This window comes from Cyprinus carpio, chromosome B7 (genome assembly GCF_018340385.1).
Source record: "Cyprinus carpio isolate SPL01 chromosome B7, ASM1834038v1, whole genome shotgun sequence".
NCBI lineage: Eukaryota > Metazoa > Chordata > Actinopteri > Cypriniformes > Cyprinidae > Cyprinus > Cyprinus carpio.
The window spans coordinates 8,691,813-8,796,040 of NC_056603.1; the positions used below are offsets into that span (position 1 = coordinate 8,691,813).

At 37.1% G+C, this 104,228-nt stretch overlaps 8 protein-coding genes, 1 long non-coding RNA gene and 1 pseudogene across 12 annotated transcripts; 4 read left to right on the top strand and 6 right to left on the bottom strand.

Annotated features, from left to right (window-relative positions):
• Positions 1 to 234: 234 nt before the first annotated feature.
• LOC109073177 (somatostatin-1-like) lies at positions 235 to 1,918 on the bottom strand. The gene is made up of 2 exons (XM_042727061.1): positions 1,774 to 1,918; positions 235 to 861 (listed from the first exon to the last, which is right to left on the bottom strand). Exons 1-2 carry the CDS (start codon positions 1,903 to 1,905, stop codon positions 670 to 672), a joined length of 324 nt encoding a protein of 107 aa, XP_042582995.1. The 5' UTR covers positions 1,906 to 1,918; the 3' UTR covers positions 235 to 669.
• A 1,786-nt stretch (positions 1,919 to 3,704) lies between these two features.
• LOC109073178 (sorting nexin-15-like) lies at positions 3,705 to 9,615 on the top strand. Its single transcript, XM_042727062.1, has 8 exons — positions 3,705 to 3,919; positions 4,361 to 4,396; positions 4,470 to 4,590; positions 4,738 to 4,853; positions 7,100 to 7,448; positions 7,536 to 7,685; positions 7,779 to 7,988; positions 8,961 to 9,615. Exons 1-8 carry the CDS (start codon positions 3,818 to 3,820, stop codon positions 9,071 to 9,073), a joined length of 1,197 nt encoding a protein of 398 aa, XP_042582996.1. The 5' UTR covers positions 3,705 to 3,817; the 3' UTR covers positions 9,074 to 9,615.
• Positions 9,616 to 15,017: 5,402 nt separating this feature from the next.
• On the top strand, positions 15,018 to 19,972 carry LOC109073179 (prospero homeobox protein 1-like). The gene is made up of 5 exons (XM_042727063.1): positions 15,018 to 15,471; positions 16,308 to 17,850; positions 18,540 to 18,647; positions 19,018 to 19,218; positions 19,308 to 19,972. Exons 2-5 carry the CDS (start codon positions 16,342 to 16,344, stop codon positions 19,494 to 19,496), a joined length of 2,007 nt encoding a protein of 668 aa, XP_042582997.1. The 5' UTR covers positions 15,018 to 15,471; positions 16,308 to 16,341; the 3' UTR covers positions 19,497 to 19,972.
• A 476-nt stretch (positions 19,973 to 20,448) lies between these two features.
• On the top strand, positions 20,449 to 25,676 carry LOC109094026 (transmembrane protein 179B). The gene is made up of 5 exons (XM_042727064.1): positions 20,449 to 20,614; positions 22,166 to 22,356; positions 23,242 to 23,379; positions 23,486 to 23,564; positions 24,361 to 25,676. Exons 1-5 carry the CDS (start codon positions 20,519 to 20,521, stop codon positions 24,514 to 24,516), a joined length of 660 nt encoding a protein of 219 aa, XP_042582998.1. The 5' UTR covers positions 20,449 to 20,518; the 3' UTR covers positions 24,517 to 25,676.
• A 2,437-nt stretch (positions 25,677 to 28,113) lies between these two features.
• On the bottom strand, positions 28,114 to 38,423 carry LOC109093699 (transmembrane protein 151B-like). The gene is made up of 4 exons (XM_042727065.1): positions 38,247 to 38,423; positions 37,217 to 37,314; positions 35,265 to 36,225; positions 28,114 to 31,937 (listed from the first exon to the last, which is right to left on the bottom strand). The coding sequence occupies exons 3-4, from the start codon at positions 35,322 to 35,324 to the stop codon at positions 30,168 to 30,170; spliced, it is 1,830 nt and encodes a 609-aa protein (XP_042582999.1). The 5' UTR covers positions 35,325 to 36,225; positions 37,217 to 37,314; positions 38,247 to 38,423; the 3' UTR covers positions 28,114 to 30,167.
• A 536-nt stretch (positions 38,424 to 38,959) lies between these two features.
• Positions 38,960 to 40,808, bottom strand: LOC109094033 (annotated as a pseudogene).
• Positions 40,809 to 41,793: 985 nt separating this feature from the next.
• Positions 41,794 to 48,147, bottom strand: LOC109094035 (putative transcription factor Ovo-like 1). The gene is made up of 4 exons (XM_019107710.2): positions 47,548 to 48,147; positions 44,477 to 44,715; positions 43,986 to 44,277; positions 41,794 to 42,902 (listed from the first exon to the last, which is right to left on the bottom strand). Exons 1-4 carry the CDS (start codon positions 47,645 to 47,647, stop codon positions 42,565 to 42,567), a joined length of 969 nt encoding a protein of 322 aa, XP_018963255.1. The 5' UTR covers positions 47,648 to 48,147; the 3' UTR covers positions 41,794 to 42,564.
• Positions 48,148 to 51,551: 3,404 nt separating this feature from the next.
• LOC109094036 (E3 ubiquitin-protein ligase TRIM39-like) lies at positions 51,552 to 61,267 on the bottom strand. Of its 3 annotated transcripts, XM_042727067.1 has the most exons (9): positions 61,101 to 61,266; positions 60,378 to 60,512; positions 57,550 to 58,241; positions 56,371 to 56,466; positions 55,932 to 56,165; positions 54,756 to 54,903; positions 54,625 to 54,669; positions 54,467 to 54,493; positions 51,552 to 52,943 (listed from the first exon to the last, which is right to left on the bottom strand). In XM_042727067.1, exons 3-9 carry the CDS (start codon positions 58,237 to 58,239, stop codon positions 52,402 to 52,404), a joined length of 1,782 nt encoding a protein of 593 aa, XP_042583001.1. In that variant the 5' UTR covers positions 58,240 to 58,241; positions 60,378 to 60,512; positions 61,101 to 61,266; the 3' UTR covers positions 51,552 to 52,401. The 3 variants fall into 3 exon arrangements, with proteins under 3 accessions (XP_042583001.1, XP_042583002.1, XP_042583003.1); XM_042727068.1 differs by lacking the exon at positions 60,378 to 60,512 and having other exon boundaries at positions 61,101 to 61,267; XM_042727069.1 differs by lacking the exon at positions 61,101 to 61,266 and having other exon boundaries at positions 60,254 to 60,378.
• A 1,546-nt stretch (positions 61,268 to 62,813) lies between these two features.
• Positions 62,814 to 74,050, bottom strand: LOC109094037 (circularly permutated Ras protein 1-like). Of its 2 annotated transcripts, none has more exons than XM_042727070.1 (20): positions 73,813 to 74,050; positions 73,061 to 73,144; positions 72,565 to 72,657; positions 70,971 to 71,063; positions 70,699 to 70,785; positions 70,516 to 70,613; positions 70,229 to 70,429; positions 70,089 to 70,139; positions 69,905 to 69,994; positions 68,604 to 68,755; positions 67,584 to 67,665; positions 67,230 to 67,354; positions 66,895 to 66,979; positions 65,692 to 65,798; positions 65,040 to 65,149; positions 64,825 to 64,936; positions 64,428 to 64,568; positions 64,251 to 64,344; positions 63,386 to 63,436; positions 62,814 to 63,217 (listed from the first exon to the last, which is right to left on the bottom strand). In XM_042727070.1, the coding sequence occupies exons 2-20, from the start codon at positions 73,140 to 73,142 to the stop codon at positions 63,122 to 63,124; spliced, it is 1,950 nt and encodes a 649-aa protein (XP_042583004.1). In that variant the 5' UTR covers positions 73,143 to 73,144; positions 73,813 to 74,050; the 3' UTR covers positions 62,814 to 63,121. The 2 variants fall into 2 exon arrangements, with proteins under 2 accessions (XP_042583004.1, XP_042583005.1); XM_042727071.1 differs by lacking the exon at positions 73,813 to 74,050 and adding an exon at positions 73,242 to 73,320.
• A 14,168-nt stretch (positions 74,051 to 88,218) lies between these two features.
• LOC122137861 lies at positions 88,219 to 88,908 on the top strand. Its single transcript, XR_006155096.1, has 3 exons — positions 88,219 to 88,336; positions 88,455 to 88,645; positions 88,742 to 88,908. It is a non-coding gene; the product is annotated as an uncharacterized LOC122137861 (long non-coding RNA).
• Positions 88,909 to 104,228: the final 15,320 nt, after the last annotated feature.

Here is a 104,228-nt window from a genome sequence, read left to right on the forward strand (position 1 = left end):
ATAAAATGCCCTGGTACTGCACAGTCTGTTTCAATGGCTGATTTACTTTTTAAGCTGCCAGTTTATTTCAGGGCACGTTTGGATGAGTTTGCTTTTTTTTAACCTGATGTTGATTTTAGGAAGAGAGAAAGATCAGCATTATACATCTAGTTTGTACTGACCATTTTTCCGATTTATGATTTGATAAATGTGAAAGAAAAAAAAACGGACAAAGAATTTTTAGTATGTTCTTGCTGTTTATGTTACATCCCATAGAGCCAATCACACATAAACACACTTTCCCTGATCACACTTTATTACAGAGGACTAGCAATCCTATGACACTGTTGCAAGGTCAACACAAAAACCTCTATATCAAGCTTTTAAACGTTAATCATATAATCTCTAGCAATCAATCCTAATGTTACCCATAATACAATTTTATAGCATACACTGCTTAAACGTTAGAGTTAATCTCTCTTTATACTGAAATGGTATTCCTGGTGTCATTACTGTGTGTGCTGGTGATTTTTAAGGAACATTCTTGGTTAATGCAGATGGTATAAGAAAGAGAACATATAGATTATTACAATCCATGATATATGCGCAGGACCAGGAATCCTCCAACACATCAAGTTATTTTGATGGCTACACAAGTATAACAATGTTTGTAAGGGTCTTGCAGGTTGACTAACAAGAGGTGAAGGTCTTCCAGTAAAAATTCCTGCAGCCTGCTTTGCGTTCTCGTTGGGAAACGGGAATCTGATGGACCACTTCGTTACGAACCTCAAGATCATCAATGCTTTCAAGAGTGTCTTTCTCCTCAGGTGCCACCGACTCAGAAAGCTGCTTCAGAAGAAGCAAACGAGAGAGATCCTGAAGCTAAAGAGAGAAAAGATGATGATTCAGAAAACTTTTATTGTCAAAAAGAAAAACATTCTAATTTAAACTTGCTGTAGTTCTTAGAAATGCACATTATTATTTTCTCTATATCTAGTACACAGATTTTACTTAAAACTGCACTGTAAAAAAAGGAAGTTGTAAATAAAGTTTATTGGTTCTACTGTTTCAGTCTTTCTCCTTAATAATTTTATGTTTAATTCAATTTGCTACTTGCTGTTACTTTGTAATTATTATTTAATAGTCATTTCTGAGTGACAGTTGTTTCAAAGCCTTTTTGAAAGGATTTAAAAAATTTCACAATTGTACAAAGGTTTCATTAGACACCTCACTACATGAAGAATACTTCTAAAGTAATTATTGATCTTAATCTCAATATTTAGTAATAAAACCAGAAGTTGCATCTATTAAAATTATTTAGTGGAACTGAGCTAACAGTTTAAATTTAAGGCAACACTTTAAAACAAATTCCCAGTATTTCATTTTCTAACATTAACAATTAACAATACATTTGTTACAGCATTTATAAATCTTAATGTTAGTTATTGTAAAGGTTTTCCAAATTTAGTAGCCATCTCCAGAAAAAAAATAAAATAAATTGTTGCAAAAAAAAGGCTTTGAAACTATTTTCACTCAAAAAGAAACCGCAAGTAACACCAAATTATACAAGGAATTTCTTGTAAAACATACTCCAATAACTTTCTTTTTACAGTGTACATCATTTTTTCGTTGCACACTGAAAAATTATGTAGAAACAATTTACACTCTAAGTGAAATTTGCTAGTACTTGCTAGTAACTTTCACAAATAACTACAAAGAAATGGCAAGTAACACACTGAATCAAATATGGAATTTTGAAATTTAAAACATTCTGTAGAAAAGTTTGTGTCTTACCTCATTCTCCTTGGGATCCACTTCTGACTGGAGCAGCTGGAGCAGCAGGTCTCCTCTTGGTGCAGAACTGATGCTGCGAAGCAGCAGAGACATGGACAGAGTCACCACAAACACCTGTAACGGAGAGAACATCCTTTCAACACTAAAACACTGTCTTTTAGAGAGGGTTAAGGATGATACGCTTTTATAGGCACCAAAGGTGGGATAGAGAGCTCTTATTGGTCAAAACATAACCACGAAGGACAGTGGAGGTGGTGTTGGTGTGTGGGTGTAGAGGAGCAGGGGTAAAGGGTGTAGAGACATTTGTGCTTGAGGAGGGACTCCAGGACCCAGTAGGAAAGATGTTTGATAAGGTCACACCGAGGTGTTACTTTTGCATCAGAAGCCTTATCAATTCTGTCATTTGCAATAATATATCATGGAAAAATGCATCATCTGGGACTTAAATATACTCCTGTTTGACAGGTGAAATGTTATTAACTTCAGTGGCGAGGTACTAATGAACTGCTAGGGTGTTCATTATTACAGGGTGATGATGCTATTATGCTCTGGTAAGGCGTGTGGTGTCACTTGTGATTTGGAGAGCTGTGCATCTCTGTGCCTTGTTCTCACTATGAGGTCCTCATTAGACTGTGGAATTAATGATGCAGAGTGACTCAAATGTTAATTGGTCTGCTTAGCCCTTATTTCACACTATCCTCCACCTCTGGCAATTTGCTTGACTGCATTGCATATATAGAGAGATCCTGTCTAGCCGAACAAAGTTGACACTCGTGTGTGGCAGATATCAGACAGGTTTGCAGCTGGGTGATATTATGGTCTTAATCAAACCCCTTATTGAACCCACATGAACTAAGACTTTGAGATCTCAGAGGGCAATTACTCAGACTTGGCCGTCTCAATGGGTGGCCATTAACATTTACAAGGGAGAGGTGGGATGTCAGTGCTACGAGCAACATGCTGGCACATAAATCTCTATCTATCTATCTATCTATCTATCTATCTATCTATCTATCTATCTATCTATCTATCTATCTATCTATCTATCTATCTATCTATCTATCTATCTATCTGTCTGTCTGTCTGTCTGTCTGTCTGTCTGTCTGTCTGTCTGTCATCTATCTATCTCTCTTTATCTATCTATCTATCTATCTATCTATCTATCTATCTATCTATCTATCTATCTATCTATCTATCTATCTATCTATCTATCTATCTATCTATCTATCTATCTATCTGTCTGTCTGTCTGTCTGTCTGTCTGTCTGTCTGTCTTATTGTCTGTGCATTATTTTTAATATCATTTTTGTTATATTCTGACCTGCAATTTGAGATACATTATATATTCTATAGCCTACTTGGAAGGCAGGACAACTCTTTCTTTCTTTCTCTCTCTCTCTCTCTCTCTCTCTCTCTCTCTCTCTCTCTCTCTCTATATATATATATATATAAATATATAAATATTAAATAGAAATGTATGTATAAATTTGTAAATTATTTTCAGTTATCACAAATCTTATTTAATGTGGGAAAAATAAAGATACACTGTTTGGATTAGCATTTCATATAAAAGAATGTCACTAAATGGCAGACTCACAATGGTTTGATTTAACTTGAAATATTAATATATTGCACTTTTATTGATTTAGTTCTCACAGATTTCTTTTTTCCTCTCAAAGCAGAAAGCTGTTGTAAGACTTTATTTCACATGTGCAGGCCTATCTAGACATTCTATGTACACACACCCATACAAATATACCACATGTATGTGTTTCTCACTTCTCTCCTTTGCATGCTGTTGATCCTCAACTGGGCCAAACTCTCTCATTTAGTAGCACATTCAATGAAGAAACAAAAATCTTCTTTTGACCTATCATGACTTTTATTTTGAAGGGATTGGAATGTAGAATCTGCGCATGCGCTCCTCTCAAAGCAGGAAGTAATTGCTACAAACTGTCAACAGGCCAACACAGTAGCAGTCGCCGCGCTTGATTCTGTCCCCTTATTTATATTAATGTAAATTTAAACATATTTATGTGACAGTGATGTCTCGAAAGGCCAAAACAGAGGAATATCACCGCTTCTTCACCGTGACAGATCCACGTACACACGAGAAAGGACACACGGAATATAAAGTAACAGCAAGGGTTAGTAGCACAACAGTTTAACGTTATTGTATTATCATATTTACGTTTCATCTCCTTATCACAGAGAGGAATGATACTGTAGATACTGTATAGTTATTGATTGAGTCTGGCCTGTTGTGTCAATTCATTAATATTCTAATAAATATTAAAGATAATTATATTTACAAAGCGTAAACTGCTTTGTAGACTTTGATTAAATATGCTTCATAAATACAAAGGGCATAAATCAGATTAACTGATCCTCATAGAGGGGGTTAATAACTTCTAGTACAAGGCATTGTTTATCTGGTTTGCAGTGAAACTCGTGATTTAAAGAATCTGGGGCGAGGTCACGTGACTTCAGTGTCCCATGCTTCCTCATTAATGCTTACAATCAGCCCTTTCAAATCCCCTCGCTTTGGTGTTGTGTGGTTTCATTTATCTGTATCCCTCTCTCTGTAGTTTGTATCAAAGACACAGCCGGAGAATGTTAAAGAGGTATGAGCATCCTTTTATATTTGTGCATGTTGGATGAGAGTTGCATTGGGCTCATTGTTGGTTTGATTGGCAGGTTGTGGTGTGGAAGAGGTACTCGGAGCTGAAGAAATTACATGGAGAGCTGGCGTACACTCATAGGAACCTGTTCAGACGACTAGAAGAGTTTCCCTCTTTTCCACGAGCACAGGTTTTCGGTAAGTTCAGTGGAATTGCTAGACATCAATGATGAGTTTTTTGGTTTCTTTGTTTTATTTAATTTTTTTATGACTTGATGCCGTATGTCTGTTTGTTTATCTTCCACCGCACTCTCTATGCTCTGTCCTGCCATGTCGCTCTCACAGGGCGTTTCGACGAGACTGTGATTGAAGAGAGGAGGAAAGCAGCTGAGGCCATGCTGCTCTTCACTACAAATATCCCTGCTCTGTACAACAGCCCTCAACTCAAAGACTTCTTCAGGGTAAGACCAATCTTCCGGAAACTATACTCATTCTGTATCATGTATTCTATTTGATTTTTTTCCTATAAAATCTGTACACTGCCATTTAAAAGTTTTTTTTAGTTTTTTTTTTTTCAGTATTCAGTAATTTATTTAAAGTGACAGTAAAGACTTTTACATTGTTACAAAAATGTCTATATTAGTTCTGTATTGTATCTAAAATATTGTATCATATACAGGTCCTTCTCAAAAAATTAGCATATTGTGAAAAAGTTCATTATTTTCCATAATGTAATGATAAAAATTAAACTTTCATATATTTTAGATTCATTGCACACCAACTGAAATATTTCAGGTCTTTTATTGTTTTAATACTGATGATTTTGGCATACAGCTCATGAAAACCCCAAATTCCTATCTCAAAAATTAGCATATCATGAAAAGGTTCTCTAAACGAGCTATTAACCTAATCATCTGAATCAACTAATTAACTCTAAACACCTGCAAAAGATTCCTGAGGCTTTTTAAAAACTCCCAGCCTGGTTCATTACTCAAAACCGCAATCATGGGTAAGAGGTTAACCCAGAAGGCCATCATTGACACCCTCAAGCGAGAGGGTAAGGACACAGAAAGAAATTTCTGAACGAATAGGCTGTTCCCAGAGTGCTGTATCAAGGCACCTCAGTGGGAAGTCTGTGGGAAGGAAAAAGTGTGGCAAAAAACGCTGCACAACGAGAAGAGGTGACCGGACCCTGAGGAAGATTGTGGAGAAGGAGCCCCGATTCCAGACCTTGGGGGACCTGCGGAAGCAGTGGACTGAGTCTGGGAGTAGAAATATCCAGAGCCACTGTGCACAGGCGTGTGCTTTTGAACCAGAAACAGCGGCAGAACCGCCTGACCTGGGCTACAGAGAAGCAGCACTGGACTGTTTGCTCAGTGGTCCAAAGTACTTTTTTCGGATGAAAGCAAATTTTTGCATGTCATTCGGAAATCAAGGTGCCAGAGTGTGGAGGAAGACTGGGGAGAAGGAAATGCCAAAATGCCTGAAGTCCAGTGTCAAGTACCCACAGTCAGTGATGGTCTGGGGTGCCATGTCAGCTGCTGGTGTTGGTCCACTGTGTTTTATCAAGGGCAGGGTCAATGCAGCTAGCTATCAGGAGATTTTGGAGCACTTCATGCTTCCATCTGCTGAAAAGCTTTATGGAGATGAAGATTTCGTTTTTCAGCACGACCTGGCACCTGCTCACAGTGCCAAAACCACTGGTAAATGGTTTACTGACCATGGTATTACTGTGCTCAAAGGGGCCTGCCAACTCTCCTGACCTGAACCCCATAGAGAATCTGTGGGATATTGTGAAGAGAAAGTTGAGAGACGCAAGACCCAACACTCTGGATGAGCTTAAGGCCGCTATCGAAGCATCCTGGGCCTCCATAACACCTCAGCAGTGCCACAGGCTGATTGCCTCCATGCCACGCTGCATTGAAGCAGTCATTTCTGCAAAAGGATTCCCGACCAAGTATTGAGTGCATAACTGAACATAATTATTTGAAGGTTGACTTTTTTTGTATTAAAAACACTTTCTTTTATTGGTCGGATGAAATATGCAAATTTTTTGAGATAGGAATTTTGGGTTTTCATGAGCTGTATGCCAAAATCATCAGTATTAAAACAATAAAAGACCTGAAATATTTCAGTTGGTGTGAATATTTCAATGATGGCCTTCTGGGTTAACCTCTTACCCATGATTGCGGTTTTGAGTAATGAACCAGGCTGGGAGTTTTTAAAAGCCTCAGGAATCTTTTGCAGGTGTTTAGAGTTAATTAGTTGATTCAGATGATTAGGTTAATAGCTCGTTTAGAGAACCTTTTCATGATATGCTAATTTTTTGAGATAGGAATTTGGGGTTTTCATGAGCTGTATGCCAAAATCATCAGTATTAAAACAATAAAAGACCTGAAATATTTCAGTTGGTGTGCAATGAATCTAAAATATATGAAAGTTTAATTTTTATCATTACATTATGGAAAATAATGAACTTTTTCACAATATGCTAATTTTTTGAGAAGGACCTGTATAATGGTATACATGCATGAATAAGTTGTCCGTACTCGACCTGTGTCCTATATTCTTCTGATTTTGTGTCTTGTCGTTGGCTTCTCATTGTGTACATTGTCATACAGGTTTGGAACAACATGAGAGTGAATATATGACTCATTGTTTATTTTCTGCTCATCTTTTTTTATTTATTTTTTTTCTCTTGTCTTAGGGAGCAGAAGTGAGAAGACCAATGGAGACGGCTGCCGTTTCTCCGTCTCTTCCGCCTCCTCTTATTCCCCTGCCTGAGAGAAACCCTGAGCTGCTGGCTGAAGAGGAGACGGGGAGAGAGGCTCATATCCAGCCTCAGGAGCTGGAGTCCGACCAAAGACTGACAGATCTAACCCTACCTGAGTTGGCAGTTGAGGCTCTCAGTGACACGGAGAGCAGCCCCACACAAGAAACACACGCCGAAACGGAAATACAAGGACTGACAGAAAAAGAGAGAGAGACTGACAACACAACACATCAGAATAACGGCACAGACCAATGCTCTGCTGCTACCACCGACACTACAACACGTCAGTTTGTTACAGTTATCAATCCTATAATGTCTTATTTGATTTCAATCATAGCTGATTGTTCTATTCTTCTTTTTCATCTTCCAGAAGCCTCGCTTGAAATTCCGGGTTCCCCAGTCGACCAATCAGAAGAGTTTGATTCACTGTTTGACTCTGGATTGGACGAACATTCATACAAGGCCCCGCCTCCGCTTTCAGATACAGACCTCGCTATTTTTGACCCATGTGCCAAAGAAGGTAAAGAAGTCTAACTCATTCAGTTTAACTCATCATTACTACATAAAATTAACGTTTTTTTAATGCAAACTACTCTTATCCTCGATCTTCCAGATCAACCGTACGGATCACCCAGCCACGCTGAACTCCTGTCCGTTCCTCTAACCGTTCCTGATGGGACGGAGTCTGCTGGAGATGTGAGCTATGTGTACCAGGCCAGTGAAGAGCTGAAGGCCGCCCTGGAAAAAGAGAGAGACGGCGAATACAGTGCAGCAGTACAACAATACCGGATGGCTGTTGATATATTTATGAAAGGAGTGCAAGGTAAGAGAAGGAGGCTGTTCTTGATAATAGACTAACAAACTGCAGTATATCATGTATATACTGTGCACACTATGAAAACTGTGTCTGTATGCATGGGATACACTTATACTAAATACTACATTTATCAATGTGTATTCAACAAAGCACACTGTGTAGGGAATATAGTATCCCACAATGCATGTGCTTGACTTCACCTTTCATCTCCCGTGTTAACAATGAACTGAAAGTTACAATGTGCACAAAATTAGGTTACACTACCCTTCAAAATTTTGTGGTCGGTAAGATTCGTTAACGTTTTCGAAAGAAGACTTCTACACTCATTATGCTTATCGACGCTGCATTTATTTGATCAAAAATACAGTAAAAATTGTGAAAAATTATTAGTTTAAAATGACTTTTGAACTTTTTGAATGGTAGTGTATGTTAATTTACAACTGGATGATATTTTACCTATTACTAAAAAAATAAACACCCCTCACTCACCTGAATGGTTGCAGGCAGATGTGTTGGAAAATAGTATTAAGAGAGAATTATGAATCCTGTACACTGTCGTAGCTTGATAATACTCCAATATTTAATAACACTGCAATGTTTTAATAAATTGCATGACCAAAACATTGCTGTTTCAATGAAAATTGTAGTTTTTTTCCCTTCTTTTTGTTTTCCATCTAACTAAAAATACAAATGAAAAACTGCCCCCATATGCAAATTACAGATCCTAAATCAGCCAAATGCCAGTTTGCTGTGGTCAGGATGACCCTGGCATGATTCAATTATTTGAGAGGAAAGAGCAGAGCACCTCTCAACACAATGACATTAACATGCAATGTTTTTTTTTCCTCAAAGCAGGAAATGAGTTCTATTTGGATGCAATGCAAAATATTTAAATGGTAGGAGGAAACTAAACCTCACAACATCCCTTTGTTCTACCCTTTTTCTCTTCTCTTTCTATTACTCATTCTCTCTCGCTAGGAGATGTAGATTTGAAGAGGAGAGAAGCAGTGAAGAGGAAGATTGCTGAAATCCTAGAGCATGCAGAGAGACTTCTCTCCATACAGACTCCCACTCACGACCACGATACATAGAGAAACAGTTTCAACACACACACACACACACACACACACACACATACAAACTCAACCTTCATCAAACCTGGGACACCCAAGCACACTCCCACATACGTACTCTCATCAACTGAGTTTTGACTAACACACACATATTGAAACACTTAAATGCAACTCGCTGGCCACCCACACAGACAACACACACACACACACACACACACACACACACACACACACACACACTTGACTCCCACACTTACTATCCCGCTTACTCAAATAGTTACACTTGTAGGATATGTCTAACAGCATTATACTCCCTGCACTGTAAGACCACCACAACAGATTTTTACTTGATTTGACACTATTTTATCTTTAATCTGATACATTTTCTGAGCCTAAGGAACTAGAAATGTTTTTTTTTTTATCCAGCTGTTGATCTGTTGTGTAAATGAAGCTGTTATGTAAATGACTGTTGTTTAAATGAAGACATTGCCTTTTCAATGAAATATGCCTGTTTTGTAAATTATAAGTAATTTAATAAATAAATTATTATCAACATGAAATGGCATTTACAGTATGACCAATTTTACATTCAGTGTGTATTCAAAATGTAGGAAGGGACTTGAGTCCGTCCATTGGGAATTAATTGGATGGTGGGCGTTCCATACCAGAGTTTGCAGTTGATTGTAAATGGGTTTATTCCACTCCTGAAACAGTGTGCTCCATTTTGGGGAGGCTGTTGTTATTGGCTATTATTGCTGTTGCATTTATTACATTAGCTTTAGCTGGCATGAAATTGCTGCATGGGATATTGGCAAGCAAGCTGCAAATCATACAACAGTAGCTGAAAGTTGAAAATGTACTCCCCTTCAGGCCATGTAGATGTGTTTGTTTTTTAATCGAAAAGAATTGGAGATTTGGATTCAGCATTGCATCACTTGCTGACCAGTGAATGAGAGTCCAAACTGCTGATAAAACATTACAATAATCCACATGACTCCAATAAAAACGGCATGTTTGTAAGACACAAATCCATCATCAAGATTGGAATTTTTTTTTTTTTTTTTTTTTTTTTTTTACTTCAAACTATTGCTTCTGGCTAAAATACAAGTCTTCTATCCATATTATTTTGTCTTTTCTGAATCAGGAGAGAAATATTGCACAGATCAAGCATTGTTTACAAGCGAAACCAGTTTTAAATAAATATGGATTTTGAAGTAAGAGGACAAAGGCGATGGACTTTTTCACTGAAGAAAGCGTTATTATGGATTATGGACTGGTATTTCAGCCAGTTTAAAGATTAAAAATGCCTTGATGGATTTGTCAAACATGCACTTCACACACTATGCAAACTGATGGACTGGAGTCATGTGGATTACTGGTTTTCATCAGCCGTTTGGACTCATTCTGACGGCACCCATTCACTGCTGACGATACATTGGTGAACAAGTGATGCTAAATTTCCTCAAATCTGTCAAAACAAACTCATCTACATCTTGGATGACCTGGGGATGATTGCATTTTTAACTAATTTAAATTTTTGGCTGAACCGATCCTTCAACATAATGAATCGATCCAATGCTTTTTGAAGCAATTGTCGAGTCATGTTGACTTTTGTGAGTTTGAGTGCAGTTTCTGAATCCACCACCGGATGTCGCTGTTTTGCCTAGACTCGATCAAGACATCAGCGCAGATAAATCCCATCTCTTCTCGTGTTTGAGGCAGTCGTTCGCACTTTGACTCTGTTTCTGGAGTGGGGTAAAAGGGAAAGAACGAATATAAAGGACAAAAAGGATTACACAGCAGAAAGAACTGAGGGATGAGCGTGGATCATCTCTATTGTCAGTGGATGGAAAATATCCCTCTCTTTTCCCTCCTGCTGTTGTTTTCTCTCTCTTTCTCGCTCTCCCGTCGGGCTTGTGTATTTGCTGTTTTGGCTGCCTGGAGAGAATGTGGAATGGGGAGAGGTTACCGCACCTGTGTGTGTGTGATGAAGAGAGTGACAAAAATGAAACCGGGGGGAGATGGAGTGTGTTTGGGCATTAGCATGCTGAGAGTGTCAGCTCTCTCCCCCTCTCCATCCCTCAGTCTATCTCTCACTCACCAATCCCTCTCTCCTCAGTGTCCATGGCAATTATACCATCAAAACACTCCAGCCAAAGAGGATAATTGCAACCTGAGTACTGCGGAGAGACTGAGAGGGAGAGTGAGTGAAATTGTGTGTGCGTGCGCGTTTTCTCACGTCTGTGGGATCTGTGCGCGGTGGAGAGCGCGAGACGGTGCATTAGATTGTATTCCTGAGGTTCTCCACCGCATTGTGATTGTCGTTCCTGTCAGAGATCAAAGAATATGTTTGCGGTGCTGAGAGGACAAGGACAATCCACTGAGGACATGCACACACTCACGCTTTTAATAATGTGCATTACCGCAGTCGGTTTCCTGAAGCTCAAGGTCAGAGACGTAAACTCAGAACAGAGCTTCAGTACAAAGAGGAGCTTTAGCAGAAAGCTGCTGAAACAGTGGCTCGACTGGATCCAGCATCCAGTGGTGTGATGCTTAAACTTAGTGCTCGACCGATAAAGCAGGGTGGCTGAAAGCTGATGTAATGCAGATATATAGATGACTAGCCCTATAACACACAGGCCCTCAAAACAATATTTTTTATATGTGCGCTCCGAAAATTGCTCAAAAGTTTGGGGTCATTAAGTGTTTTTTTTTTTTAACAATAACTTTATGCAGCGAAAGTGACAGTAAAATGTTTATGATATTACAAAATGTTTGTTTTAAATAAATGTTGATCTTTTTAACAACTTTCTGAAAAAAAAAAAAAAGATTTCCACACTATTTTCAGCATTGACAATACTAAGTTTTTTGAGCATCAAATCAGCATTAGAATAATTTCTGAAAGATTATGTGATACTGAAAACTGGAGTAAAAATTCATTTAAAAAAATTAAATATATAAAAACCTGCTAAAAATTCAGCTTTACCATCTCAGGATAATTTTAGTTAAAAAATTCTCTTAATGTACAAAACGGAATAATTTTAAATGGAAATACGAAATTATAAGAAAATTACATTTTTATATATATATATATATATATATATATAAATATAAAAGTTATTTTAAATTGTAATAATAATAATTTATGTTGTAATAATTTCTGTTTTTGTATAATTTTACTTTTATTTATGTATGTATGCATGTGTTTATTTAATTTTTTTTATTTTTTGATCAAATAAATACAGCCTTGGTGAACACAAGAGATTTCTTTCAAAAACATAAAAAATCTACACAACTTCAGTGAACATATAGGCTATACATAAATACTGTAAAAATACTTTTTTTTGGTTACACTCTTACAAAAAAAGGAACAAATGCTGTCACTGGGGCGGTGCCTTTTCAAAAGGCACAACTTTGTACCTAAAGAGTCCATATTGGTACCTTAAAGATACATAAAGTGAACATATTAGTAGGCTACCTAAAAGGTACAAAATTGTACCTTTTGAAAAGGTACCTCCTCAGTGACAGCTTTTGTACCTTTTTTCTGAGAGTGTACAGTACACTGACAAAAATGGCTTTGAAACAGTTTTCTAAATTTACAAACAATAACAAAGTAATGGCAAGTAACACACTGAATTAAATATAACATATTAGCAAAAACTGAAACGATGATACCAAATTCATTAATTTTAAGGCTGACAAGCTAAACCTTAAAGATAGTCTTGAAAACAGTTCATGTGCACGATGTGCATAAAGCTTTTCATAATTTTTTAATACTGACACTAAGTAAAATGACCGTTTTTGGTCATCCTGCACATTTTTATGTCTGCTAATCTCAAAATATATCCCATTTAATTAGCCTGGCTGATATATCCATCTATAGATTTCTTTATATACTATAAACACTCTGCTCATGTGGATTTGTCTTCCCTAGGGTTTTGACGTTTATGTGGTACTAATTCCTGAGGACTCGATTCATTATTCTGTCCCTTCAGTTTGAATATCCTCTAGTTTGACTGCAGTTGTCACTCACTGTCTCCCCTCAGTCACCTTGCCCAAGGCTGAATGTGTGAGTGCTCTTTCCTCTCATACACACTTTCCCTCAGAGGCGGCCAGTGGGCAAACACTTTGCCTGTCCATCGACCCCCTCAAACGTCTCTCTCCACTCCTGCTTTCTCTCTCTCCCCGCTGGATACCGCATTTTCATTCTGCGCATATTACCGACTCCTAATGCAATATGTTTGATCGTGACTCATTCAAATGAGGCATTTTGATATGTCTCCCACCATTTGAAAGGGTCGACATTCGTGTGGCATTTTTAAAACACTGCTTGCAAATGGCTGCGTCCCTTTGGTGTATTTCATAGCTCTTTGTTAGAATTTCTCATGCATTTTAATATTGTTTGCTGTCAGTCATTTGGCTTGGGTTCAAAGGATTCAGTGTGAGTTGCTAATGTAGTTCAAAAGCCTTTCGGCCTGACCTTACAAAAGGTGTGTGTGTGTGTTTACAGTGCAAATGGACTGTATTAACAGATAAGGAATTTAGCAAGGAATTTAACACCTGTGTTGAACACTTAGTCCGTTTTTACAAAGAAATAAATTGAGTCAAAAATGAAAAAGACAGAAATCCGTTTAGCGTTAACATGGTGTGTGTCCTATCTGTACTGTATCTGGCCGATATTTGTGTTTTTAAAACTTCATTGTGGTTACATCTGTTTACTTAGATCGCTCTATAGTCACAAGCACCTTTTATTAATTAGGCTTTGTGTCACATTTCTTGTTTCCATAACAACAGGAGCCAGTGGTTATTGTGAACAGTTTGGTTGGTTGAGGGGTATTTGAGTGAAGTGGGGGGGGGAGAGGGAGTGATGGAAACAATGAAAGAGAGAGAAAGGGTACTATGAAGAGAAGTGGAGGGACTGATAATCAGCTTTCACACATTGAGGGGTGGAGGAGTCTCTGATTATGAAGAGCTCTGTTGCTGCTTTTTCATTCCGGCCTTGGCATACAGTCTCATAGGGCACATGTTTGGGAATGGAGAAAATGGAAACGGAGAAAGAATCCTTAGAGAAGCAAATATGTTCCCATGGGATAAAGGATTTTTTGGAACCCTTTTTGCATGATCTTTATTAGTAATTTATTGTAATATGTCTTACTAGACATTTAAATGAGCTGTAAGGGGTTTAAAATTGTGAAATTACATTTCTGGTGATATACACGAAAGTACAAAAGTTTGGCTGTTTAAGACATTCATGTTCTTGAAATAAGTCTACTGTGCTCAACAAGGTTGCATTTGTTTGATCAAAAATACAGTGAAACATTAATATTGTGTAATATTATAAAAAAATCCTATTTTAATATTTGTAAAGGTAATTTATTCTTGTGACACAAAGCTGAATTTTCAGCATCATTACTCCAGTCTTCAGTGTCACGTGATCATTCAGAAATCATTTTAATATGCTGATTTGCTGCTCTAGAAACACATTATTATTATTATTATTATTATTATCAATGTTGAAATGTTGAAAACGGTTGTTTTGCTTAATTTTTTTTAGGGAGACTTATTTTTCAGGATTCTTTGATTAATAGAAAATGTTTATATATAACTTTACTTTCACTTTTGATCAATGTAATGCATCCTTGCAGAATACAAGTATTAATTTCTTTCAAGAAATAAAATAAAATCTTACGACCCTGAACTTTTAGCGTAATACAGAGGCATTTTATCCTATATGTGAACAATGTTCTGTTGTGAGCTATATGTAGGCCTACAAAAAAAAATAAATAAATAAAAAATAAAAGAGAGAGAGATCTACAGTCTTAGATCTATTATATCTAAGAATTTTTTTCTGTTCTCAGAATCAATTTCAAGCATTATTCTAATTGGATTTATGACTTAAGATGAAACAGAAAGCTTCTTAAATTGCTTGAATGAGATCCTATATTACTAATCAGTCATTAATTAAAAATATTAGCAAATAATTTTGTCGGAAAAAAGGTCACCATGGTATACTCACCATATGTGCATCAGATTATTTTAGTAATTTTTTATTGGTGCAGGCTCATAACCAAGTAGTCGCCCCACGTGGAGAGTGCGTGAGAGAGTCAAAGAGACAGAGAGGAACAGTAAACCGTGTGTGTGTGTGTGTGTGTGTGCGTGCGTGCGTGCGCGCGCGCGCACAAGGGGCATCGGACATCCCTCCCTCACGCATCGACGCCTACTGGCTGATCACCACGCGATAGAGTGCGCGAGGTTGAGAGATGGACAGCGCGAGACAAGAGCGACAGCAATAACAGGAAACTCGGTGGCGCTTTTAACGCTGATGCTGCCGGTGACCAGCGGACACCTCGACGAGACCGAAATATAACCCGACAGGACAGCCACCGACCGTGGGATGCTTTCTGACTGACTGTTCTGTAAGTTTTTATATCTTTTTCTGTCCCTTTTTACCTTTTGGGACGTGTGCGTATTTGTTTGTCCTTGTCCAACGCGCCTCATCTGATTATCTGTTAATGAATCTGCGACACGAGCGCGCGGAGTTTACAGAGGTCCGCTCTGCGCCGGTATTCAAGCAGAAGCGATGCATTCGTCTTCATAACGAGGGGAAAACTTTGATGTGCACTCTGCGATTTAATGTACGGCGAGTTGGTTAGTGTGTCAGTATTTAACGCAAATCAATTTCTATAATTTATCCGTGAGGGTGTTGTCCTTCCATCTGTTCCATTTTTTTTTCACGGCATTTAAACGGCTTTATATTCCAGCAGTAATCTGATGACATCTGTGGCATTTGTGCCAATGAGGAAAAGGCATAAACGTCAGTTTAGGAGAGTAATTTCTGTTAATCTGATTTTAGGATAGAATAGGATTTTAAGAGTTTTTATTCCATATCTATCTATGATTAAAAGTCTATTACTACAAGGTATGAATTAAGTTAAAATGCAAATTTAGAGCTTTGGGACTATAGTAATCTCATTAAAATATTTACTGTCTCACCATCCATGTATTTGTGTTGTGCTGAGTATGTATGTGGGAGAGAGAGAGAGAGAAAGAAGGATGAGAGCAATAGAGTCAACAGTCTGAACAAACACAGGGTACAGCTGTCAGCGGATAGATAACGCACACATGCTGAGAGGGGAAAAAAAGAGGCGATGATGATGCTGATAACAATGAGAGGATTATGAGCAATTTTTAAACCCGTCCAAATAGCTGCATATTTTTGTCTACGATTATGCATTTGTTATTCTCTTTAAAGATCCCGAAACCAGATCAGAACGGAAAAGGGGACTATGGATTCTCCTTCGGATCGATTTCATCAGCAGCTTTCCCAGATGTGCCCCTTCGAACTGTATCGCAGCCTGCCAGATTCCAACCCCTCGAGCCACCGTTTTTCCCCCGGCAGCCTGTCTTCCCACCCGCTCTTCTCCCCTCTCATGCACCCCAACAGCGCATCCCAAAGGTGGGGTAGTTTCCGACAGCGCCAGGGCTTGTTCTCTGGGCTTCTGGTAGATGATGATGTAAGTGAGGAGGATGTGTTTGGGAAGAGAGAGTTTGCCGTTGGGGCTACGGCATCATCGCAGCGCTGTCCTGGAGAACGGGGACAAGGTTCGGCTCCCGATCCTGGCGACTGGGGACAGGATTTTGCAAGCGTTAAGAGACTCAGGATGGACTCGGCAGCTAGAAGCGAAGAAGAAACGAGGAGAGAAGGGAAGAGGGGGAGGAAGAGTACACCTTCAGTTAGAATGGACGAGAGGAAGGTAGCAGAACAAGGGAACAGGAGGGAAAGCAGGGAAGGTAGGAAGCGACAGCGGCAAGAACTGAAGCTCCAGCTGGAGGAAACCAGAGGGAAACTTCTGGAACTCCAACGCAAGGTGTGGAAAGTGTACGGAGGGCAGGCGGATGACGAGAAAGGAGCAGAGGAAGAACAAGGGAACGGGCCGATCAATCTCGATGAGGTTGCGGAGATGTTTTCCGACAACGATGATCCACTTATCGGCAGTGGATTTTCTCCTCTGCGCTGTTCGTCTAAGAAGACCAATGAAACCAGTGGGAATGCCGGGATGTTTACAGAGACCTCCATGGACCTGGATTTGGAGTTAAATGCCGATCAGGTGTGGCTGGGATGCAGCCTGGTCAGAGGTGAGTGGGAGAGCGCAGAAGGAGGGCAGAAGTTTGCACAAGCTCTAAAACAAGAGCTGGCAAATGTTGTGGCTCAGGTTATCGACAGAGTTGTCCGCCTCTATGCCGAAACCGACCCCTCGGCAGTCACATCCACCGCCATTCCTCAAGAAACCAGCATGACGTTGGATCTAAACCCAGACCGGAGGCAGAGAACTCATGCGGCAGAGCAGGTGGAAGCATTGCCACTTGTCACAAAGAGTCCTCATGACAAGAGGGCTCCCATTGCTCAGAGTGTACACAAGGACCTCCTCCTCTCTCAAGCCAATCCCAGCCTCGCTCCGCTACCCCAGCCTCCTCTCCCGGCTCTTTTACCCCCTAGGAGCAAAGAGCACTTCCTGCCCTCCTATCCCCCAGACAACCCCGTTCCCCTGCCCCTTCTTCACTACACCATGCAGAATCTCTTTGCCCGATCCCTCTCCAGTTTGCCTCTGCATAAGGACTGCCTGTCTGAGTCTTACATGGACTTCCGTTCACACAACTCTGCGTTCCCACCGCTCCCGTTGCTGGGCCAGCTAGACCCCTCTCAGTCGGATAGAGCGAGGGAAGGAGGGATGAGAGGAGGTGGAGCAGGAGTGGTAGATGGAGGAGATGCAGCCCTCTATCTTGCTGCTGGGTCAATATCCCTTTATAAAAGCTGTGAAAATACACATGTATACATTTATTTATATATATATTTATATATATATATATATATATATATATATTATATATATATATATATTATATATATATATATATATATATATATATACACACACACTACTGTGCAAAAGTTTGGGGTCACTAAGATATTTTTTAAAGAAATGAATAGTTTTAATCAGCAAGGATGTTTTAAATTGACAGTGAAGACATTTATAATGTCACCCAATATTTCAAATGAATGCCATTCTTTTGAACTTTGTGTTCATCACGGAATCCTGAAGAAAAAAAATTCACGGTTAAAATATTAAGCAGCACAACTATTTTCAACACTGATTATAATAAGAAATGTTTCTTAAGTAGCAAATCAGCACTAGAATGATTTCTGATGGATCGTGTGACACTGAAAACTAAAGTAATATCTGCTTAACATCCAGCTGTGTCATTACAGCAACAAATAAAATAGAAAACAGTTATTTTAAGTTGCAATAATGTTTCACAATATTACAGTTTTCCCAGTATGTCTGATTAAATAGCCATGGTGAGCATGATACATTTATTTAAAAATACTTTTTAAAAATATTGCAGTCCCCTAACATTCGAATGGTAGTATACATGTATTTATTTATTTGTTTGTTTGAATCAAACCTTCCTTAACCATCTACACTCTCAGGAAGGTCTCTCTCCGTGCCACCTGAAGAAAGCCAAACTCCTGTTCTTTTACACACGCTACCCCAGCTCCAGCACACTCAAGACATATTTCCCCGATGTCAAAGTGAGCATCATTCATATCCTGAACACAAAATAGTAAAGCTGTGTGTGCATAACCTGCACAGATTATATGGGCTAATGACTTATTGAATGAATTCACGCTGACCTATATACAGCAGTGTGGCATGGTTTCCTTTTGAAACGCTTTGGCTCAATTAGAACAGTCAGAAAATGTTCCTGCATTTATAATAAATGAATAGCTATGGAATTTTTATTGAAATTTTATGAAATACATGAAAGCTCTATTGGTGTCTTTTGCATTAAACATCACAAAAAAAAACATTACACTAAAATGTGCTGACTTACAATCATTGTATACCATCGTTTGAAATGCTGCCGGAATTACCTTGGTGTTTCTGTTTTTCTCTACACAGTTCAATCGCTGTGTCACTTCCCAGCTGATTAAGTGGTTCAGTAACTTCCGGGAGTTCTTCTATATCCAGATGGAGCGCTTTGCCCGTCAGGCAGCCAGAGAGGGGCTCGCATCTGCCAGGGAAAGAGCACTCCGCCTGGGCAGAGACACAGAGCTCTACCGCATTCTCAACATGCACTACAATAAGAGCAATGATTACCAGGTCAGTGCATGCATGTGCACGTGTGTAAAGGCTCGAGTGGTGCATGTAACCTTTCAATTATGTGTATAAACATCATGTGTGTTTTCTAGGTTCCAGAGAGGTTTGTGGAGGTATCTGAGGTGGCCCTGAGGGAGTTTTTCTCTGCCATACAGAGTGGTCGGGATGCTGATCCGTGCTGGAAGAAGGCCATCTACAAGATCATCTGTAAATTAGACAGCCCAGTGCCTGACAGCTTCCGTCTGCCTGGCTGCCCCACGGACTCTTACCGGATGGGTTAAACAGAGTTGATCACACACAAACACACACACACACACACACACACACACACACACACATCCACAGCCTCATATAAACAGTGCACTGATTGATATAAGTGTGCACAGAACAGTTAACAATTTGAATTAATGGCAAAGAACGAATAAAATACAAAATTGTGCTGTAAAGAACATTGAATAAGTGGTTTATCATCATCATCATCATCATCATGATGCTCTAAAGTATTACTTGTTTAAACACTATCTGACTGATAATTCTACTTTAGTCCAGCATTATTTCCGTAGGCACTGAAAAGCTTTCTAAATAAATGTAAACAATGTTCTCATTTTATTTGCTGTTACATTAATGCTTATTAAGTTATCTGAAAATGCAGGCCTGGTTGGCTTATGCTTTTTTTATATTACTTGTTACTTGTTATATAATGTTGCCGAGTTTCTGTGAACCTGTGGTGTCGTGTAATAAAATAAGTCAAACACTCCTTGCTGTCAGTCAATGCTACAATTTAGTGCTAAATGCATATTGTAAAATGCATATGCAGCCTTACATGACATATTATTGGCTGAGTACACTAAACAGCATGAAAATGTCTTATGCTTTACTGTGGGAGAGTAAAGAGACCCTGGTTCTCAAACGATGAAGCTAAACCCAGACACCTGACCGCAGTGGAATGAACATCTATTGCAGTCAGTACTAGATTTGTATTGTTTTACATTCAAGATTAACTGGAAGTTTAAGGGCTTTTTTGGTGTGTGGAGTGATCTTGACAGAAACTAAAACTGTTCATTTACAAGTGATAAGGTTTTGATATAATCATCGTAAATCTAGTTAGACGTAAGTAAAAAAAAAAAACTCAAAACAATAAACCAATTTTGTATTTACTAAAATAAGGTGGCATGGTCGTTATCATAAATGTGAAGTATTTTGATGCTATACTTAAGAGAAATGCAGGGGAATGTGGTTCGATCACATGACTGTCGTTGACTCATGAGTGTGTGTGTGTGTGTGAAGACAGTGTGGAGTTATTATGGCGCTGCCGAGGCCTCTGCTGCTGGAGCTGCTGTTATACTCCAGCTGTTTTATCTGCGGGATCATCACAGCCGCCTCTGTTACAATCTCGCAGGTATCAGCTGTTTGTTATTTCACAGGGAAAACTATAACAGACTTCACCTTGGTGTTACACGTCACTTTGCGTCGGAAACACGGCAAAATGCATGTTTCAAACTTTAATAATGCTGGATAAAAGGCTTTGTTTAGCGCAGTTCATTGCAGTAAATGCGTTTTGGTGTTTTCCCTAGCAATACTGACACTTGGAGTCCTAACTTTCTCTCTAGAGGTATTTTGTGCATGCACTCTAACGAGTTGCCCTCAAAATCGTTCGAGTCGTGTGACTGGAGAAAGTAAAACTAGGTGTGTTTTTAAACATGTTTTAAAAGCGTCGAGTGTGAGTTATTTATCCATGCTGTAGAAGAACTAATACGTTTTAAAAGTAAAACCCGGAAGTGAAGAGAAACTGAAAGCGTGACAGGAGAAGCAACTAAAAAAAAGTGGAAAAGCTTCCACTTCTGTCATTCTCTTCAGTTTTTCTGTCATCTGACCAGATGAGAATCTGCTGCTCAAGAGTGTAATTGGTTTTTTAGTGTGATGGGTGGGAAGAAAGAGTGTGTAATTTTAGTGTTTGAAGGCGCCTCAGTCAGGTTTCATCCTGCTAGCTCCAGGAAAATAATAGTAGAGACATTGTCCACCAAGAATGATGGTCTTTATGTAGTAGGCTACTTGCAGATTTTACTACACTTGTTTTTCAACTGCTTACAGACAAAATCTTTACATGTCACAGTTTCTGAAACCTGACACACAAACACCAGAACCACACACCAAATCTGCTTAAACCATACACTAATTCTCGGCCTATTTTCAGTTTCATAAAACACATTTTGTAAAACATAACACACAATTCTCTATGCAACATACAGAAATCTAACATTACGGCAAAGGTATTTGCAAATGTTTGCTTTTGAGATGTGTTTGTGATATTCTGAACGCAGTGATTCATTTCGCAAGAGATGTGAGGCATTTTGAATTTTGTGTGCAATTCTTGGATTTGTGTTTAAAGTTTTGAAAAAAAAGAGGCAGAGTTTTGAAAATGTGTATAAGCAGTTAAAAAAACTAACAAAGTATACTTTGATGTACCATTTGTAAAAGCATTAGAGGCACAAATCCCATGTTTTTTTTTTAGATGAGATAAACTATTATCTAACATAACATTAGACATGAAAAGTATCTAGTTTGAAACGCACAAATATCTGTATTCCACGCCTTCATTTTGACTCACATTCAATTAACCAACCGTATCCAAAAATTAAAAACAATATCATAATTTGACAATTTATTAAGCTGATATTAGGTGCTATATTTTTAAGTAACATAATTTGGACTTTTCCTAGCATAATGTGAGTAAACTCATTACCCTTTCTAGCTTTTCTTATGATTTCTTTTTTAATTAATTTTTTTATTGAAAAAAGTAAAGTAAATAGAATATGAAATGAAAAAAATTTAAAAATTTATTTTTTTCTTTTTTTTTTTGTGTCTTTGTTGTACCTTATTCATGAGAAGTGTTTACTTTGGTCATGAGATGCATTTTATAACAGAGTTTTATCTTTTTTTACTTAAACAGGGCAGTTTTGATGGGAAGTGCATGCTGTACGGTTCAGTGCGTCTGAACTCCTCATCCATCGCTGTGCTTTCATCCAGTTCTCCTTCCCTGTGTTACTTTGTGTCAGCCATCTCAGTGTGTGTGGCCGTCTTCTGCTTTTCACTCACTCTCTACTGGATCTACATGGCCTGTGTTGACGGAGAGGTGAAAAGGTATGTCCAGGAATACAGTAATCCATGTGTTAGTGAGTTTGGTTTAGGAATGAGAACAGAGGTTATCTGAAGGTACCTCCGTTTCTGTTTCCTGTTATGCCATGTTCTAGTATGAATGGATTGCAGGAGGAACTCTAAACGGACATGATGCAAACTCATAAAAATAAGTTGTTAGTATTTAGATATGTGACATTGGGGTCAGTAAGATTTTTTTTAAAGAAATGTATACTTCTATTTAAGTAACGATGCATTAAATTGATCAAAAGTGATGGAAATGACTTAAATAATGTTACAAAAACATTCTATTTCAGATTAATTAAAAAAATACTCTTTTTAGATTTGTTTTTAATAAGAAATGTTTTTTTAAACACCAAATCAGCACATTAGAATGATTTCGGAAGGAAATCTAAATATAAAATATATTAAAATAGAAAAAAAATTATTGAAAATTTTAATAATATTTCACCGTATTACTGTTTTTACTGTAGTTTAATCAAATAAATGCAGCCTTGGTGAGCAAAAATTTTAACTACAAAAACTGGTGTCCCCGAACAGTTAAATGGTAGTGTGTATATATCTTAATAACAAGCTGTTAATGCATTATGATCTAAACAAAATGATAAGAATCCCATCAGTGCACCATTATTAAATGTAGGGGAAAAAACATCAAACAAATTCAGTAAGAGATGTTACAGCAGTCCGTGTACTCTCAGGGTGTAAAACCTTGTTCATATGAACAGATGAAGTGTTTTTCATTAAAACTTCTGAATACTCAGAAAAATAAATGCAGTTTAAACTCTACATTGTTAAAAATGTAATAAAAGCGATAATGTATTTTTTTTCTAAAATGTAATGCAAACATTGTGCAATGTTGTCTGATATCAGAGAGAAATTATGGATGAATGTTACTCTTGGCTTGTCTGGAGTCTTCCTCTTCTTCCTCTTGGTGACGGGATGCATCCTGAAAATCGGCCGAGACAGACTGTGCGACTCCGTGATTCAAACAGCGAAAAATATAACCAGGTGAGTGTGAGCGCGAGACCTCTGTAATAGCTTTTGATTATTGCAGGCAGACAGTATTGACCATGATAACAACCATAAATGACTTGTAGGTTTTGTGCATTTGCAGGTGTGAAGAAGCACAAAATAAGCCTTGGATGAGCCCTATAAATGGGAGTCAGTTCTACTCCAGACTACACACTGCAGAGGTACTCTAGCTACAAACCTTGATCACAAACACATTGAGATACTATAACAGCATTTCATATATATTTTGAATTAGTTCTTATTTGTATTTTCCATTTTTATTTTAAATTCAGTTAAAGTTTTAGTAATTTGGTGTTTTTATTAGCTATATATTTTTATATTTTGTAAAATATGTCATAATTAACATATCTTAAGTAGTTTGTAAATGTAATTTTTATTTCAGTTTTAGTTATTTTAGTACATCAAGTTAATCTGAAAGAAAATGAGAAATGTTGTTTTGGCAATTACCTAGTAAAAAAAATATTTTTATTTATATATCTTAATATTATAACATAGTATTACAATTTAATTTTCTATCATAATGATTTTTAGCAGCCATTACTTTAGTGTTACATGATCCTTCAGAAATCATTGTAATATAATATATAAGAGGTACAAAAAAAAAAAACTTCCAACATGAAATTTGATACATGCCAATTAAAAAAATAAGATCATACTATATCATGAAATGATTACATTTTATTTTATTATTTAATTTATTTTTGTTATAATTATTTTACTATGCAATGTCTGTAATTACAATGGTTAACAATGCTTTTCTTTATTGTTAAATTTGAGTGAAATTTCGGGCGTAGCAATTTTAAAAAATCATCCAATTTCATGATTTCCATATCATGAAATTATGTTTTGTTATTATTTTTATGCAGTGCCTTTAATTACAAACTCCTAAAATTATTTATAATTTTTTACTCCCTAGCATCATCTTTAAGAAATCTTTTTTTTCTTTCTCTCTCTCAGACAGCAGTATGGGTGAATTTCTTCTTTTGGTTGATCATAGCAGTTCTGGTCCTGCTCCAGCGTAACAAAGGCTCAGAAATCCGGTCAGAAGGAGAGGACCCATCAGCGACCCCTTCTGAAACGGAGCCCTTATTCAACCGCCCAGGACGTTCTTAGTGAACGTCTAAAGCAGTCTTTGTGCCACTTGAAGCACTCACTCACACGTACATACGCTCGCATTGACAATCTCACTGTTGGCTAGCTGAGCCGAGAGGATTTTGGCAGCTCCAGCATACGCATTTTTACCAAGGGTTAGTTGCCATGGTTACTGATCTGTAGCTGGCAGCACAGACCTGGCAGGTGATAGTGTGTGGTTGCCAGATTGGTGGTGTGACCTGAACTGATTGAGACACAGCTTTATGCAAAGAGCATAATCAAATCTGACAATGTTGTCATTGTTTTCATAAGCAGCAAAACAATATCAAAAAATAAACTTGAGGATTTCATACTCAAACCTTTAAAAAAAGGCACTCTCTGGCTAAGACATTTCATGAGTACATATGTCAATTCAAAGACTTTTGTAGAATAACAATCATTAAATTGAACCTAACTGACCCGGAGTCAAATCAAGTCAACCACTGTACTGTAACTTTTAACTTAAGCCTGCTCTTTGATAATGTACAACATTTCGCCCTCTGCTGTCTGTTTATATGAATTACTCCATAAATCCCGTTAGACTCTGCTCTTGTGCCTATTTTGAGGGCCAGGAATCTCCCATAAGTGTTTTTCCCCCTAATTTCAGATTTCTCCTACTCATAGTCCTTGCCGTCCTTAACATGAGCAAAACTGCTTGAGAGTGTCTTTCCGAGAGTGTTTGGCTATTAATCTTGTGCCCAGTAGAGATGTCATTTTTTTAATGGCTTTTTCCTGCACACAGCCACAGGAGGTAGGAGTGTGTGTGTGTGTTTGGGATGACAGGGACATAAATCCATAATTTAGCTTGTGATGGTATCTGCTTTCCACAGGCAAAGTGCCAAATCCGAGGTGCTGCCCACAGCACTAAAGTCCTCAGAAACACAGTGTCCTTCCGCTTATCCCGGCAACACAGTGTCCAGGTCCAGTGTCCACTAAATGCTTCATCATCATCGAATAATTTCTCCTCTTTTTCTGCAATTTTTTGTACATTTTCATTTAACTTACTACTATTGTTTTAGAACTGCTGGTTATGGATTATGCACTGACGTTTTTTATGAATACTAAATCTGTTGTATAACCCGCTATGTCAGAGTTTATGGCTGTGTGAACATTTCAAAGCAATTAAATTTGTCAACCAAGTGCTTATGGTCTCACAATGTCTATATATTAAAGGTGCATGATGACTTCTTTGATATTTTTAATTTTAAGATTTCATTTAATGGCACCCTTTTCCATACAATTTGAGGCTAGATGATGTAGTTTGTTTCTACATATAAACAGATGTAGCATTGCATCACTTGCTCACCCATGGATCCTTTGCAGTGAATGGGTGCCGTCAAGTTAAGAATCAAAAAAGCTGTTTTTGAAAAAAAGTAATCCACACAACTCAATTCCATCAATTAATATCTTGGAAAGCAAGACGCTGCACGTTTGTATGAAAAATCTTCAATGGCCTGAGAGTGGATTTTAATATTTAGTCTAGTGTCTGTCGGAGGTGGGCCGTGTCCAGCTGTGTGGCCTCACACTGTTCCCGCAGGCTCTGGGTCTCCTCGTGCAGCTGCAGCCAGCTTTGCGCTGGGCTCCATGCACTGTGTTTGTATTCCGACAGTGTCCGCCAGAATGGACTCCACACTGGACACCACCAAATCAGGTCTGTGCCTTTACTATCTCAGTCATCATTTGGCAGAGAGAAAGAAGAGCGCATGGCCATAGGTGAAGGCTGAAAGTGAACTGAGCAATGAAGGAATATGCTAATACAGGGGGTTTAAAAGTTTTGATGTCTTTTGAAAGATGTATCTTATGCTGACCAAGACTGTATTTATTTGATCTAAAATAGAATAAGAAAGGCAATAATAAAGTTTATTTCTTCTGCTGAACATTAGATATTTTGAAGAATGTGAATAACCAAACAGTTGCCAGGTATCCTGACATTTTATCCTACCCGTCAGATTGTCCTAACAGGTCTTACTGCGCATGCGCACATCAATATTACATCATTTTTCTCACCCTGAACAACAATTACTGTATTTGCATTACTGTAAGGTGAAGGTTTAGGGTTGGGGTAGATGTAGACATTAATAAAACACAATCTAATAGGCAGAAAAATTTATTTATTGTTGGTTTCTGACCGTAGCTTTATCCATTCTAGTCACAACCATAAACAACACAGTTACTGTATTTACATTACTGTAAAGACAGATTTAGGGTTGGGGTGGGTGTAGACATTGATAAACCACAATTTGACAGGTAGCATTTTTTGTGGTCGAATTATACTACCTACTACTACTTTTTTAATGGGAGGTAGCAAAATCGAAACAGCACTGGCAGTAGCCACAGACTTCCATAAAATGCTATGGAAGTCAATGGCTACCATAAACCACCCACATTCTTCAAAATGTCTTTTGTGTGTGTGTGTGTGTTCAACAGATGAAACTCATTCAGGTTTGGAACAACAGGAGGGTGAGGAAACAATGAGACTTTTTGGGTGCACTATCCCTTTAAGATAACATAGAACCCTAGGTGGTTCTAAACTAAATATTTTTAAACATAGGCCTATATTCACTAATCTACTCCTAAATGCTGACCAAAAATATAGATGACTCTTTGTCTGTGTGTGTGTGTGTGTGTGAGAGAGAGAGAGAGAGAGAGGGAGAGAGAGAGAGAGAGAGAGAGAGAAACTCACGAGCTGCGTCCCAAAGTATGGATGATTTACTGTACATAGTGCTTGCCAAGGACTGTCATTAAATGCATACTAGCAGACATGAGTCGAGCATTTACACTCGGTCTCTCCAAAGTGAAAATGCGTCAGTCATCATGCATGATGCCTCATTATACAGCAGCGGCACTCGGTTTGATCCGCCGGGCTTCAAGCGGCTTACAGAGGCTTACCGAGCCTCTCTCACATCAGTCACATCTTACTGATTGCGAACATTAACTCCCGTTAAAACACGAGACCGTATAAAACAACAGCAGGCATAACAAGACTGTACCCTTTGAATGTAAATAAAAGTAGACTATAAGTACTAAAAGAGAAAAGTTCTAACAAGTGAGTAAATTAATTTGAATCCCGAGCTATTAGGAAACATATAATACCATTTTGGCCGCATGGCGGCGTAATACAACCCATGTGTTCAATTGAAACAACGTCAAGGCACAAATAATATTTCAAATCAAGCAGTTTATTATGTACCATCAGTATTACGTTTATCATGATCATCGCGATACTTATTTTCAGCCTGGCCACCAACACACACACTTAAATACCTCCTTTCATAACTCCAAGCCAATTCACTGTAAAACATAACTCAGGCAAACCTGTTTGAGGCATAACAGCAATATTTTGCTCGCTAACAACCCAGTAATTTTGGGGAGGGGACAAATGTAAAGCTCCTGTTTATTTAAACCGAACAAATGGAACATTCTGTATCCTGCAAACATCTCAGTGAATTAAGCAACATCTGAAATGTCATTGTCACAAAAAGGAAAGTATTGCTTTTTGATTTTGATGCTACCATTAAATATTAAAGGGTTCTTAGGCAAGTTTAATGATTGTTTTTGGATTTTAGCTTGTTTACACACACACACACACACACACTCCAAACATACAGACAGTTGATTTCAAGACTGCCTGAACCTTCAGCAACTTAAAAATACTCATCATCCATCTCCAGAAGACAGTTGTGCATCCAACTGAACAATTACGATTTCTAGAAATTCAAGTATTCCGGGAATCCAGGTTTCCACCATCTGGGTATCAACAAAAGGCGAATGGATGAAACACACTGCACTGTCAAACACGGATGACACTTTACATTCTCATTGTGATTTAAATAGACACCACATCACTGTTAGATCAACATTCACATTGTGACAAAACATTTTGACAGTATTGCAAGAACATTGTCTTTTTCTTAATCAAAGGTGTTTTCAATTATTTGCAGTACAGCTGCAACACCTATGTGACCTGCTAAAGGATAAATGAGAGAGCATGTCTGCATGCTGTAGGCTTATGGTAGGACTAAACGTGTGCATTTCTGCTTCCAATGTGTATTTGCAGATTATATTTGAAGCTCGACAGCATAACACAAGTAGGAAGATTTGCGCTTGTACACATTTTCCAATTATTAAACATTCACATGTGTATGCTGCAATGAACTCACTACTAAGACGTCTCACGAGGATCCACAGTTACTAGGAGATGGATGTATCTTGGCACACTAAGCAGTCACATCTACGACTGGCCTATTTATTCACATGACACTTCAGCCAATCAAAGACGAGCACAGAGGCTACGATGGAGGGCAACATGCTGTACCGTTATTTATGTCTGAGGTGCTCTTCTGTGTCAAGCTCTTCGTGAGGCAAATTGGTGATATGATATACAAATAAACAATTATTCACTAACAATAAATATTAAATACATACAATGAACAAAAAGTGATTACAGCACCACACAAAAGCAAGATTTAGTGCTGTAGTTTCAGCTGAGGAAACATCTCCACGAACTTTTTCTGAACCAAAAATGTGTTACTGGGACCTGCAAGCCTGCAGAAAGAAAATATTCTCAATGAAGCTGCAAGATAATAGCTTAATATGATTATATTCCTTGCAATAATAATCAAATCCATTAGTTCTATCAAAGATCCATTTCATAAGAACAGTAGATGCAGTAAGGGAAATTTTGAAAAAGAAAAAAAAACAATTAAACAAATAGTTACAATGAAATTTCTCAAGAAGCTGAATCCCAACATTTTGTGCAAGTTTATGAGGTACTTTTTTTTTGACTTGTGGGACACAGCTATATGTTGGCTATTTGTATAGATTAATAACATTCTTCTTGATGAACTGAAATGTTCTGTTCTCTTTGTGATCTTTGGAAGACTTTCCAATAGTCTTGTCTTTTGTTCCATGACCAGTGGAGGTGCAGTTTATTGAAAGTTCTTCTTTTATTGTGCATCCCCTTAAAGTTTTACAAACACTCTCTTGCCGTTTCTTTATTGCATAGATAAGTTTATATTTACATCGATCATTGTTTGGTCAATTTAAGCAGCAGTCTTAAACTGAACCAACTGACCATTCTCTAAGTGCTGCCTTAAAAATTTACTGACCAATCCCACTTAGCTACTGTTGCCTTTCGTTGTTTTCTCAGACATGCTTTTGCACTTTTAATGAAAGTCTCTGATGGATCTGAGAGACTGGATCCTTTAAATGCAATTTTACAGATATTATGGTAAAACATTGTTGCCAGGTCACTTAAAATAGTGGCACAAAGTGCAAAGAGTTGATACAATCATTATTTTTATTTTTCTGATCTTTAACCAAATATGTATCGATTCATCTTTTAAAAATTATTTGTCTTTTCAGTTTTCAGTGGTCAGCATTCTCATCAGTTTTCACCTTTTTTTTTTACTCATTAATTATATGCATGCATTACAATGTAATACCTCATTGTGTATGTATATCCCTAGTTGATTCCTATGGTATATTCTGTAAAGTTTGTCTGAGTTAGCAACAGTGACCAAGGGGAGTGGAGCTCAATTCACAAATTACTTCCTTCACATTCTTTTTGGTCATGACTGTTCTAATCGTCTTTTTTTCCTGCTACCTCAAAGCGCTTTTTTGATGGGGGCTCTTCAGGAAATGTCTACACCTGAATGGCAACTCTCCTCTCCATGCACAATCAACACAGGAAAGAAAAAGGCATCCTGATATGTAGGAGGTCTGTCTCCTTCCCTTGCTTCCTCTTCTTCTGCATCCTCCTGTTGCTCTCTTTCCTCCCCGTCTCTCTCACCGTCGTCTTGTTCTCTTTCTACCACATTTGGCACCTCATCATCCTCATCCCCCTCTCCCCCCAGCACTCTTCTGCTCTCTTCATCTTGTCTAGCTCCCAAGCCTAAGAAACCACCTCCCCCACTTGCCTCTTCTCCTCTTGTTGCAAGCCCTCCACCGTAACTTCGGGAGTGGAAGAGGGACGACGGCCGAGGAGCCTGGAGACGCCCCAATGAGAAGCCACTCCTGCTCAGAACCAGCCGTCCCGGGCCTCCAGGACCACCCCCTGATCCACTTGCCCTCATCCCAGCCATGGTTCCAGTCAGCAGGGCTGCAGTTGGGCCTCTCAGCCGGGACGGCAAGGAAGCACTGCTTGTGGTGCGCCGGCAACGAGGACAGTTCTGGAGCAAGTACGCTGAAGCGAAGGCCACTGGAAGAGTCGGGCCACTCGCAGTTGAGTTATTCCCCTGCCCGGCTGGAGGAGTGTTGGTACCTTGGTTACCCCCCGAACCGGGATCCATCAACAGGGCCTCAGAGTAGCTAGGCACCATTTGCTGGTTGCAGCGAATGTGCCACTCCAGCTCTGTCATGTCCACTGTATTGACACGTGAAATGGCACGATAGCTCGATCCGGTCCCAGTTCCAGGCCCGTTTCCATTCTCGTTGCCCCCACCATTCTCAGTTATGTCACCCCTACTGTTCTCATCAGCATCGCCAAACAGTTTCTCTACGTGGTAATGCACATACGCAGTGCGATACTCCGCAACAACCCGAAGTGGCCAAGACAACAGCAGAGCTGAGGCCAGCCAGAAAACTTTACGCCTGGCGTACCAGGGCTGTCTGGCGGGGTCCGGAAAAGCAAGGATGTGTTCGCGGAAGTCCACGTTCTTCAAATGCATTCCCTCTCGTGCCTCCATGTAATCATCAAGCCCTTCATTTTCACCGAAAAACCGTGCGCGCTGGGTGAGGTAGGCAGCCTCCGCTCGGGCACTGGCGAAACTAAAGCATTTGGTGAAGCGCAGCCGTACCGCTGGGTAATCCATTAAGCCTCTAAGATCTTTCGAAACGTCTTTGACACCATACCTCGCATAGTCAAACTCTGAGCTCGCAGCATGCGTGTTTACACGCTCATGATACACTTGCGTAGTGGTGTAGGCGTCCCCGTTGCGGTAGCGTGTAACCTGTCTTGTTCGTCGAATGTAGTGGTAACTGATGGCCTTCCACCAGATGCACGGCGTTGCTTGCTGCAGCCTTTGCACACGCTCATAAACATCTGCAACCTCTGCTTGAGCCAACATGGCCGTCTTGGAGTAGCAGTGCCAGCATTCCACCAGGTAGACCACGTACAGCATTGCCAGGAAAGCGAGAGGAATATAAATGTAGCCGCTGGAACAGGGACTATCCAGATCCACTTCTAGGGGGATGTAGACATCGGAGCTTGCTGAGGTCGCAGAGGGGTCTCCGGGCTCCACAACCGCAGCATCGGGCTCTGTTGGAGCTAGCACTGGAACTTTGCACAGCTTGCACCAGGCCAGTGTGCCAAAACAGCCAAACATGAGCAGAGTGAGGAGAAGACACTTCCAGTGAGACTCGCGACACAGAGAGGCAGCCAAGGACTGCTTCACTGGACGCTGCTGCAGAGAGGTGAGGGCAGAAAGAACATATCAGTGAGCATATGGATGATAGGTTATAATAATTAAGGCATATTTAGGATTGTATTGCCTGGAGAAAAATAGATATCAAAATTCTATTTGCAAATTACCTGTATGGTTAAATTACAAAACACACTTGGTCTGGCCTGAAATAAATTTCATGCACATTAGGTTGAAACATATGGACTTAATTACCTTACACCAACCCTACGATTACAGACAAGCACTTTTTAGTGCAATTGTCAGAAAAGGTGTGCTAACACTTTAGGAACATTATTTATTTTTTTAGCCTAATGGATAACATTATGCAAATTCTAATTATCAACTGTATTCTTATTTTTTAAGCATTTTCACTCAATAAAGAACAGTGTTGTTTGCAGTTCATTCTTTGTCTTATGCATTTAAAAGACCTGCCATGACAAATAGAATCCTTCACAGTCTGATTTCACAGGACCTTTATTTCGAACATTTAGCAAAATAATCTGTACTTCAAAACTTGTATTGTTATCTAAGGTATTGTAAATATTTAATACTTAGAAAAAGAATGAAAGAATGAGGAATGCTGAATGCTTCTCTCTGTGTATACAAGATGTCAACTGGGATGTACGTGAAGTTTTCTGAAAGAAAAAAATACAGTAAATCTTGTCCATGTTAAGACATAAAAAAAAATAAAACATACAACTGCACAATCTAGATTTGAAATGCGCATTTGCAATCGCTCAAACACTCTTTATAACAATCGCTCTTCCATAGCCCCTTTTCTTTCACTCTTTTTCTATTAACCAAACCACAAATTCAGAAGGTAACATCGGAGTGGAAGTAGAAAGAGGATTATAGCCTTTGGATGACTGCTGCAGCTACTTGAATCTTAAGATTCTGTATTTGTGGTTTGGTTTATTGAAAACGACTGAAAGAATGTGGGCTATGCAAGGGAGAGGAACATAATACAGAGAAAGATTTGGTTAAAGAAAGAATATGATACATCTTTACAGTCAGAGAGATAAGTATGTTGGCAGGAGGAGCAATATGTCAAAGCTAGATACTCTCTCATCATCCTTCAGCAGCCTTTGCCACATTAATGCCATACTAAAATTTACAGAAATAGCACACTATCTACTGCAGCCTATTACTGCTGCCAAACAAATTAATTTAAAAATGCATTTCTGATATGACTCACAGCTTTCTTCCCTTCAAGCTGTCTCCATTTCTATTGATCTTCATGTAATAAGAGACAGGAGGTTAACTCAGCACCAATGAATGCATAGAGAAGAGAGAGAGAGAGAGAGAGAGAGAGAGAGAGAGAGAGAGAGAGAAATGCTGTAGTTTGTTAATATGGAGCGCCTGGAGGTCAGTGCTGACTCTGGTCTTGAGCATCGTCACAGATTTGTTGACCTAACCGAAGTCATTATCTGCATTGAAATAACACAGACCTCCTTTGATCAGATACTGTACCAGTGAGAGGACATCTATCAGGCGGAAGAACATGATAAATGTAATAAGGAAAGAGCTAAGCACAGTAGCAGACAAAATGCGAAAGAAACGTTGCCTAGAAGGCTGGTAGTAAAACAACAGCCCCAAGGGAAAAGCTCTGCCAAGACCTGAGGATAAAGACCTGATTATTACCCTGTGTGGGAAATACATATCACTTTATGATACACATGGAATTACTTAAATTGTGTACTATGGGTAACACACTTTCTTTAGTAACGTTCTGATTAATAAACTAAAAACTAAAATGTGAATTACCAATCTGTGGAAACGTACTTGTTAAATATTATGATTTTACACCTCCAAACAGGGATTCACACCAACATTGCCATGGTTTATACAATGTTTTTAAATATCTACCATGCTACTACTACAATGGTTTTCTTTAAAGTATCTTATAATGCAAACTATTATGTGTACATCATTTGGTACCACTATATTAGCATATTGATACCATCAATGTACCACTACAGTATTTTTTGTGCAATTACATTTTGTGCCAACCTCTTTTTTTTTTTTTCAAAAGAGAAAAGATAGCCAGACTGAGGACAGAAAAATCTGGGGAAACAACAAACTGCAGTGCAGAGAAAAAACATTTGGTTAACAAGGAATATACTGCAGAATGTTTGCTGTGGAGAAACATGCTATATTATTAAACCAGTCTCAATATTTTCCACTAAAACAATTATGAGACTAAAATACTGGTAAGAGTATAGCTTGATTATGTCATATGGCAAGCTGTTTACATAGCTTGTGATATTTATTTCTTATAATAATCTAGTACTTATGTTACTATATGTGACGTGACATACAGCCAAGTATGGTGACCCATACTCAGAATTTGTGCTCTGCATTTAACCCATCCAAAGTGCACACACACAGCAGTGAACACACACGGAGCACCTCAGTCGTGGTATTGCCGGCCTGAGACTCGAACCCACAACCTTAGGGTTAAGAGTCAAACTCTCTAACAATTAGGCCACGACTTCCCAAGTGCCCAGTCCTGGTCCTGGAGATCTACCTACCTGCAGTGTTCAGTTTCAACCCTGATCATACACACCTGCCTGTAATTATCAAGTGCTCTTTCAGATCCTAATTTAGTTAGTTCAGGTATGCTTGATCATGATTGGAGCAGAACTTTGCAGGAAGGTAGATATCCAGGAACAGGTTTGGGCACCCCTGACCTAAACACTATATATATATATGTGTATATATATACATATATATATGTGTGTGTGTATATATATATATATATATATATATATATATATATATATATATATATATATATATATATATACACACACTATGTCACTAATGCTTATTTGTTATCTTGTAATTGTATTCTTTTGCTATTAGTACTTTTTCAGTACAACCATTCAAACATTTAAGTATCTGTTTCAGTATTCCTAGTAGCAATTGTATATTATATATATATATATATATATATATATATATATATATATATATATATACAATTGCTAATAGGAATACTGAAACAGATAGTCATGATATATAACAAGAAAACATTTAAAGGTACTAGTGGCACTACAATAAATATTCGTCACTAATAGAATAAGTATTAGTATCTAATAGTTACTACTGAAAAAGATAACTATTCTCTAATGGATTGTTTAGCAAGTAATTAAAAGTTGTCAGTAACAAATGTTAAAATGGCTTGCCATATACGTCGTGACAGCCTTCCCGTGCTCAACACTAATACTGACTGTACTACAGAAAACCAGCTAACCTGTACATGTAAACACAAAAATACACCATTAATTTCGGATTTGGAGAATTCCCCAAACGCCCTCGTCTCACCTCTTCCCTCACAGCTCCGTTGAGAATGGGCTCCTCTCCTTCTGCCGTCGCCTCCTGCATCTTTCCTCCGTCCCTCTAGCCCCACGGGCTTCAAGATGTGGCGGGCGGCCCTCGGGTAAGTCACCCCATCCGCCGCTGGTCTCGATACGTTTGCTCGAGAGCAGCAGCCTGGGCGAAGTCGCATAAACAACGCCACATTACCCACCCGCACTCTTCGTCTCCTCCTTGCCCTTCACACATCAAGTGCATGCATATCTTCTCAAGTAGTCTCTCGGTTCTGACCATCTCACCACCAGCTTCATCACCTTCACTGTGGTGAGGATGATGAGGTTGTTGTTATGGTTGTAGGTCCAGAAACATGGATGATTGAAAGAGAATGCATCGAGGACTTTATAACGCACGCGCCTGTCTGAATACTGGATGCAGGCAGCAAAACGTCAACACACATTTCCACGAAAGCAAGCTGCGTCGATTCAAAGCGCCCTACTTGTTTTTGTCGATATGCGTGTTTCTCCTTGAGGGAGATTCAGAGGACGTCAGCGGAGTCCCCCTCCAATCTCCTGTAAGGCAGGGCAGCGGTTACCTCAACACTGCTTTCTTAACACTGATGTCACCCACCTGCCCCATACAGCTTGTCCCAATCCACTGCACCAATGCCCCCTTGCAATTATTTCCCTCATTTTAATGCACATTTTAGAAATCTTACACTTTAGTGATTAAACCTAAGGCACAGCAAGTTTACAGGTTTTGTTTTGAAGCACAGAAATGAACTATAATACTCCAGAGGCAAGTAGAAAAACTGGAATTTACATCTTTATTACTTTAGACATTATTTGAGAGTCAACGAATGAAAATGAAATGATTAAACTGAAGTGCAACAACACATTTGTGTTTGTAATAAGGCGAAAGCCTATGACAGAGGTCCACGTGTACAGTAGAGCTCAAGGCTGGTCCAATATTCCTGGAGTAAAAAAAATATACATCATAATATTGCAAAAAATAAAAAAATAATAAATGAAGTCATTTATGCTAAACAAGGAATGCATTTAGTTTATCAAAAAATATATTGTGAAATATTATTACTATTTAAAATAACTTAAAAAATAAATGTAATTTATTTCTGTGATGCAAATCTGAATTTTTAGCATCATTATTCCAGTCTTCAGTGTCACATGTTCCTTCAGAAATCATTCTAATATGCTGATTTGGTGTTCAATATTTTTCGTTGCTATCAGTGTTGAATAAAGTTGTGCTGCTTAATATTTTTGTGGAAATCACAATATAATCATTAATTTTTTTCAAGATTCACTGACAAATAGAAAGTTTAGAGAAGCCGCATTGATTTAAAATAAAATGTAGGTCTTTACAGTCACTTGATTAATTTATTGCATACTTTCTGAATAAAAATATAGATTTCTTTATATTTTCTTCATATTCTTTATATAGCTATTCTTAGCAGATGAGCAAGCAAAGCCATTACATTTTATTTAAACACATACTCAAATACATACATACATGCAGATAGTTAGACAATAGATAGTTTTCCATATTTTATGGATTTAAGAAGTTTCTCTTTATCTGTTTCATTGGAGCACTGATCATGTGCTTAAAATAAACTAGAGAAATAATAAATGATTAAAAAAAGAATTTAAGAACAAACAAAAAAAAATCAAGCAAAGCCAATAGCTTTTTCCAAACGCCTGGGTGAACCAAGAGGTAAAATGACATGACTTTAACATGTTGTCATCCATTTATGTTACCAATACAATAATTTTAAATTCATACAGTGAGTTAATGTCTGGGATAGTAGAATATAAATGAGTGATTTAATGAGTGTGTGTCTGTGATAATGGGGTGGTACCGGTAATTTAATGCGTACGTGTCTGTGATAGTGGAATGTAAATTAGTTTTAATGAGTGAGTGTTTCTGCAGTAGTGGAGAGAGAGTCACACCTGCCGACTGTGCTGTAGTGTTCAAGAACAGCGGTTGCTTTATCACCAGAGACTCCACTGATCTGCATAAGCTGTCGTGCAAATACTTCCTCCACTGTCTGTATGTGTCAGAGATCTTAATTAGAAATAATAGTAGGATTTATAAAAAAAAAAAAAAAACTTTTCCACAGGAAAACATGATATATAACAGCACAGAAAAGGTCACCAGCAGGAATAATAATAATAATTAGTGCTGTCAAACGATTAATTGCATCCAAAATAAAAGTTTTTGCTCACATAATGTGTGTATGTGTAGTGTGTATATTATGTATATATAGATACACACACATGCATGTTCATATTTAGTAAAAAATGTTATGTTTATATATTAAACATGTCTATATATAAATTATATGAATATAAATATATACATGTAAATATTTTCAAAATATATACCGTATGTGTGTGGTTTATATATGCATAATAAATATACACACTACACACATGAACAAAAACTTATTTTGGATGCGATTGATCGTTTGTGATATATATATATATATATATATATATATATATATATATATATATATATATATATACACACATATATACATACATATTTATACATATATATATACATACATATATCAGTATTAATTGAAACTGGATATTTAATTGGGGTCACTCATTTCCAACCCATTTCAAACCCACTTTTAGTTTATTTTTCTTGTCATCTAGTGGCATCTCTTTAAATCTAAAAGGAAAATAAAATCATAATAATTCTTTAATAATACCATTTCAAAAAAGGCTGTTTTTAAGTATCCAACCATACTGTACAATATAATATGGTGATGCCTAAATTCACTTTCGCATCACAATCCCGGTTTTAGGTTTTAATGTTACATTTTTTATTTTAGTACAGATTTTTAAATGTTGCCATTTACCATATCAGCAATAATTATTTTCTTGTTATCAGCAAATCATATTGGGCATTATTTTAATATCAGTGCAAACCAACTTTCTAAAATGTTCACTGATTTGTTGACATTACCTTGTTCTTAACAGCCCCATAGTTAAATTCTGTGAAGGCCATGAGAGAACAGAACAGGTTTGCCATTTGCTCACTCTTATCTTCTCCATCACCCTCCAGTTCTCTGGAGCGATAGAATAATGTGCAATTCTGAGGATTAATAAAAGTCACAAAGCTTTTTATTATATTTAGAAAGCAGATAAATGGCAATTGAAAAATGGCATTCAAAGGTTTATTTTCATTACTTTTTTGTGTGTGTCCCTGAAGCGTTCACCTATGATGCTTCCACACAGATCATCCATCCTCTTCCTCTCAATTATGTAATCAAGCACCAGCTCTTTTCCCACAGGTGGACGCAAAATTAAACCACCCTTCTAAGATGTAATTCTTAGAACAGATTTACATCTTAGAACAGATTTGGAGAAATGTAGCATTACATCACTTGTTCTCTCCAGTGGATCCTCTGCAGTGAACTGGTGCTGTCAAAATAAGTCCAAACAGCTGATACAAACATCACAAAAATCCAATGTGTTCAAATGAAGAAACAAACTTATCTCGGATGGCCTGAGGGTGAGTACATTTTTAGCTCATTTTAATTTTTGGGATGAACTTTATATTTAAATCTTTATATTAATATGTTAAATATGATATATTGACATAATTTGGCATTTAAAATGTAAAAAAATAAATAAAGATGTACAGTATTAAACTGATATGATATAACATCATTTTTAGTTTATTTGCTTTTATTATAACAGAAGTACATAACAGCTGAGATACAAGGGCCTTCCAATATTGTCTCAGACAAACGGGGGTCTTGAACTCCCAAAGGTTTACAACAACTTACAAATGTGTCCCAAATAAACTGTTAAAAGCCAGTTTTTTTAAGAGCAACACTGCCATCTACTGGTTTGTAACTAGTCCAGCATCTCAGTAAAACGGAAAAATTGCTAGTTGCTTTACTAGCAACAGGTGTCACTTTCTCACGTGCCACCCAAAGGAAGTCGCCCACATTCAGTTTCCTGACATCAAAGGTCACTCCAATACTTTGTAATTCCTTGACCAATTCTTGTTTGCAACCACTGCTTCCCCTGTTGAGTTCAAAATACAACTGAATAATAAAGTTCTTCAGTTTTATAAAACACTATGCATTAGAAGAACTTAAAATAAAATTACATTGTTATTATTAAGAGTAAAATTGTACCACACACATAATCTTTAATCTTACCCTGTTGTTTTGATGAAGTCAACACACAACACAATGTCATAAAAGCCAGGTGGAAGATGCCCACCCATCGCTGTTCTCACCGTCTCTTTTCCTGTGGCATCTGATTCAGAGACGTGACCTCTGACCTGGTTTACAGAAAGAGCTGTGGCACGCCTTTCTGAAGACTTGCTGGCCCTATGGGTGGACTCAAGTTACTGATACAGTTAATATGCCACTACGGTGCTCCTCCATACCCTCCCAACATGCAAAACATTTTAGACACGTCATTGCACTTATGCAAAAGCCAACCTGCTTCTACTCACCTACTCTATTTATCTTCCTGCTCCTCCTCATCCTCTGAAGTCAGGTCTACAACATCTGGTCCATCCCAAGTGTCCTCTCCCTCACTCATTTGCTCCACATGTTCTTTAGCCATCCCAGTCTCATCTGAATCCAGCTTCTCGGCTAGAGTCAGACCCTAAACAGTCAAAGAATACCTCAAATAAAACAGAAAGATGAAGAGCAACTGAACTCAAGTGAAAGCAGAAAACCAGGGCAGTGATTGCAGTTTATATCTCACCTGGCAGGATTGTGCGTCTTCACCAGAAGATCTTTCTGAATTAGTGTGCTAACTGATGACCATGCAGTGTACTTGCTACCAAGATCAGGCATGTGTATAGGAAAACAGCATAGTTAAGGTACAAGCAGCGGTTTTAATGAGCTGTTCAGCAAGACTTTTGTGTTATTGTTTGCCTTACCACTGTGAAGGACCCTGTGTGTGTCTATACAAAGTGAGCCAGACCTCTTCTGTGGCATGTTCTCTCTTTTTCTTGGCCCCCTTCTCCTTTCTAAATTCTTTTTGTGTTTGCTTCAGCAAAGTGAGTCATTACTTTTCTAATATTAACTCGAGCAAGTAATTGCAACTCATTTCTTTTTTTTTTAAACCAACCATATGTTGACTAAAGTTTCCTGAAGGTTCCCTCTGAGGTTCTTCCATCTGTTTGGAGAAAGCCATGCTGCTCCTATGGCAAGAAGTAGCCAAGCTGTTTGGAGCATCAGAACCTTTCAGGAATAAAACAGAAGACTGTAAACATGACACTCTGACATATTAAACAACTGTTTAAGATAAAGAAAGAGTGTGGTTACTCTAAACATTTCAGAGAAAATCAACGTCTGCACTACACTGAAGTCCCTCACCGTTTTCCCGATAATGCTTCCTCAGATCCCGTCGCCGAAGTTTTGCAGGATCTTCGCCTGCGTTTTCAAGCCTTTCTCTTTGGCGCGGTCACGCAACTCTGTTAACCACTGCATGAGGGTTTGGGCATGAAGGTGCAGGGCGCTGCCTTCCTACCCAAACACACCTGGTCCGTCGGCATATTTGCATCGAACATGCACTTAACATCCTAAAAAGTAAAAGATATTCATGTTGCATATATATTTGTAATGCGACTGACTTATCCTCATTATACAAGAATAGATACATACTAGGCTTATGTATGTATGCATGTACATTAAAAACTAATAAGTTATTTGCTTGCAACCGACGTGCTAAAATTCGGATTACACAGTATGTCAGATCCTAGAGTGATCATTTTTTAAAAATGCATGTGAATTATTACTATTAGTAAATTATCTGTGGGGGGTTGGGATGCTATATTTACCCTTTAGGATTTAGCTGCCCACAGTTTCCCCCCCTGTGTTTTCGAAAGTATTGCAGTTGCGTCATTTCCGTCCAAAGATACATGTGTAGCGCCGCTCAAAGGGTTGATGGTGCATTTTAGTAAAGCTCAAAACGCTGTGAAACATGACATAATGCATGAGAATGCATGAGGACTAAACACACACAATATGGTTGGATGATGTTTAATGTTTTGCAGTGATATACAACTAGTAGTTAATTTCCCCAATTTAGGCTCGAGTAAGAAGAACATGTAATCTCACTTCAATTATGTTCGTTGTAAACGAGAAATTCTTGTGCAGTGTTACAGTTAGAAAGGGTGGTACAGAATGCGTTGGTGCTGTTGAAAATAACGGTTTTAAAGGGATAGGCACCTTTGAGCCGTTAATGCCTGATGGCCCCACAATGAAACAGACACTGAATTCCAAGAACAAGACCGAACAAGGATCTGGAATCCGCCAACATCCACCCACTGAATGTCTTTCTCTTCTGCTGTCTCTTATTCATGCTCTCTTGCATGCAAATTCTAAAATGCTTTATTGGTCTAATGTGCCTCCATAACTGTTTGCATGCATGTAATCATGCATAAAACATACTTTATAAAATCAATAATTAAGTTCTAAGTAAGTAAATGGGTTTCTGATAGTATGTTTGTGAAATAATAAGAGAATGAATCACACTTCTTTTGAAACCATCAACAAAAACACATTTATTGTGTAGGTGTGTTGTTATAGATTTCCACAGAGCCAACTTAATTTCTCTAACAGTGACAAGAAATTAAAATGTTATTACATATGTGATGCTTTTGAATATAAAAAGTACAAAAAATAATAACCCCAAAACACAAGTATTAAAGGTTGTTACATGTGAAAGTAAATGTATAAAATCTAGCAAAAAACATACCCAGGAAAATATAACACCAGGATAAATATAAATCTTTTTATGATGAATTTATGCAAGTATATATTACATACAGTAGTTATTCAACAACAAAAAAATTAATTTCCTTTCTAAATCCCTTTTTCAAACATTCAGGGACTGCTGATATGTAACTATCAGTCGCCGCAGAGTTCATTTTAGTGTTCAAACATTGCTACATAAAATCATTGTCCCACACAGTAAAAATGAAACTATTTAATGTCACATTGAATTGTGTATTTCTCCTGATTTCTCCTGAGTTGTGTTTCATCTATTTTAATAATAATAATATTATTATGTAAACTGAGTTAGTGCATACTTATGCCGTAAATGTTATCGTCTGTTTTTGTGTGTTTCACAGGGAAAAGTAAAGCCTGATTCTGCAGCAAAAGTGTAAACTGAATCTCAGCGAACTGCCATTAAAACAGCATTTTGCATGACTTCACTTTCCCTTTTTAAATTCCCTCTTCCCTCATGTCTGTTTTCTGAATGAAACAATTAGAATGCGTATTTTTTTTTAGGAAACATCCCTTTCTCTACCTCCCTGCTGACCCTACAGTGTCATCGCTATTATGAGAGAGAGGGGAACCAGGTTGGGAGGTGTCATCTCCGGTAGCGTTCATCATTGGTGACTGTCTTCGTGCCCCCTTGGCAAGCAGGAGTACACTGTTTGGATGTTCAGTGTGAAGGTGGCGCAGCAATGCATCCTGGGTAGAAGCTGTATGGCCGCACTCTTCACAGACGTACAGCTTGTTGCGGCGCTCCTTGTAAGCGTACTGCTGCATGACACCATGAATCTTCTTCATGTGGGACTCCAGAGAGCAGCGCTGAGTGAAGGCCTTCTCACAGAGATTGCACTTGTATGGACGAACACCTACAGAAGGAACAGAAGAATATTCTTGTTTGAAAAAGGTGAAGTGAGTTTTTGCATGTTGGCATAACAGCACGTTTTCTTCTAATAACAAAAAAGTATTCAAATAATTTTTTTTTCTAAACTAATATGCTGTTTTGTTGCTCAACACTCTTAAAAATAAAGGTGCTTCACGATGCCACAGAAGAACCTTTTTTGTCTAAATGGTTCCATAAAAACCTTTAACAATTGAAGAACCTTTCTGTTTCACAAAATGTTCTTTGTGGTGAAAGAAGGTTCTACAGATTATAAAGAGGTAAGGAAGAGACGGTTCTTTAAAGAACCTGAATGGTTCTTTGTGGAACCAAAAATGGTTCTTCTGTGGCATCACTGTGAAGAACCTTTTAAGCACCTTTATTTTTAAGAGTGAAGAAACATTTCTTATTATCAATGTTACATTTTTTATTTTCTTGTTAAAATTGTTAAATTCTTAATTTTATGTGGGAACTGTGAATTACTACCTTTCAAAAGTTTGGGGTAAGAAAAAAATGTAATTCAATTGATCAAAAGTAAGAGTAAAGACATTTATATTGTTACAGAAGATTTATATTTCAAATAAATGCTGTTCTTTCGAACTTTCTATTCATTAAAGAACCCTGAAAAATATTTAGCATGATTTCCACAAAAATATTAAACAGCAAAAACTGTTTTCAGTATTGATAATAATAAAAACTATTATTAATAATTGAGTACCAGTGATCATTTATAATAATTTCTGTACCAAATCAACATATTAGAATGATTTCTGAAGGATCATGTGACACTGAAGACTGGAGTAATGATGATGAAAATGAAGCTTTGCATCACAGGAATAAATTATATTTTATTCAAATAAATGCAGCTTTGGTCGTTTTTCAAAAACCATTTATTCCAAGCGTTTTGGACCTGTAGTCTATCTATATATTAAAAAATATTTTTTTGACCTCAATCTTCCAGTGAAAATGATTAAATCCCGCCCCTCCAAAACATCCACATCTCAGAATCCAGTCAGCACCCAATTATTTGTGGCTATACTTCCATTAAATCACAAACAGATGAAGCTCTCACCTGTGTGTGTGCGGACATGCCTCTTGAGATCGAAGGTGTCGTTAAAGCCCTTTCCGCAAAAGTCGCACAGGTGTCTCTTCTGCTCACAGTGACATTTCAGGTGTCTGTTTAGCATGCGCTGGAACTGGAAAACTTTTTGACACACCTGGCAAACATAAGTACCACCACTCGACTGCGCTGAAGGCGACTTAGCGGCAGGAGGGGAGCAAGGTGTCGCTATAGAAGCAGGTGGACTTGTAGTTAGGCTAGGAACAATAGGTGGAACCTCTTTGGGAAGCTCACCTGTGGTAACCTGCAGCGAGATAACAAACAAAGACTAAATTAGTGGTAGTGTAAACATTCAGACTAGTAAAGTGATATGAGTATAACCCACACACACAAGCAGTTCGCAAAGCAATTATGTCCAACGGTGGCATGAATATGAGCTTATTGCCGCAGTAACTAGATCTTAGATCAACATAGTAAAAGTAAACATTTTCCAGAAGCCTCACCTTTATTTTAGTGCGCACGTATGTATTGTTGTGTGTGCTTCGGATGTGCTCGGTCTCTGGACTCTGGCCTAGAGCAGTGCATGATGGGAGCTCAGCCGCAGGAACCACTGCACCGGGGTCATTGGTGTACATCTGGTTGTATGTGTACATGCTGTGGTCCTTGCGAGTGGACAGGCACAGTGCCACCTCTGCCGGACTGGCTTCGGTTTCCTCTCGAAGTGCAACGGGAGACATGGAGACTTGAGGAAAATAAAGGCGACATTGGCGTCAGATATTATAATAGTACAAACTGAGAGCAAAAAACTTAATCGAGTTACAACAATATTTGCTTTGCATATCTGGCCCGAGTATTGTGTAAAGAAGACAAATGATGACAAGCACAAGATGTGCAAATCTTTCCAGCATAACATCTAGGTTTTGTGAACAAGTGTGGATTACATCCTACATAGCTGAAGATGAAGGATGGGATTGCTAGACAATCAGAAACTGGGTGTGTATGTGGCTCTCGAGGCTAAGGGGGACAGTTGTGCCTCCGGGCCAGGTGTGTGAGAATGCAAGTGTGAGTGGGTGGGTTGGCTGGTGTGCATGAGTGTGTGAGCGTATTGTGCCGGGCTGAAGTTAAACCACTCCTGTTACTGCTTTACCAGTCAGACCAGCTGAGCTAGAGGCACAGGCTCGAGCTCCCTTTATACAAACCTCCATGCAACACAATACATCAGATGGATAATCTGCAAATGTTTGCCGGTAAACTATCATGTTCTTTCCTAAGAGGTTGTTCGATCATACCTTACACATCCACTGAAGAGATTATTAGGTCACAGGAGAGAGAGACAACATTGGTTGCATGGAGATTTCAGATGATCAAATACACTAATACTTGTAGCCTGAACAATGAATCTGTTGATTCTGGTGTGGCACAATCGACTGGGTTGCAAATTATAATGCAAATATCTGATGTGTGCAGTGCCTAACGGTAACATGCAACAATCTATATTTCATAGCAACCATATAATTTAAGTTTAGACTTGTAGAGGTAGCTGGTTTCTTGTCATGAAGAAACCAAATGACAGCTTAGTAGTTTCAGTGCTGAATGTCTGTGTGATTTATAAAATATTGTTATTTATTTAAATGTTTTTTTTTTTTTTTTTTACTTTTTACTTTTTAAAATAAGCTACACATAAAAACAGTACATAGCAGTGATTGTTTCTTTCTGCTTTTGGCCTGATGTTTGCCAACCCCTCCCTTCGCAGACAGTCACACCACAAACAATAACATGAAGATGAACGACAACAGAGCTGATTTGATCTTAAATAGCACAAACAGATTCGATTCTATTAAAATTTGATGCATTTTTTGATTAGGCTACTTTTAATGAGTAAAAAAGCATTTTAATTAAATGCATCAACTATTACAAATATATCTCTGATCTAATTACGCAATGTAAAGTCTGCAATAATCCAATCAGTCAAAGCAAGTTTTCAATGAATGTAGATTTCCAAAATTATTACTATAATTATTATTATTTTCAAATTATCACATTTCTTGTCATCAAACCTTCAAAGTAAATTTCATCATTTCTTTGTCACATGCATGGTGAAATAGAATAAAACAATTAAAAAGAACGAAACCGTGTTAAAGAATGGGTTAAAACATAGTCATAAAATGGGTAGGCGACGTCGATAAATATGTAACAATGCCTGTGCTCCGGGTTTGTTCAGCTGATATCGAAAAGTGAGGTGAAAGGTACACTCGCTGTGTGTGTGTGTGTTTGCTAAGGGTGTAGCGGGGAAAGGGAGACAGCGCGGCGAAGCCCGTTATTTCCTTCACCGCTGTAAACATTAACCCAAAACCATATCACCGGCGACAAACTAAAGCACCACGACGCGTTAAAACGGATGCTGCATTGATTAGAAAGAAAGAAAGAAAGAAAGAAAGAAAGAAAGAAAGAAAGAAAGAAAGAAAGAAAGAAAGAAAGAAAGGAGGTAAAAGTAGGCTAGATTAGACTTTCATGTCGGTATTGCTGTATATCAGAATCAATTTAAATCAAAGATTAAAACCTCTTTATGAGCCTAATTAAACAACTCACTGATCGTTATGGCAACGAATGGAACAGGTACAGCAACCTGCTGACATACCTGCATGAATCAATGCTATAAATGTCTCTGTTTCAAGTTGGTTCAGTTTATGAATGGGCTGTTATGCAAATGACTCAAACTTTCACAAAAAAACCCCGCAAGCTGACGAGCACAAAAAAACATCTGAACGCATTATTTTAAAATGTCAAACTTCTACTAGCCTACACACATTTCGTCTTTAGCTGTTAATATTGTAGCCTAAATAATAGGCTATTTAAAAATGTCACTACAGAGAGATATTTCATTTCGCCTGTAAGTAGAAACTGAAGAAGGGGCTCATAATGAACAGTTGAGTCTATTCCGTTAGGTGACCCGATAGCCGAATTGTTTACCTCCAAAAACTGTTAAAATGAGGCAGTTATCAGTAACTTGGTTGTGATACAAGTAGCCTAAATAAATACCACCCAATATATTATCTAAAAGTGATTACAGTGACTAGTATAGTCTAATCTAGACATCAACTTTCAGTAGAAAATAAAGAGAGAGAGAGAGAAAAAACTTATATGTGCTTTAATTTCACAGAACTTAACTATTTTTGTGTAGGCCACTGTGTTGCAATGAGTTTCATGTTATAAGGAAGACAGTTGGGTCTGAAGGTCAACTAAAGGAGCAATAACGGCCCTCTTACACACATACTCGTTTTATAAAAGCATTTTTAGTTCAATCACTCACAAAGACAGTTAAATTTAAGTATGTTTTGTATGCACCTTTTAATATATGCAAGTGTAAGTAGCCTATAGGCTACTAAAGCAAAACACAAAAAGTTTTTTAAAAATTAAAAAATAAAATGCACAAATAAGCTGTAACTAAGGTCTTAAACACCGCTTGACTTCCTGGGAATAAACTGTTGTGTTAGTTACTGAATGTGCCATCGATGCATCCGTACCGTTATCCGGGTTGTGAGCTAAAAAAGTGTTTACTTTTGTATCGTCTCACCTGGGATATAAATGTCACCGCGTTCATGATCCGGCAGATCGCTCCAGTTTCTCTTCCCGGGTGAATTCCCCGTTTTCTTCACTAGGAAAGCTCGTGGCATGGTCTATTCCCGAGGTCCTTCCCCGCTATCTCTCCAAATTAAACGGCAGGCTTTTAAACACCGACCCACTTTTAATAAAAAACTGCTCCACGATACAAAATAAGTGTAAAGTCCTTCTTAGATGGTGTCTTCGATTGCCTTTTCCTCAGTTTGGAAAAGCAAAGCCGAGTTCTTCGCTCTATGCGCACGCCTCTTGACTCAAAGTTTTTGTACCTGTACAGGTTTCCGTGGAGCTACATTCACCCGCTTCTGCTCACACCTTCCGCCGTCTTCCGCTACTCTGGATTCACCAAGTCTCTCTCGGAAATTCACTCAGTCCGGAAGGTTAAGACACAGCTAGGAGTCTTTGTCAAGGTGGGAGGTGATGTTTGTGGCAGGTAAATAGTCCAAACTGCTCAACCGACGCACTACAAAACGAATTTTAGTGGCTCATTAGAGCGCAGGTACACATTTCATGAGGAAACATGTAACAATGCGCATGCGTCTGAATATAACGGTGACAACAAACCCGACCCAGTCCGGCCTCTGTGTCTTACCTGTCCAACCGGTTTTCTCTCTCTCTCTCTCTGTCTCCCCCTCCCTTGAACAATTCCGCTTGAAGGTGGCAGCGGAGTGAATGTGTGTGAGGCGAGGCAAGATGCGACCAAAAACGAGCTAAAAAGAAATCTTACACCGAGTGTATAGTTAAAGTTGCCTATTACATAATGTAAAAAAAAACCCTGTGTAGTTTTTATCTTAAGTGCGTATATATGCATTTAAATATGGACGAAACAGCTTAGTATATTTTTTTGCTTAGTGTAGACACTAACTCAAATTTGTTTATTGTTCATTATTCCAAGCATTAGATATGGGAACAACCAGTGATGTGATGATGATAGTTTAGTTTCCTTGTAACTCAACTGCACGCTCTTTGTTCCTCTGAAAATGAAACTTTAACAATGCTGCATTGAAACTTATGAGGTCTAATCCCCCCAGCATTTCACACCTTATTAATGAGGCAATAGTTAAGGACAGTTAAACTAAGAAAAAACGCCTCAAGTGTAGGCCACACAAAACAGCAGTCCATTATGATGCTAATTAATCTATTAGGAAAATACTCAGTTCCAGCGGTTTCTTGTTGGCATGCAAGTTTCTGATGACCATAGTTTCGCTTAAGCTGAAATGTGTAGCAGTAAACATACTGTATATTTTGCGAAAATGATCCTGCTGTATGTAGGCCTGCAGAGTGCTTGCATGATATGAAAACCAAACTTTACATGAAGTCCTAAAATTCTTATTTTTCCTCATCATGTTAGCTGTTACTGACCTAGATAATGGGAGGAGACGAGAGAACTATATATATATGGAAAACAGGCTGAGGTAAAAAAAAACAAAAAGCAAACAGGCAGAAAGATGAAGACATGATACCATAAATAAGAAAGAGAATGACTTTGAGTGAAAGAAGGAGTGTAGGTGTGCAGAATGACAGGTATGCTGTCTGGGCTGTTGGAGTGGTTGAGGCTGAACATTTGGCTTAATGTTTTTTTATTTTTTATTTTTTTTAATCAGCCTCTCCATCCTTCCCTCACTAAAACTGCTCTTTAATATTTAATCTGAGAAACGATCACAATTTTAAACTTTTAGGGATCTATAAGTGACAATACAGTCAACGTTTCTAGACTCTGCAGGCCTTGCATTCTACAAGCCTTTATAAATCAGTTCAGCCCCGAGACGGAAGTCCCTTACGTAGGTCTCGAAGACGGAGACGGAGACGTTGACTGCCATGCAAGTAGAGCTGGCAGGAGGGCAAGAGTCAGTACATTCAAGCTCAACCTGATAGACGGCCTACGACCATTTCTCTGACAATCACCTCACCCCTTCCCCCATTTCTCTTCTTCTCGTCTTGCTCAGAGCCTGCTTTGCTTCATTCACTTCTAAGCCGTAGGAATGACTGGTAGCGACTTTTACTAAACATGTGGGTTTTTTCCACAGCTGGGTGGAGTTGTGACCAGCATGTATTACTGTCACAGTGTTTGTGTGACATGACTTTAGCGTGCGTCACACCTGTTGACCAGAATCGATTTGCGGTCTGAAAGGGTAGTTTGGAAAAACTCTTCTCACAGATCCACATTCTGCAGTGTATTAGTGAGGAATGTTCACTACCATTGAAATATGGTAACAGTCATCACACACACACGCATACTCTCTCATTCTGCGTTTTTTTGTTATGTCAGTTGTATGTTCCTGCTTGGCTTGTTACACCTGTGATTTCTGCCATGATGAAATTAAAGTTCACATGATGCTATTTTTTCTTAATAGTCATCTGTTGAACTTCCTGGAACTCTTTATAGCTATTTATTCTCATCGCTATCTTTTTCCCCTTTGTTATTAAGTGGCAGTCTGTATGTTTAAGTGTTGTCTGTATGTTAAAGTGTTTTCAGAGCTTTAATTAAATTATTTTAATAAAAGTATATTTTATGTTATCTTCACATTGAACAACATACACTTCTGAGGCAGTAAACATAAGCACAGCTACAGTAGTTTAACACAATATCTGCAGAGATATTTAAACTCTTCAGAACTGAATATATGAACTAAACACAAATTAGCAGTGACATAAATCAAGTATTCAAATATGCAAATAAAGGAATTTACCACAGATCATTTTTGCTACTGCATTTGAAATATTTTGGTTATTTTTGCTCAAGTTCTGGTTAATTTCTGAACACAATTCATATTTTAATTCATTTTCCTTATAGTAGACATTGAATGCCCATTTCATGCACATATCTATTTGTTGAAATGACATTTACAGATGCTACCTACAGTAAGTAACTTTGCACTAATTTCAGATGCAAGTATTAAGTTAGTTTTAGTCGTGTTTTAGAAGTGATAATATCAAACATAACTAACATTAAATCACAGAAATAGCTGGTGCCAGAGAACAGGAAAAACTAAAAGTATTTATAAAAATACAATTTAAAACAACACCCCCCCAAAAAAGTCAGTAAAAATAGACTGCAATGTTCTGTGTTAATATGAAGGAATGTTCTGTATTGAGTTTTTAAACCTGTTCCATACCTTTTTGTTTTTTCTACAATTTTTTTTGTGACCCCCCCCCCCAAAAAAAAAAAAAACCCCATCTAAACTCATAAATGCATGTGGATGAATTATAAAGCATATAGGGAGACATAACTAAATGTCACAATTTTACTAGTGAGTAATTCTCATTCTATATTTACTTTTGAAAGTACATTTCTGAATAGACACATACCTTAAAATAATAATAATAATAATAATGATTAAAAAAATCAACATTTCTTCTATTGATTCCCCAAAGGAGAAAAAAAAGTTTATTGAACACACTATGACCTTTTGTGACAACATGCATTTTGGGCCATGTTGTCACTATGGAAACTGCCATTAAGTATCCTAATTTATGCTTTTCAGACAAATTTAAACAGAAAAAAATAAATACAGAACAATAGATACTGAGATACTGCTTTTGTGACTATCCTTGATCTCCCTTATATATTCAATATGGATCAGTCTAACAGATTGGCAGGGGCATCTCTTGCCAGGTCAGCATCTGTGAAGTTTGCGTTATGTAGTTTTATAGACCAATAAGTCATAAAGGGCCATTTGGATAGATGGCGAAGACGAATGCAACCACGTGTTTGCGTTAGGAAACGTTAGGGGAAAAAAAAGTGCAGTTCTAAAACCAGTAGGTCTGCCACCTGGCGGCGCAGCCTCGCCGTCTGCAGTCAGCCCTCGGGTATTTTCTCTCTCTGACAGTTACTTTTTGACATGCTGCAACACGAACGATGCACAGACAGAAAATACCGTTAGGATTTGGTTTGGGAGTTACCTAGAGCGGTAAATACAACAATGTAAATACAGTTAGTGTTGATTACAGCATCATTAACAGACACGAGGTGGTTGTGATGGTATTATGTAAGTGTAAGCAGCATAACTTTAGTCTCACTCCACTGTTGGGAAATAGGGCCCAGTCTTGGTACTAAGGCATACGAAAGAGAGAGAAAGAGTGGGATGTTATAAAGTAAGAAATTACCTGCAGAAACTTGCCGTCTGATACTATAATGTTTATTTCATCGTGTTCAAGTACTCATCGTAACAGAAACTTTAAAGTGCAGTGTGTGAGAATAAGGCTACATTTCAAAACAGGCCAAATGAACCGTACAGGCCTGAAACAATGAATGAAGCAAATTTACAAACAAATCACGTGAATTTACTAATATTCATCTTGTATTAAAGTATTAATGTTCTCTTTCATGCCTGAAAAGTAATGGCTATTCAGGAAGTCTTTCCTTTCTGAAGAGAAGATTAATTAAAAACTGCTGAGGTTAATTAGCATATTTGTTGGTATAAAAAGACCAGAGCAGTGAAAGTAGAGTTACCAAGGCCCTGGCCAGGATTTCTAAATTGCCTAAAATTGCTTGGGATTTTTTTTTACATTTTTTTTATTGTTTTCATATTTGCAGAAGGTAATGACTGAAAGGTAGTTTAACCAGTAGCATGCAGGAATTGTACATATAATGTATGAGGACTGTAGATAGCACGATACTTGGACAACAATGCTAAAATTTGAAAGTATGGTCATCCTAGTGATACAAACTCTTTATGTTATCAATGAAAATGAAGTGCCAATGTGGCAGCAGATAAATCATTTACTATACAAGGCAAAAAAAAAAAAAAGGAACGTTAACAACATTTCGAATCATATGTTTGCTCATAAAAAGTTTCCATTTCACTGTTCAATCCAGAAGGACAGGCGTGATCACCAGCGGAGCATCATTTGTGCCTGTTTTATTGGTACAGGGACTGAAAAATGGATAAATGGTCTCCGAAAAATTGTCCATAAATGTGTAAATGTGCATCTTTGCATCCACATTATAAAAGGACACTTGGCCTTTGTCGTAGTCCACAAACAGCCCTATCTTCTGAGGTCTCAGGCTGAGGGGTAGGGCAGTGGAAGGCTCAGTCCTGAAGACATAGTTGTTCTTGTCCCGCAAGCTAAGAAACCAGTAGCCGTTGCTGGGGCTGACTGAGATCTTACCCTTCCTGTTGCAGGAATGACTCGCCACTCCCAGGTCCCAGTCAGTCTTTCCACCCACCTCCACCTCCCAGTAGTGTCGGCCACTGCTGAATCCCTCGCAGCCCAGGACACAGACTACACGGTCGAAGCGCTCGCGGTTGTTGGGAACTTGTTGGTGCCTTTCACCACACCACACCTTCTTCTTGTCTTCTGATAGGATGAGACGAGGATGAGCAGTGTTGGTGTCCAGGGTCACATCCACTGGTGTAAAAAGTAAAAATAATTATCTCTTTTTAGATTTTGGATGTTTCACACTTACTAACTAACTAACTAACTAACTGTCTGTCTGTCTGTCTGTCTATCTACACACACACACTCCAAATCAGAATATTATAATGATTTCTGAAGGTTCATGTGACACTGAAGACTGGAGTTATGATGATGAAATTGTAGTTTTACCACCACGGGAATAAATTACATATAGAAAAAATTTGGTGCTGTATGTAAATTATATCATTTATATTAAATTAAATTTGTATATTAGATTAGATTCAACTTTATTGTCATTATGCAGATTACATGCAGAGCTAATGAAATGCAGTGTGTGTATATATATATATATATATACAGTACAGGTCAAAAGTTTGGAAACATTACTATTTTTAATGTTTTTGAAAGAAGTTTCTTCTGCTCATCAAGCCTGCATTTATTTGATCAAAAATACAGAAAAAAAAATGTAATATTGTGATGTATTATTACAATTTAAAATAATTGTTTTTACATTTATTATACGTTAAATTATCATTTATTTCTGTGATGCAAAGCTGAATTTTTAGGATCATTATCACATGATCCTTTAGAAATCATTCTAATATGATGATTCATTATCAAAGTTGGAAACAGTTCTGCTGCTTAATATTTTTCAGAACATGTGATACTTTTTTAGGATACTTTGATGAATAAAAAGTAAAAAAAAAAAAAAAAAAAAAAAAAAAAGAAGCTATGTTTTTAAAATATTAATATTTTGTAATAACAATATACACTACTGGTCAGTAATTTGGGGTCAGTAATTTTTTTTCTTTCTTTTTTTTAAATAAAATCAATACTTTTATTCAACAAGGATGTGTTAAAATTGATAAAAAGTGATAGTAAACAAAATATATTATTAGAATATATATTATTAGAATATTTTTTTTGAATAAATGCAGTTCTTTTTAACCTTTTATTCATCAAATATATTAGACAGCAGAACTGTTTCCAACACTAATAATAAATCAGACAAATGAACTAATAACTAATAAAAAGCCCTCTTTATTTAGTTCAGAAGTATAATGCACAGAAATCTATGGTTTGTCTCAATTAACAATGGCATATAAAAGCATGTACATAATTAACTACAAATTAGAAATGAGGAAAAATGCAGTTTGACAGTTTTAGATTAATTATAGAATGTCATACTGCTTGACAAGTTCTCAAATGCTCAGAAACATTCAAGTCAAGAACAGCTTGCACGAGAACAACAGAGCTGAAGTTCTTATGGACTTCAAGGGATTCAGAGGAGATGTGCAAGAATTAACAATCAATAAACTGTTATCTCAACAATTTAGGACTTTACACATAACAGGGCATACATGTTATCAAGTCTTGAGAAAAAAAAAACTTTACAGTACCTGCTTATATATATATATATATAAATATATATATATATATATATATATATATATATATATATATATATATAAACACCGCAATAAAAGCAATAAAATGTAATCTTTAACACAAACCTGCATATTCCTGTATTCTCTTCACTTCTGCAAAACATTAAAATAAGATCATTGTTACTGAAAAGATGAAGTTTAAAAATGCATTTCGTAATTGTAGATCCACAGTTAAATAATGAATCGTGACACAGATGACACTAGCCAGCAGAAGTCTTACTTACTTGGGTGTGACTTCACCGGTGATTGGTTAGCAGACACAGAGAGGCCTAGAGCAGAAAGAAAACACATGAAGTAAGTTCTCCATCTGCCACTAGATGGCACTGTAGTGTAGTGTTAGACAGGTGTCACTCACAGACTGCAGGTACTTTCTGAAGCTCCTCCTTAAACTGTTCCAGTAGCTGACAGACAGAGCTGTAAACTGCTTTAGTTCCAAGGTCACAGGTCAGAGAGACGCCCGTCCAGTCTTTCATTGACATGGGAGTGTTGACGTCAGAGTAGCCCTGTTGAGGAAGACCAGGAGCAATTGTTGAGCTTGATGTTTGCCAAGTCATGCTTACTTTCTCATACCATAGTCATAGTTTGTCAGTTGTTCATTGACTGCTCCCATTGTGAAATGTCTTACAGCATTTTAAACTTCTCTGGCAAACTGATAAAGAAAGGTTTTTAGTGTGTATATTATATAAATATATATTTATATTTAACTTTAACTATAGGTTTTAGTTGCCGGTTTGAAAAGTTACTTATTTATTTACACTGCTGTTCAAAGTTTGGGGTCAGTAAGCTTTTTTTTTTTTTTAAGAAAGTAATACCTTCATTTAGCAAGGATGCATTCAATTGATTAAAAGTTACAGTAAAGACAATTACATTGATCCAGTGATTTCTCTTTCAAATAAATGCTATTTTTGATCCTATTTATTACAGAATCCCCCCCAAAATATTTTTTGTTTATTAAGCTGCATAACTCTTTTCGGTTATGATAATAATAAATAATGTTTCTTGACATTTAGCTTTGCCATGACAGAAATAAATTACATTTTAAAAATCATTCAAACAGAAAAAAGCTATTTTACACTTATATTTTACACTGTAATAACATTTCACAATACTGTGAAAACAGTTTTTACCGGATTTTTGATCAAATAAATGCAGCCTTGGTGAGCATTTCTTTTACCAACCTAAAACTTTTGATTGGTAGTGTGCAGTTTTTATTTTTAATTAAAATACTGAAGAAATGTTTTTGTTAGAGCAAAACATGGTTGTGTTGTGGTGCTGTGAATGAGTGCTAAGGGCTCTGGTATGAGGTTGCTAAGGTATTCTGAGCTTGTGTGTGTTGCTATGCTTTTGCCATGGCATTGAGGTGATTTCTTATTGGCTCATGTCAAACAAACCCACTTCTGTCTCTATGACATTTAAAATAAAATAAATACTAGAAGAGACTGAAAAGATGACCTGGACAGTCTATTACTCAAATGAAATCTGATGTTTAAGGCATGTGTATGTTGTCTTGACACATAACAACATTACAGACCTTCAGTCCAGTGATGTAATTTTCAGTCTGGGCCAGTTTAGCCAGCGCTGTGCTTCTCCTCCTCAGCTCTGTGATCTCCTGCTCCAGCTCTCTGATCATGAGCTCAGCCCGGTGCTCTGCTGAGCGACGGTTTATCTCAGTCACTTCCAGCAGCCCGGCCTGACTGCGCTCGAGAGAGCTTATCAAAGCCCCAAACAGCTGTATGCTGCGCTGTACCTCATGCTCTGACAACATCTGGAGCACAGAGGGGAAGCAGAAGCAAGGATGATGGAAGGTTTTCATCATATATCTAGATTTAAGGGTGATGAACAACCCTGATACTGTATGAACAAATGTCCTGCTTCACTAAAAAAAAAAAGCTGTTCACTTTTCTCTAAGACTTTGTGGATTTTAGATGGTGCGGGATGAAGAAAACAAGGGAAGCTGCTGCGTTACTCACTTTGATATTAACTAGCGATTGTTTGATCTCGTCCACTTTCTTCATCCTCTCTTTGGTCATCTCCTGTATCTCAGTCTCTGTGATGCCAATCTTCATCTGTGTGAAAGGAAACAGGAAATGATGTAGCAGGAAGTGCACCAGATTTTACCAGTTAGTGCATATATTGCAATGTTTTAGTTCAAACAGGTGCTTATATGTCAATGCTTCATGTATTCTTACCATACAATTTTACATCCTATCTAGTATTTAATTTTTTTTTAAAAAGTGAGAGCTTCTTGATTTTGAATAACCAAAGTGGCCAAAGATCAATAATAATCAGTGGACCTAGAAAGTATGTGGACACTAAAGCCACACTTCCAATTGTACACTCAGAAAAAAATGCTAAAATTGTAGCTTTAGGGGTACAACAGCTTGCCATCAGGGGCAAATACATTTATTTATAGTTTTTTTAATCTATGATCTATATATCTATATATATATATATCTATATATATATATATATATATATATATATATATATATATATATATATATATATATATATATTTTGTTGTTGTTGCTTTGTTATTTCATATTTTATTTTTTAAGACTGATCGGATAAACACACTCTTCAAACAAATTTATACGGTATAAAAATTAAGACAAAAGGTATTTGGAAAGTATCGTCTCATCAAAAAACGTTAATGTAATGAACCAGTTGGTGAAAAGTCATTGCTAAAACTAAAACATTGCTAAAAGTTTCAGTATCAGTTCTTATTTATTCCTCATTTCATCCCACCTTACTATTCTGTTGTTGTTGTTTTTTTTAAGATAACACAAGCATACATTTTTTAACTTTTTTTATTTATTTGATTGTTTATTGTTTTGTTTTAAAGATTAAAAAAGCATAAGCGCACTTATCAATTATTATTATTCTTTTTTTTTATCCAGGTAACCTGTTATTGATGATCTACAGTATACTAAGTGACACCAGTTGGTTAAAAGTCACTGCTAAAACTCAGAAAAGTGGACTGATTTGTTTGCAAATGCCACGTTAATATATTTTTTTTCTTTTCTTTTTTTTAGACAATCAAATTCACACATTTTTAAAGTGACTTAAGTAATAACAGTTTTTTGGGCCACTGTTTGGTTTATATGTGAAGCCTTTCCTGTTGTCGCTTATTCTTCATTTCATCCTACCTTATGACTCTGCCACTCTTTCTCGGCACATGTGATGTCATGTGACTGGTGTTCCGTTAGTCCACACTCAACACAAACACACTCCAGATCAGATCGACAGAACAGCTCCAGGTTACGGTGATGTTTTGGACAAAGGGGCACTTTTATGGCATCTGCCGCCCCACTCAGGGTATACCTTCGCAAGGACAACTGTCTGGCAAAACCAGGTGGCTGGGTGTCACTAGTACTCTCAGTGTTTGGCGTGACAGGTAGTTCAGACCCTGCTTCATTGTGAGAGGCCGGAGAAATGCTGTGTGCCCTGTGCCGTGTGAGTCTCCGCTTCATTTCCTCAAGAAGATAACCTGGAAGTTGGCCTTGCCTTACTGTCCCATCCACTGAGTCTTGTTTTCTTACACCTTCCTCAGCATCTCTACCTGCCCCGTCCCCTCCAGAGGCCCCAGGGTTTTCCTTGATGCGTTTGAACTGTTCGGTGATCTCGCGAAGAGTTCGATTAATGTGGAGATCAGGCTTTCTCTTGAAGGTCTGCTTGCAGAGGGGGCACTGGCAGTGCTTCACCGAGTCCCAGTAGTGGCCGATGCAGGTCATGCAGAAGCTGTGGCCACATGGCGTGGACACCGGATTGTCAAACACGTCTAAGCAGATGGAGCACAGCAGCTGCTCTTCAGACAGGAAGCTTCCTGAGAATGGCATGGCTGTGCAGAGAAAAAATACAGAGGAGACGGGGAAAAATGGCAAGGTCAGAGATGACAATGGGGGAAAAATGCAAAAATGAAAGGAAATGTAAAGGTTTGACTGGAATGACATGGATAGGAAATAAAGGTTTAAATAATAATAATAATAATAACATAATCCCAGCTGAACACCTCTGGTGTGGCTTTAAATGTAGACCTTGAGACAAAAACTCATCACCAAACAACAATGACTTTTACACACACTATATGGACAAAAGTATTGGGATACCCTCTTCTTTAGAACAGAAAAAGGCACTTCCAAAACTGTGGCAACAAAGATGGAAACATAATTCATATATTTAAAAATTTTATTTCTATCTCTGTTGCAACAATTTTGGAAGTGTGACTGTACCCATATGTACAAGTCATTGGTGTTTGGTGATGAGTTTTTGGCTCAAGGCCTGCTATTAAAGTCACACCAGGTGTTCAGCTGGGATTAGGATTCTGCTTTCTGAAGACCAGTCAAGTTCTTCCACACTGACTGAATCGATCATTTATTTTTGAACCATGCCTTATACACAGAGGCATTGTCATGTCAGAATAGAAAAGGGTCCTGTCCAAACTGTTGCTACAAAATTAGAAGCACACATTTCCCTAGAATATCATTATATGCTTAAACAAGATTTGTACTCATGGAAATTCCTAAAGTAGTCAAACCTGTTCACTAGAAGTGTATATGATCCCACTGAGTCAGATAATGAGAAAGAACCAAATTGCCTATCACTCTATGCTGATGATACCCAGATTTACCTAGCCTTATCTCCAAATGACTACAGCCCCATTGACTCCCTCTGCCAATGCATTGAAGACATTAACAGTTGGATGTGCCAACTTTCTTTAGTTAAGCGAGAGAAAAAAAACTGAAGTCAATGCATTTGGAAACAAAGATGAAGTTCTCAAAATGAATGCATACCTTGACTCTAGGGGTCAAACAACTAAAAGTCAGCTGCAGCTGATCCAGAACGCTACTGCCTGGATTCTGACTAGAACCAGAAAATCTGAGCATATCACACCAGTCCTCAGGTCCTTACACTGGCTTCCAGTTACATTTAGAATTGATTTTAAAGTACTTTTACTCATTTATAAATCACTAAATGACCTAGAATCTAAATACATTGCAGAAATGCTCACTGGAAATAAACCAAGCAGACCACTCAGATCATTAGGATCGAGTCAGTTAGAAATACCAAGGGTTCGCACAAAACAAGTGGAATCCACTCTTAGCTTTTTTGCCACCGACAGTTGGAACCAGCTCTGAGGAGAGATCAGATTTGCTAAAACATAAGCCACATTTAAATGTAGACTCCAAACACATCTGTTTAGCTGTGCATTTACTGGAGGAGCACTGTGCTACGTCCAAACTGATCGCACTGTATTTTTGAATAATAATTTTTTCTTTACTGTTTTAATTAATTTTAAATACATTTTTAAATCATTATTAAAATAAAAAAAATTTAATTACATTAAAAATGTTACATTCCTAGTTTTATTGTTGTGATTATGTTTTTTTATGATAATTTTAATTAATTTTATATGTAAAGCACTTTGAATTACCATTGTGTATGAAATGTGCTATTATATAAATAAACTTTGCCTTGCCTTGCGGTCAGTTAAAATTGTAGTAATTTGGTTGTGTTTTTGTTATTTTTTATTAGTTGCTTTTTAGATGTCTATGTAAGTTTTTTATTATTAATTTTATTTCAAATAAAACAAACAAACAAAAAAATTATTTTGCTTTGGCATATGGCTGAAATAAATAAAAAAATGTTTTAGTTTATTACGTTTAACATTCATTTTATTTCAAGTAACACATTTTTATGGGTTTAGTTTTAGGTAACTATAACCCTTTTACTGGTGCTTTCCTTGTTGACCTTCTTGTCAATAAGAAAGCGCTGAGAATAGTCACAAGTACTAACACTAGAGCCAATGTAACATTCAAATGCAGTTTATAAGGTCAAATATAGTTGTCATACCAACAATTGTTCAGTTGTCAATCTTCAGACAAAAGCAACCTATAGCATTACTGGGTCGGTGTGTGTTAGTAGCAATAGTCCAGGATTTAGGTTAGTTTCATTGAGATGAAAATGGTGTTCTCACCTCTAATCAGCAGTTTCACACTGGAATGAGGCACTACTGGCTAGAGTGTGCACATGTTGTGTAACAGATCTGTCTGCTTCAGTGGTATCTTCCTTCCTTTAACTATCTTAGTCCTGTGGAGCAGCTGGGTGGGTTCTGGGAATCCAAACCCATTTCAAACAAAGGAAACAAATGAACAAATGCACACAAATGCAGCCAATTAATGGTACTATTATGTCAGTGGCACTTAAAACTCCAGAATGTCACTGAATAAAGACAACAAAATATCAAACCTAGTTACACCTGCTAACAAATTAACACTTTCTCAGAACAAACTTTTTTTTTTTCAGTAACATTTAACCAGCCAGGCCCGTGAGTTTCAGTATGAAGTCAGGTTCACAGTGTGCTTCACCACAGCGTCTCTGAATCGAGTCTGACAAGTGGTAAGATGCGTTTTGTCCCTTTTTAAGCAAAAATAAATAAATAAATAAAAATAGTTTTGCTTGAGAAGTGTGCTTGTGCAGTCTTTCTCTCAAATAAATACTTCCTGGTTTCATTTGTCATCTGATCAATGACATTCATTCGTTATTAAGTGTGGCTTAAGTGTCATTTTTTTATTATTATTATTAACTATGATTTAGTATGAACTATACTTTTATTAGAGTTTTTGACTTTAATGCTTAACGCCAAATCTATATCAACAGTCATAAAATTGTATTTACATTAAATCTTGAAGTAAATTACCTCTGTAATTTTTTCTTCATCCGGTGGTCTCTTATACTGTCCTCGTGTTGTATCCAACTGTACAGGTATGATCGAAAATCTTACATGTTGTTTGCTTTTGGTTGACTGCTCTGCCCCTCCATCCCTCCTCAGCTGCTTTCTCCTAGTGTTGCCATGTCCGCGATTTTCCTGCGGAATTGGGCTACTTTAACTCTGTTGCCGGGGGGTGGTTTTTCATGTCCGCGGGTTGATAAACGACCTCAATAACATGATATTTAGCCCCTGAAAATACGAATTTTACTAGGGGAACCCCATCAAAACACGTGTATTTTTATCCCAGGAAGTGATTTTTAACGGGGGACCCCCCTCGAAAGCGATTGGGCTAGTTTTGAGTACCGATTGAGCGGGTATTTTTTGTGAAAACCTGGCAACCCTGCTTTCTCCCCCTTTCTCCTAGATAGAGTGCGCTTAAACCTGTCTGATGAGATTCCAAGCAAAATCACTTGCTTGTTTCACACACACTTCGTTGTCAGGCTTTGACAAAAGAATCGTGCAGAAACATAAGTCGTTTACATCTTGTTGTAACTAATACTGACAAGGATCATGACCAAACCCAGAGAGAATCTGCAAAGATTTAATGTTATTCTGTACGGTTCAAAATAAAGGAAAAAAAAAAGATAATTTGTTAATATGAATTAAATGTTTATATGATGAACTACACAAAATGACACCAGTTGGATAAAAGTCATTGCTAAAATTCAGAAAAATTGGACTACTACATTTCAGTATTAGACTAATTCTCACTCTTAACTAGTTGCTTATTAGCATTCCTATTATTAACATAATGGCTGTTTATTAGTACTTATGAAGCACATGTTGTAAATCCATAATCCTATCCAATAGCTAAATTTAACAACTACCTTGACTATTAATAAGCAGCAAATTAGGAGTTTATTGAGGCAAAAGTCATAGTTAATGGTTTGTTAATAACAGGACTTGGACCTTAAAATAAAGCGTGACCACAAAATTTCTTCTGAGAAAAGGTTTTGCATCATTTGTTTGAAACTTTTTTTTATGTATTATTTTTTTTTTTTTTTTTTTTTTTTTTTTTTTTTTTGGGAGAATATGGTGGAATTCTGTTAAATGAATTTGAATATTGTAAAGCATGTTAAACTGAGATGACAGTTCAACATGCTCACCGGCAGCTGAAATAAAATGATGAATGAATGTATAAATAACACTGCAAAACCTGTGATTCTACAGAGATCTGGAGCTGATCATGACTGAATTAAAGTTCTTTAAAGTGCGGTCAGTTTGTGGGGTAAACCAGAGGTCATATGTACAAAACAAAGCCTCATTATGGAAAAACCTGACGTAGTGTTAAATCTGTAGAAAAACAGATGTTTTTTTAAGGGAGAACCAGATGGCGACAGGTTTCTAGGTACATACCGTCTGCAGAGAGACAGATAGAATCGCCTCATTTCAAGAGAAGTATTTCAAAAGTCAAATGCTACTCTACATCTGCCATTAACATTAGGGGAAAAACAGAGAGAGAGAGATAAGAAAGAACACAGAGTGCGAATGATCAGGGCATTTGTGTCACGTACATCACTAAAGCTGGTTCTGTTGACACACTTTTACCAGTCTTTATCCTTTAAATCGGCATACATTATAAAATGATTTGAAGATTTTAATGTGGTGTAAGTAGAAAGAGTAAGATGAATCAGTCTGTGATTTCTATAAAACATGTTTTATTTGATTGCATTATATTTATTAATACAGTCCCTAGTATCTAAGCTGGTAATCTGACATACATTCAAGTTACTCACGCAAAAATGTCAGCCAAAGATAAATACAGCAGTGATGGCATGACAAGGAACTAACCAGCTGGATTCTAGGTTATCGACACATAGTTTGCATATATTTTATATTGCATATATTCCAAGCAGTATTCATTGTCCATAGTTTGAGATTGATATAGCAGCCTATATGACTGGTTTCACATTTAAATGACCGCTCATGAGTCTTGGTGATATCTGAGCTCAGTTCTCCATCATGGCAACTCTCTGTCGCTTTCCGCTCACGCTCTTCGCTCTCTTCATTTGGTAGACCACCTTGGCCGCCGCATCTGAGAGACTCTGGAGGAGAAAATATTTGATGTGGTGATCCATGACATCTAAGCATTGTTTCTTATTCAACTGTTTTTCAAAATCCTAACAAGTTTGTGTGTTTACATCCGAGTTTAAATTAGATTTGAAATCCCAAGTTTTCTGCTATATATAAAGTGTGGGAGATCTTTAACTCACCGCAGTGGAAGGTGTTCGGGATGCTTGTGTGTTGTCAGTATCTGTTGTGTTCTGTGTGGAGTAAAAGTGTGCACAAGGGCTTTATCATTTAGTCACAATGATTCATCTATAATGCTAATATGGCTTGGGGCACTTTTGGAGCTGAGCAGATTTCAAAACATGTTGAGTGTTAAACTCAATCACTGACACATACCTACAAGCATGTGAGAGCGTGTCTATCCAGAGTGTGGTATGCTGAATTAAGTAAACAATAACAATGCTTGATATGTATACATATTTGGATAGCACAACCTACTGATTAGTTAAATATTGCATAATGTTTTACTCACTTTATAATATTAATGATTATATACCATTTGGAATAATAATAACAATAAAAAAATTACTTTAAACTAACCAAGGCTGCATTTATTTAATCAAAATACAGTAAAGAAGTAATATTGTGAAATAATTTAAAGTAATTTAAAACAACTGTTTAAGTGTAATTTTTTTCTCTAATAGCAAAGCCAAATTCTCAGCAGCCATTAATAAAGTCTTCAGTGTCACAATATATAGAGGTGACAGTAAAGACATGTATAATGTTACAAAAAAGACTATATCATATAAATGCTGTTAATTTTTCCATTCATGAAAGAATCCTGAAAAATGTATCACAGTACACAAAAATATTAAGCAGGACAGCTATTCGCAACATTTATAATAATAAGAAATGTTTTGAGCAGCAAATCAGCATATCAGAATGATTTCTGAAGGATCATGTGACACCGAAGACTGCAGTAATGATGCTGGAATTTCATAAAATTCAAAAATGAAATCAAATGATTTATTTATACTATTATTTGGAAGGTTGAGGGTGTATGCACACCTGGTTGACAGTGGTGAGGTCTTCACAGATCATACTCATGGTGCTTATCCAGTTCCCATAGATACTCTCTTCTTTAGGGCTCGGCTTCTGTTGACTGTGAGATAAACATTTAGAGAGATATATTTCATACTTACACATATGATGTAGCAAAGAGCCATCTGGAGAGGTTTGCCATACCTGATGTCTTTGAGAAGGTCCTGCTGAGCTCTGAGTTGTCTCTGTGCTTCCTGTACCCGGCCCTCCATAGTCAGCCTGGCACACAGCTGGGCACAGTGAACGCCCAACACGGACATATTTAAACTGCCTGCCCACACCCAACTATACACACAGGACAAAACACAGAGATGGAAGGTTGATATATATATATATATATATATATATATATATATATATATATATATATATATATATATATATATATATATATATATAATATATAACTGTATTTATATGTATATTTATATTTAATTTTTGCAGATATTTTGCATGTGAAACAGCTGATATAAAGTGAGATGAGTCAGTCATAGATCTGCAGGGTGTTTGCTGTTATTGTGTAGAATTTTTAGTGGTTTGCCTGCTTGTGGTGACACGTTTCTGTTGAGTGATGACTCTCGTCACTTTCTGCAAATCTCGAGTCTTGAAACTCAGCTGCAGCTGAAAAGGGACCCGGTCCCGTTGTTGGAAACCTAAAAAACACAGATTAAAAAAATTCTACATTTTGTGTTCCATATGAAAATGCTCATTTATTATTGTTTTTTGATTGCACTGTATATTTTATTTTGTGCTTACTTTCAACTTTTTCTGGTCTGACTGCAAACTGGAAGGTGATCTCAACACCATCTGTTACATTGCCAATCTCTCGTACTAACCTATGATTATCCTCCTCATAGGGGAAGTACCTGCATCAACCAGAGAAGACAGAGAAAAACAGAGACAGGTGTTATGCAATGAGTGTATAGTGCATATTTGTGACCCTAGACCAAAAAAAACAGTCTTAGGTCGCCTGGGCTATATTTGTAGCAATATCCAAAAATACATTGTATGGGTCAGAATTATAGATTTTTCTTTTATGCCAAAAATCATTAGGACATTAAGAAAAGATCATGTTCCATGAAGATATTTTGTAAATTTCCTGCTGTAAATATATTAAAACTTATGATTAGTAATATGTATTGTTAAGAACTTCATTTGGATAACTTTAAAGCCGATTTTCTCAAAATTTAGATTTTTTTGCACCCTCAGATTCCAGATTTTCAAATAGCTGTATCTCGGCCAAATATTGTCCCATCATAACAAACCACACATCAGTGGAAAGCTTATTCATTAAATCTCAATTTCAAAAAATGTACCCTTATGACTGGTTTTGTGGTCCAGGGTCACATTTGTGTTTGCATGTATTTATGTGTGTTTGTGTGAGTGAAGGTTAGTAATGGATACTTACATGCCATCCGGTGCCAGCAGTGTTGCCATGACGCTAGTTGCTAGGACATTGTCAGCTATAGCGCTCTGAATCTCTGTGGCAACTGTACCAATATTTACAATATTTATCTGAAAAGTGGATGAAAAATACATAATTAGTTTTTCAAATTTAAGATCTTGGCTTATATGTAATATCGCAGTTCTCAAAGAGAAACACCACCTTTCAAAAATGTTTGTGTTGTTGAAAGAAGTCTTTTATGCTCACCAAAGCTGCATTTCTTTGATCAAAAATATAATAAAGACAATAATATTGTGAAATATTATTACAATTTAAAAGATATTTTTATGATGCAAAGCTGAATTTTCAGTGTCACGTGATCCTTCAGATATCATTCTAGCATGCCGATTTGCTCAAGAAATATTTCTCACTATTATCATTGTTCATAACAGTTGTGCCGTTTAATGATATTGTGTAAACTGTGATACAAACAGAATTTATTTAAAATAAAAATATTTTGTATGATTACAAATAAAAGTATCAATAAAAAAAAAAAAATAAATAATAATAAAAAAAAACCCTTCCTAACCCGAAATGTTTGAACAGCAGTGCTTATTATTTAAACTAGGTACAAACTAATAAACTTGTGGTGCACACTACAGAGATGAATGGCACTAAAGTGACTGATGTTTTGCAAACTTATGCACCAGTTTCCTATTATCATTGTTTCAAAGCAAAAACTCCTTTTCACATTCAAATGCAGTCGAAGGGGAAATACTGAACACAAAATAGTCCTTCCTTGTATGTGTGGGTGTCACTGGTGATAAGTATCAGTTTCTCTGAAATAGGCTTCAAGCTACATGTCTTAAAACCATTAAAACAGATTAAGCTTCTACAGAGGTGTTTTACACACAAGATTCAAGATGTGCTTGAAGTCTGTGATATAACAGATGTAGTGACAGACAGTTGCTGTGAGCAGAATATGTAGAGCGAAGGGTTCATGCTGAATATGTGGGCATTTTTCACATAGTTTACAATGAGCTACAAGTGTGTGAGCCGTAACCGAATTAGAGAAAGACAACACCCTCAGGAGAAATGGATTGTTGCTGCAATCCTCATGTACCTCTAGGTTTCTCAAAAATAATACCATCTTATCTGATAATTGCAATATGACTCAAACTGCTAGACAAAAAGGTAGACTGCAGATGAGCTGCAGCAGTAACTCACTCTGCCTCCTGTGTGATCAGCCAACCTCCCAACCTCTGCCAAACGACAGTCCTCTCCTTCAAAGGTCATCACGGACACTATCACACTGTCAATAACCACAGCAACAGAAATCTCCGACTTAATGACCACGATAACACTTGACATAGCATGATTTCATTAGAAACACTGGCCTACATTCATTGTTGTTCGCTAAACCCAGTGTGGCAAGCTACTATAAAAAAACAATCAATTATTAACTTGTAATTACATCTTCAACAGTGTCATTAGATTACTGTACTAACTACTCTCTCTAAAAATACTGCATTACTTCCTAAATCTAAAATCAGTCGGCTCACCCTTTTTCAGCAGCATAATGGGCTAACTGGTTGTAAAAATAAGGTGAGGGGGCAGGGCAATGGGAAGACTCTTGATCTAATTGGCCTAGGCCTATGTTGGCCTGCCCATCTGTGCAAATTATAACCTGAAAAAAAAAAATATTACAAATTACACAAATATATTCACGTAATGTATAGCATCAGTATGCATTAGTAGTTAAAGCAAATATTTGTATAAATATGCAATATATTATATGATAAGTGTCCTCTTCTAGACTATGGCTTAACTCAGTGAGTAGTGGTTTTATCATTGCAGCACATATTTATCATAACAAAACAGGTATATATGTCAGAACACATAATTATGGTACAGACTTTTGACCCTGTGAACTGAGATGCCATGGCGACAGAGATGAGGGCAGCGGGTCCTAGTGCTGTGGCTCCATGCTCTCTGAGTCTGAGAAGAAGAAACCTTAATTTATCACACAGAGTACTGACATGCTGACTTAACACTGAAAATTGTTGCTTTTCTTTCTCGCTTTGTTCTATATCAGTAGAAATATTACAAATATATATATTTACATTTAGTCATTTAGCATATATATATATATATATATATATATATATATATATATATATAGATAGATAGATAGATAGATAGATAGATAGATATAGGACATTTAGATGACTCATGCCTTCATCTGCCTTCTAAGTTAAAGGTAATATTTAACAACACTGTTAAAAGCAAAACTACAGCATTTTTATTTTAGATACAATATAGAATTTTACCAAGCATAGCACAGAAGTCCTTACTAAATTTATTGAAATTGTTCTTGGTTAACAGAATACCACTATAGGAAATTTTAGTCTCACTATGGAAAAGTTCTTGGCGTTATTTTATAGGTTCTTCACATGGGTGTATTATTTCTGGGTTCTTTTATAGCACTGGTATATGGTTTTCTACAGAATCAGGCACTTCTTTATAGAAATGGTTTTCCTGTGATTTGTTTAAAATAATGATGTAAAGCAATAAATCTGCTTACAGCCTATGATATCTATATTTATGCTGCCTTCAAATGGACATGAATAGCCTACCTATTCATATTTGTGGGTTTTGAACTCACTGTCTTTTTGAGTCTAACCTTGGTTTATTTCTAACATATCTAACAGGATATAGTGGTTTCATAAAGCTGTGGATCTTTAAACAACAATTCAGACAGTTTATCAACTGACAGAGGCACAAAACACAAAATCAGACAGCCTAGCAGAAAGAAGCAAACCTACAAAATACTGCCTGCTCACACACACATACGCAAACACAGAAAAAATACTGACAGGGTGACGTGACCTTTGATATTTATACATACAATAAAAGCCTGAGAATGTGCCACTTACTCTTTGATTTTCTGGGTGAGAGGTTGGATAGTCTCTGCAATGCAGTGAGGGGTGCTGTAGTTTTCTCCCTCCTTCTTCAGATAGTCATAGTCCACCAGTGCCCAGTCTCTCAGAGTGAGAGGAACCTTTGTGCCATCACCATATACTGTCACCTAAAAACCATAAACATGACTGGTTATGCTTTTCTGAACTGTAATCTATTTAAGTTTTAGTACTATAAAAGAACTATGAGAGCTATGCTGCTATTCTTTACCTCTGTATCTAGTTCTCTGAAATGGCTTTTGATTTGCTAAACTTAGTAGTTTCACATGCTTCTTAGTTCCTTCACAGTGGATTTTGGTTTCCACAAACCAGAAGCCACATGCTTTTCAAAACCAAAACAAGAATGGGAAATGCTCAGTCATCACATTTTTATAGGTCTGATGAATTTTGGCTTCACAAGTATGTAGTTCTTCCTCATTTATGTGATTCTTACATGGTATGATTTACAGGGAACATTCAGTCTGGCTCCGTGTCGCCAGAATCTACCAGCATAAACTCTGGACCACAGAGCTGCTTATTCTGACAAAAAATAACCCACTTAGACAGGAAGAGACCATCTGACTGGCATGTATCAAATGACCAACACCAGTTTTTAGTGTTGTTTAGTCACTAACCTATCCAAAATGTATTGTACCGGGTGTATTCAAACTTTCTGAAGCTACCCTTCATATGATATAAAAGCAACACTATATTTTCATGTTTAAAGACATTTACAACAAGTGAGAAAAAGCATGTAAAGACAACATTTTGGAAGTTAAAAATATATAAATTGCACAAAAGGGAAAGCAAATATTCAAAATTCTTTGTATTAAGTTATTTTTTTCCTACCTAACTTTGGAATAATATTGTGCGGTATATAAACATGAGAGAAACATTTTTAAATCAATTTTAATGTGAATGCATAGTGCTGTTCACAATAAATATGTTTCCAGTAAAATTGCATCTATAATAGTATATACATAATATTTTTTACATAATATATAAAAATAACAAATATTTTTCCTCTCACATTTTCCCCAGACCCCAGTTTAAAAATGTCTTTATTACACTATAATATAAGCATAGCGTGGCAAATTTTCCAAACAAGTATACAAAAAATATAGAGGAAAATGTTTATAGTCGTTTTTATCAGAACTGGTAATAATAAACGGTTTGTGCACATCAAGTTAAAAAAGGCCTTAATGTACTTGATGCCATTACAGCATCTCCTCTCGTTCTGCTTTTCTTGCTCACTCCTTTTTCCCCATAAGTATCTTTACCTCATTGTTAAACGTCACCAGTGCCACTCTTCGGTGAGGTGAGGTTTTCTGCAGGGAGGACAGCACCATCTGAATAGCTTCCTGGACTCCCTGCATCCAAAAAATGGGAGTATAACTTCACATTTATTGTGCCTGTTTAAACAAGCAAAAACCACTTTATTTAAAGTCAAAAGTCACCTCTCACCTGCAGTCGAGAAATATACGTGGGTGATCGTGTGCTGTTACCGGGAGAGATCTGAGATGAAAATATATTTAATGTGAACAAGTGAGGGTGTTAAAAACAAAACAACAGCTCTGGATGTCTGTAATGAAAGTGATCGGCACCTCAGAAGTGACGCTCATACTTCCGGAAATGTCCACGCACAGGACAATAAGCAAGTCGTCTAGATTCTCATAATCTGTGTCCTCATCATCGTCCAAGTAAAGTATATCCCTGCCTGGAGGATTGCGCAAAGGAAACCGGCCTCCCTTCAGTGTAGTCTGGGGGTAAACGTTCTCCTTCCCACAAAACTCACAGCTCCATATCTAGAAAAAAAAAACAGGAAATGCTTTGAACAAAAGTAGGTGTTATATAGTGTCACAGTGGTTTTGCACCTGCTGGTATAACTTACTATTGTTTTCTGGTGTGTCCCAGGACTGCTTGCTGAGGACATGATGGCATTGCATTTCCCACAACGCACTGGTTTCTGGCTGCTCTGTATAGCAGATGCTAAGGAGATAGTAAGTAAGCCGAACAGATGTAACATTTAGGAAGTTTATGCTTTCAAAAATTACTGTTTAGAAGTTTAGCACACCTTTGCCAATATCCACGAGGCTTCCCACTTTTAGCGACACTACATTTACATTAGCCTTAAGTCGAGTCTCTCCGTTATTCTCCAGACCTAAGAAAGAGGGTGAAAGAAAATAATACATAAATGTTGGAACACAGCTCCTGAAGTGTTTCCACTTTTGTGTTCCATTTGCATCAGACGTTCAGCCAGCAGTCCGTGGGCGTGACGTCTGAGACTGAGACTAATTTATGCATTACTTCTGTGCATTTTATGCGGGGGTGTGAATGACTTCTCACCTCTTGGTGGTAATGGTGGTGGGAGTGCGCTGCAGAGAGTTTCTCTCCTTTGTAAGTTACGGGGCGGTACAGGTGGTGGAGCCATCGATGGAGCTGTAAAAAAAAATTAAATGAAATAAATAAAGAATCAAAAATAATAACTTGGTTTCTTATACAAATAAAAAATGTTCAAAGGTTTGTCATCTTTTTAAAAAGATACATAACACTTTCATTCAGCAAGGATGCATTAAATTAATCGAAAGTGAGAGCAAAGTTTAGTTTAGTTTAGTTTAATTTAGTACAATTTTACTAAAGATACCTGTTCTTATTAAGTGCTGTTTTTAACATTGATAATTAAAACAAATGCTTATTAAGCACTAAATGAGCAGTTAAGAATGATTTCTGAAGGATTGTGTTACACTAAAGCCTGGGGTAATTGCAGTTGAAAATTCAGCTTTGCATCACAGGAAAATGTTTAAAATACACTAAAATAGAAAACAGTTACTTTAAATTTCACAATATTACAATATCATCAAATAAATGCAACCTTGGTGAGCATAAGAGGCTTCCATTTACAAAGATTTAGATTCAGCTTCTCACTCTTCACTTTAAAACTGTCCGCAGCGGTTTGATTGCATTCAAATCAGTTGAGGTTTTATCTTCCAGGTTTTATGGTCATGGCACCATCTTTTTTTTTTTTTTTTTTTTTACATTTTAGCATTGATGTCTGTGATTTAAGTTTTAGCAGTTGCAGCTCTTTCATGAATGTTGGCTTTGTGTAGATCTCTGTGGTCAGATTTTGTGGAAACAGGGTCTTCAAGGTCTTTTGCTGCAGTAGTTCTGTGTTGTTTGGACATCCTTCTTAGTGTTTGACAGTCCTTATCGTTCCCTTTTGGTTTTCGTCAGCTATTCTTTTTCACTGATCTTTTCAAAGTCTTGCCATATTTTGTGTATGCATACGTAATCAAAAAGAATGCTGTTCTTAAAACACCAAACAATAGGGTTTTAAGGTTACAGACGTTCCTGCTAAAGGAGCTTTCGTGATTCGTCGGGTGTGGAAGTCTGTCAAGTCACCCATTTCACAAACCACTAGTTCTAACCACTGCCGAACACAACTTGTATCACGCTAATAATCAAACCAGAGAGTACAAATAATGAAAAGATAAATAAAAATAAATCGCAATGTTTGTACAGTCTCGCACTGCAGCCTACACAAATTATATAAACATTTCTGTAAAATAATGACCATTTACATCATTTTGTCTAATCAAAAATTCATTTGCATATATGAAGTTTCTATGTCATCAACTTTTCACACCCACAAAAAGGATGTGATCTTATTTTTTCCAACCAGCATATTCTTTTCAAGAGTATAGGCATGTCTTTTGAACAAAAAGAGTTGTTCCACTCAACATTTAGAGTCAATCAAATAAAGCTTCAATCAAACAAATCAATTCTGTCGTTCTTTATCAGAACTAGTAACAAAACAATCGCCACAAAAACAGCATTAGAGAAATAACTATTTCTCACATGTACGGAGAGAATACACGCCACTTATTCTGAACAATGTTCATAAAGCAACACTAAGGTGAAAAACAAAGTGTCATCTAGTCACCTGGTTTCTGAACAAAGGTAACGCGGTTGTCGTAAGGATGATCGGAGACAGACTGGGCTCTGGACAGACCGCAGGGAAGAGTGGAGGCAGAACCTACAAAACATGAGCAGGCATGAAGGATAGATGGAGTTACACACTGACTATTTGTGCCAAATAGTATAAAAACACCCGAAAACACAACATGGGGCAAGTTCTCACAATGGGAAGCTTTAACAGTAAATTGTCTATAAAGTACAAAACAATTGACAAAACTGCTAAATATAACCTGACAATGCACTGACATTAAATCTGACATAGCTTGGGAAACCAGGCATGTGTAACTGAACCGTTGTCTCAAAACGTTGTTGCTGAGCTTTCACTGCTTAATACATATTACTCTTCATTCACTAATTCTGTCTCTTTACATGTTTCATCAGTATTATCTGTGCTGTATTATTAGATGTTAATAACCAACAGTTCTCCATTCTCATTAATGCATTTACAGCCTACAACTGACCTTGATTTGAGACTTTAGCTTCATCTTCCGTCAAGCTCTCAGACCTCCAGTTACACACAACATGACTGCAAGCAAACTCCATCTCTGTGGGTGATAAGAAAAAGAGAAAGTCTCGGTAAAAACAGTCCGAAATTGTACCTTCATCAAGTTCTGTTCTTTACAGTCAAATTAAAATAGAAACCTGTGATGCCCAGGCACTTTAAAAATAACTTCAGCCTGTTTCTCTTCACACTTTCCTGGTTGAGTTGTGTACACCGAAAACGGCAGATAATGCTTTGTTTTTCTGTGCAGTTTAGGCTTTCATTTCCTGCTAAAATGGTTTACTTTTACTTTGATCTCACTTGCTGGAAACAGTTCCACATGCGGTAAACACTGTGGCACAGTTTGATTTCCTTCTAAAATGATCTTAATCCAGAAAATGACGTGATTAATCATTAAAACAATGCTAGTATGTGCCTTTGCCGTCATCAATCACTGCAGTTTGATCTTTTCTTCTCTGTTCTTTCCTTTCCTTTTCTATTAAAGTTAGCAAAAACCAACAACCAACACACCCTTGTGTTATCATTTTTATAAGATGTATAAAATAATACAATGTTAGCATGGTAGTACTCATTGAAACTACAAGACAAAATGAATGAGGGGTTGACTTTACTGATACAAGATACATGGTAATATACAGTATAATAGAAACAGCCTATCAATCACGAGGGCAACATCTCTGATGAACTCTAAAATGTTTGAGATGTACCTACCTGGTGATGGTAGCTCAAAATAAAGCGTCTGTCATTCAGCTTGCATAGAAAGCCAACAACATTACGGTCCTACCCTTCACACACCTACTGTGCATGTTTGACTGTGTGCGCGAAGACACAGGAAGTCAGGAAACTGTGGGTTTGCATGACTAGAAGAAAAAAGGGTAAAGAATAAGAGCGAGAGAGAGAAACGAAACAAGATGTCCTGCTTGATTGTGTGACTCAATGTAGATTTAAATACACTTGTTTTAGTTCTTCCTTTTATGCTTTTACGCATATAACATGGACTTTGATTCAGATGCCAGTTTATCTTTACGTAGAGAGATAATTCAGTCATTTAATCATTAGCAGCAGGGCAAGGCTTTCACACTGGGTGTAATATAAATAGTAAGTCATCAAACTCACGTCATCCCGATAAATATTCCCCTAGGCTCAAAACTGGATTGTCAAGTTTCTTCTGTAGACATGTATAAACATGCGGGTGCGAGTATTCTGGGAATGTTATCCTTAACATGCAGGAAAAACATAAAATATATGCTTTATCATTATGTTAATTTTGACATTATTTACTAAAATAAATATTTTGAGAAATGAGAAAGGGTGTTTGTCCATACAGTGGAAGTCAATGGTAACAAAAACTAACATTAGAAAGTAAGTTAGGTATAGAATGACATGAGGGTAAGTAATTGATGACAGATTTTTAATTTTTGAGGGAACCATCCCTTTAACATCTGATTATTCAAAATGATGTCACCACAGATTAAAATGTTTATTTATTTTTATTTTTTAACAGTTTTTATGTCACATCAATTCATTTTACAACTCATTTGCATTTAAAATTAGATGTTAAAACATGTTTACCAGTGTTGAATTGACTTTTAATAATGCTCCTTTTCCATTTAAACCTTATTTATATTAACAAATTTAAATTACATGTAATAACAAAGCTCTCTCATTTTAACACTGGTTGGTTGGTTGATTAATTATTCAGTATTTCCAGCATTGAAGCTAAAAAAAGAGTGTAAATTCTGCTTAACTAGTGGCACAAACTCCAATGCAAAAATTATGACTGTTATAAAATGGTTTCTTGGACCAAAATCACACAATTAATTGAGCCATTGCTTCTATGTGGGTAGGGTGACCATATTTTAGTTTTACAAAAAGAGGACAGTAGCACGTTTATAATAAATAAAAGCAGACAAGTAGAAAGAATAGAAAAAGTATAGGGAATGCTAGTGTTAAAGGGTCATTTTTAAATAAAACAAGTCAAGAGAACAGAAAAAGAAAAGATAATGCAAGTGTTAGAAGATCATTATTTATAATAAATAAAAAGAAAATAAGTGAAAGAATAGATAATGCTAGTGTTAGAGGTTCTTATAAATAAAACAAGTAATTCGAATAGAAATAGAATAGAGAGTGCAAATGTTAGAGGGTCAAGTTTTTTTTATAAAAAAAAAAACAAACAAACAAAAAAACAAGGAGGTAAAATTAGATGTAGCATTATAATAGAGAGTTATTAGAGTTAGAGGGTCAAGTGAAGATGAAAGAGATTGTGTTTTCAACTGTTTCTTGAAAATGATTAAGGACTCAGCTGCTTGGATTGAGCTGGGCAGGTCATTCCACCAGGAGGGAAAGTTAATGTAGAAGTCCATGAAAGTTTTATCAAAGGTAGAATGCAAAATGTTTCAATATAAGCATTTCAGTCAAATGTAATTTATGCAATATTTCAAACCTTTAACCCACTTGGGAAAATCAACTCATGGCAACAAGTTAAAAGTTGCCAAATTCTGTTAAAAAAACACAGACTTGGCAACCCTGCATCCAACAAGAGCTGCAGGAGTCGGACTTGACTGATTACAGGTCGAGAATAAGGAGAGATGTCTGACAAGAGCATGCTGGAGAATTTGTTGCTCAACATATCCTGAACTCACTGACAAATATCTGATCTTGTAAGATGTGCTCCTTTTACACCGAGTGGTGTGATCGTGAAATTGAAAGTAAACAGCGTGGACACTCATTCAAAAATATTTAAATACACCTCATCCTTCGTGAATAGATAAGAGCCCTAAAGTTGCAAAGACTAAAGTCTCAAACCCAAAGAGAGTCTTCATAAAAGTTTAGACTCGTCCACGCCCCCCGAAGCGTCTCATTTAAACATGCCCCCACATGTCTACGTCACGATGTGGGAAGATTTGCATAACACCATTCAAACGTTCACACAAAGAAAGAAGGCATAACTTTGATTCTCGCTGTTGCCGCCAGCACCATGTTGTGGAGACGCTGTTTCGTTGTGAAAGCGAAAATACTTTGTTTGGTCCTCCAAAAGTTTACAACACTGCTCCAGAACAGTTCAACTCAAATATTCAGATGTGTGCAGAACATCTTATGGAGGACCGTTTCCTGATCCTGGGAGAGAAGACCACAATGCCGGCTGTTTTGACTCACAGCCTGTAAGTACTTTTACATATGTAAAGAATTTATCACTCATGATTCAAATGTTAGTTTTGAGCAGTGTAGAGTAGCGCTTGTTGTTTGTCGTTTCTCAGATCACAAATGCAGACATGGTTTTATGTTTACGCAGCACGATATGCAATGCAATGCTAAAAAACACAGTTTAAGTCATTATAATCAGTAATTATGTCCCCACTGGATGCAACAACTGCCTCATTTGTAATGGGTTTTATTGTTTTTGTTTTGTCATGCCGGTGTTCTGACCAAGACACGCATTACAGTATGATGAGGGGTGTAACATTTCCGTCACACACTTGAGGTATTCAGCCAATCAGTTACAACGCACTGGATAGCTGGCCAATCAGAGCACACCACGCTTTCCAGAATGATGAGCTTTTTTCTAAAAATCATTGCGTTTCAGAAAAGTGGGGCATATAGGAGAAATGTACAGTATGTGGAAAATAATGTGTTTTTTGAACCTTATACCGCATAAACACATTTCATTACACAAAATACACAAAATAATGTTGAATGTAGCGGGAGTAAGCGGCAATGGTCAGAGATTCAGTGGGATTAACGTTAGCTAGTTTTAGCCAGAGATACCTTGCTGAAGGCACAAGGTGACATTAATGTTCTGCTTAAGCAGATGATAATTGTAGCTTAACGAGAGTATGACAACCAAAAAATGAATGTTTTTGTCTTCATTGGGTTTGGGGGTGAATGCTTACGGACATTTTGCTCTAGTTTGTTTGGGTTTAGGAAATAGAATAAAATTAATTGCATTGCCCATCCTCTCAGGATACCTAGAATCAGTGTTACAAGTACCCCAGGCACACTGGTTTTCCATTTTTGAAAACCATGAACGATGCGAGCTTCGGATCTTCTAATGTTTCTCTATGGCGCTGAAACCTACAGATGTCCGAGTTCCGATCCCAGTGCAGCTGATACTCAACTGCCATTGGCTAGTCTGCGTTTGAGGGCAGGGGCTAACCGATTGGTCAATTTGGCTATTAACATAGCCTGCGTCCCAATGTGCACACTATCCATGCTAAATTCTATATCATTGTGGCAGGGGGGGGGCGTGGTTTAGCGAAGTCGGCAGCGGGAGAGAGAATCAGGAGACAAACGGTGAGTGAGTGGTTTGGATGGAAATAATCAACACCTGTGTCTTGTTTCAGTAATTGGCGTGGAGAGAATATATAACACCAGGAGAAACAGGAGTAGGTGAGAGAGAGAAGGACTGCTGACGAACGAACGCGACCTGGAAGAAGGAACCTGGAAGTGATTACGATTGCGTGTTTATGTTGGTGTGACAGACACCGTGAGTTGTACAAGTTTATTTTGACAAATAAACATATCGTCAGCAGTCAAGCCGACCCCTCGTCCTCTTCCTTTCCACCCACGAACTCTCTACAATCATTTTAGTCATTTTCAATACTATTTAGATAGGGTGGATAGTATGCACATTGCGACGCAGGGATAAATTTTAATTATATTCTGCTGAAATTAACGAAATGACGTGAAAAAATATTTATTCATTTTGATGAACGAGATACAAAGATCCGAGTCAGTAAAATTCATAGACAGTAAAAGAAATGGACACAGCGACCCCATTGGAACTCAATTGAGACAAGTGAAGCCCATTTTTAGCGATTTTTAGCACTTCCGTTTCTGACGCGCAGACTCAAACTAAGCTTGATGACGTCAGCAACCTGTCTGACAGATGTAAATCTTCTAGTAGCTGTGCGTGCAAACTGCCATCGTTAATCTTGCAGAGACGGCGAGCTTGAGCGGGGAGTTCTTTGGCGTTAGTGAGCAGGAGTAACTATTCTGATTAATTATTTTGTATAGTATTTTAAAATGTAAAGCCAGTACCCCATATCTCTTGACGTCTCCCCGATTGCCTGCGAGCTTCTCCTCCTGTCTGTACGGTAATTTCTCTACTGTGCGACAGAGAGTCGAGTGGTTATGACGCAATCGTTAGCCTATTTTTACAAAAACTGTTTCTACGGGGCCATAATGTAACATAGAAGGTAATGGAGCCCTTTATACATTGTCGTGTATCTTTAGAAATAAATAATGGACAAATGGAGTCTTTAAACGCCTCAGATGTAAAGTTATTCGCTGTCAAAGTGACGCCAAAATGAATGGGAGTCAATGGGATGCTAACGCAAGTGAAGTTCTGCTACAAGATGGCGGCACGCGGCCGACTTCGACTTCCTTGCCCCCTGGTAAAATTATCCAGCCTTCCCAATAGGATATATCGCCCTCCAAAGGGCACTTTTTGGAGTGAAACAATCATGGCTGCCATATTGAAGGGTCGTTCCAAACAGAAGTGCCACTTCAAAGGGCCCTTCGGAATGAAGGATTTCAAAGGTTTCAACTGATGGACACTTCGCCACCCACCCATGATTCTTTGCGCTGATTCTTTCCATGGCTGCATCCAAAAACTAAAAAATGCTGCCTTCGGAGGACCCATTCCAAGGTAGGAAGGCATCAAGGCACGTCCGAAGTCAATGTTAGTTTCAGTTCCTGTCTCCTGAGATGCCTTCATCTGGCAGATTTTTGAAGGAAGCATAGATGTATCCTTTGCTGCCTTTGATATCCCACAATCCTGTGCGTTCCATTCTGTGACAGTTAAGCGAAAAAATATAGATGGCGTCTGAAAGTTGTGGTCGGTGGTCAGTTTGTGTGTAAATGTATGTTTTTGATCAATGTTTTCCACTTTTTATGTCATTTCTAGCGAGAAATTAATATTGAAGTAATGAAATATCCACTTAGTTATCACCAAAGCTCTCTATATTTTGCTGTAGATCATTAAACCGTTACTCTGCCTCAGAAGCCTGTCCGAAATCAGTTTCATGAGGTGCCTTCGTGCAAAAACGCTGCCTGCAAAATCATTGACTGATTCGGCAGCGAGGCAGCAAGTCACCTGCCAAAGTTTTCGGATGCAGCCCATGATGACGGCGCTTCTACATGGGCACGGGATGATGATGCAGAAAGGCACTTGAGGGAACAGTTGTTTGGTCCCCTACACCCTTCGAAGCTCTCACTCCGGAGGGTAAACCCTTTGAAGGGATTATTAGGGCATAGACATGAGCCCTTCCCAATAGAACGCACGGTTTGGCATTGATCACTTCCGCAAAAAAGCATCTGTGATGATGACGTCACAGAGCGCACCCCAGATCATGTTGAATTTAGGTATTGAACAAGAGTCAGTTGTCTTGAACTTACGTTTTATTTCAAAAACTTTAATTTTGATTTTTATTCTCCCATTAATCCATCTTCATTTTTGTACTGATGTATGCTGCAATGCAACTCAATTATTCACCTTTGCTGTTTATTGGGAATGAATGAATGAATGAGGCATTCATATAGCACTATATTGTTTATTGCTGTACACCCAAAGCACTTTAAAATCATATGAGGGGGGTCTCTCTTCAACCACCACCAGTGTGCAGCATCCACCTGGGATGATATGACGGCAGCCACAGGACTCCTAGACTACAAGCTGTGATCAGCAACAGGCTGATTATGAGGGACAAAATGTAGGCCTCAACTGCAGGGCGTGGGTAGGTGGAAACACCAAGTCCTCCATAAACCACAGATGCCAAACAGACCAGTCCTGCACCAACATATCTGTGCTTCACAAAGGCTGGATTGTGGTAGATCACTGGATGAGCCACAGCCATGTAGCGTTCAACACAAATCAAGCAATTCTTAAATGGACATCCAACCAGATAGCTTCCAGAGAATAATATAACAAAACAAGTAGTATTGTGTTTTGATAGTAAAAAGCACAGGCAACATTAGTAGTGAAATAAAGTATGACACTGCCAGACGTCCCTTTATTCTCACATTACGTATGCCCAGTGAGAGGACCCAAATTCGGATTGGCACGAGGACAGTGAGGCCCAGTGCCATTACAGAAAGTTGAATTAAATACCCTGGGTTGGAGTTGGTGCATGCAACAACAAGAGAGAATGTTTGGTTCTCAGAGACAGTGCTGTTCATGTTTCCTTTCGAGTTAAAGACTGACAAGACATCAAGATAAAAACAAATAATAGAATCACAACAAAGAAAATACATTCCAATGTAAATAAATAAATAGTCAAAACATATTAGTCTCTGTTGTGACCATGAACAATAAAGAAATTACACTGACCTGTATTAGTGCCCTAGGTGAGATTTTAGAGTTTTCTATCTAAAAGATAGAGAACCCCCACTAAAAAAATCTGAAAAAACTTTACTATAATATAGCATAACATAAATACTGATACGTATTAACATAAATAAGTAGTAAATAAATTGTGCTAATAAATAAATGTAGATGTTGAAGTGCCTTTTATGAGGTATTTTATGAGTGAATCTGACCAGACATGAGCTACTCCCACAACTATGCCTACAGTGACAAGTACTTATTACAACAAAGAGAAATATGAGCAATATAAAATGCTTAAAATAGTCTAACATACAAAAAAGGCAACAAAATAAAGGCTAAATTTAGTAATTTATATGTAGATGTTAGCCAGCTAGCTAGCTAGTCTTATTTGCATACGTAGTACCTTTCATTTCAATTTTGTGCATACAGTAAAAAATGACATACTTAAACTTAATTATTTCATTTTATGAATGCTAGATTATAGTCCTAGTCATGGTCTTTTTCAAAAGACATTCAGACACTTTTTAGTGAATTAAAAACAAACAGAAATGTAACTGAAATTAAAACAACATTACAGAAGCTTACATTTATTTGAAAGAAAAAGTTAAATTAAATAAGCAGTTAACTCAAGCAAAAACATTCAGTGTTGCCAGTTAAGATGTTCTAAAAGGGCTATTTCAAAATACTACATAAACATCACAGGCTAATACATAGTCCTTTACTTGTGATTTTTACCTCTATATTGATATTAAATATTTTGATATTTAAAGAATAAAGTTTGGACACTCTAGTGCAGATAGGTTCATTGAAAAGCGAGGTGTCCTGTGATTGGCCAGCTATCCAGAGCATTGTGATTGGCCGAATGCCTCAACCGTGTGATGGAAATATTACGCCTCTTAACATCCTGTAATGCCTTGTTTGGCCAGAGCGACGAGACAAAAACATAAAATCCATTATAAACATGATATAAACATGATTCTAGTCGTGTCTTCTTTTGGAAAGCAAAAACAAACTAGTTTCGCTTTCTCAACGAAACCACGCCCTAGAGTGAGCAGCGGCTGGCTTGAGAGAGCATACCACTGGATGGTGCAATTGACCAATCAGAATCAAGTATTCCACAGAGCCGTGTAATAATAGTCTGTAAAGGCCATCGGGTCATAATAACATTTCCTAAAGGCCATCATGTATATTTGGTCTTCGTTTGTTGTGTAGACTTCTATTATTTTCACATCTCAACAAATCATTTATCAATCTTTTCTTCATATTTTTGCAGCACCCAATCTAAAGCGAAAAGAATTCACAAATGTTTAATAATCATTAAAACCAGCAGTCATCTCAAAGGCGAAATGTATCCCATGACCTTAATTCAGCCTATTTACACAGCTTTACAAATCATTTATAAATCATGTGTTCATGTTTTCCCAATCTAAAGTTGACACTATTTATTATTTGTAAAAAATTATAAAAAAATATATATATATTAATATCTTTATGGGCATTGGACCTTTAGCTGCTGTAACAATGTTTGTGTAAAGGGTGGTTAGTTAAGTTTAGTGAAATGCTTGCAAAACAAATAACACTCGTAATTTGGGTGCAAAATATGTTTGTATTGCTACAACACTTCTATTAACTTATTACTGTCATTAAAGCATTATAAAACGTTTGTTAATGATTTATTATTAAAAGTTATTATAAGTGTTTCTGGTTGATGCTTACAAAACACAATCCAGAATTAAACTTACTTTGTTTGAGAAACATGTGATATACAGTACACAAGGCATCAGCTTCAACCTCTCCTGTTGTATTAACAAAAACCTTTTCTGATGCATGATAACTTACCAAGCTTGGATAGATAGAGAAAAGGCTGTATTAAACTAATTCCTTGAATTAACCACATATTGCTTCCCAACATCACACAGAAAGCATCATAAGTGATGTATTTCTTCATACTGAAAATGAACATATCAATGCCATATGCAATAAATATGCAAACTAGAATGACAGTGATGATTACAAATGCCCTCTTTTTCTGATGATACATCCCTTCCTTCGCTGTTTCACCAGGACTTGGTCTCAGCAGGATCTTGAGCACTCCTAGACTACAAGCTGTGATCAGCAACAGGCTGATTGCTAGGGAGACTAGGTAGGCTGCAATCGAGGGATCTGGAAAGGTGAAAATAATAAAGCCTCCATAAGACAAAGTCAGTAGCCAGACCAGAGCAGCACCAATATATCTGTGCTTCACAAAGGCTGGGTTACGGTAGATCACTGGATGGGCCACGGCTATGTAGCGCTCAACACAAATCAAGCAATTCGTAAAGGGACGTCCAACCATGTAGCTTCCAGAAAAGAACATAACAAGGAGCACTGTGTGTTGATAGTTAAGAGCGAAAGCAACCATTGTAAACAGAAAAAGGAAGATAGACGTAAGTTCTAATAGAGACAGGTTCACTGTTAAGATATCTGAGGTTGCCAGATTCCCTCCTTTTCTAATGTCACTTGTGCCCAGCCAGAGGACCCAGGTGTGGGTGGGCAAGAGGACCAAGATCTGAAATGCTATAACACTGAATCCAATGAAGTTCCCTGGGTAAGAGTCTGTGCATGTGAAAACAAGAGGAGACGTTTGGTTCGCTGAGTAAGTGGTGTTCATCTTGCTCTTCAGTCGAAACAGCTACGAGTATCTAAAGAACATGAAGAGCGATTGAAAAAGAAATGATGCAATGAAGATTCTTTTAAAATGTATAAACAGAAGAGTGTACAGACTTGAAAAAATTAACTGTCAGCAATAGTTACAGAAATGCAGCTATTAAATTGCATACTGACCTAGTACTGGACAGGTAACAATTAGAGTGGTTCCATAGCTTTCACACAGTGTAGTTCATCTCACCTGGGTGTGCGTGACTTATACCAGCTGTGTGTCTGAGGATGAATTATACAGGAAAAATGCAAATAGAAATCAGCCCCATAACATTTTGTTGTTTTTAGTAAAATGTTTACAAAGCAAAACAATGTTTATAATGTTTATAATGTTTACAATGTTTAAATTGAGATATCGCCTTTAAAGTTGTCCAAATGAAGTTTTATTATATTTACAGTAGGACATCTACAAAATATCTTCATGGAACATGATCTTTACTTAATATCCTAATGATTTTTGGCATAAAAAAAAAAATCTATAATTTTGACCCATACAATGTATTTTTGGTTATTGCTACAAATATACACCAGCGACTTAAGACTGCTTTTGTGCTCCAGGGTCACAAATATGATATTTGTTTGGCAGGTGGCTTCTTGGAAATTACTATACAGGAGCAAAAGTATTATACATAATATATCTTTCCAAAAATAGTACAGTGATATATATATATATATTTTTACTAAACTATGAGACAATACATTTTTATCAATACAAGATACAAATTCACTGTGTTCTGACATCTAGATGTATTGTAAATACAGTTGTATGTTTATCACATGATTCACATCACAGACATCTATCAATTTATACAAATACAGTTAATGATTTTTGATTTTTGACAGGTAGAGGTAAGGTTGAACTGCAGCGCTTGGCAAAATGGTGCACCAACTTAAACCTAGAACTAAACAATAAGTGTGGTATGGAAGTTGATCCCTCAGTATAATAACCCATGATACTGTCCCATAGCCAAACACCAGTGTGATCAAGATGACTGTGACAGCTACAAAAGCCTTTCTCTACTGTTGATGTGCTCCTGCTTTCTCTCCGTCCCCTGGCTTGGGTCTCTTTAAAACCCACAGAATCATGACAGAGCAAGATGAACACACAACCAACATTGCTAGAAACACTCCTGTTTGAAATTTTGCTATTTTAGTATAAGAATCCAAAATAAACCATGCAAATAGCAGGAGTAACAGCCAAACCAGCCCAACAAATGACAGTTTAAGTTTAGGGACTTTCATGTATTTTAGGTAAACCAGTGGATGAACCACAGCCAGGTAGCGCTCAACACAGAAGTAGGTTTGAAAAAGCAGTCGACCCACAATTAACATAGTGGACAAGTAATTAGAAACAAGAATAATAACTTTCACATTAAGCATTGCACCCAACAGAAAAGTAAGCAAGCTGGTGTTGCCAAACATTAAATGTCAGAAATGGCACAGTGTTGGGATTTATGTCTAGACACACTGTCATTTGCAATTCAACCATGATGGATGCTGGAATAGACTGAATAAGATTTACAAGGATGTAACACTTATGTACAGTCTGAATTGATCAGATTACAAAAAAAATAACACATCATGGAGTTCCAGTACGCTGGTTTTTAAAAGCAGATAGGTTGTATTTCAATATAAATGTTATATATATACTGTCTGTAGGGTGCCAATATAATCTGCATCTTTTAATAACATCCGATTTTTGAAAAGCCTGGATATACAGTGGCAAGTTTTAGAATGAGTATCCTGCCTGATGACAAGTTTTTTGTTTTCTTTTTTGTATTATATTATACATTTGATTTCTATTTTTTTTTTTTTTTCAAATTTAATTGTCGTTATTTACGTAAAGAATAAAATAGCTTTTGTACATATCACATAAATATTAAGGAAAATATTTTGAGTGATTGAAGATATTTAAGATTTGAACAGATGTTTGAGGTATATAGAACACAAGACACAAATGCATTTGAATTATATTTACATTTATTTATTTACTGACAGCTTAAAAATGAGGAATGCAAGGAGGCAGTAACTACTAAAGTTGTTTAGAAAGGTACAAGCTAGGATAGAGTGTAAAAATATCAAATGAAATGTATTTTAATTAACAATCAACAGAATTCAGGCAATTGCTGGAAATGTGAGATCTTATTAATGTAAACTTATTTATATACAGTACTAATCGCATGACACATACAGTACAAATATAGACATCTCTACATAATTAAGGTTAATGGCTTTTGATGCATTGCCTACTTTAGACAGGTAGAGATAAGGTTGAACATGAACGCTTGAGACAAGGGTGCACCAACTTAAACCTAGAGCTAAACAATATGTGTCATATGGAATATGATCTCTCAGTATAATAACACATGAGACTGTCCCTTTTATATTCATATTCATTTCATGTAGCATTGAATTTATATACTGTAAAGTGTCCGGCTCAGGGTTTATGACAAAGAAGTAGGACGGAGACACTTAATCAAAAGGTGCTCAATTTATTTACCAAACAAAAACACAAGTAAACGCAAAATGCCGGCAAAAACGAAAACATAAAGGAGAAAACACGCTGGAGAAAGAACCCCTCTCTCTCTCTCCCGAAGGCCGGAAGTAGGGAGCTTTAAACAGGAAAGGAACCTCCGAACACAGGTGTCCTCCATCCACCCTCAGGATAGCCGATAGAAAATTTACAAGACCTAGAAAACGCATCAGCTCTTTTTTAGTTGTTGGAACTGGGAACTGTTCCACTGCCTGAATTTTTGCATTCACCGGACGCACCTGACCCTGTCCAACTACTCGGCCAAGATAGGTCACGGTCGCCCTCGCAAACTCACACTTTGCAAGGTTGACCGTGAGCCTTGCCTCTGCCAAATGAGTAAACAATTCCTGCATACGTTCTAAGTGACTATCCCAGGTGTCTGAATAAATGACTACATTATCAAGATATACAGCGCAACCCTGCATGCCACCTACAACGTGATTCATGAGACGCTGAAAGGTTGCAGGTGAATTTTGAAGCCCAAATGGCATTACCTTATACGAATATAAACCCTTTGGGGTAATAAACACAGCAATTTCACGAGCACGTCTAGACAAGGGCACCTGCCAGTAGCCCTTAAGAAGGTCAAACTTACTGACAAACTTCGCAGCCCCCACCTGGTCGATGCAGTCATCCATTCTCAGCAGGGGAAACGAATCCGGCCTCGTAACAGAATTAACTCTACGAAAATCAGTGCAAAAACACATAGTACCATCCGACTTAGGAACAAGTCTACAGAGAGAAGCCCAGCTAGAAAAACTAGTTTCAGCAACATCCTTTTTACACGAGGCCAAAAAAAATGCCTCAACACCCGGTCATATGTTTTATTAACGCCCGCATGTCCAGACTCATTATGTGCCACTTTCAGAACCGCCTCACGAAATCTTAACGGGAGCACCACCTGAAGCACAGGTTCCCCAAGGACTTTACCTTTATAATCAACCCACTTTCTCACTAACAATGAGTTCTGGAGAAAATATCCGCTGGCACTATCCTCGATCTCAGCGTAAGGTTTCACATGCTGAAACAGATTTGATAACGAAGAATCCCCCCGTTGCTCTGCGACCAACTCACTGTAAGATACAGACAACGGAAAATCAGCCAAAGGCAAGTACATTCTTTTCAACGGCTTATTCGCCCTAGACAGTGCGGTAGATTCCTCATCAATAGTACACTGGTAGATAAGTGTAAGTCATGCAAATTTATACCAAATACATTGTATTTACACTTCATTATTAATATATATACTTTAAAGAAAATCAGCTGTCATACTCACACATGAATAGTTGCACTTTATATCCATGAAGCCTGTTACGTGTTGTGAGGATGTTGCTTTTATGATGTTATAATAATCCCTTCCTTTATCCAAATGGATCATATGGGTCTGCAGTTTTAAATGTTATTTTACTACTTATTTTGATGGAATTTAAGCTCCTCTTAGGTAACAATTCAAGGTACAGTTTATACATTGCAATACATTTACAATGTATAAAACAGGATTTTAAATAGCACATTGAATTGCATATGTAATGGACTAAAACGTATATCCTGCCAATATAACAAACACTGATGTGACAGTTCAAATAGGTTGTCACTATAGATTACGCTGGATTCAACTGAACTAAAACTGATGGCACTGTGGGTTTATGCGCTCTGCCTACAAACCACATTGTAACGATAAAAACTCCATAATGAACAGGAGATAATGGCGGGAAACCGGCGAACATTCAAATAAATCTTTAATGACAAAATAAATACAAAACAGCGCGACAGCCCCTCACGGGCGACTGCCGCGCATAAACAAAAACCAAACACAAAATAAAACCCAGGCCTGGTCCTCTCTGGTCCTTCACTGTCGTCGTTCCTCTTTTATATCCTTCCGATCTCCTCCGTGGGACTCGAGACCGGTGAGTGGAGCAGGTGTCGCTCATTTCCCAGTCACTCCACCGGCCTCGCTTCGTTCCCACGGCTCTCGGCCCCGCCCCACTAGTCACACACATGCTGCCAAAAGTTAACAGGAATAAATGGTGAACCTAAACCTAATGCATTTGACCCGGTTAATCCAAAATATGTATATAAAACATATATCAACAAACAATCTACATCAGACAACATAATATTAAAGCAACACTATGCAACTTTTTCTGTGTTCAAAATTTGCTAAACGTATATAATGAGCAAGTACATCATATATTCATACACCAAACCACCTTTTTGTCTTATCCCAAATCACTACGGTACATTTATAATAAGTGATTATTTTTGAACTATTGTAGCCTGTTCGGTCGTCACCGCTGCGGAGTAACACATACCTGCGTGAATCGCCATAGACATAAACTTGGAGAAGTAGCTCCAGTTAGAATGTTCTTCCGCAGGATGCGTGCAGTTCTGTTTACTAACCACTAGAGTGCCAAAATTTAAATCAGGGATCTCCAACCCTGCTCCTGGAGAGCTACCATCCTGCAGACTTCAGTTCCAACCCTGCTCCAACACACCTGTCTGTAATTATCAAGTAGCCCTGAACACCTTGATTAGCTGGTTCAGGTGTGTTTGATTGGGGTTGGAGCTGAAATCTGCAGGACAGTAGCTCTCCAGGAGCAGGGTTGGAGACCACTGATTTAAATAGTGTTGCTTTAAACATTTCTGATGCATGGCAACTTGGACATTTTTAACAGGTACAGGTAAGGCTGAACTGCACCAACTGGCAAAAGGGTCCACCAACTTAAACTTAGAGCAAAACAAAAAGTGTGGTATGAAAGATGATCCCTCAGCAGAATAACACATGAGATTGTCCCATAGCCAAACACCAGTGTGATCAAGATGACTGTGACGACTACAAAAGCCTTTCTCTTCTGTTGATGTGCTCCTGCTTTCTCTCCGTCCCCTGGCTTGGGCCTCTTCAAAACCCACAAAATCATCAGAGAACAAGACGAACACACAAGTAACGTCACAACGACCAATCCCGTGCAAAACAACGTAATCATTTTAGGGTAGGAACTCACAAAATGCCATCCAAAAATCATGATTATCAGCCAGACCAGTCCAACAAATGTCACTTTACTTTTAGTATCTTTTGTGTATTTCAGGTAAACCAGTGGATGGACCACAGCCAGGTATCGCTCCACACAGAAAAAGGCTTGAAAGAGCGGTCGACCCACCATGAATGTACTGCACAGGAAAATACAGGTAAGAGTAAGAGCTTTCGTATTAAGCAAAACACTCAAGAAAAAAGTACAGAGGGAAATCGAACTAATGATCTCAGCAACAGACTGATTCAATATGACAAAGTCTGAAGATGCAACACCTGCCGTTCTCCTCAACAGCCACAGAATCCAGCAGTTCACAGGCAGCATAAGAACACAGTTCAACAGTGAGATGAAGCCAGTGAAAACGTTTCCTGGATAGGAGTCCATGCACTCATAAAACGGTTCACCAGAACAGTTGCTTCCAGATTGAAAGGTTCCCATCAAATTGGATGAAAAATCAGCGGTGCTGTTTACTGCCATATTAAGTCAGATTTTCTTTTGTTTTCTATATCAAATAAAATAATTCCATATTTTGTATATGTGCTTTGCTTGTAAGTGTTACAGAGATACAAGACAGGATTGTATGCAAACAACACAGATCTTTATTCAAGGAATGCAGGTGAGTAGCAATGGGCAAGAGCAATAGAGCAAGGCAATACTGGAGAATAATGAGCTTAACTGTAGTTGCTGGTGGAGATCGTGAATCCGCTGGAATGATAACACTTCTCAGGATTGGACACTTGAACGATTAGACAAATGATGGAAAATTGTGAAGACAGGGGAACGCTGGAGTTTAGCCCAGGAGAAGATCACTGGAGTTATCGCAGAAGGTAAGTAGACAGGTAAGAAGTCCATATACTAACAAGTAAACCAGACACTGAACAGAGAAGTGTGTGCTTATACTATGCTGGAGATGATGAGGGTGTTGCTAACATGGTGCAGGTGCAGGCAATAATCAGGGAACTGTGAGCAGAGTGAGGGAGAACACTGACACGTGACAGCATACTTATTGTGTATCATTTTAAAAATGGTCCGATTAGTCCAAATAAAGCCACAAAAAAATCTTAGATTTCTCATCTTGAGAAAGTATTACAGGAAAAGGTGAACAGCCATTGAAATGCACCTATTAATATTATTAGTAGATAATACAGTAACACACCACATACATTTCTATTATTGGACTTTATTTATAATTATAATTTATTGTACTAGAATAAAAAAAAAATGAATATTTAGATACCTCATACTTCATTTTTTTTTTAAAAACATACCCCATAAACACAAATATATGTACAGCCTGTAGTGTATTGTGAGGATCTGGTCTCAACCTTTTTGTGAGTGAGGGCTTACATTTGTATATTCCAAATAAATAAATACAGAAATAGAAAGAGAGAGAGAGAATTATAAAATATAAACATGGTGGAACAAACAGAAAAACAAACAGGCTGTCTGAATGAATATATATTCACATTAGTGGTGTACGGTGGTGTTCTGAGATAAGGAGGCAAAGTCCTCAAAGGAGTCCTAAAAACTCCCACAGAGGATGCGACCATACATACTCTCTAACCACTAGGCCATGACTTCCCCAGAAAGGGGAAGTCTTCCCCAGACTTTTTAAGAAAATACTCCCATACAAAGACAAAAAAAATTATATAATAATAAGGTAAATTAAAAAAAAAAAAAAAAATTTAATAAAAATATTGTATATATATATATATATATATATATATATATATATATATATATATATATATATATATATATATATTAATAAACAATATGCATCCATGTTTATGTTATATCCATTTTTAAATTATGCAGCTCTTAAAGTCATTTAAAAAGTTTTACTGGAAAACCCAACAGTTTTGCTAACCTGTTAGGCTAATTCATGGAAAAAAACACAACTCTAAAGATCATTTACAAACCAGGCATGGCTAGTTCTGATTCTAAATGATGGAAAATACAGGGCACACATGATCCCTTGGCAGAAAAAGATTTTCCTTTGTATTTTAGGCAAATCAATGTCCGATCATTTTCCCAAAAGAAAAACACGAATGAGCCAATGTAAAGAGCTTGTCACTACAGACTGCACTACATTCAAATGAACTGAAAATGATGACACGGTGGGTTTGTGCCTCCTGTGATCTCCATGTTTCCACCAAATATAGTATCAATTTATCAGAAAAGTGTTTGCTATGGGACTCTTGCAAAGTATAAGTTGAGTATTTCCTTTAATAACTGGTGTTAATTAGAAAATGGTTAGCCTATCAGCAGTGAGCATTTACAAATTTGATTGACATTAAATATAATTATTAATTTAGAAACCACCACTGAAATAGTTTAACCAATTGTCATAGGATTCAGTTACATTTACCATTTTTAATCAAACTTACAACTACGAAATCCATTTATTTCAACAGAATTCTTTGTTCAAGATTTCCCCAGGAAGTATTTACAACTGGATTTGCTGCAATGGCCAACCAAAATTGTTCTATGCTTCATATAGTAGGCGTTCTGCTCTCTTTCATGAAACACAAAAATAGTAACTTGCTTCTGCTGTGCTACAGTGGTTACTATTGGTCATGTGATTGTAGATCTTTTCCGCAGAGTTAAGCTCTAACCTTGAAAAAACTGTAGACAGACAAGTGCAAATGTAAAGGTAATGATTATTAATTCTGTCTTGATTACTCTTTGTAAAGAGGTTGTCACTACAATTCACCCTACATTCAAATGAACTTGAACTGATGACATTGTGGGTTTGTGCCTTCTATAGTAATTTTCCACCAAAGCTATAGACCACCTGTTGACATACCAAAGTCACATTACTAACACCTGGGATTTCACAATATTACACTGATCAAACACAGAGAAACTGAGGTAGTATTTGACACTTGTTTATTTTAAATAATCGGTAACAATCAAACAGAGCATTTTCACAAATATTATTATATATTATACAGAAAAAATCTAACACTATTTAATACATACTGTAATCTATATAAAACAACATCTACGGACACATTAAACATTTCTGATGCACGGCAACTTGTCCACTTTAGACAGGCAGAGGTCAGGTTGAACTGCGGAGCTTGGAAAAAGGGTCCTAGAGATGAGAATAACTACTTTCGTATTAAGCAAAGTACCTGTCAGAAAAACAGTGGTCTGGAAGCAAATCTCACTAATGATCTCAGCAACAGATGTTCCTTGTTCAAGCTCTTGTTCTGTCCAGGCTAGACTACTGCAACGCTCTCTTGGCAGGTCTTCCAGCCAGTTCTATCAAACCTTTACAATTAATCCAGAACGCGGCAGCAAGATTAATTTTTAATGAGCTGAAAAGAATACACGTCACACTTCTGTTTATCAATTTGCACTGGCTACCAATAGCTGCTTGCATAAGATTCAAGGCATTGATGTTTGCATACAAAACCACCACTGGCTCTGCACCCCTTTACCTAAATTCATTACTTCAGGCTTATGTGCCCTCTAGAAGCTTGCATTCTGCCAAGTGAACATTGCTTGATTGTGCCATCCCAAAGAAGCACAAAGTCACTTTTACGGACTTTTAAATTAAATGTTCCCTCCTGGTGGAATGACCTGCCCAACTCACTCCGAGCAGCTGAGTCCTTAGCCATCTTCAAGAATCGGCTTAAAACACATCTCTTCCATCTTTACTTGACCCTCTAACTTTTGCACTCACTACTAATCTAATTCTATTTCTAAAAAATTCTAATTCTAATTCTAAAAAAAAAATCTTTTTGTATTTGGATAAAAGCATCTGCTAAATGACTAAATGTAAATGTAAATGTAACAGATTGGTTCAAATTCCCAAAGTCTGAAGACGTGTCTCTTGTATTTCTTTGCAGCCACAGAATCCAGCAGTCCAGAGGCAGCAAAAGGACAGCATGCAGCAGTATGATGAAGACAGTAATTAAATTTCCTGGACAGGAGTCCATGCACTGAAAAAACTGAACACCAGAACAGTTGCTTCCTGACAGATTTCTTGTTGTTGTCGGGTCAAAGATAATATCTTTTATGCATATGCAATGCTTTTAAGCTGTATAAATGGGTATAAATGGTCAATGCAAACAAAGCCACAAGACGTGTTCATAGGTTTAGAGTATATAACAAGAAAACTAATTATCAGTGTCAGATAAACCACATTACCATTATATACAGACATTATTACAGTAATTATTAAGACTATTTATTGCCTTCATAATTTATCACAGAGATATCTCAAGCAACAAGTTATTATTTTTTTTTTTTTTTTTTTTTTTGCAATGAAAAGTTTTTTTTTTTTTTTTTTTTGCTATGATATTATTAGATTGAAATTTATGTTGTTTTTTTTTTTTTTTTTTTTTGATTTAGGACGGTGTCATATTGTGATGGCCACTTCCTTCATCCACAGTGAAGTTTATGTGGTGAATGCAGCAGACAGAGTGTAATTAGTACACATTTTGAAGAATAAACATATTGTACATTGATATATATAGCGTGACACAGTCAAAAGATCCAGTGATCAAAGAAACAACTAAGGTCTCCGGCACCAGCACAAAAGTCCAAACATAAGACAAAACTGGGAACATGTGACATTATACAGTATAACAGAGCATGAAATAGGATATAGGACAGATATCCAAATTATATTTATATTTAAAACAAACTAAGTGACAGATGTATATTTAGACATATTTCACAAAAATAAATAAACACATTTTCTGCAATCTTTTGCTTAGCTTCTGCAATCTAAAAAAAAATCTGTTTCCCATTTATGACATTTATGATAATCTCTGAAAATCTTAAATGTTTTTAATGCAAGGCAACCTGTTGATTTTTGACAGGTAGAGGTATTGTTGAATGGCACTACTTGGCAAAAGGGTCCACCAACTTAAACCTACAAATACACAAAAAATATTGTATGGAAGTTGATCCCTCAGCATAATAACACATGAGATTGCCCCATAGCCAAACACCAGTGTGAACAAGATGACTGTGACGGCTAAAAAAGCCTTTCTCTTCAGCTGACACGCTGTTTCTTTCTCCTTTCCTTCCCCTGGTTTGGGTCTCTTCAAAACCCACAGAATCATGAAAGAGCAAGATGAACATGCAACTATCGTTCCCATATTTATACCCAAGTATAGCCATACAGGGATTTTGGGGTAGGAATCCATTGTATGCCATCCAAAGATCATGATGATCAGCCAGACCAGCCCAACAGATAATACTTTAGCTTTAGGAGCTTTCATGTATTTTAGATAAACCAATGGATGGACCACTGCCAGGTAGCGCTCAATACAAAAAATGGTCTGAAAGAGCGGTCGACCTACCAGAAATGTACTAGACAGGTAATTAGAGATGAGAATGACAACTTTCTTATTAAGCAAAGCACCTGACAGAAAACTAGTGAGGGCAATCCCACAAATGATCTCAGAAACAGACAGGTTCAAAATTACAAAGTCTGACCATACAACACCTTTACTGATCCACACAAGCCACAGAATCCAGCAGTTCATAGGCAGAAAAAGGACAACGTTCAGCACTATATAGAAGCCAGTGAAAACATTTCCCGGATGGGAGTCCATGCACTCAAAAAATGGATCACCAGAACAGTTGCTTCCAGATTGAGAGATGCAATTGGATAAAAAGTCAACAGTGCTGTTCACTTCCATATTCAGTGAGATTTGCCCTGGTAAGAAATAGGGGGGAAAGATAATCTGTACATATGTATTTCGTATGCATTATTTCAGAAATGGTCAGATTATTCCAAATAAAGTCATAAACTGTCAATCTCGCACATTTAGCAGAAAAGGTGAACAATCCATTTTAGATACATTATATTACCACAACATATTGCCACACTATTAGTAGATAATCCAGGATCATACCAGATAAGATGATAAACTTCATTTTTACTAGATAATAAAATGAATATCCAATTGCTTTGAGAAAGAAACCCACCCCTGTACTTACACATTGATAGTTTTACATGCATATGTGCAGCCTGAAGTGCATTGTGAGCTTTTATTTGTTATACTGTATATATTGTGCTGATGGCCACACCTCTAATACACTGTGAGATTTTAGGTAACTGCAGCAGTCAAAAAATGCTTTTGTTATATAACAGAACTACAAACGAAAGTTACCAAAGAGACTATTGGTGAACCCTTTTGCCTAACAGTGCCATTCAAACATACCCTACCTGTCACAAATCACAGGTTGCCTTGCATCCAAAACATGCCGATTGTCAGAGATGATCATAAATGGATTCATTTGTAATATTTTTAGATGCAAGAGCATGAAAAGTGTCTCTGTCAGTTTAGTATCAAAATATAATATAAAATATTGTTCTGACGGAAGGTACAGTATCAGTTGTTCTCCTACGAAACACTTATATTTCTTTTCTTACACTGAACAAAATTATAAACTCAACACTTTTGTTTTTGCGCCCATTTTTCATGAGCTGAATTCAAAGATCGCAGACTTTATCTATGTACACAAAAGGCCTATTTATTTATTTATTTATATATTACTATCTATTATTTAGACAGCATGATTATTGCACATACTCCGGCCACAATAAGCTGGAAGCTGAAAGCATATCAGTTCTTGCATGGCCAGCGTACTCACCGGACATGTCACCCCATTGAGCATGTTTGGGATGCTCTGGATCGGTGTATACGACAGCTTGTTCCAGTTCCTGCCAATATCCAGCAACTTCGCACAGCCATTAAAGAGGAGTGGACCAACATTCCACAGGCCACAATTAACAACCTGATCAACTCTATGCGAAGAAGATGTGTTGCACTGCAAGATGCAAATGGTGGTCACACCAGATATTGACTGCTTTTCAGATCCCCCGGACCCCCCAATACAGTAAAACTGCACATTTTAGAGTGGCCTTTTATTGTGGCCAGCCTAAGGCACACCTGTGCGATAATCATCAATGATATGCCACACCTGTGAGGTGGATGGATTATCTCGGCAAATGAGAAGTGCTCACTAACACAGATTTAGACAGATTTGTGAACAATATTTGAGAGGAATAGGCCTTTTGTGTACATAGAAAAAGTCTTAGATCTTTGAGTTCAGCTTATGAAAAATGGGGGCAAAAACATAAGTGTTGCGTTTATAATTTTGTTCAGTGTATGTTACTTTTCTTATAGTTTTTTGCAGGGAGACATGCTTAAAATCTAACACATGCCATCATCTGAACCATAATGTGTGTTTACTTTTAAAATAGAAATATTTACAAATATTAATTAAAAAAAAAAATTCAGTCTCAAGTACTAGTTTGTGCATGAAGTGCTCTGTTATATAATGTCACATGTTCCCAGTTATGTGTTATGTTTGGACTTTTATGTTGTAGTTCTTCCATTTCATTTGACCGTTTGTAGTCCAGTAGTTTATTTGATCATTGGTTCTTTTGATTGTTTTAACAGGTGTGTGTGTGTTTTGTTAACACGTGTGTATTTAAGCCATGGTTTCCCTATGAGTCATGGTCAGTAGTTATACATGTTTTCAGTTCTCCTGGATTGATTTCCTAGTTTGTTTTAATTGATTAAACGCTGCATTAGATCTTTGTTTTTTCTTGCTTCCCTTGATCTTCTTGTTACACAGTCTAGGGATCATTTCATTTAAAAGTACATTTTTATAAATATATTATTAAATACAGGTTTGAGTTGCAATTTTTTCATTAAACTTTTTAATAAATATATTCACGTGGAGATTAAGTTTAAAGAAATATCTTGATATTATCCTAATGACAAATTAGAAAGTCTCCATAAATTGTACGTATAGTGGCCCCAAATATGTTTAGGCATATAAGCCATGCTTAAAACTATATAAACGTCATCACATACGGGTATCCAACAGTACAATTTTTAAGCAATAAAATTACACAGAGAGAAGTTTGTCAGGCCTGAAATAATGAACCAACTGTTCAAATTTACTGTTCAAAAAGGAAATAAAACATATTTTGACACTTTCTTTCTTCAGTGGATAAATCACTGAGACTGGATTTGCAAAGTTATTGCTAAAATCCATTTGTATTCTGCATGAACTGATCACAACTTTTAATTTAATGAAACAACAATATTTTAAAATTACATTTTGCTACCAAACTTTGCAAGAACATTCCTCAAGAATTTCAGCACAAAAAATACTTCATGCACTTTTGACAGGTGGAGGTAAGGTTGAACTGCGGCGCTTGGCAAAAGGGTGCACCAGCTTAAACCTAGAACTAAACAATAAGTGTGGTATGGAAGTTGATCCCTCATTACAAAAACCCATGAGATTGTCCCATAGCCAAACACCAGTGTGATCAAGATGACTGTGACAGCTACAAAAGCCTTTCTCTTCTGTTGATGTACTTCTGCTTTCTCTCCATTCCCTGGCTTGGGTCTCTTTAAAACCCACAGAATCATGACAGAGCAAGATGAACACACAACTAATATTGCTAGAAACAGTCCCATCGCAAGCCATACAGGCATTTTCGGGTAAGAATTCATAATATAAAATCCAAATGCCAGGATAATCAGCCAGACAAGCACAACTAAAGGCAGTTTCATCTTAGGGTTTTTTTTGTATTTCAGGTAAACCAGTGGATGGACCACAGCCAGGTATCGCTCCACACAGAAAAACGGTTTGAAAGAGCGGTCGACCCACCAGATATGTACTGCACAGGAAAATAGAGATAAGAATAAGAGCTTTCTTATTAAGCAAAGCACCTAAGACAAAAGTAATGAGAGAAACCCCATTAATGACCTCAGCAACAGACTGATTCAAAATGACAAAGTCTGAGGACGCGACACTTCTCGTCACCAGCCACAGAATCCAGCAGTTCACAGGCAAGAAAATGACGGTGTTGAACAGTAAGCTGATGGCAGTGAGAATATTTCCTGGATAAGAGTCCATGCACTCATAAAATGGATCATCAGAAAAGTTCCTTTTAAATCGGAGGGTGCAGTTAGATAAATCCATAGTGTTGCTCACTCCCATATTTGCTCAGAAGTTCCTTAATTTTCTGTGTGCATCTGTTAAATTAAATCAGTTCATAAGTTTATATCAAATACATTAATGATTAAATTGCATTATTAATCCTATAGGCAAAAGGCGAAATTTAAAAAATATTAAGACAGCATCTTCATGATAAAGCATACACCACAACAACATACTCCAAAAACTTCACAATCTGTGATAGATGTTTGATATTTCAAATAGAAAATAAAATCAATTCACATACTCACACATGTATATCTGTGCAGTCTGTAAGGGTGTTGTGAGGATACAGTGTGTAGAAATACAGTACATGTCTGTGTGATAGCCACTCCTCTCATCCATATTAAAAGAGGGCTGTGAAGAAACTGGAGAAGAACATATAGAATAATTTTGCATTGTTTACCTATAGATACATGAAAAAAAAAAAATAAAATTTGTTGTTTGGTACTAGAAATAATATAGTCTTAATTTTGCTTTGCTCAACCAAATTTAAGCACATTTTTTCCACTTTGAAGGTTTAAATAAAAAGAGAGGCGCATAGTTGCAAACCCTTCAGAGATGGTACAGATATAATGAAGAACTGAAGAGTTGTTTGAAAAAGTTTATTATGTGTAAACTGAACATGACATGCTGCATTATGTACAGTAATTTACATCATTTCTGCATTATTATACAGTTCTCATAGGTTGCTAACTCTATAGAATAAATGTTTTAATGTTTTAGCCCAATTTCTACATTAGATAAAGCACAATATTAAGTTCAGTAGCACTAGCAATGTTTTCAAAACAGATGTTGATGTATGAAGTAATGCCATTTACATGAGCCATCACAATGATGAGAGACATATTCAAATGATCAGACTATTTATCTCTGCCACCCATGCTCTATGAAAACAATGATAGTGTTCTATTTATCAATATTATTCAAAAAAGTATCTAGTGTCATCACCATACAAAACCTTTAGATTTAAAAAATGTTTACACAATGTTTACAAGGTACACAGGAAACACAATCTGTTATATGTGTTATTTTCACTCGTGACCCCAGTTCATGAGGGAAAATAAGTTAACAGGTCTCATCTTTATACAACAAATATTTGTAAAATAATAACAAAAAAAAAGGATTAATGTCATTAACCATGTTTTTCATCTTTCCCCTGCATAAATCATCATTTAAAAGAATATTGTTTATGTTTTTTTGAAATATGGCAGTTTGTTGTACAAACCCGATTCCAAAAAAGTTTGGACACTGTACAAATTGTGAATAAAAACAGAATGCAATGATGTGGAAGTTTCAAATTTCAATATTTTATTCAGAATACAACATAGATGACATATCAAATGTTTAAACTGAGAAAATGTATCACTTTAAGGGAAAAATAAGTTGTTTTTAAATTTCATGGCATCAACACATCTCAAAAAAGTTGGGGCAAGGTCATGTTTACCACTATGTGGCATCCCCTCTTCTTTTTATAACAGTCTGCAAACGTCTGGGGACTGAGGAGACAAGTTGCTCAAGTTTAGGAATAGGAATGTTGTCCCATTCTTGTTTAATACAGGCTTCTAGTTGCTCAACTGTCTTAGGTCTTCTTTGTTGCATCTTCCTCTTTATGATGCACCAAATGTTTTCTATGGGTGAAAGATCTGGACTGCAGGCTGGCCATTTCAGTACCCGGATCCTTCTTCTACGCAGCTATGATGTTGTAATTAATGCAGTATGTGGTCTGGCATTGTCATCGTGGAAAATGCAAGGTCTTCCCTGAAAGAGACAACATCTGGATGGGAGCATATGTTGTTCTAGAACTTGGATATACCTTTCAGCATTGATGGTGCCTTTCCAGATGTGTAAGCTGCCCATGCCACACGCACTCATATAACCCCATACCATCAGAGATGCAGGCTTCTGAACTGAGAGCTGATAACAACTTGGGTTGTCCTTGTCCTCTTTAGTCCGGATGATATGGGGTCCCAGTTTTCCAAAAAGAACTTCAAATTTTGATTCGTCTGACCACAGAACAGTTTTCCACTTTGGCACAGTCCATTTTAAATGAGCCTTGGCCCAGAGAAAACGCCTGCGCTTCTGGATCATGTTTAGATATGGCTTCTTTTTTGACCTATAGTGATTTAACCGGCAACGGCGAATGGCACGGTGGATTGTGTTCACCGACAATGTTTTCTGGAAGTATTCCTGAGCCCATGTTGTTTTTTACATTACAGTAGCATTCCTGTATGTGATGCAGTGCCGTCTAAGGGCCCAAAGATCACGGGCATCCAGTATGGTTTTCCGGCTTTGACCCTTAAGCACAGAGATTGTTCCAGATTCTCTGAATCTTTGGATGATATCATGCACTGTAGATGATGATAACTTCAAACTCTTTGCAATTTTTCTCTGAGAAACTCCTTTCTGATATTGCTCATCTATTTTTCGCCGCAGCATTGGGGGAATTGATGATCCTCTGCCCATCTTGACTTCTGATAGACACTGCCACTCTGAGATGCTCTTTTTATACCCAATCATGTTGCCAATTGACCTAATAAGTTGCAAATTGGTCCTCCAGCTGTTCCTTATATGTACATTAAACTTTTATTGCTACCTGTCCCAACTTTTTTTGGAATGTGTAGCTCTCACGAAATCCAAAATGAGCCAATATTTGGCAGGACATTTCGAATTGTCTCACTTTCAACATTTGATATGTTATCTATATTCTATTGTGAATAAAATATAAGTTTATGAGATTTGTAAATTATTCCATTCCTTTTTTTACTCACAATTTGTACAGTGTCCCAACTTTTTTGGAATCGGGTTTGTACTTGGACAAATACAAGATACTACTACTTGGTCTCAGAAACCATATGCTAATGCCTGTCATCAAACAAAAAGTGTCATATGGAACATCTGCCTTTATAAATATAGTTACCAACAATAAGAAATAGGACAAATATAACTGAACTAGAATGTGTGTTATGGCCCAGAAGTTCCTCTTTCTCTTATTGCACATCCCTTCTTTCTCTTTATCTCCAGGACTGGGTTTCAGCAGAGCTTTCAGCACTCCTAAACTACAGGCAGTGATGAACAAGAGGCAGATTGTGAGAAGGATACTGTAGACTTTAGTGGGATTAGTGGAAAAGTGAAAATGGCATATGCTCCAAAAGACCAGGTCACGAGCCAGGCCATCACAACACACACGCATCTGAGCCTCAGAGTGCTGTACCTGTGGAAAACCATGGGATTTTAATATAAAAGCAATAGATTGAAAAGCAGGGCTCATAATAATAATTATGATGAGTTGCTTTTCAATTTCACATGGATGACATGGTGTAAACACAGTCCATAACACCTCAAAAGTGGCCCACTAACCTGGTCGAGTGTTTACAGAAACCTTGAGATGATATACTGTATCTGGCGTTCCTCACGCTGACAAGGTTTGTGTTAACCTGGTCAACAATGTTTCTGGGGCACCTAAGAGATCTGATATAGTTTTATGCTTGAAATGATCATATTCAAATGCTGCTGGAACTGAACGCCCTCTTGTGTAATTCTATTCAGTTTAGAGATTTCAGAGGGACTGATGTAATCAAACCTAACACTGATCACACATTTTCATTCTAATGTTGGACTTAAAGTTAATAAAAATTATATTAGTTGTCTTTACAGACAAGGATTAGGTTATTTTCACATAAAAGTGTGACTCAAATGAATGGATTAATTATTTGGATTCCACAGCATTTTACACAATGCCTTTTAACCAACACTAATCACGCAACTTAATTGTCAAAAATACAAATCAAATACAATTTTTTGGATGTTAAATTCATCACCATACTTCCTATCTAACCTGATATGTACTTTACCTCTGTTACTTCTGTTGTGACAGAAATAAACAAATAAATATAGTGTACGTCTTAGTTTCCAGCCAAAATTTCCTTAAAACAAGTCAAAATTTGTGTTTAAAGTGTATAGAAATATCTATTTTTTTTTTTTTCACTTGTTTTGGGCATAAACTTATCTAAATGTATTATTTGGTATTTTCCATCAGCATTTTTTTGAGTGCGTTTGTGTATGACAAATTTAAATTACATATGAAAATTATAGTCAATAAAACTTCATTTTCTCATTTCAGCATCATTTTTGCTCTGCAGGTGGTGATTTTACTATGGTTGAATAGATAGATGGCTATAAATAAATGGTATCTCCAACCACTTCATAAATGTTGTTGCATAAGAAACTATGCAAACAGTTATGCATATAGACATTTTATAATGTATAGAGCCACCATAGTATAACGGCATACCTTTACATTTTAAAACAACCTTGGAAGATTTTGAGACTTACTCTGTTAGTTTGTTCTTGTTTTGTGGGCAGACAGACAATTTAAATTTTGCTACATAATGTAGGAGCTACCTCTAGCCCTCTTTGATCTCTATGTAGTGTGTCAGTACTTAAATTAATCCCATCATATCAGAAAGGTTATCATAACCAGAATCTAACCTTCCTAGAACAAGGTGCTAAGCCTGTCTCTGATGGCACTACTTGACAAGTACATTAACAGGTGACAATAATAGTGCCTCTTCTCAGAGCCTATCCTTCCGCAGTTTTATTGTGTGTATTATTATGTGTTATATTTAGTGCAAACACTTTAGGTGTCAACAGTGTTGCCACACTTACCAGTGTTTCACCCAAACTTTGACATTTGTATATCTACTAAGAATCAATACAGTATCTTGTCTGTCTAATGTGCTCTTTTGGTTTGAGAGCTTTGCTGTTTTTCCAGCTTCTGCCGAAGGCATTTTTCCACACTGCAATCACATTAATGACATTTTAGTGAAAAATTGCACACAACAGTGTGTATTTCCCAATACACCCAATAGTAGTTTATATCTTACTTTATGCCCTTTATATTGTACTTTGTCACCTTTGGCTTGCTTTATTGGGGTATAAAAACCAATAAATATTCAATGATTTTATCAACTGGACAGCATTGACATCATCGGGTGAGAACAAAACTTGCACTGAATAGAGCTGAATAATGACACTACTGTCTTGTAAGAGCTGTTTTACAGGAGAAATTGGTTTTGCCTAATCTATGAAATAAACAGAAAGATTTCCTGCGGTTTTATATTCATTCGTCTTACTACTGGTCATTTCTAGGTGTTTTATTATTATTGAGTTAAAAAGAATACACACATTTTCTGATATTATTTGCATATCAAATTAGTTAGTAAAATCTAATATAAGTTATATAAATATGATATGATATACATGACAAATGTGACCCTGGACCACAAAATCAGTCGTAAGGGTAAATTTTTCGAAATTGAGTTTTATACATCATCTGAAAGCTGAATAAATAAGCTTTCCATCAATGCATGGTTTGTTAGGATAGGACAATATTTGAAAATGGAATCTGAGGGTGCAAAAAAATCTAAATATTGAGAAAATCACCTTTAAAGTTGTCCAAATTAAGTTCTTAGCAATGCATATTACTAATCAAAAATGAAGTTTTAATATATTTACAGTAGGACATCTACAAAATATCTTCATGGAACATGATCTTTACTTAAGATCCTAATGATTTTTGGCAAAATCGATCATTTTGACCCATACAGTGTATTTTTGGCTATTGCTACAAATATACCCCAGCGACTTAAGACTGGTTTTGTGCTCCAGTGTCACAAATATGATATTTGTTTGGCAGGTGGCCTCTTGGAAATTACTATACAGGAGCAAAAGTATTTTACATAATATATCTTTCCAAAAATAGTACAACGATATATATATTTATTTTTTACTAAACTATGAGACAATACATTTTTATCAATACAAGATACAAATTCACTGTGTTCTGACATCTAGATATATTGTAAATACAGTTGTATGTTTATCACATGATTCACATCACACAGACATCTATCAGTTTATACAAATACAGTTAATGATTTTTGATTTTTGACAGGTAGAGGTAAGGTTGAACTGCAAAATGGTGCACCAACTTAAACCTAGAACTAAACAATAAGTGTGCTATGGAAGCTGATCCCTCATTACAAAAACCCATGAGACTGTCCCATAGCCAAACACCAGTGTGATCAAGATGACTGTGACAGCTACAAAAGCCTTTCTCTTATGTTGATGTACTTCTGCTTTCTCTCCGTCCCCTGGCTTGGGTCTCTTTAAAACCCACAGAATCATGACAGAGCAAGATGAACACACAACCAACATTGCTAGAAACACTCCTGTTTGAAATTTTGCTATTTTAGTATAAGAATCCATAATAAACCATGCAAATAGCAGGAGTAACAGCCAAACCAGCCCAACAAATGACAGTTTAAGTTTAGGGGCTCTCATGTATTTTAGGTAAACCAGTGGATGAACCACAGCCAGGTAGCGCTCCACACAGAAGTAGGTTTGAAAAAGCGGTCAAACCACAATTAACATAGTGGACAAGTAATTAGAAACAAGAATAATAACTTTCACATTAAGCATTGCACCTAACAGAAAAGTAAGCAAGCTGGTGTTGCCAAACATTAAATGTCAGAAATGGCACAGTGTTGGG

Excerpts from the sequence above, each read along its gene's own strand:
- LOC109073177 (XM_042727061.1), bottom strand. The coding sequence starts at position 1,905 with ATGTTCTCTCCGTTACAGGTGTTTGTGGTGACTCTGTCCATGTCTCTG. Across the intron at positions 862-1,773 it reads TGGATCCCAAGGAGAATGAG|CTTCAGGATCTCTCTCGTTT; the intron begins GTAAGACACAAA and ends TTCTCTCTTTAG.
- LOC109073178 (XM_042727062.1), top strand. The coding sequence starts at position 3,818 with ATGTCTCGAAAGGCCAAAACAGAGGAATATCACCGCTTCTTCACCGTG. Across the intron at positions 4,397-4,469 it reads AGCCGGAGAATGTTAAAGAG|GTTGTGGTGTGGAAGAGGTA; the intron begins GTATGAGCATCC and ends TTTGATTGGCAG. Across the intron at positions 7,686-7,778 it reads TGACCCATGTGCCAAAGAAG|ATCAACCGTACGGATCACCC; the intron begins GTAAAGAAGTCT and ends TCGATCTTCCAG.
- LOC109073179 (XM_042727063.1), top strand. The coding sequence starts at position 16,342 with ATGGATTCTCCTTCGGATCGATTTCATCAGCAGCTTTCCCAGATGTGC. Across the intron at positions 17,851-18,539 it reads TCTATCTTGCTGCTGGGTCA|TCTCAGGAAGGTCTCTCTCC; the intron begins ATATCCCTTTAT and ends AACCATCTACAC. Across the intron at positions 18,648-19,017 it reads CATATTTCCCCGATGTCAAA|TTCAATCGCTGTGTCACTTC; the intron begins GTGAGCATCATT and ends TTCTCTACACAG.
- LOC109094026 (XM_042727064.1), top strand. The coding sequence starts at position 20,519 with ATGGCGCTGCCGAGGCCTCTGCTGCTGGAGCTGCTGTTATACTCCAGC. Across the intron at positions 23,380-23,485 it reads ACAGCGAAAAATATAACCAG|GTGTGAAGAAGCACAAAATA; the intron begins GTGAGTGTGAGC and ends GTGCATTTGCAG. Across the intron at positions 23,565-24,360 it reads CCAGACTACACACTGCAGAG|ACAGCAGTATGGGTGAATTT; the intron begins GTACTCTAGCTA and ends TCTCTCTCTCAG.
- LOC109093699 (XM_042727065.1), bottom strand. The coding sequence starts at position 35,324 with ATGCAGGAGGCGACGGCAGAAGGAGAGGAGCCCATTCTCAACGGAGCT. Across the intron at positions 31,938-35,264 it reads ACGGAGCTGTGAGGGAAGAG|CAGCGTCCAGTGAAGCAGTC; the intron begins GTGAGACGAGGG and ends ACCTCTCTGCAG.
- LOC109094035 (XM_019107710.2), bottom strand. The coding sequence starts at position 47,647 with ATGCCACGAGCTTTCCTAGTGAAGAAAACGGGGAATTCACCCGGGAAG. Across the intron at positions 44,278-44,476 it reads ACGTGCGCACTAAAATAAAG|GTTACCACAGGTGAGCTTCC; the intron begins GTGAGGCTTCTG and ends ATCTCGCTGCAG. Across the intron at positions 42,903-43,985 it reads GCATGTCCGCACACACACAG|GTGTTCGTCCATACAAGTGC; the intron begins GTGAGAGCTTCA and ends TTCCTTCTGTAG.
- LOC109094036 (XM_042727068.1), bottom strand. The coding sequence starts at position 58,239 with ATGCCATTCTCAGGAAGCTTCCTGTCTGAAGAGCAGCTGCTGTGCTCC. Across the intron at positions 56,467-57,549 it reads AAGAGTGGCAGAGTCATAAG|ATGAAGATTGGCATCACAGA; the intron begins GTAGGATGAAAT and ends CCTTTCACACAG. Across the intron at positions 52,944-54,466 it reads GAGAATACAGGAATATGCAG|TGGATGTGACCCTGGACACC; the intron begins GTTTGTGTTAAA and ends TTTTTACACCAG.
- LOC109094037 (XM_042727070.1), bottom strand. The coding sequence starts at position 73,142 with ATGGAGTTTGCTTGCAGTCATGTTGTGTGTAACTGGAGGTCTGAGAGC. Across the intron at positions 67,666-68,603 it reads CTCACCCAGAAAATCAAAGA|ACTCAGAGAGCATGGAGCCA; the intron begins GTAAGTGGCACA and ends TCTTCTTCTCAG. Across the intron at positions 65,799-66,894 it reads CTGATCACACAGGAGGCAGA|ATAAATATTGTAAATATTGG; the intron begins GTGAGTTACTGC and ends TCCACTTTTCAG.